This window comes from Mustela nivalis (assembly GCF_964662115.1).
Source record: "Mustela nivalis genome assembly, chromosome: 7".
Lineage (NCBI taxonomy): Eukaryota > Metazoa > Chordata > Mammalia > Carnivora > Mustelidae > Mustela > Mustela nivalis.
In genome coordinates this window covers 84,446,636-84,569,688 of record NC_139026.1, presented here as the reverse complement: position 1 = coordinate 84,569,688, position 123,053 = coordinate 84,446,636, and the positions used below count along the sequence as shown (strand labels likewise).

Sequence of the window (123,053 nt, the reverse complement as noted above, 5' to 3'; positions counted from 1 at the left end):
TTACATAGGCATTTTCTCCTTAATCCTCACAAGGGACCCCACAAGTAACTTATTATCTCCATTTCAGAAATGAATAAACTTAGGCTGGGAGAGGTTGTGTAACTTTTTCCCCAGATCACATATGTAGTTACTTGCAGAGTTCACATTCAAACCCAGGTCTTCTGACTTTTTCTGACTCCAGAGCCTAAATTTGTATTCACTCCATTACAGTGCCTTTATATATCATGAACCCAGATGAGCGCAAAGAAACCTATACAAAATTTGCTAAAAGACTTCACCTACTTAGAACACAGCTCTTAGATGAAGTCCTTTGTGTAAAACAGTATAGAATCAGGAAAGAAATTTAAAAAGTAGTCAAGGGCTCCTGGGTGGCTCAGTGGGTTAAGCCCCTGCCTTCGGCTCAGGTCATGATCTTAGGGTGCTGGGATCGAGTACCACATTAGGCTCTCTGCTCAGCAGGGAGCCTGCTTCCTCCTCTCTCTCTCTGCCTGCCTCTCTGCCTACTTGTGATCTCTGTCTGTCAAATAAATAAATAAATAAATATTTAAAAAAATAAAAATAAAAAGTAGTCAAAATGAAGTTTATAAATCTCAAATACTAAAATATACACGCATTACTTATAGGATAATTCCTCAAGTTCTCTCTCAGAGATTTTTTACGGTGCTAAAATATACATAGTATAAAATTTACCATCTTAACCATTTTTAAGTGTACAATTCAGTGACATGGGGTGCCTGGGTGGCTCAGTGGGTTGGGCCTCTGCCTTCAGCTCAGGTCATGATCTCAGGGTCCTGAGATCGAGTCTCCACATCGGGCTTTCTGCTCAGCAGGGAGCCTGCTTCCTTCCCCCCATCTGCCTGCTTCTCTGCCTACTTGTGATTTCTCTCTCTGTCAAATAAATAAATAAAATCTTTAAAACAACAACAACTCAGTGACATGCATTTATATTGTTGTGCTATCATTCACCACTGTCCATTTCCAGAATTCTCTTCATATTGAAAAACTGATACTACATACCAATTCAACAATAACTCCCCATTTCCACCTCCCCTCAGCCCCCAGAAACCGCCATTCTATTTTCTGTTTCTATGATTTGACTACTCTAAGTGTCTCGTGTAAGTGGAATCACACAGTATTTGTCTTTCTGTGACTGGCTTATTTCACTTAGTACAACAGTCCTCAAGGTTCATCCATGTGATACCACGCGTCAGAATTTCCTTTCTTCCTATTTAAGGTTGAAGAATATTCCATTGTATGTATACGCCATATTTTGCTTACCCATTTTTCTGTCAATGGGCGCTCAGTTTGCTTCCACATTTTAGCTATTGTGAATAATACTGATAAGAATACGGGTGAATAAATTTCTCTCCAAGACCGTGCCTTCAAATGTTGGGGTATATACCCAAAAATGGGCTTTAAAGGATTAAACAGAAATTATATTTTTAATTTTTTGAGGAATTGCCATATTGTTTTCCACAGCAGCTGTTTCATTTTATGTTCCCACCAATAGTGCACAAGGGTTCCAATTTGTCCAAACCCTGGCCAACACTTGTTAATTTCTGGGGTTTTTTTGATAATAGCCATCTTCCTGAGTCGAGGTAGTATCTCATTGTAGTTTTGATTTGCATTTCTCTAACAATTAGTGATGCTGAGCATCTTTTCAAGTGCTGGTTGTCCATGTGTGTATCTTCCTTAAAGAAGTGTTTATTCAGGTCTTTGCCCATTTTTGAATTGGGTTTTGTTTTATTTGTGGTTACCAAGGGGATTACATTTAATACCCTAGAGTTGTAACATGCTAATTTGGATTTATAACAGCTTACTGTCAATAATGTACAAAAACTGCTTCTTTACTTCTCTGCCCCTACCCCTTTCAGTTATTGAAATGATATCTTATATATTGCATGTCCAAAAACATACACTGATAATTTTTCAAAAGTGTCAGTCTCTTCAATTATGTAAAAAACAAAATGTGAAGTTATAAACCGAAGTTGCAATAATACTAGCATTTAGACAAATGAATGTTTTTTTTAAACATCTTAGTCTCTTAAATCATGCAGAAAATAAAAAAACAAAGATATAAACCTTTGGTACAAGAATACTAGACTTTATAATTGCCTCTGTATTTATCTTTGTTGGGCTTTTTATTTCTTCATGCAACTTTGAGTTCCTGTCTATTGTCTTTTCATTTCAACCTACAGGCCTCACTTAGCATCTCTAGGAAGGCAAGTCTGATGGTAACAAACTCCCTCAGGTTTTGTTTATCTGGCAACGACTTAATTTCTCCCCTTAATTTTGACAAATAGTTTTGCTGGATATAGACAGCATTCTTGGTTAGTTGTTTGGTTCTTTTAGCACTTTGACTATATCAGCCCACTGTCTTCTGGCCTCCAAAGTTTCTCATGAAAAATATGTTTATAATCTTACTGAGGATCCCTTTGATGCAATGAGTCACTTCTCTCTTGCTGCTTTCAATGTTCTCAGTCTCTCTTTGTGTGTTGATAGTTTGATTATAATGTGTCTTAGGTGTGAGTGTCTTTGGGTTCATCCTATTTGGAGTCATTGAGCTTTTCGGATGGTTGTACTCATGTCTTCATCAAATTTGGGGAGTTTTATTACATGTTATTTCTTCAAATATTCTCTCTACCTCTTTCTCTCCTCTCCTTCTGGGATACCCACGATACATATGTTGATCTGTTTGATGGTGACACATAGGTCCCTTAGACTCTTTGTGTTCACTTTTCTTCAATCTTTTTTTCCTTTCTGTTCCTCAGACTTGATAATTTCCATTGCTTTATCTTCAAGTTCACTGATTCTTTCTTCTGCTACTCAAATTTGATTTTGAATCCCTCTAGTGTATTTTTCATTTCTGTTATTGTCATTTTTAGCTTCAAATTTCTTTTTGTTGGTTTTTTAAATTTTGTTTTGTTTTCTATCTCTTTATTGATAGTTTCATTTTATTCATGTATTGTTTTCATGACCTTCTCTACATCTTATTTTAGTTCTTTGAGCATCTTTAAGACAATTGTTTTAAAGACTTTGGAAGATCTGCCTTTGAGTCTTTTTCGAGGACAATTTTTTCTTTGGCTTAATGTTTTCCCCTTTATGCGCCTTACTTTCCTATTCTTTGTAGCCTTGTGGTTTTTGTTGTTGCTATTGAAAACTTAACAGTTGTATCTAATAATGTAGTAACTCTGAAAATCACATTCTTCCCTTTGCCCAGGGTTTTCTGGGGTTTTTTGTTTTTATTTATTGTTTTTGTTTCCATTTTGATTGTTGGGAGCTATCTTTGTGCCAGGGATCGTACTGAGGAGTAAAATTAAGGTCCTCTTGGTCTTTTCTGTGCATTTGCTCTTCCCTGGGCTTGTGCAGTGACTATCCAATGTTCCCATATAAGAAGTTGCCTTTTTTTTTTTTTTTCTCTAAGTAAGCTCCATGCCCTATATGGGGCTTGAACTCACAATTGTAAGATCAAGAGTCATGTACTGTACTGACTGAGCCCGCCAGACACCCCTGAAGTTGCTTTTGGAAGTCTTAGGGTCTTTTTTGTTTTTCTGTTTTTAAATGTCTTGGTTTTTAACGTCTGACTCCCAGAAGAGGAAAAAGAAAAACAAAGGGGAGAAAAGGTCATTGGCTTTTTAAGTTCTCTGGAAGTCATGTCAGCTAGAGCAAGAGGGGCTTGCAACAATAGGGAGAGGTGCAACAACAATGGCCACCCCCTTCTCTGTCTGCATTTCTGTGACCAGAGCAGTAACCAGTAATTGGAGTGCAGATCCTCATGTTTGGAGGACAAGGTTCTTATTGCCCACTCTGGCTCTTACAAGCTATATTACAAAATTCTTCTGGAATGCATGCATGGCTGCCCATAGTGGATCAAGGCGGTGAGGTCTCAAAGAGAGTTTTTCCTCAAAGCCTCAACTGCATTTTCCAGAAGTTTAATATATCTTTCTTTCTTTTTTGGAGATTCTCTCTTTTACCATTAAAACCTTCTGCATCTGAGCCCCATTTGTTGTAAGATGAATTCTCATTCATTCCTACTGAGTTCCTGAACCAGTGCAAATTGGGAAATACAGTTAGGCATCTGACCTGTAGATCCTGCGGGAGCCATATTTCTGGAACTTTCTAATTTTATGAGGAAGTTAGTTCACACAGATCCTGCAAAGTTCTTATAGGGAGCAGTGCTTCCTAATTCTACATGTCAGCCTATCAGAGGCTTTCTTCTGCCTTAGCAAAAATACTCTTACATCATCATTCACTTTCACCACATTAGGAAGCATACACACACAATGTGTGCATATGCATGCCAGCATGTACACACACACACACACAGAAATTAAATTTAATATGCAATCCTGGCAATGATACAGTAAAACTATTGCTTTTAAAAATTGATGATGGCATTATAAATTGGAACATGTTTAAAAAATCAATATAGTAAAATGTATCAAGAACCCTAAAAATGTTCATTGACACAATAATTCTACTCAACTATATATAGTCTCAGAAGATTATCTAAAATGTGAAAAAGCCCTGTTCTGCATTATTTATTATGTTGAAAAATTGTAAGAAAATTAATGGCCACTAGTAAAAATGTAGTATATGTATCTGCTGAAATTCTATAGTGAAATTAAAATATTGATATGGGCATTAAAGTAATTATAAAGTCTACATAACACTATAAGTATGGTACAATAGCTACCATTCACTGAATGCCTACTGTGTCCCAGGCCACGTAGTAGCTATATTGTGGATATTACTTCATTTCGTCTCAACAATTCGGTGGAGTAGGTATTACCCTTATTTAAGGCTCTTTTCAAGGTTCTTCTTTTATCTCCCCTGCTTTCTTTCAATTATCTCTCTATGCTCTCTTCCCTTTCTACTTAAAGGAAAGAAAATTCCTCAAAGGAGCTCCTCCCTGACTTCAGAATATGGATTTTTAAGCATTACCTTAAACTGCCTCCTATTCAGTATGGTGTTAAACAGAAAAGCAAAAGAAATCAGATTACTTTAGTAATCTGATTTTGATTTGTAAATCCACTACAATTTAAAGTTTAAAGATGTTGCCTCCAGGAAAAAAAAAAAAAAAACTTGGAAGGGAATATATAGAATTGATGACAGTTGTCCTAGGGTAGTGGAATCTCAGGGGATGATATTGCCCCCCCCCACTTTTCTGTAATATAGTTTCATTATTCTTATAAGCACAAATACTTTAAGGTCCCCCAAATGGAAGTAATTAGATTTGTTAAAAAAATAATTGGATTCTGACATGATCAATCCTTTTCATGTTCTAAAACATTCTTTATGGTCATTGTAACATTGTTTTCAGAATTTAAAAATATGCTAAGTACTAAAAAATGTCTACTCCATTTATGACAATAACAGCGGTGAAGCTTTCAAGTTTTAGAGCTTAAGGAGAGAAATAATTGTAATCTCATACAAACACATCAAGATAGTGCTTTGTGGGTTTCAATTTTATGAATATTGGCTCACTTGATCTTTCTGACACATGAAAGGTACAAGTTCAACTTTCTGAAAGTTATCCAGAAAGCTCACTCCCTAGAGTTTCCGTGAAGCCGCAGCTCTACCATATCTACTGGCTGGTCCACATGCCCCAGGAAAGGGCCACTGGGGCATTTGCCAAACACATCATCCAGCCCCACTCGGCACAGCTGGAAACACAGCTGCAGGTTGCAGCTGGCCGGATCCCTGGAGTAATCATCACTGAAAAATGTTAAAGAGGAAGCTCCCCCGAAGGTCCTTCCTTCACCACCACCCCCTCTTTCTGTTCATGGAGGCTGATTCTTCCACTTAATAGGAAGAACGATTCTACTTAGTGTCGCTAATCAAGTAACAGCTGGTGAAAGAGGGGAGCCTCACTTCTTCCCCGCACTTCAGGCTCTCCCAAACACACCAAAAATATGGCAATTGCAGAAATCATGGGGACTTAATACTGCCCCCACCGGGCAAAAAACTCAGCCAAAACGGCAGCTTTCATTCAGATTTAAACCTCTAAGAGAGAAAATAGAGATTCGAAATGTCACTTCTCTTTCTTAAAAGCGTGGGATTCTTCTGATTATAAAATGAATACATCCTCAGTGTGGAAAAATGAAAATGAATTTAAAGAAGAAAATCAAATCACCCTAAGTCCTTTCAACCAAAATTCCCGCTCAGTAATTATTCATTTCTGAAAATAAATTCCTGGCCTTTCAAAAGTATATGACAGATACGTTGATACACACTTTTTGATTTTACCACTTAAGAATCCTACTGCATATACTGTTCAGTTTTCTTATATTTGACGTTACTGTATCCCCCCCATTTTCCTATGCTGCAAAAAATGCTTTTAATGCTTTCTGCCTCAGATCATAACTTTAGAAAGCATTCCCTGAAGTTTTGTTGAACTATTAGCACCACTGATTCCGCTTCCTGTATTCCCTAACTCCGCTGAATCCTCATGGGCATTTAGCGTTCTCTGGCTTCAGTGAGAATTAAGCATAGGAAGAGGAAAAGCAGGCCATCTGTGCGGGGAAGGTAAAACCAGTGTAAATTAAATGGGGTGTGAAAAAAAGCCACTTATGCTCTTTAAACATGTGCTACTTGAGGGAAATGCTCACCTGTGTACAGAACTAATCACTGAACACACAGGCTTCAGGTGACCAACCTGTGCTGAGTGTTCTTTGTTCATAAAGCAAAAAAGCAATGTTCTTTTTTTATTTTTAATTTTTTAAAGATTTTATTTATTTATTTGACAGAGAGAGAGACAGCTAGAGAGAGCGCACAAGCAGGAGGACTGGGAGAGGGAGAAGCAGGCTTCCTGTTGAGCCGGGAGCCCTGACGTGGGGCTCCTGGGATCATGACCCGAACCAAAGGCAGACGTTTAAAGACTGAGCCAGTCAAGTGCTCTGCAATGCTCTTTATTTTATTTTTTTTATAAATAACATTTCAAAGCTCCAAAATGATCCAAGAGATTTTAATTAAACCTTAAACATTTCAAGGACGGTAAACCGAAAACAAAAGAAGCCTCCTCTGGCTCTGGGACCGTTTTCCTCCCAATGCCGCTTACCAGCTAGAATTCTTGTGGACTTTGTATACTCACCCAGGGCTGTTCGCTCACTCACTGCCATCTCTCCTCACTGATGGGTGTCTGTTCGCTCCTCCCTTTTCTTTCTGTTTCTCCCACACACCCCTCCTCCTTGTTTTCACCGATACACCAGTACTATGGAACAGCGTGGCGCTCAAGCGTGTCCGATGCGATTTGAATTTGAATTCTGTCTGTGGCAACTTAAAATAAGTCACATATCCTCTCTGTCCCTCAGCTTCCAATCTGACAAGTGGGAATAGCAGTAACCAGCCCATGGGACTGTGGTGAGACGTCCATGTGTCACGTTCTCTAAAGCACTCTCAGAATGGTGCCTGGCACACTGTGAGCACCTCATCACTGCTTCTAACATTTCTACTACTGGTGAAGAGCTTCCTAGATGTTTCCTTCACTTTCAGTCTCTCCTTCCCTGCTCCACGTGCATAATTACAGAGACCTCTGTGCTAGGGGAGAGCTTCCCATGTACCAACCCTGTCTAAGCTCTCTACATATTTTTAGTAATCATTCCATTCCATTCCATTTTACAGATGGGAAAACTGAGGCTTAGAAAACTTCCAGTCTGTCCTATACAGCCTCTTAAAAATGGCAAAATCCTTTTTAGTTACATAATTTCTTTGCTCAAATGTCCACAAGATATTCTATTAACTGTCCCCACGTTGCTTTCCAATTGTGGGTATTGGGCTGTACCTGTTAACGCATTCTCGTTGGAGGCAAAATGGCCTTCCCAAGTCTATTCCTGAAAACAGCTCCAGTCCCGAGGTTGCTTTTGATTTTCCTCATGCCCCTTTCTTTCCTCAACACCATTTTCATCAAAAGACAGAGATTTAAATTTGCATTTTTTCCTAGAATTATAGTGAAGTCCTCTATCCTGGTACTTTTTGGAGTACATAAACCATATTCTGGACGTCCCTGAATTTAACTGCACATGCCTTTAAAAAAAAAAATCAAAGCATGTAGTCAAGGATAAAATGACTGGTGTAAGCTGGTGGAATTTTGGGACAAAGCATCATTATTTGAAGATTTTCCAGGCACTTAGGTTGCCTGGATGGCTCACTTGGCTAAGCAGCTATCTTCAGCTCAGGTCATGATGATTCCAGAGACCTGGCATTGAGTCCTGCATCAGGCTCCCTGCTTGGCGAAGCCTTTAGTGAAGTATTTAGGAAGTTGTAATGGGCTAAAGGGAGAGGAAGAGAGCAAGATCAGGAGTCAGAAGTGAGAATTTGGAGGTAAAGCCTCATGGCCCAGAGCAACATCTTCTCCAAACAATGTTTAGAGTGTGTAGTCTGACACTGGACTAGCCAAAGTGAGCACAGATTGTAGATTTGGAATTTTTTTTTTTAAGTTTTCATTTATTTATTTGACAGACAGAGATCACAAGTAGGCAGAGAAGCAGGCAGAGAGAGAGGAGGAAGAGGCTCCGTGCTGAGCAGAGAGCTCGATGTGGGGCTCCATCCCAGGACTCTGAGATCATGACCTGAGGCGAAGGCAGAGGCTTTAACCCACTGAGCCACCCAGGTGCCCCTAGATTTGGAAATTTTAACTGTAGCACCTCTTGTCTACCCTCATGTAGGGAATGATCAGAGGAACTGGAAATAACTCACGTTGAGGAAGAGACAACAAGACAGGTTGGGGTAGGATTGGCCTGGGTGAGCTGGTGGCTACAGAGAGAATATGTGGGAGGTTGACCTTGACTATCTAGGGTCTGTCATGTGGTAGAGGCAAGGGGATAGTGGGTGGCGAAGGGCAGAGCGGGGAGAAACAGAATAACCTGAAAACAAAACAAATAACTCCAAGTGGCTGGACTTACCACTTATCGGTGATGTTATAAAGGAAATGCCGGAGTCCCGGCTCAGAATGGTGTAGGTCTATGAGGTTTCCAGGATCTGTCTGGTCACTCGTTTAGCTGGCACCTGGGTGGCCACTGGCTTACTTCGAGCAGGTCTGCCTGATTCAGGGGACCTGTCGAAGCCCCCACTCAAACTTCTTTCTCCTTTCTCTTTTTAATGGCTCCTTTCTTTTCTCCTACCAGAAGTGTGAATGTTTTTAGATACCCAATGATACCTTTCTGAACCCAAAGTAGGACCCCTTGCACTGGCACATGATCTGGTGAGGGAGTGGAAGAGCTGACCTGGGTGAGGTCCAACCAACCCCACACTTCAGGGGCGGGGAGGGAGGGCAGCAGGCAGAGCCCGAGCCCGTGGCCCTACTGTTCCACCTGCTGCGGACTCTAACCATGGCCATGGCACGTGATAGAAAGGAGGTGGGCTGGTGAAGGTGGACCAATAAAGCAGCTATTGCCTCTTCCTCCTGCAAAAAATGAAAAGGCCCTTTGGGAGGTTGCATACCTGAAGTTCTTGGCAAATATTTTAATTAGAGTTCAGACTCATTGCCAAAAGTCACTGAAACCGGACATCAGACCCAGGAGAGGCCCTGGGGGGTGCAGGAGAGAGTGGGAGTGGCCGAAGGAAGGAAAGGAAGCTGATAAGGAAGGTGAGGAGGGCACCAGGCTTGCCCTTTGCCCCAGGGTTGGCGGCGCCAGAGGCTGCTCATTCCTCCGGTCTTATCTTGCCCTTGCATTCTGTTCCAGAAATCAGCTCCCTTTCCCAGGGAAATGCGGCAGAGGAGTAAGTGCGTGGCTAGTCTCCCCAGAGAATGGTCTGGAGCAGCTTGGACTCTGTAGCTGGGGTGTGTATGCTTGTGTGTGCTTTCCAGTGTGTTGGGGTGTGTCTGAGGGCTTATGTGTTCTGCAACATCGACTGCTCTGGAGAAGCACATGTCTTTAACAAGCCAAGCAGTGATGATGATGATGGTGATGATGATGATAGCTAATGTCTACATGGCTCTTTTTTTTTTTTTTAAGACTTTATTAGTTATTTGAGAGAGGGAAGGCATGAGCAGGAGGGAGGGGCAGAGGGAGAAGCAGGTTTCCCTGCTGAGCAGGGAGCCTGGTGTAGGCTTAATCCCAGGACCCCAGATCACGACCTGAGCTGAAAGCAGATGCTGAACGACTGAGCTGGCCCTACATGGCTCTTTCTACCGGGGATTATCCTAGAGTCTCTACAGACACTTACTCACTCCATGTTCACAACAATACTATGAGTAGAAACTATATCATCGCCACGTGGCAGACAAGGAATTAAGAAACAATGTGGGTAAGTCATCATCGCCACGTGGCAGACAATGAATTGAGAAACAATGTGGGTAAGTCACTTGCCCAAAGTCATGCAGCCAGCCCAAGGCAGAACCTGCATTTGAACTCTGGCTCTACTGACTATAAACAGAGTTAAGTGTTCAAGTAAAGAGTACCAATTCTTAACAAGATCTAATAAGTAGTAAGCACTAAGTATCAGGCCCTATTTAAGCTTGTAGCTCATGTAATCCACGCAACAATCCTACGAGATTGGTACTGCTATCATCCCCATTTTACAAGGGAAGATACTCAAGACCGAGGTAGCTGCAGCTTGCGTGTGGACAAGACTAGAGTTTGGTCTATTAAGTAGCAAAAGCCACAGTTGTGAGTAGGACCTTATACCAAAAGGAAGGATAAAGGGCATCAACTTACTATTACAGGTTCTTCATTAAAACCAACAAACAATTCAGGAATGCCCCCTCTTAACCTGTATTGTTACTCCCATGATAGAATACTCTTTTACTTTGCCTCCATTTAAAAAAATGGGTCACCTTTCTCGCCCCTCCCCATGCCAGCATATCCACCTTCATCTCCAAAAATCTATTTCAGGGTGTACCTAATGCTTTTAATGTCTTTCTGATGCACACTCAACATGCATGTAGGTAACTCGGGCAAGCCATCAAAGGAATTAATTGAATAACGGTTTCAGTTACTTTGCCACTGGCATAGGAGCAAAATAGAAAAACAAACACCCTAATAATAATTAACGGGACTGAAAAGCCCAGTAGACCTTCATGACTACAACTGTATGTCATCCATCTCTTTTTTATCCTAACAAATAGGAAAGTGCCTGGTAAGCAATCCATAAATATTTATTAAACCAATGAATGACAAAACGGAGTTTTGCTATGGGGCACCTGAGTGGCTCAGTCAGTTAAGCATCTGACTCAATTTCAGCGCACCTCATTCTATCAGGGTTGTAAAATTGAGGCCCACCATAGTGACAGGCTCTAACACACTGGGCATGGAGCCTGCTTAAGATTCTGTCTCTCTCCCTCTTCCTCTGCCCCTTCCCCTGCTTGTGGGCCTGTGCAACTGCACATGTGCTTACATGCTCTCTCTCCCCCAAATAAATAAATAAATAAATAAATAAAATCTTTTAAAAGCTGAGCTATGTGGGGCCCCTGGGTGGCTCAGTGAGCTAAAGCCTCTGCCTTCGGCTTAGGTCCTGATCCCAGGGTCCTGGAATCAAGCCCCAAATCGGCTCTGTTCAGCAGGGAACCTGCTTTCTACTTTCTCTCTGCCTGCCTCTGCCTACTTGTGATCTCTGTCAAATGGATAAATAAAATCTTAAAAAACAAACAACTGAACTATGCTAGAATGGAGAATAATTTCTAATTGTTTTGTCCGGTTCTACCCCTCATATTTACAGCACATAGAGAAAGAAACACAGGCATTAAGAGCAGACAGATCTGAGTTTGAATTCAGCTTAGCTGCTGTCTATGAAGTCGGAACTAAGTTCCATCCCCTCTTGCCTGTTTAGGAATGTATGGTGAATTTCCAACCCTTGCTGTCCTTCCTGGCTTCATTTTATTTTGCTGCCTCCCTTAAGAAGGGAATGGAAAGCAAAGGAAATGAGATTCGAATTCTTGCATCCTAGTTTTTCATGCCCAAGACTCAGATAAGTCAGAACAATGAGAATCCTAGAATCCTTTCTTTTATATTTCTTCCTGTTTATGACATCAAGTACCCTAGGGTGTGTGCATTTTTTAAAAAAAAATTCTCTTAAGAATTTTCTACTGTCGCATTTACATTTATATTTATTGAGTACACATTGATACCTGATGTGGAAATTACAAGGCCTACTTGACTACAGAAGGCATTATGGGACATTGTCCATGTCCCCCTTTAGAAGCCCCTAGAAGCCCTCATTTATTTGCTCTCTTACAGAAGTATCTCAGCCACAGAAAGCTGATTCGCCTGAGGTCACACTCGGGTTCCCCGGCAGCGGGCATCCAGTTGTCGACATGCAGGTAAGAATATCCAGCCCCTCACCCTAACCCAAGACAACCCCGAAGGGCCACCTCAGCCTCAGAGCTCCCTGAGGCGTGGTCTGCGGCTCTGGCTGCGACTGTCCCATAAACCAACCAACCTCTCTGTTCCCTGTGCTGCTTCCTTCCCTTCCTCAAGTGTAGATCCCAAGGGGATAACCTTCTCGCACATTCATCTTAGTCTTCCACTCTCCCCAGGGAACCCAAAACTTCAACAGTTACCCAATTGGTTGATTATTAAACATTTTTTGGTAACTCGGACCAAGAGTCTCTGTTACTCGATATAGCAAACACAAGTGATGTCTTTCATTTTAATCCACAGAGTAAGAATGTCAACAAATACACTGTGGGTGGTTAAAACTTAAGCAAATTCAAAAGCGGTGCCCCTGGCGGTCCCCAGATCGGTGCGCCGCAGTGTGGGGAAGGAACACACCCAGGGGCGCCCCTTCTTCCAGCCTCCGACCACCCTCCAACCTCTCTTCCACACACAGACTTCGCCACCCTCTTCTCGACCGCCCTCCGCCCCCGGGACACGCCAGCACCCCAGCCTGCGCCGGGCTCCCGGCCGCGCAAGGCCCGGTCCCCGCGCCCGAGGCTCGTCCACCGCCCGCTGCCCGCGCTCCGCGGCCTCGCACGCCGCCGGCCTCCCCGCCTCTCTCGGCACCGCGAGGCCCAGGCTCCGGCCGCCGGGCCCCGCATCCCCCCCCGCACGGCCCCGGAGAAGCCCCAGGGCGCCCGCGGCTCCCGAAGATGCAGCCCGGAGCCCCCGCGGCCGCTCCCCGCGCAGGCGCCCAGCTCCTCGCTCCCCGCCGAACCGCGGCCGGGCCCCCACGCGCCCCTCGGCCCGGGGACGCGAGCGCCCGACTCCCCTCCGCAGGCTCGACCCACGCGGGCGGGCTGGGCGCCGGGCTCTCCCGGAGGCTCACCCGCGGGCGCGCCTGGGAGCCCGGCGGCCTCGGAGGGCCCTCGGGCTGGTGCCGGAGCCTGTGCGGTGGGCCACGGGGCAGCTTCGGAGACCTCCGAGAGCTCTCTCCCAGCGGTGGACCGAGGGGAAACAAGAACGCTTTTTGTAGCCAAAACAAAACCAAAACCAAACCCGAAAACACTAAAACACATAAGTGATGTGTTTTAGTATTTATGCTCTCCTAATATAGAAATGTATTTTACTTAAAAAAGGGTGCCTTAGGGACGCCTGAGTAGCTCAGTTGGTTAAACAGCTGCCTTCGGCTCAGGTCATGATCCCAGCGTCCTGGGATCGAGTCCCACATCGGGCTCCTTGCTCGGCAGGGAACCTGCTTCTCCCTCTGCCTCTGCCTGCCATTCTGTCTGCCTGTGCTTGCTCTCTCCCCTTCTCTCTCTCTGATAAATAAATAAAATCTTAAAAAAAAAAAAAAAAGGTGCCTTATTTTTTCCCCCAAGATTTATTTGTTTATTGGGAAGGGTGTGGAAGCACAGAGGGAAATTAGCTTCAAGCAGACTCCCCGCTGAGCGGAGGGGGCGGTGGGTGGTCGTGGAGAGGGGGCTCCAGCTCAGGATGCCTGAGGTCATGACCTCAGGGGAAACCAGGAGTCTGATGCTTAATACACAGAGCCACCCACACGCCCCTCCTTTTATTTTTTTAAGAAAGGTATTATGGGTCGGGGTGCCTGAGTAGCTCAGTAGGTTAAGCCTCTGATTGTTGATTTTGGCTCAGGTCATGATCTCATGGGTGGTGAGATAGAGCCTCGCTAAATGTGGAGCCTGCTTAGGATTCTCTCTCTCCCTCTGCCCCTCTTTCTCCCTGCTCGACTTCTCTCTTCTCTCTCTCTCTTGCTAGCCCTCTCTCAAATAATAGTAATAATAATAAATAATAAATAAAGAAGGATTTATGAAGGCGACTGTATGGCTTAGTCGGTAAAGCACGCAACTCTTGATCTCAAGATTGTGAGTTCAAGGGGCGCCTGGGTGCTCAGTGGGTTAAAGCCTCTGCCTTCGGCTCGGGTCATGATCCCAGGGTCGGGGGATCGAGCCCCACATCGGGCTCTCTGCTCCATGGGGAGCCTGCTTCCTTCTCTCTCTCTGCCTGCCTCTCTGCCTACTTGTGATCTCTGTCTGTCAAATAAATAAATAAAATCTTAAAAAAAAAAAAGAAAGATTGTGAGTTCAATCCCCATGCTGGATGTAGAGATTGTTTAAAAATAAAATCTTTAAAAAATAATAAAAATAAGCAAAATTAATTTTCTATAAATTGGGAAAAATTATTACCTTCTGACTGTATGGTATATTCCTGACATATTCAATACTTCATTTATATATTAGTAAAATTTTATACTTTACTTCCTTAAGTACCTTTCTTTTATTTTTTAAATCTCTACATCTAACACAGGAGTTTGAACATATGATTCCAAGATCAAAAACTGCATGCTCTACCAACGGAGCCAACTGGGGACTCTTATAGGTTCAAAATTACAGGAGGAGAGTCTACACATTTTTTTTAAAGGGAACTCTTAGATTTTTATGTGTTTTTATTATAAATGTTTTCTGTGTATGTTTACATTGACTTATGGGCATAATCAAAGTCCAAATCTAGGATTTTTGTCTTATTGACTCAGTAATGATCCTAAAATTCACATGGAATAATAAACAGTTAAGAATAGCTAAGAAAAATATGAAAAGGCTTGTGCCCGAGTTGGTACTAAAGTACACAGCAAAGGTCTACTAAGTAAGTATAGATGATAGAATGAGCAGATCAGCAGACAGAATAGATCAGGAGTAAAACCTTATCACACATACATTTTAAAATGTAATAACATCTGATAAAGGAGGCACCACAGCTGAGGGTAAAGAGAAGGAATTTTCACAGCTGGTGCTGGAATAACTGGTTAGTGATTTGGAACAAATCAATTTAGATTCTTAACTCTGACTCCTAGGTGGATGAAAGAATTAAATGGGAAAAACCCAAGTCATAAGAAGTAAGGCCAAATTCCAGTGAATATTGTATCTGTACAAGAAAAAACTCATAGATGTAAGAAAAAAAAATCCAACAGTTCATTGACATACAAATTTTAAATTTGTTTAAGCAAACAAAAAGTTGAAAAAATGTATAATTAGCTACAATTATGACTTTTAAAATATAAAACATTTGCACAAATGGATTAAAAAACACTAAAATATTAGAACAATGAGTAAAGCATACGATATATAATTCATAGAACAAATAAAAAGTCTAATCAGCACATTTTAAAAGTTCAATAAAATCAGTAACAAAGGAAATGCAAATTAAATCCAGAAATTCTTTTTCACTTATTAAATTAATAAAAATGAGCAAAATTATAATAGTCAAGACTGCTAAAGATGCAATGTCAGCAGCACTGTCACATACTATGAATGTTTTAGTGCATACTCTCTTTCTAGAACGTGATCTTAAATTTGAACCAAGTATTTTAAAATAGTGCTACATTTAAACACTTAGATTCCGTTTCTAGAAGTTTACTTACAGAAATAATCAGTCATGGGGAAAAATATTATATATCTATATAATAAAATGAAAATCTGAAGTTAATGAGAATACAAAACGATATGATGGGATATTTTGTAGTCATTAAAATTTGTTTTTGGAGAATTGTTAATAATACAATAAAATGATCATAATTTAATGTTGCATGAAAATGCAAAACTGGACATGATTCTGAATGTAAAAAAGATGGGCACATATACGAAATGAACTAAATGCCAGTAGGGCTTATCTAATAGTCTATAAACTTATGGATGAGTTTGGCTTTCCTTAGATTTTACTGCATTTTCCAACTTTTCTGCAGTGAGACAAAATTCACTTTGCAATTTTGTGTTTGTATATGTGTGTGCATTTAGAGAATGAAGGAGAGGTGAAAAATTGGAAACATATTGTTAACTATTCTTTGGGGAAGCTTGTTCTTAAATAGAAGCAAGAGAAGAGCTGTGTCTAGAGAAAGATGTAAAATCGAGGGAATTTCCTCCCTTCCTTTTTCCTGCTCCTCCTTTCCTCTCCTGTTTCTTCCCCGCTTCCTTCCTTTCTTCCTTTTTTAATGATTTGCTCTTTTTTAATGAGAGTTTTGAATACTTTACTGTCAGTAGGGGAGGGAATGAAAATGCAGTAGTAAGGAAATAAATGCAGGAGCAAATTTCCGAAAGAGATTAGAGAATCAGATAAAGAATGCTGCCTTTCAAAGGAATTAACTTCAAACACATTTGTTGAAGACAAGAATGAATGAATGAATGAATGAATATACGAACGCCAAGCAGTATGACACTTTTTCTATAATTCTGTTCCTTTTCAAAACTGAAATCACTGAATTAACAATAACAATTTGAATAGAGACAAAGAACTATCATATTCATTGTTAAACTGATATTGCTAAATAAATGGCTCATATCTTAACTATAGGATTATGTCTAAATTCTCATTTTTATATGAAGAGCAAGGAGGAACAATAGAACAAATCGTAACTTTTTTAAAGCACAAAATTCAATTCGGCTCCACTTACAAATGTTAATTTCATACAGGGAATGTGCTGTGGAGAACACTGGCCCTTATCCAGACTATTCTGAAAGTAAAAACTATACTTATTGTCAGGGAAGTGGTTGGGGTTCTGAATTTTCCAGATAATCCCCATAACCTAGGAAACTGTTAAGCTAAATATATTACTTTTAAACATAGGCTGTGGTTTCTTTTTTTCCTTTTAAGAATGATGCTCCATAGACACTTACCCCTGGTGTTTTAAAATTGTAATTTATTCACGAGATTCCAAAAATTGCTATTCATTTGCTACTCATTTGATACATATATCCAGGCTCCTAAACTTTCAAAACTTAGCTAAATGCACATTCAATACATATTTTAGGTTTTTGTTAGATTCCTTGTCCTTTTAAGGACCTGACATTTAAATTAAATAGGAAAGCATTCAAGCTACATAACTATATTCTATTTACTCACTCATACATTCATTCATTGGACAAATATGGGTTGAGCTTCTATTATGTCTGAGGTACTTGGAAACAGGTGAAAACATGTCATCTGCCTTTATGAAGCTCGTACACTAATGGGAATGCAGTCTTTGAATACATTATTTCAATGCAGGGAAGCATATAAGCTAGTTTGGATTTCAGAAGTGGCAAGTGAGTTCTAAACTGCAGTGGGAGATTAGGTGGCTAAGAGCAGGTCGAGTGAGTTGTTACTAGCCTCTCAGGAAAGGCTGACATGGAATGAGAAATGGGCCTCAGGGAGAAAATACTGGAACTGCTCTTCAGATGAATACATAGATCTTCAATGACCCTTCCTCAGCCCACACGTTAGATGGCCCCCTGTCACTTGCAGCACTGAGGGTGTCTTGAGGAAGGAGCCCAGGGAGGTGACAATGGCACCTTTGTTAATTTGTCCCCTTTTGGCATATTGTGATGCATTGCTTTTCTGCGTGCTTAACTGATTAAATTTACAAAATACTATTTTCTTTTAACTTGTCTTCTAAAAACGGACAAGTAGATTTAAAAGACTCATGTAGGGATGCCTGGGTGGCTCAGTTGGTTGGACAACTGCCATCGGCTCAGGTCATGATCCCAGAGTCCCGGGATGGAGTCCCGCATCGGTCTCCCAGCTCCACGGGGAGTCTGCTTCTCTCTCTGACCTTCTCCTCGCTCATGTTCTCTCTCACTGTCTCTCTCTCAAATAAATAAATAAAATCTTAAAAAAAAAAAAAAAAAAAGACTCGGGGCGCCTGGGTGGCTCAGTGGGCTAAAGCCTCTGCCTTTGTCTCAGTTCATGATCCCATCGTCCTGGGGTTGAGCCCTGCATTGGCCTCTCTGCTCAGCAGGGAGCCTGCTCCCCCCCCACGAACCCCCCCGCCTCTCTGCCTACTGTGATCTCTGTCAAATAAATAAATAAAATCTTTAAAAAAAAAAAAGACTCATCTAAAGAAACTTCAGATTTAAAAAAATAATACAAGCACAAGGGAATAAGGAAAAGTAGAGCTGAGGGAGTCTACATTGCAAGGTAAAGTGGTACCCATCTCGTCAGAGTGAGTAAGAAGTCCATTGAAACACTCGCAGAATTATCAAGTAAGGTTTATGGGCTCTCTTCCATAGTCATCAATGACAACCCTCATCTAAGTGCACATTTGTAGATGAACAGGGAATAAAATAAATCTTTGTAAATTAGTGGATGGGATTAAGAAATGAATGGCTGGATGTGTAAGTGAAGCTAACAGTCACTCCTCCATTGGGTCCACATATGTCTTTGAGGTTTCTTTGCCAGCTATGACAGCCATTAAATTCAGCGTCAAAATAAATCAAGTCTGGAAACAGACTTGTGAATTGCTGTATCACAGAACATTAAGCACAATTTAAAAAATAAAGTATACTGAATCAACTTTACCTCATTGAAATGCTAACACTTTAATAGCAATAAGGAATATATTTCAGTAATAGAATAAAATATTCTTAAGCAATATAAAATGTAAAATCCAATTTAATTATTAAAAATGTGGGGAAATGTTTTTAATGTCTGTAATAAATAGGACAGTAATTCGTATATGTTATTGAGAAATATGTACATGTACATATATGTACTTATATGATGAAGTACGTAATCAACGTCCTTTGGAGAGAACTTGGCCAGGAGAGAGTTGATGGAAGCTTACACTAGCGATAGCCATGAGAACGGAGAAAAAGGAACAGACGCTTGAAGTATTTAGGCAGCTGAGCAATGGGACGGGCGATTATTCCTTTGAAAATGCACACTGGACCATGTCCATTACCTCCTCCCTATTAAAACCCTTAGAATAAAGAGGAGGGAATCCAAACAGGGCTCCTGTCCTCAAGGGAAACTTCCTGACTCCCAGGCCAGTTCATGCTCCTCTATGACTCTCACAGAATCACGCTCTGTATTCTTTTCCTCTGAGCACTCCTTTCCATCTGTAATTTTCACAACTACTGCCAAGATCACCTGAGGAATATTGGCCTCCCACTCTAACTCCAAGCTCCATGAAAGACCAGCATTTGTCTGGCACTTAGTAAATGTTAATTTGAGGAATTAATTAATTTGATGTGAAAAGTAAAGGACACAGCCAAGATACTCCCCTTTTCCTAGCTCGAGTGGTTGTGCCCCGGGTGGTGGTGTTTCCCAAGATGGAGTCTACAGGAGAAAAGGACCCTTTGGGTTGGAGAAAGAAATGATGAGTTCAATCTTGGACGTGTTACATTTGAAAGAAAAACTTTGAGCATTTTATTTGAGTGTGTATAAATAACTATATGTGTGTATAAATATATGTGTGTATAAATAACTATAAATACATACAACAGAAGACTATCAGTTTTACATCTCTTGTTAAAATTACCCCCTTTGTGATAATGAAGTAGTTTCATATGCCTAAAATTAAACTGAATAAAGAGTCCTTCAAAAGGGATATTTCGGGGTATTTCCTATTTTAAGAACAATCATTTAGAATAGAAACTTATTTTAGTAAAGCATGTTACTCTACTCAAGTCATGAATAGGACACTTCCCCCTAAGGACTGTCAGCAGTAAAGAATAAAATAACATAAAATAAAAACAAAAATCAGTCTCTCCTTTTCAAAGCTATCTTTTCATCGGCAAAGGCAAAAACTGCATTTCCCCCAAGTAAGATTGTTAGCATCCAATAGCACCTGGAGAGCCTCCAACACCTTGAGATGACCCAGCTCTCTTCCGGTCCCGACTGCTCAGGCCACGCATTTCCAACAGTTTTCAGATCTTCCTGCCTTCTGATCTTGTCATTCAATTTCTCATCTTCTTGTCTTTCTTATCTTTCCCTGATGCCTTTCAACCACTTCCCTATCACCTTCCTCTCTCTCTTCCCTATCACCTTCCTCTCTCTTGGATGCAGATCCTCTCTCTGGCTCCATTGTCTTTGGACACCCAAACTGATAAAGAAAGAAGAAATACATTGGATCAGGAAAAAAGAACAGTTAGCCCTGTATCCTGTTTCCTAAGTATCTCTAGGGGCTGAGGGACAGTTTATAGTTCAGCCTGGCCACTGGAACAATTTATTTCAATCTGTTATTTATGAATTGTCACCCTTTCTTTAAATGAGTACTTGGGGGAAAAAATGAATACTTGGAAACATGCTTTTGACCTTTACTTGCCTGATTCCAAAGCCTGCATCCATGTGACATCTTTGTGTATTATTCTTAGGGTACTGATTCTCAGAAGTGACACCAATGATATCTGAGTTCCTTCTACTTAGCACCAAACTGTTTTCCAGTAATAATTTTCATTATTTGTTGAATACTTAAGATATGTTGTGAACTATTTTAAGTGTTTTTTAACATACAAATTACACATAACTTTATGAGATAGGTATTATTGTCCATTTTTGTTTTAAAGATGAGGACACTGAGGCACAGAGGCATTAAGTAACTTGCCCAAGGTTACAGAGCTGGTAAACCATGGCATTGGAATTAGAACTCAATGTGGCCCAGAGCCTGCACTCAGTCATCTAATTTGCTTCCTTACAAAAAGTCGTACCAGTTTACGCTGGTACCATTAGTGAGTACAGATGCTATACTGCTTTGGAACACTTCCACTTTTTAATTAATACTTTATTAGGTAGATCCTAAACTTCCCTTTCTCTCCTTAAAGATAAGGTTGAGAGCTGAAATGGCTCTCTAATACCATCTCTCTCCCCATTCCCAGAGAGGCAGAAATGGGAGTAGAGCTGTGGCCTTGATATTCAGTATGAGGTGAGGACAGTGAAGTACTTTGTACCTCTAACTGTGGTAGAGGTACTCAGCCAGTTAGTACTCTAACAGTTAGTACTCTAACTGTCCTCTGTAGATACCGACTCATTTGCCCATCAGATAGGTATCATTACCCCCTGTGGCAACAAGCTAGGGAGATACACTCACAGTTGACATGTACGATGATGCATAAATGTCATGTAAATTAGACACCAAACCATCAGGACTGATCATCAGCCCTGGGTCTTTATCTTGTCACACAGTCACAATACTTCATGAACCTTATTCCCTGCTCCCCTAAGAGATAAAAATAAATAAATAAATAACCCTACAAAGCTGACCTGGGCTGAAATCAGAGACAATAGACACTGTTAAAGAGGCTACTTCGAGATTTAACTTTAAATTCAGTTTAGAGTCAGTGGGGATTTCTGACTTCCTGCCAGAACCCATCAATTACAAATCTAATGAGGTTGGGGTGTCTGGGTGGCTTAGTCATTAAGCGTCTGCCTTCGGCTCAGGTCAGGATCCCAGGACCCTGGGATCGAGCCCTGCTTCGGACTCCCTGCTTTGCCCCCTTCCACTACTCCTGCTTGTTTTTCCTCTCTTTCTCTCTCTCTGTCAAATAAATAAATAAAATCCTAAGAAATAAAAACAAGTCCCATGAGGTACAATGTTTATTTCCATGCTGGAAGAAGTGACAGTAGGCTCTGTCTGTCCCAGTGCTACTGAGAAGGGTGAGTTCATACAGTGCTGTGTATCTGCAGAAAGATGGCCAAGAGGACTGGGAACTCTTTTAGCTGCAAATTACTTTTTGCTGTGACTGTTTAACTCCTGGCGCCAAAATACTGTCACCTCTGGATAAGATTATTCAAAGAACAAGAATGGTAAAAAGGGTTCATCAGGCAAAGAAATGTGATCACGTGAGTCAAAAGAAAAACCAGTCATTTTAAAGACCATCTGTTATTTTAGAGTAGATCCCACAAATAGGAATAAAAAACCTGATTTCAGAATAAATAGCTTATCTTCTGACAAGGTAGGTTTTGTTCACAGATGGCTATACTGCTTCTGTTACAAGGAGAAAATGCACAGGACGCTTATTCTGGATTAGCCTCACCAGTTGACTTTCCTATTTTTCATCGTTGTTAAAATTCAGACTATCCCAAAACAGTCCTTTACAGATTAAAAGGAAAAACTACATATTCAGAAGAGAGTATTTATCCTATGACTCACAATTCATCCACAAGAAGTCTGCTAGTAGCGGGGCCAGATGTCTCTGGAAAGTTTTGAAACCCCACAGAGGAAAGCATGGTTGTCTCTGTTAAGTGCGCAGCTCGTGGGGACCCTTACGAGCTGTCCCCCTGGGCAGCACACAAGGGGACTGAGTGCCACCAAGATGAGGGCAGGATGAAGCTGGATTAAGAGCAGATGTGACTTAAGTTCATGCTGAATCCTCTTTGGGGCTCTTTCTCCACAAAGCCAACCCTCCTTGGAACCATACAGAAAGGCCCCGTGAGGCTACCAGAAAAAATCCCAGGTGACCCCAGGTGAATCAGTTCTCCTTTCACAGTACGAATTCCTTCTCTAGTAGCACCTTCAGAGCAGACACAGAAATTCTATTTTCTCGGTTTCAAAGGGCAGCCCACAGTACAACCTGTGAATGTGTACAGACTACCTTCCATTATGGGAATATTAGATACTATCAACAATGCCCTTGGAGCTCACAAACCCAGTATAGAGCAAATGGACTCCTGGGACTCTCTGGAAACAGGGCAGTGGTTTCTACCTGAAGGCAGAGTGGCCTGGGACCAGTCCTACCCCCTGGTCCTCCAAAGAGGGTTGTTCCCACATGGAGGAACATATCAGGGCCAGAGTCTAAGAATCAGCTTTGGAGTTTGCTGGGGATTCTAGAGCTAGACCAGCCAGTCAGACCTGTGTGAACTTTGGATAATTTCCTCAGTGTCTGAATCGGGGATTAGGATGGTTGGTCTGCCCCTCTTAGGAATGTCGTGAGGATTAAATAAGAAACCATCTGTGAAGTGCTTGTCCTGCTGCTTGTGTCTCAGCAAGCACACAGTTGAATGAGGGAGTTGTCAGCACACCGCCCTTTGCCTCCATTCGTGACCACAGCAATTGGGTTTAAGGGCTGAGCTACTTGAAAGGAAGTTTCACCTACAAGCAGTCCTGAAGAAAACCACACGCTGCCGCTGCCGTGAGCAGGCTCTGTCCTGAACACTACCTCTTCCCTCCTGCCGCACCCCCCCCACCCTGTTCTCCACACAGCAGCAGCCCTTCCTTTCATTCACCATGTTGCTGCTTACAGTCTACTTCCAGGTTGTCAACTAAAACCCAGACGAGGGCTGAAGATCCTTTTCAGCTCGAAGACCAAGTGTGTCTAGTGGCAAGAGGATGTGCCATCATGGTTAAGACTCGAGCACAGACTTTCAGTTAAGACCTGAACAGGAATCACTTCCTGGCTTCACCCTTCACCGCCTTCTGTCTTAAATGAAATGGGCCAATTCAGCCTCTTGGAATGTGCTTTCTTGTTTACACAGAGAGGATAATACGCAACTGAGCAGTTGGAGGGATTAAATGAGACAATATTTATGTGTAAAGTGCCTAGCAGAGTAGCTGGCAAGGAGCAGAAGTTCAAGTCACTGCTCTTGAATCCAATTCAAACAATTCAAGACTGCTAGGTAACTGCAATCTTTGGGGTGCATAGAAACTAGCAAATAATTTAATCAAGGGATAAGCCTGAGATCAGATCTCTCCGAATAAATATTGGTGAGGATACATTCTGCCTAAAAAGGTAAAGATTTCAACAGCTTTTGGAACTACACTCAATTTACCTACCTTGCCTGTTTAGATCCCCCCCCCCCCGCCTTTTTTGAAGATTTTATTTATTCATTTGACAGAGAGATACAGAGAGAGAGAGAGCACAAGCAGGGGGAGCAGCAGGCAGAGGGAGAAGCAGGATCCCCGCTGAGCAAGGAGCTGGAGGATGTGGGACACAATTCTGGGACCTTAGGATCATGACCTGAGCCAAAGGCATACGCTTAAGCAACTAAGCCACCCAGGCTTCCCTCAGGCTGCTTTTCTTATTTATCAGAATTATTGTGTCAGGCAAGGTGCACACTACTTAAAATTAATAAGCTCCTTACTAAATTAGCTTCCTGTAGGAAAAAAGGGGGGAACAGCCAACATTTTGAAGATGTGTAGAATATTCCCATGATGTGAGTACAATTAACCCTCTGTTTTACCAGTGGGGAAAACAGAATAGGGACAAAAGTGAAGCACGTAGGGCAACAGTGTCAGAGACAGAATTTGAATGCAGGTCTGTCCGAGGTAAGCTACCATCATTTCGTCCCCTTCTGTTTTGTACAGAATTTTCGATTTCTCAAGTTTATTCAAGAACATGCCTTCTAAATAGTGTTCCCAGGAAGCTATTGCTGAACTAATGGAAACGACTTATGGCCATTTGAAGGGATAAGGGATTTTAATTATCAGGGATTTGAAATTTGGTTGTCCTCTCACTTTTCCAGGAGTGGTTAAAAAACAAAAAACAAAACAAAACAAAAAAAACAAACAAAAAAGCGATGGCTATTCCATTCAGTCTGCCCGCTTGAAAAGCTCCAGGTAGATTAATTTTTGAATTATGATTCATCTTCCCTTTCCTGTTTTGATGGAACACGGAGACTGAACGATTCCTGTAAATAAAGAGCTCGAGTTTCCACCCCGCAAATTCGCTCTATAATGACAGCCTAATTGACTGAGACGCAGGTGGGATTTCCTGACGCCATTTTAAGGAAACACAACTCCCCTGCAAGGAAGCGCCCAGTTAAAAGGGTCTATGCCCGAAACAAAGAGTAAGCAAAAGAAAGGAAAACGGGCCCAGTTGCCCAGTCCCCTGCATCCTGTTCCCTCGCACCCCACTCCCCCCGGATCTGGAGCGCCCCTACGCGCCTAGGCAGGTGCGCGCTCCGACCTCGGCACATCTATAAGGTCGCGTCACACCCAGTCCCCCAAACAGAGCGCCACAGCACCGATCTCGGGGAAGGCTGGCGAGGTCTGCGGGTGCTGGATCCGGAAGAGGGGAGGCGCCTCCCACTGCGGGGTAGGGACAAAGGGTTTTCAAAGGTGCTCGTGCGCCCCGCTCCCCCAGCCACTGCACAACGCCCCCGTCGGTTCCCCCACCAACCCGGGCCTTCTCGGCGCGGTGCCCGGAGCCAACACACCGCTGCAGCGCGGCCCGCAGCTCCAGACACCGCCAGCTGTTCGCTGGGCTGCGCGGACCAGCCACTCCCGCGGCCATCCTCACGCTGCGACCTTCCCACAATGCAACTCCCCCGGCTCCCTCCGCGCTCCGCCGTACCCCGAAATGGGGCCCCGTCGCCAGCCCTCCTCTCCTCCGCGGGCGCCCTCTTCGTCGCTCCCACTTCCATCCCCAACGGCTCCGGGTCTCCAGCCCCCACCGCAGCCGGATTCTGGGCCCGCTGCCGGGTCCCCAGGAGGGCGTGGGGCAGGTGTCCAGGCTGCGCGCCGCCTCTGCTCCCGGTGCCACCGTCAGTGCGCCCAGCACACTCACGCCCCGCAACCCCTCCCTCGCCCCTTCCCCGATGCTCAATCTCCGCCAGCCGCGGTCGCTGCATCCTCTAAGCGGCAAGAGGAAAGTCGCGAGGCGCGGCCGCCAGCAGAGACACCATGTGACGGGCACCTCTCAGTGACAAGCAGCTTTGGTTAAAGAGCGGGCGCGCGGGAGGGGAGGCGGCGGGACGCGGGACGCGGGACGCGGAGGAATGGCCTGACTTTCCCCTTTAAACCATCACGAGCCATGGATGTGCAAAGGCGACGCGCCCCCCAGTAGGAGAATGACTGCAATTCGAGACCCTCCGTGCCAGAGCGTGTGGATGTAAGTGCGAGGCTGGCGAGCCGAGTGTGGGTGGGGGTTGGCGGTGGGGGGAGATTCTGATGCAATCGGCCCCGAAAGGAGGAGGAGAGCCAGAGAGCGCGGGCTGGGGCGGCCACGCCGCTCTGCCTGAAGGTCGCTGGGAACCTCCGCCCTTCACCTTCCTCGGAAATCCGCCGCCGCGTGTGAACCCTCCCCGCCCAGCCCTCGCTGACGGAGGCCACCTTTTCCCCGCCGCGGCAGCCAGACCTTGACACAAAGGACATCACACGGCCGGGGGAATCCCGGAAGGGCGGACACCTGGTCCCCTTTTGCCACTTTTCCCTTTATTGCCCAAGGTAAGGCGATTTTGCTTTTCCAGGGGGAGCCAAGGGAGCGGCGGCAGGGAGGAAAGGCACGTTTTGGATGCGAGAGGAGGCGGTAACGTACAAGACACCCATGCGGGCGTGGAAGGAAGGAGTGCGCGGTTCTACCCGCTGCCTTCGGATTTTGCTTGTATTAAATACGGGAAAAGTCCAGATCGTCTGTTCTTCCGAACGCACGCGGCAGCGTAAGGGGGCGCAGGGGCCCCTGATTTCACCTTTGCGTGGGCTGTGGCTTACTTTTTGGGTCTGTTTTCATAGCGGTAGAGTGTGGCACGCGATCTGGTTAAATGATACTAGGGTCGGGGACCACGCGGGTCTGGAGGGAGAGTGCAGCGGACGCAAGGGCGCTGCTGCCTACCCGAGGAGTGCTCGAATCCGGACATTTGGGGGGAATTTCCTGCGTCCGCAGGGCCCGGAGGAGAGCATGTGATGCCCCCGGGGGTGTGCGTGCGGCTGGCTGAGGCTGGGGTACTGGGCGCCGCGAGGGAACCGAACCGCCGAGCGCGAGTAAACAGGAGCACGTTAGCAGCCCCTTCCTCGAGCTCTGCCCCCTCTCGCAGCAGCCTAGAGTAGGAGGATGCAGGGGGAAGATTACTAAAGGAAGCTGGCGGTGATTCACTGTTCTTTCCCGCCCTGAAGAGGTGCTTTCCAACAGAAGAAGGGGAGAAAGAGAAGTGCTGTTCTGAGAGCTGGATTCCGCGGGAGCTGGGGAACAAAAGGCCACCGCTCGCGCGGGGCCCGGGCGCGGACTGCCCTCGGCTCCTCTCCCTTTCCCTCCTCCGGTCTCCGGCTTTTCGCTCGCGTCCCTAAACGTGGCCACAAAAGGCCTTTGAACTCGCCGCGTCGGGGCTGGGAGGAAAGCGCTCCTTCGCCCCAGTGCGCGCCCTGGGGCGCCCTCCACCCCCATAATCACGTCCCTGACGGTCTGGCTCCTTAGCATCCCCTGGGACCGCGCAGGTTATGGGGCTGCCTGGGCGCTGCTTGCCTGCGAGGTCGCCCGCCCCTGGATTTAGGGTGAACTGTGATCGGAGGATATACAAGAGCATATGGCGGCAAAAGGAATTTCGCGGTTGCAGCCTCACCGCGTTTCGGGATGCCTCTCTCAGGCGGTCTCGGGCTTGAGAAGGTGGTGCTACAGTTGAGAGCCCTTTGTGTCTCTCTCTGCGGCGCGGACCCAGTTTTGATAGCACTGTTTCTTCCCGTGGAAACCTTACTGCCGCCAGGATCACGTACTTTCTCAGACGAAACCATGGTGATCTATGTAGTTAAGAGTGAAAAAGACCCCGGCGCTAAGAAACGGTATTTATGTGTATGTGAACGGATTTGACATCTCTGCAGTGGAGTTAATTTTTTTAATACAAGGGGGAGGAGAGAATAAGGCTGTGGTTTGCAGACTGCAGAGAACAGCAAGGCTGTAATTTGTCACCTTGATAGAAGAAACTGTGCAGCAACTCGTGCTTTTTCTGACGTCAGAAGGACAACGGAAATAAAACCTGAGCTAGGTGGCTGGCTGGCCTCATTGTTGAAACGTCTCACGGGGTGGGGGTGGGGGTGGGGGGTACTCCTGAAATCTTTGCGGAAACAGTCAAGATGAGGCACTGATCCTGGATTTTGTTTGGCCCCAGCCTCAAAATGGCTTTACTCTTTCCGGCCACTTCAATTCTCAGCATATCAGCTTAGGTATTTAGGAAACTTGCCTGGTTTGGTTTGAGGTCTTAAAACCTTGATGAAGTTTATTCACGGCGCTCTCCCTCCCCCAATATTCAATAACTATTTCCTACTGAGGACTTCTTATAATGTGACTAGATTAAGTTCATGTTTCCCTTCTTTTGGGGGAAGAGATCGTAAATGCACATATAATGAATTTCAGGTACTTGTTAGCTTAAGGGAGAAATAAAACAAGATCATGTGATGGGGAGGGCACTTGGAATAGATGACCGTCTAGCAGGGCCTGTGTGGGAGGGTGACGTTTGTCCAGAGACTAAGAGGCCAGGCATCTGTCTATTCTAGTCTTGTATTTTTCCTCCCTCTGGATGACACTTGTGGGCAAAAACCAATCTTACTCATTATTGTTCCCCTAATATCCTGCACACAGTTACTGTTTAATAAATGCCTCTCAAACTGAGACCTGAGTCGTCTCATTCACTTCTTTATGCGGCTGGGGACCATCCCTTCCTTTCTATATCCCATTATCTGTTCCCCTTTCTCCCAAGCGAAGATGCCAGAGGTTTCTTTACCCTGCTTCCCTTTCCCTCTTACCCTCTCCCCACTTCTGAGCAGTTACCAGGCCCTTGCAAATGCCTCTCAAACCTATCTTCTCAACTCCATTCTCACTGCCCAAGTTCAGGTCCCTGTCATCTGTCCTAGACATGGCAAAGCAAGCCATGTATTGGGATAAAAGGATCATGAAAGAGACGTGGAGGTACCCTGAAGAAACCCGTGCTTCAGGCCAGCACAACACGTGGTGAAGAGTGAAGCAGGAATTCCTGAGGCGGAACAGCTTTCTCGTTGCTCTCCTTGGGTACCAGGCCCTGCTCCCCTAATTCAGTCTCCACACTTCCATGGGATCTGGATTTCTAAAACTCAGCTTACTTTTTTTTTTTTTTAGTGACTTTGTTTCTAAAAACCTTCAGGGTGTTCCCATGGCCTAAAGTTAAAGTCTCGATTCCTTAGTCAGGCACTGAGGACGCTCCACAGTCCGACGCCTCATCTCTTTCCATCTTTCTCACAGTTCACCTCGTGCTCTCCCAGCATGGGCTTCAGCATGGGCGTTGATTCTTGAGTAGAACACTTACTGTTATCCTGTGTATTTGGGAAGGCCTAGCCCAAATGCCTTTTTTTCTTCCCTTTCAAATCACTGTTCACTGACCATTTCTCAGCATTTTCATAAAGATATATCTTTTACTTTTTGCACTTTTATCACTCTAGGTGATGGAGGGCAGGAGATGAGGCCACAGGCTTTGAGCCAAAAGTAAATACTGGGTTTCAACTTACCAGCCCAGGGACATTGGGCAAATTGTTTAGCATCTCCAAACCTTAGTGGGTTGTTTTTTGCTTTTTGTGGGGTTTTGTTTATTTGTTTGTTTGTTTTAAGAGTTTATTTATTTACTTAGAGACAGTGCTGGGAGAAGGGCAGAGGAGGGAAAGAGTCAAAGGGAAGGGGTGGAGGGGGAGGAAGAGAGAATCCTCAAGCAGACTTCCAGCTGAGTGTGGAACCTGACATGGGGCTTGATCTCAGGACCCTGAGATCATGCCCTGAGCTGAAATCAAGAGTCAGCTGCTCAACTGACTGAGCCATCCAGGTGGCTATCTTTGTTTTTCCCCCTTTGTTTTTTCATTTGTTAAATGGGAATGAAGGTAATGATGATGGTGGTTATAGTGGTACCCATCCTACTGAGTTATCCTGAAGATTTAATTCAGATAATGGGTGCCAAGCCCTTGGCACCATGGTAGCACTCCATATGTCTTGAATTAAAAGGGACTTCAGGTATCTCAGCTATCAGAGGTGGTGGGAAAGTTGATCAGTAATATTCCCCTTACCTCCAATATTCTGTGCATATTTAATCACTTAAAACACTTTTCTGAAAATAATATCTTAATGGAAACTATGAAAGGTGATGTGGGTGTGGGGGAAGGATGTGTGCAGAAGTAAGCACTTTCAAAATCACATCACAGACTTCAGAAAAAACACCTTGGACCACTGACCCTAAACCGCGTCTTTTTAAAAAACAGTTACAGTCACTTCTGAAATTTGATCACATTATAGTCATTGGTTTTCTAGTGGCCATCTGTGTGTTAGGGTTACTCAATAACAGTAATAATTCAGTGATCGGGATGGCCCCTTTGCAAGAACCAGGCTTACAATCAAGGAACTCTGCCTCAGGTGAAGTTCCAGTGCGTCTTTGCCAATGATTAGCTGGGGCACTTGTGCAAACCATTTCACATTTTTATGCCTAGTTTTCTCATCTGTCCATTGCTAATAAATAGTGTCCAAGCTCAGTGAGCTCACACACACACAGAGTTGTGAAGACACAGTGAGAACAGAGCGGAGGAAGCCCTTACACAAGTTAAAAGAAGCACTCGAGATGATAATCATTTAGAGTTCAATGTGTTGCTAATCCACAGGTGTACGGCACGAGTTTAGATTAGTGATCCTCAACTCTGCCTTCACATTAGATCCACTTGGGGTCTTTAATTTTTTTTTTTAATTTTTTTTAAGGATTTATTTATTAGGGGGAGAGAGAGAGAGAGAATGAGAGTGCACAGAAGCAAGTGGGGGGAAGGGCAGAGGGCGAGAATCCAGGCAGGCTCCCTGCTAAGCCTAGATCCTATGATCCTTGAGATCACGACCTGAGCTGAAAACATGAGCTGGACACTCAGCCAGCTGAGCCACCCAGGTGCCTCCCCGTCTCACTTGAAGTATTTTAAAAGCTACCAATGCCCAGACTCCATTTCCAGCTCCAGCCTGCGATGGAGCTCAGACTTGCGAATATTTAAAAAAAAAAAACACCCAGGATGATTCTAATTACAGTGGCTTAGATTTTAAAGCAAACAAAACAAAGTCAGAATTTAAATGAAGCGCTCCATATGTTGTTTGATATAAAGTCTAAGTTCTGCCGAACTGTGAGCTTGACTGACTTTTCCCCTGATTTGACTGAACCAACGCATTGTTGATTTCATGGATGCACAGCCTCAGGTTACGATTCACGATGTGAGTGTTCCCAGCTGTACAGTCCTGCCCAGTGATACAGCCGGGGCCACATGAAGATTTAATGTGTGGATCTCAGTTTCCATCTTTGAGGAGTGATGAAGAAGATTGGAAAAGAAAGAGGCAATGGAAAGGAAAAGGAAAGGGATAGGCACCGACCCAGGTGTGGGAGGAAGAGGCTGAGTAGGAGAGACAGGACAGACCACAGAGGAAAAGCTGTCTTTGATTTCTGGAACTCATTTAGTTGAGGCTGCACACTGGTGGCTAGAAAGCCAAATAAAGCCTGTGGGTACATTTTGTGTGACCTACACTTCCCTTTAAAACTGTTTGAAATTAGTTGTCAATATCTAAACAGCAGATCCTCACTTAAAAATTGGATTTCTGGCATTTATTTATTTTTTAAGATTTTATTTATGTATTTGAGAGAGAGCAATAGCATCAGAGATAGCAAGAGAGAGCACAAGTGGGGAGGAAAGGAAGAAGCAGGCTCCCGGCTGAGCAAGGAGCCCAGTGCGGGAGGTTGGGATCGTGACCTCGAGCAGAAGGCAGGCGCTTGACTGACTGAGTCACCCAGGTACCCTGATTTCTGGCATTTCTTGAAAAAAATCGAAAGATCTGTCCTATTCCTACTGAAATAGGTAGGATACGTGTTCTCCAGGTTCTTATGCCCAGTCTGCCTTGCTCATTTGTCACACGTACGTGGGCTGTGGTTGTATTTGCAATCTATCCATAGACCTTAGTACTAGCACATTCGAATCCCCTGGAGAGCGTTTAAACTATCCATGCTTGATCCCACCCTAGACCAATTAAATCAGAAACTGCTGTGTTTTAGGTTATTTTGTTTTAAACTCCCTGGGTGATTCCTCTGTCTCTGTCTGGAACTGAGGACTTCCAGCCGAGTTCATCTATTCAGAAGATTTGCCCACAAGCCCATTTCTTATCTCTGAAAGCGATCCATTAAGAAACACTTTATAGGATCATAAATTCAGAGGGTTTTAAAACTCTCCAATGTTCTTGGAGAGAACATTGGTCAATCAGAACTTCCTGTCTTAAGGTGAGAAAACAGGCCTAGAGGGAAGAAAAAATTGTCCAAGGATTATTACATCATTTGGTATTGGGGCATAGTGTATTTTATGATGTTTTCTATTTTCACGCAAAAGTGGATTTGTACTTTTTTTGTGTAAATGATTTTTTTTTAAGATTTTATGTATTTATTTGACAGAGAGAAATCACAAGTAGATGGAGAGGCAGGCAGAGAGAGAGAGGAGGAAGCAGGCTCCCTGCTGAGCAGAGAGCCCGATGTGGGACTCGATGTGGGACTCGATCCCAGAACCCTGAGATCATGACCTGAGCCAAAGGCAGCGGCTTAACCCTCTGAGCCACCCAGGCGCCCTGTAAATGATCTTTTTGTTTTACATGCACCACTTTGTGATGCTTTAAAATTCTCATTATTTCTCTTCTTTCTTGAATATTTTGTTGAGAGCTACCTGCCATAGCTTGGAGAAGCCTTAGAAACAAAGACAATACTATCCAGTGTTTTAGTTCTTGATCAAAAACATCATTAGAGCAAAAACACACATGTGCCAAGAAGGAATTTTCTCAGAGGCTGAACTGTTGCAGGTTGTTTCAACGCTGTGTTTTTCGTAGTTATTTAAATCTATGAATTTTCAGTTAATGAGGAAGATTTTTAGTTTTGTGGTACCCACACTGCTCAAATACATTCACTGTTCTCATTTATTTAAGCATCACGGGGATTTATTATTATTTTTTTAATGTAATATGCAGTTTGTCCCATATCCAAAGTTACAGATTGACTTTGTTAACTTCTGGAGTTTATCAGTATTTTCTTAGAGGAATCAGAGTTGTCTCAAAACATCTGAATATGGATAGGTTAATTCCCAGATATCATAGGCTGGCCACATTGATAACGGACATTAAAAGACCACATAGGAACCGGAAGAGAAGAGGAATTCTGGAGCGATGGATGCAGGTGTCGGGAGACTGTGAACAAGATAGGATGCAGGGCTCCTCTTGTCCCAGGAAGTGAGCCGCTTATTCCCTGGCGAGCTTCCTTTGACAGGGGGCTTCTTTTCCTTGGCACTGCTGACATTTGCAGCCAGACAACTGTTGTGGACTGCCATCCTGTACATTGTATAACATTTCCCAGCATGCTCTGACCTCTCTCCCCTAGCAATCTGCAGCATCCCCTCACTTGTGATGGTCAGAAATATCTCCAGACATTGCCAGAATTGTCCCCAGTACAGAACCACTGCCTTAATTAATTCCACTTTCTCTGGACCTTTCGAAATCATGCCAAGAATTCCTAAACATTCCAAGCATAGTGACTGTGATGTTCATGATAAATTCCTTCCATTTATATAGTACTTCACAGTTTTAAATGTATTTCCGCATAATTCTCACATGCCCAGATTAAATGTAAAAGGACGTAAGTGGCAGACTTCATGAAAACCAGGAGGTGAGGCTATTCATGTTACTTCCTTTATCTTTCCATTTCTATTTTGTTTTACTGAGAAAGTGTTTGTGAGGATCATTAATATATTGTCTGCAGACAGATGATCATAGCTTGTTTTTTAAATTTAGTCGTCATTATTATTGTTAACGTATTTGCTACTACCATGTGCTAGGGAGCTACATGGTCTATGACCCCTGTTTTCAAGGAGCTGAAATTCTAATTATGGAGGATGATAAGTACACATGAAGACTATCAACATATATAAGAACCCTTGTATAAGCCAATGAGTAATCTATACAAAAATGCTTAAAGAATCCATGACACGTAAATAATCAATCATGGGTTGCTCATTAAAGAGAGATATCACAGGGAAGGTTGGTTTGAAATTAAAAAAAAAAAAAAAGCATGAAAACAAACAAGCTGGGCTTTAAGAGAAATGTACTCTAATAGAAATGGACTTCACGGGGTGCCTGGGTGGCTCAGTGGGTTAAAGCCTCTGCCTTCAGCTCAGGTCATGATCCCAGGGTCCTAGGATCAAGCCCCACATCGGGCTCTCTGTTCAGCGGGGAGCCTGCTTCCTCCTCTCTCTCTGCCTGCTTCTCTGCCTACTTGCGCGATCTCTGTCTGTCAAATAAATAAATAAAAATCTTAAAAAAAAAAAAAAGAAATGGGCTTCACAAGAAGGGGGAGGGGAGCATGTTCAGGGCCAAAGGAATGGTGTGAACAAAGCAGAAAACTGTGTAAGACTAGATCGATTGAGGGAATGGAAGGTTCAGGAGGAATGTCCTTGGAGAGAAAATTAAAGAGCTAGTTACGAGTAATCTGGGATTGTGTTGTAAGGTTCCAGAGTTAGACTTCATCCTGTAGGCTTTGGGAAATTATGATTGGCAAGAAGAGAAGAGGGATGGGCCAGACATGTATTTTCAGGAACAACCTGTAGTGGGGAGAGGGCAGGGTCAGCAGGTAGCATGGAGGAGAGCCAGTTGTGGGTGGGCAAGAATGAGGGGCAGAGAGGGGACATACGGAAGAATGTTGATGGGGTATGGTGACTGATTAGATAGTCAACAGCATTAAAGCCATACCCAGGCCCCAAGTCTGAGTGATGAGGAGAACAAACATTATCTTTAACAGGAATAGCAAAACTGATGTGTGAGGTCAGCGATGTGTTCAACTAGGCAAGTGGAGTTTGATGTAATGGCAAACATCCCCGTGAAGAAGTCCAGTGGGCAGCTGGCGTCTAAAAAGAATTTGTGGAAATTTTTCTGAGCTGGAAGGAACCTGAGAAATCCTCTCTCCCTCCAGCCTTCTCATTTTACAGATGAAGAAACATGTGACATGTTAAGTGACTTGATCTTTATCAAGTAGTATTTATGAGGGAGATCCTATTTCATAATGCAGAGGAATGCCAGTTTTATGAAATGAGAAAGACTGGGGAAAAAGTCTGAAAGATGCCTTTGTGGGATGGAACCTGACACTCCAGGCTTGAAACCTTAAAAAGGAAAGAATGTGGAGTGTGTGCTAGAAGGAGGAACCCCTACCCTCCAGGCGGGAGAAGGAAGTTAGCCTAGAGGCAGTGCTTAGAAGCAAGTGGTGGGGAGCAAGGGGAGGTCAGGAAGCTCCCTGCTGCTGAAGAAGGAGTTGGAGAAAATGAGAACTGAGAAAGGGCCACCTGCCTTGACGGGAAGTGGTAGCAGTTGTAGCAAGTATCGTCCCAGGAGCCTGAGAGGCACTGTTGCAGGTGCTGCCCTTGGAGTTGAGCATGGATTCTTGATAATGACTGTTTGAGGTGGGTATTCTTCATCTCCAGTTTACAGATTCAGAAACTGAGGCAAAGCGACATTAACCTACTTGCCTGGGGTCAACAGCTGCTGAATGGTGGGGCCGGAATTTGCCAGCGGAGCACGGTTTCAGGGGAGCGATGAAGACGGGAGCAAGTTGTTCAGGTTGTTGGCAGTCAAAGGCTGGTGGGGGCTGGTATTTCAAGGTTACAGACAAGTCACTTTCCAGATGTGGAGCTGAGAGTGATTGGCGGAGGGCAGGGAAGCACGTGGAGAGGAAGCGGTAATACAAAGTGCTAGCAGAGTTGTGACTTGCATTTGGTTAAGCCAGTCAGAGTCTTTGAAGAAGAGAGAAAAATGTCTTTACATTGAGATTGCTTACAGGATCCTAGGCTTTTCACAACCAAAGGCCACTTTTATTATTTCCCACCTCCCAAAGATCATTTTCAAAGATTTTGAGTATCAATTTTAAGCTTTTTAAAAAGTTTTTATTTAGGGCCGCCTGAGTGGCTCAGCGGGTTAAGGCCTCTGCCTACTCCTCAGATTATAATCCCAGGATCCTGGAATTGAGCCCTGCATCCGGCTCTCTGCTCAGCGGGGAGCCTGCATTCCCCCCTCTCTCTCTCTGCCTGCCTCTCTGCCTACTTGTGATCTCATCTGTCAAATAAATAAATAAAATCTTAAAAAAAAAATAATAAAAAGTTTTTATTTAAATTCAATTTAGTTAACATATAGTGTATTATTAGTTTCAGAGGTAGAATTTAGTGTTTCATCAGTTGCATACAACACCCAGTGCTCATTACCTCAAGTGCCCTCCTAATGCCCATCACCCAGTTCCCTCAACCCCCATCACCGTCCCCTCCAGCAACCCTCAGCTTGTTTCCTGGAGTTATGAGTCTCTTCTGGTTTGTCTCTCTCTCGTTTCATCTTATTTTATTTCTTTTTCCTGCCCCCATGTTCATCTGTTTCATTTCTTAAATTCCACATATGAGTGGAATCATATGATATTTATTGTTCTCTGACTGACTTATTTCGCTTAGCATAATACCTTCTAGTTCCATCCATGTTGTTACAGATGGCAAGATCTCATTCTTTTTAATGGCCGAGTAATATTCCATTGTAGATCTACACCACATCTTCTTTATCCCTTCATCTGTTGATGGACATCTGGGCTCTTTCCATAGTTTGGCTATTGTGGACATTGCTGCTATAAACATTGGGTGCATGTGCCCCTTCAAATCACTGTGTTTGTATCCTTCGGATAAATATAGCTAGTGGGAGTTGCTGGGTCATAGGGTAGTATATAGCAATACAGGGCTTTCTCAAGAAAGAAGTCTTAAATACACAACTTAACCTTTCACCAAAAGGAGCTGGAACAAGAACAGCAAATAAATCCCAAGGAGGAGAAGAGAAGGAGTCCAGAAGGAGAAGAGAAATAATATAGATTAGAGTGGAAATCAATGATACAGAAATTAAAACAAAACAAAACACAGTAGAACAGGTCAACAAATCTAGGAGCTGGTTCTTTGAAAGAATTAATACGATCAATAACCCCTTCATCAGACATATCAAAAAGAAAAGAGAGATAACCCACATAAATAAAATCATGAATGAAAGAGGAGAGTTCACAACCAACACTGCACAAATACAAGCAATTATAAGAGAATGTTATGAGCAATTTTATGTCAACAAATGAGACAATCTGGGAGAAATGGATGCATTCCTAGATATGTATGAACTACCAAAACTGAAACAGGATGAAATAGAAAACCTGAACAGACCTATAACCAGCAAAGAAATTGAAGCAGAAATCAAAAATCTCTCAACAAACGAGTCGAGGACAAGATGGCCTCCCAGTAGAATTCTACCAAACATTTAAAGAAGAATGAATACTTCTTCTGAAGCTGTTTCAAAAAATAGAAATGGAAGGAAAACTTTCAAACTCATTTTATGAGGCCACCCATTATCTTGATCCCAAAACCAGACAAAGACCCCAGCAAAAAGGAGAGCTACGGACGAATATCCCTGATGAACATGGATGCAAAAATTCTCACCAAGATACTAGCTAATAGGATCCAGCAGTTCATTAAAAGGATCATTCACTGTGACCAAGTGGGATTTATTCCTGGGCCACAAGGGTTCTTCAACATCTGCAAATCAATCAATGTGATATACCATGTTAATTAAAAAAAAGTACAGGAACTATACAATCCTCTCAATAGATGCAGAAAAAGCATTTGACAAAATACAGCATGCTTTCTTGATTAAAAACTCTCTGCAGTGTAGGGATAGAGGGAACATACCTCAATATCATAAAAGCTATATGTGAAAACCCCACAGGGAATATCATCCTTAATGAGGAAGTACTGAGAACTTTTCCCCTAAGGTCAGGAACACAGCAGGGATGTCCACTACCGCCACTGTTGTTCTACACAGTACTGGAAATCTTGGGCTCAGCAATCAGACAACAAAAAGAAATAAAAGGCATCCAAAATGGCAAAGAAGTCAAACTTTCACTTTTTGCAGAAAACATGCTTTATGTAGAAAACCCAAAAGATTCCACCCAAAACCTGCCACAAAACTGATAGAGGAGTTTAGCTAAGTCGCATGGTATAAAATCAATGTACAGAAGTCAGTTGCGTTTCTATACATTAGGATTTGTGTTAGTTGAAGTATAATTTATATGTGATGCAATATCCAGATTGTAAGTGTACTGTTTAATGAGTGTTGACTACAACTTTAATATATTAATTTATTTCCAGTTTTTATTACTCAAAGAAATACAAAATTGCTGGTCAGAATTTAGGATCATCACAGCAAGTTAACGCAATCTGGCCTAAAGCAAAGATACCTGACATTTTAGTCAACTTGTTTGGCTTGTTTGAGGCCTTTTGAGATACAAAAAGCAGCTCCTGGATTCATGTTATCCAAGGACCTCAGATGGGCAAACTGGCTTAGACATGAGAAGAGATGGCAGGAAGAATAGGATCATCAGTGGCCTGAGGCCTAATGCTTTCTCAAAACTACTGACCTAGCTAGTTGAGCTAGGAAAGGTTTCATCTTACTAGTTTCACAGAATAAAAAATTCATAACAAATTTTAAATTAAGTGTGTGTGACTGGATATTATTGATATGAAGGCATTATTTTTTTTTAGGTTTGATAGTGATCTGAGGTATTGTTTTATAAAAGTATTTTTTTCAGAGATAAGTGCTGAAATATTTACAGATAAGAGGATATCTGGGATCTGCTTTAGAATAATTCTCTGTGATGGTGGAGGTTAAACTTCAACAAGACTGGCCTGAATTGATAATTGTTGAAGTTGGTTCATGGGGGCTCATTATTCAGTTCTGTCTACTTGCATGTATGTTTAAAAGTTCCCCTAGGGACGCCTGGGTGGCTCAGTTGGTTAAGCGGCTGCCTTCGGCTCAGGTCATGATCCCGGCGTCCTGGGATCGAGTCCCACATCGGGCTCCTTGCTTGGCGGGGAGCCTGCTTCTCCCTCTGCCTCTGCCTGCTATTCTGTCTGCCTGTGCTCTCTCTCCACCCCCCCTCTCTGATAAATAAATAAAATCTTAAAAAAAAAAAAAGTTCCCCTAAAAAAAAATTTAAAAGGGGGGGAATAAAATTATGAATATCAGTTAGGGTTTAGTTACATGTAGCAGAGATCTTTCTACGTATGTTAAGTGAAAGGGATTTAATACAGGTAAATAAGTGTCTATAAAATTGTCAGAAGAGACGGCAGGACAGGTCCTAGGCTGGGTCTCTTGGAATAATTACTGGAATACCACCACTTAAAACTAGTCCGGAGGGGAACTGCTCCTTGTGCCTCCATCTGGAAGCCAGGGAACCAGGAAGCCAGTTTCTCACGGTCTCAGCTGCATGATGCAGAAACACACCACGGGACCTAAATCTGATGATCAGGAATCCAGAGCCTCAATTGCTGGCTCCAGAACCATCTGCTGCACCTGCTAGAACTGCACCAGCAACATGGAAGCCTTGCCCCACTCCCCCCACCTTGCTCTCTGATTGGTGGGATCCAAATATGCCTAGAACCCCAGCTGCAAAAGATCGTGGGAAATGTAGCTCCCAACTTTCCATCATTACAGAACTGGACTAACAGGAGTAGGAACAAATACCAAGCAGGCCAATCCACTCTGAAGTATATTAGCAATTGAGACTGTATTTGTCCCCAAAAGTGACTTTTGACGTGGCTTAAGTGACAATATATTCTTTGGTTTGTCTTCCCCTCTATAGTATTTTATTACATATATATATATATATATATATATATATATATATATATATATATATATTTTAAAGTAGGTTCCACGCCCAGCGTGGAGCCCAGTGCAGAGCCCAGTGTGGGGCTTGAACTCACGACCCTGAGATCAAGACCTGAGCTGAGGTCAAGAGTTGGATACCCAAGCATGCCCCCCTGCAGTCTTTTAATCAGCATTTACCAAAGCTGTAAACCTTCCACTACTCAAGAACATGTACCTTGCTCCCTCTGCACTAGCGAGGTTCATCTGAATGGTCATGCAAGTCTGTTCTGTGTACATTTGGCCAGTGCTATTCCTAGTACAAGTTATGTCTTCTCAATCCACTGGTCTAAATCCACCTGGTTTTAGACATAGTTCAAGTCCTAACTTTGTAAGACCTTAGCTTGTTGCTCCAGGCCCCCCCTTATCCCCCTTCCTTCCTGCCTGCTTGCCTCCTGACTTCTGTACATCCATATCCATGTATACTTCTGAAATCTTTCTGGATTTACTCTTTGTTCTGCCATATAGTTGGGTCTCTCTATCATGCAGATATTTGTCTTTCTTGCTTAAATAGGGTACAAGTAATGTAAGCCTAGACAAGGTTCTCTGTGGATCTTCTTCTCTGATACATAACACCATGAAGAGTAGAGACTTACGTCTTTTATGTTGGTACTCTTGGTAAAATGTACCAATCAGCATACTGAGATAATTCTTGCTTAAGAGTACCTCACCAGATTGTGGTAAAGGACCAAAGATGTTCTGTGCTGATTAAACTTTAATTTGTAACCCATTATAAATGTTGAAAGAGTGTAATTATGATTGAGCTAACATCAAGATCTTCACAAAGTGACCCTGTTAGGCCTTTTCATTAATTGTATTGTCTTATAATCACCTCTGTATTTCAGTGAAGGTGTCATTCTTTGCTTCTTGAACTCAACCTGCACTTCCTACCAGTGCCGTTGACCATGATCTGCTTCCTTGAGGAGTCTCAGCTCAGGCCCCATCTCCACCTGTTAGTCTCTTGTCTGCTAAGCAGGGTCACTGTCCAGAAGTAAAGGGTTGGGTGTCAATTTACGCAGAGCAGCATCTCGCAGAGCAGCAAACATTTGCAGTGATGGTGTAGACCCGCGTTTACTATCTCCGCGTAACTCGGGATAAGAGATGGTATCTTCTTAAGCGAAAAAATATCTGGGGCACCTGAGTGGCTCAGTTGTTAGGCGTCTGCCTTCAGCTCAGCTCATGATCCCAGGATCCTGTGATTGAGCCCTGCATCAGGCTCTCTGCTCAGCGGGAAGCCTGCTTCCCACTCCCCTGATTGTGTTCTTTCTCTCGCTGTCTTTCTGTCAAGTAAATAAATAAAATATAGAAATATATGTGTGTGTGTGTTAAAAGCTGTATGATTTCCATTTTTGTAAATGTATACCTGTTTTTTATTTGTACTCTTTTCATTTCACAGATATTTATTGAGTGCCTACTGTGCGCCACGCACTGTATCTATGTGGGTAGAAAGGCCCTGGAAGGTCATCTACGTATACAGTGATCATCTCTGTGTGCTGACATAACAGGTAACTTTTTTTCCTGTTAATTAGTGCCCCCCTTCATTTGCAAAAATATATTTTCTAATTTTTTCTGCAAAGCTTATATTATTTATTAATAAGGAACTAATATATGTATATTTTTTTAATTCGACAGAGAAAAATCACAAGTAGGCAGAGAGGCAGGCAGAGAGAGAGAGAGGAGGAAGCAGGCTCCCCGCAGAGCAGAGAGCCCGACGCGGGGCTCGATCCCAGGACCCTGGGATCATGACCTGAGCCGAAGGCAGAGGCTTTAACCCACTGAGCCACCCAGGTGCCCCAGGAACTAATATGTTTTCACAAAACATTTCTGGGGACGCCTGGGTGGCTCAGTCTGTTAAGCTGCTGCCTCCGGCTCAGGTCATGATCCCAGGGTTCTGGGATCTAGTCCCATATCGGGCTCTCTGCTCAGCAGGGAGCCTGCTTCTCTCTCTGCCTCTGCCTGCCTCTCTGCCTACTTGTGATCTCTCACTCTCTCTCTCTCTGACAAATAAATAAATAAATACAATCTTTTTTTAAAAAATAAAAAAAAAATTCTGTTCTACAAAATGCTTATAATCTAATTCTACATGAAGTAGGTTAAAAACAGTCTAAAATCCCAATATTTAAAAAAGAGAGAGAAAAGAGAAGAGGGAGCTAGAGATGGGGGAAGAAAAAGAAGGAAAGGATAATGAAGAAAAAAGGAGAGGAAATACATCAGAGTCTAACAGTGGCCCAGTTTGGGGTGGTGGGATCTTTTTTACAATGTCTGTTCTAATGATTCTATGGTGAGTGTATATTAGTTATAGAATAAGAAAAAAAAAATTCTTTCTCAAGGACTGGTGTTAATGTGACTTTCCTATGAAGCTGCTTCAGATTCTTGAATTTGACTTTTTTCAAACTTTGAAATCCTTCATTATCGATCCTTAATAGATAGATGATAAATTGTACAGAGAGGAATTTCTAAGTGTGGCCTCAGTCTTGGTAAGAGGTGTCTAACTTTAACTTAACCCATTTTGCAGCTTTCATTTTCAAGAATGAGTTAGATTTCAGATAGGTTATTTCATAATAATAAAAATGTATTTTTAAAAAAGGAGATTAGGACACAGACAACACAGAGACAGCAGCAAGTCACGTGAGGACACAGAGAGAAGGCATAGCTATCCACAAGGCCTCTGAAGAAACAAAACTTGTTGACTCCTTGCTCTTGGACACCTAGCCTCCTGAACTGTGAAAAAAAAAATGTCCTGTTTAAGCCAAAGGAAAAAACACTTATTCTTTGTGATGAACTTAGTACTGGTATTTGCCTAATACTGACATAATTTTAGTGGCGAGGATGTCCTCTGGTTCTTTTTATGCTTTTGCCTTTTTGCCATTTATTTAAATTACTATAGAACTTGTACACACACATATATATTGATACAAAAGTTTAAATTCAAACAGTGGATTCCAGATCTATGATTAGTCTACTTTTCCTCTCCTCAGAAAATTTTTGTCTCGTGTCCTATTTCCTACCAGTCTGTAGAGAGGAAAGGACACAGCCCAAACCGCAAACACCATCCACTGAATCCCACCAGCCCTGTAGGATCACTTCAGACTCCGAGGAAGCTGTACAGGAGAGAGCCAGTGTGGCAAGACTGCTGGGCATTACCCAGTCGAGCCCATCTGGGCAGCGTTCATTAAGGCGGCCAACATGTAAGAGTGCGTGTTAGCACACTGCAGCTTGGGTCAAGTAAAGCTAGGTTGTAAGCACTGCTGCTGTGGGAAGGCACTGAGAACAATTAGTGATGGCCGGGTTGCTAGCCTTGACCAGCCTCCTGCCTAGAACAATCAGCCCTGAGCCACCAGGTGTGCCTTTGCCCAGGAGACGCCAGGCTCGTCTCTCTCTGCCCTGGCTTCCTGCTGTCCAGGAGAGGGCCTGCCCGGTAGGAAGGTGAGTCTCCCAGAACCTGAGGTATTAGGGAGTACTTCCTTTCTTACTTGCTTGCTTTCTTGCTTCCGTCCGTCCTCCCTTTCTCTCTCTCTCTCTCTTTCCCTTCTTTCCTCCTCCCTCCCCCTCCCCCTTCCTCTTTCTTCCTTCTTTCCCTTTCCTTCTCTCTCTCTTTTTCTTTTCTCTTTCTCTCCTCTCTTCTCTTCTCTTTTCTTTCTTCCCATCTTTCCCAGTGGGCAGTGAGAATGTCTTCATGAGCAGGGGACAGAGTTGTCCCCCTCTCTCTGAGGGTGTGTCGGGAGCTCTAGGCCCTCACTTCAGGGTCCATTTACCCTGGCCCCAGATGGCAGGGGTCATCTCTAGCACACTTAGGGCCGCAGGCTTCAAATGTACTGTAATTGGCTTTGTCTCCAGGATTTCCCACCCGTACTTGGGTTCTAGGGTTTTCCCCATCCCCTCATTTGAGAGTCCAGAGTCCAGAGGACAAGCACAGGGGGAGGACACGAACAGAAGTCTCCGGCACTGGCGGAATCTCCCTGTTGGAAGTTGTAAAGGATCCTGGAAGCAGGGAGATTTCGTGCTAGATAGGAGTCTGTATGAACAAAAAGGAGTACAGTATGGCCTGGTTGTGGGAAAGAGAGGAAGAAAGTTGTTGTTTTTTTTTTTTAAAGATTTTATTTATTTATTTGACAGACAGAGATCACAAGTAGGCAGAGAAACAGGCAGAGGGAGAGGAGGAAGCAGGCTCCCTGCTGAGCAGAGAACCCGATGCGGGGCTCGATCCCAGGACCCTGGGATCATGACCCGAGCCGAAGGCAGAGGCTCTAACCCACTGAGCCACCCAGGCACCCCAAGAGAGGAAGAAAGTTTAAAAAATTATCACTGTAAGGTATGGCCTATGGGTCTGGCCTTTCCATGAGCACAGTGCTTCTTGGGATATACTAGGGTGCTTAGCTGGGCACATCAGAGTTTCTTTTTGTTTGTTTGTTTTTTAAAGATTTTATTTATTCATTTGACAGAGAGAGAGAGAGCTCACAAGTAGTCAGAGAGGCAGGCAGAGACAGAGAGAGAGAGGGAAGCAGGCTCCCCGCTCAGCAGAGAGCCCAATACGGGACTCGATCCCAGGACCCTGAGACCATGACCTGAGCCGAAGGCAGAGGCTTAACCCACTGAGCCACTCAGGCGCCCCCACATCAGAATTTGGACTCTTCACTAGGCTGTAGGCAGCTTATGGAATTCAGGATCAGACAAAGTACCATTCAAAGGGGTTTGCCATGGGGAGGTGAAAGAAGAACAAACTTACTGGTGTTCTGCCTCTTTCCACGGCCCCTATGCCCTCACTGAGATGACCCCTTGGGGGCTCCCCCTCCTACACAGGCCCTGCTTTTCAAGTTGTGTCTAGCTCGTCTTGGTGGCCACCTGTTTCTTAATTTGTGATGCTTTGAGTCCGAACCTCTTCCCCCCTTATATACCATGGAAATGTATGTCCCTGTCATCCACGTGGGAGAGACTGTGAACTCTGCAAGTCTTCCTTTCTGGAGAGGAAATATAGTTTTAGGTGGATTAACCTAAATCCCCCGAGTATGAGTTTTTAATTCCGTAATTCCCTGACGCAGAGTGATTTCACTGAAGAGATTGATTTAATCTTTTGCAGTTGATGGATAAAGTGTTTGCTAAATTTCAAACCACAGATTTGTCCTTTGCTGCTTGACCCCCCCAGGTTGCATCGTTGACCCCGCATGATGCCATTTATTGGGGATCCGCATTTTTTATTAAACTGGGCTTGCTAAATCTGAGGTGCTTTTGTGTCTGTGTAGTCTGTACCCACTCTGTGTGTGTCCTGGGATCAGGTGCATTAAAATAACGGCATCACTTTCATTTTAAATGCACTGTTCCATTAAAGGCATCTGTATTGGCCACTGTTGATGGGGTATTCCTGTTAACGTGCACACGAAGAGGATGGGACAGGACTCCTTTTGTAGTTAAAATGGAGAGAGATTTATGACAGGCATAAAATTTAGAAAGGAGCTTCCAGGGTAGCCTGGGTGGCTCAGTCGTTAAGTATCTCCCTTCGGCTCAGGTCATGATCCCAGGGTCCTGGGATCGAGCCCTACATCGGGCTCCCTGCCCAGTAGGAAGCCTACATTCCCTCTCCTACTTCCTCTAAATAAATAAAATTAAAAAAAAAAAGAGAGAGATAAGCCTCCATAACTTGATATACAAAGACGGCCTTAATGCATTGGATGGCAAAATGGGCAAGTTATCAGGAAGTTAACTCTGTTAACTTTGTTTACTTGTAATGGTTTATCTTTCATTGGTGGTGATAGTCGCATCTTTAAGTAGTTTTTGTTGTGTTGTTTTCTAGGTCTGTCAAGCTTATATTTTTGCTGCTATCCGTTTTTAATACACTCAGAACAGAACTTGGACGAATTTTTTTTTTTGACTCTGGATACTTTGTAAACATGATGCATTTCAAAAGTGGACTCGAATTAACGGAGTTGCAGAACATGACAGTGCCCGAGGACGATAACATTAGCAACGATTCCAATGATTTCACTGAAGTAGAAAATGGTCAAATAAATAGGTAAGTATTTTTGCGCTAACACTTTCAAGTCAATGAAAGAAATGTCTCTCAAATATTATTCTGGTTTTCGGTTATTCTCCTGAATTATTCATTACTAAAGTTATGCTCCATTTGAAGACGTAATTTGAATTTCTTATGTGACATCTGTGGGGCCCGGTCTGCAATAGCAGAGGAAGCAAATAGGAAAGTAATTTATTCATCCTTTCAAATCTTTCAATCGAGTCTAATAAAAATATATAAATTCGATGGACCCCAACCAGCCCTAACTTTTCAAAAGCTCTGTGCTTGTGAATCGGACTGACTGCTGGAACTTCGCTGCTGAATGTGTACATGAGCAGGCATCATCTGCCCTCCCATACATTGTCACCCACCAACAGTCAACACCCCCTTTGCCAATGATCCCATTTCAAAACTACAAATACAGCATTATAATCATCATTTATAACACAGATTTTAAATAGTAATCACCACAGTTGGGGCCCAGTAGCTCTCTTGAGAAACTGTAGTAGAGACTTAGTACATGAAACAGAAAGAAAAGATAGCATGAGTGGGAGGAGACAGGTGGGAGGCAGGTGGGAAAAGTGTGCCTGTGAAGCTCTTGGCCCCAGCTGTGACCTCAGCAGGTCCTTGCAACACTTGGGTCCTGTGTTTCTTAGTTAGAAGAGTAGGGCCAATAACTTTTTTTTTTTTTTTTTTTTTTTTAAGTGATCTGGGGCATTCTCTGACATGTGGATTTTGTAGCCAGACATAGGGGTCATTTCACAGGAAGTTCTCCCGGTTGGGACTTGGTGATGTGGTTTGTGGAAAGCATGTAGCCTTCTAAAAGGCCCCGGGGAAGAGAGTGGAGTAGATAGCAGTAGATACAACCGCTTAGGAGAACAGCAACAATGTACACATTTGGGGCTGGTCAGAAGGAAATTGGGAAACATATGTCAGCTAACCAGATACCTTTGTGGAAATTATTTCTGCAAGTCTGCTCTCCTTTCTGCTGTGGTGTGCAGTTAGAAGTCCAGCAGAGGACTCGGGGCCATCATTCATGAACTCAGGTTCCAGCCCTGCCTCTTCTCCTCCCTTTTCCCTTCCTTAAATGTTTTTAGAGGTGAAGTGTGCCACCCAGACAGCTCCTCATTATCATCCATTCACTGTGTTGGGATATGTCTTATGGTCGGATCCAAAATATGCTTCTTGCACCCTTTCTGAGTAATTATCAATAGTAAATTCCATTTCTTGAATGTCAGGTGTTTTTACATTTATTGACATTTTTTCCTTATGACTTGCAAGCTTTCTTATGCAAATAAGGAAAATTAAAAAATGCATTTTACAAATAAGGAAACTGAGGCTCAGAAATGAAATGACTTGCCCAAGGGTACACACAGGTCTGTCAGAAATGCCTGTCTGTCTGCTCTATTCTGCTGCCTCTAACTATAATCCTGGGACATGGATGAAAAAAAGAGTCTTTACCAATTTTATTAAGACAGTGCTGTCTTAAGCTCTGTACACCCAGACTGTTCTACAGTCACTGCTGACCTCCACCTAACAGGGGATGGGAGTCTAACCATTTCACAAGTAGGACATTTTGGTTGTATAATAGAGCTTCATTCCTGAAGCAGTGCAAACCTTTGAGGACCTTAAAATGAGTCATTATACTATTCCGTTCAGAATCTGAACTTGATCTTTAAAAGTTGTACTTACTAAACTAAGAATGGTAGGCTTTTGAAGAGATTACAGCTTGTAATAGCTGGAAGCACCCATTCTTGCCTGTGGCTTGGGCACCTTGCCTGGGTGATCTCACTTCCTCCCAGACTGTGACTAAGGCAGTAAGTGGGGACAGCGGGAGCGCTGGCGGGTGTTGACCACTTGCTTTGTGGAATCGGGTTTTGCTCCTGCAAATACACGTGTGATGCAGCTCTTTGCCTGACACAGTTCATGAATCTTGCTTCCTTTCTGGCTCTAGGACAATTCAAATTAAAAACAGCCTGTGACAACATGAAGCCAAAACAGGCAAATGGAAAAGACCAAAAAAAAGACCCCCATCATGGTTCATGCAGAAGCTACACCTAAATACCTCTCCCTCTTCTTGTAGCTTTTTCACATGGGGGCGAGGGAAGCAGGCTCAATTATGGGACTCTAGGAGGAGCCCTCTGCCAGAGCAGTGAACTTTTAGTATATGTGCTGCCGAAGCGAGCACCAGAGCAGTGAACTTTTAGATCACAGTGTCTCTTTTTAGGAAGCCAGAGGGACTGTTGAAAGCAAATATTGATCTTTGCTTACCCGGCATGTAGCTGATAGCTTTGCCCGGAAACTCCCCACTAGGATACTCTCAGAATCATCTTTTTAAGTTTAGTTAAAAATAGAGTAGAGCCGTGTGGGTATTAGGACTCCTACCCTTATTCCAGTTCAGTTGTTTTACTTCATGCCCTAATTTTGGGGTTGTAGTCATGGAAATCTATACTTGAAACAGGAAAACCTTTCAAAATGTCCACTAGACCTGCACTGCTGACATTTTAACGTGCACGCAAAATGCCTGGAAACCTTGTGAAAATGCAGATTCTGGTTTGGGAGGTCTGGGACGGGGCCCGAGATTCTGATTTCCAGCCAGCTCCTAGGTGATGCCCATATAGTCGCTCCGGGCACCACACTTCAGAGTAGCAAGCTCTAGGCTCTTTTTCTAGATATGAGCTTCTTGGCAGAAAGAGACGTCTTAATCATCTTTATATCTCTTATACCTTGTAATGATATGACAAGAGTGCCTGGGACAGGATGGATGTTACAAAATATTTGTTAAATGAGAAAAAGAGAGACAGACAGACAGACAGACACACACACACACACACACACACACACACACACACACGGAACCATTAGTGCATGGTTTAGACTTAGATTTGAGTTGAACCCTAGCTCGATCACTTCTGTGATCTCGTGCTTTGAGCCTTAGTCCCATCCCTGTGAGACAGGGATAATAATAATAATTGACTTCATGGGATTGTTGGGGAATAGTAAATGCAACACTCATCTGCTGTTTGTAGGTTAAGAATTCAGGCTCTGCCTCCAGCCAGCTCAGGTTCAAATCCTGGCTCAGCAGTTTAGTTTTTAACAATGTAACTTTGGTCACGTTACTTAATTTCTTTAAAATGGAGCTACTAATAGTACATGGTATACGATACCACGTGTAAGTATTGTGAAAAGAGATGATAAAATCCATGTAAAGTACTTGACAGAGTGTCTGGCAATAGTAACCCTTTTAGTAAAAAAGTAGAAAAGTCTCTATCAATTATAGGGCAACCCTCTTTCTTTGGGAAGCACTTCTCTGTTCTCCACCCCAAGGAATAACAATATCAATTTAGCTTTCGGATGGTTGCTGGTTATTGTTACTTTAAAGCAGCTGAAATATTAAAGTTGTTGAAACATTAGTAGATTATCCTAGCTGTATCCATGCAAATATTCATGTATGTTGTCTACTGTTGTTCTCATCTCTGCAGAGGTAGTGCTGTTATGACCCCAGAAGCATCTAACAAAATTTGAGAGACTTTCAATTAAAATTTTTTTTTAAGATTTTATTTATTCACCTGATAGAGATCACAAGCAGAAGGAGAGGCAGGCAGAGAGAGAGAGAGAGAGAGAGAGAGAGAGAGAAGCAGGCTCCCTGCTGAGCAGAGAGCCCGATGCGGGACTCGATCCCAGGACCCTGAGATCATGACCTGAGCCGAAGGCAGCGGCCCAATCCACTGAGCCTAAAATTTTTCTTGAAAGGATCTGGGGCAGCTCTTGTCACTACACCCTCACCAGCCTCTGTTTGCTTGTTTTGGTCCCTCTATAGCTTTCAGAATTTATGTCTTAAATTTGTATTACTTGGAAGGGCCCTTGAAAATGTAATATCTTTTCTACACATTAAGGAAGGAATTTCCACTATTTCTTCCTATATTCAGTTTTCATGTTAGAAAAGTACTTCCTTGCTTTAACAGCTCCTGTTCCAAATAAAGTCTGTTTTCTTTTCAGTAGAGTTTACCCATCAACTAAGGCTTTGTTTACTTTCCAGTCTTCTCTTTGTTTAAAAAAAAAAAAATTTTTTTTTAATTCAAGTATAGTTAGCATACAATGTTATATTAATTTCAGGCATGCAATATAGTGATTCAGCAGTTCCATACATTACTCAGTGCTCATCAAGATAAGTGTACTCTGAATCCCCTTCACCTATTTCCTCCATCCCTCCAGCCCTGCCTACTCTGATAACCATCAGTTGGTTCTCTATATTTAAGATTCTGTTTTTTGTCTCTTTATTCCTTTATTCACTTGTTTTGTTTCTTAAATTCTACATATGAATAAAATCGTACAGTATTTGTCTTTCTCTGACTGACATTGTACTTGGCATAATACACCCTAGGTCCACCATGTTATTGCAAATGACAAGTTCATTCTTTTTTGTGGCTGAGTAATATTCCATTGTATGTATGTACCTTGTCTTCTTTATCCATTCACCTGTGTATGGACGCTTGGACTCCTTCTGTAATTTGGCCATTGCAAATAATGCTGCAATAAACATAGGGGTGCATGTATCTTTTCACATTAGTGTTTTTGTTACTCTTTGGGTAAATACCAAGTAGTAGGATTACTGGATCATATGGTAATCTTATTTTTAATTTTTTGAGGGACCTCTAGACTGTTTTCCAGAGTAGCTGCATCAGTTTGCATTCCTATCAATAGTCCACAAGAGTTCCTTTACCCCTACATCTTCACCAGCACTTACTGTTTCTTGTGTTTTTGATGTTAGTTATTCTGACAGGTGTGAAGTGGTATTTGATTGTGGTTTGGATTTGCATTTCCCTGATGATGAGTGATGTTGAGCACCTTTTCACATATCTGTTGGCCACCTGAATCAGTCTTCTCTTCAAATGCCTTCCATTTCTTTCATTCTTTCATGTTTTCCAATCTCCTTGTTACGGCTTCTTTCCTCTTATTCTCTTTTTCTTTTTAGTAGAGTGTTAGGATTTCAGGGAAAGAATGAACAAAGGTCATTCAAGTTCAAGCACTCGTGTCTTTTGTGTTATGAATCCTCAAATGAAACACTGTAATCTAGTAAGAACCTGATTGGTAGAGATTACAATAGGAAGATTATTCTCCTGTCATACAACCCATCCTTAATTGGATTGTTGTTGTTGATTTATTTTTGGTTTTAAATAACTGTTCTATATTTCTCGCCTCCTTTCACACTATCTCAGCGTAACGCCTACATCCTTTCCAATGCTTTGTCTGTTGAAGGTCATCACAACAGCCACTGTAGGTTTTGTTTTGTTTTGTGCACAGAACAATTGGCTACCTAAGAGTTGGTTGAATTCTGCTTCGTAGGTACAGACTGACCTGAAACTCTTTTTTAATAACACTTTTATCATTTAAGACCACATGTCAAAGGCACCCTTGCCCACAGCCCATTTTTTTAGTCAATAAAGAGAAATTTTATTTCAATTTCTTTGCCAGAGGTCAATGCTTTTTAGCATGGAATTGCACCTTTTGAATGGTGAGATAATGGAAACTTGTAATAAGTCGCACAACCTAGTTATTTTGAATGGACTTTTCACAAAAGACGTTGGTCTTATTTGTTAAAAAAAAAAAAAAGTTTATGGAAATGCAAAGCAGAGATACAAAGACTAAGAGAAGGAAAATTTGGAACAACATAAAGAGAATAAAGATGCTTTCTTTAAGGACTTCATTCTTACTGAGCTAGATTTCCTTGCAGCCTAAGCGACTCCATACTTCTTAAAAAGAAGATGCATATTCAGGTTAATAGGATCCTCTGAGTTGCGGGTGCATGGGCAGGGACATATAGGAAGAAGAGGGAGTGCGGGCATCACATAACCACTCAGGATGCAAAATGACTTTGTGACGCAGAAAAATAGTAAATAGGTCAGAGTCCGAAAACTCCATTTAAGGCGGGAGCATAAGAAGACCATGGAAGATGAAGGCTTTGAACTGGCAGGATGCCCCTGGCTGAGAGCAGGATGGAGGGTCTCCTGAGAAGGGGGAGTGGATTCCTACTATAGCTGGTCCTTGAACAACACGGGCTTGAACTGCACAAGTCCAGTTTGTTTTTTTTTTTTTTTGAAGTAAATACAGGACAGCACTGTAAATGTATTTTATCTTCCTCGTGACTTTTTTTTTTTTAAGATTTTATTTATTTATTTGACTGACAGAGATCACAAGTAGGCAGAGAAAGAGAGAGGAGGAAGCAGGCTCCCCGCTGAGCAGAGAGCTGGATGCTGGGCTTGATCCCAGGACTCCGGGATCATGACGTGAGCCAAAGGCAGAAGCTTTAACCCACTGAGCCACCCAGGTGTCCCCCTCGTGACTTTCTTAATAACATTCTCTTTTCTCTAGCTTGCTTTACTGTAAGAAAACAGTATGTAATACATATAACACATTAAAATATGTGTACATCCACCCTTGGCGTTATTGGAAAGGCTCTGGGCAGCAGTAGGCTGGTAGTAGTCAAGGTCTGGGGTGAAGCGCAGAATATCCTGGCCTAGCTTGTCTCATCCTCACCAAAACGAAGATCATTTTGCAGAGCAGTGGGAGCTAACATTGGGACGTTGAGACAACCTTAAGTTAAGCAGTACTTGAAATTGCAGGGTAAGGGATCCCTACTTGAAACTTTGTCCGTGGGGGAGCCAGTGAAGATTTAGGGGAAAACGGATTAAGCCAGGCTGCAGAAAGCACCCCAGAAGAGGCAGAATCACAGAGGCATTTGACACACTGTGTTTTTTAATATGCTTTTTAATGGTTACTTATTACCACAGCTCTGCAAGTCACGTTCATTATTCTTTTTTTTTTTTTTAAAGATTTTATTTATTTATTTGACAGAGAGAGATCACAAGTAGGCAGAGAGGCAGGCAGAGAGAGAGGAGGAAGCAGGCTCCCCGCTGAGCAGAGAGCCCGATGCGGGGCTCGATCCCAGGATCCTGAGATCATGACCCGAGCCGAAGGCAGCTGAGCCACCCAGGCGCCCCAACGTTCATTATTCTCATCCTGCAGAAATTCTGCAGGAAAGCCCTGGCAATCACGCGGAGACTTTATTCTTTATTCCTTTCCATGGTACAATGTTTGACCCTAGTAAATGCCCCCGGGGTCACAGTGCCCGCGTCCCATTCTTCTCTGCCCACCATTCCTCCGCCATGGACTCTGAAACACGCAGCCGGGCTGGGAACGTAGATCTGCCCTAACAGGCAGAGTATTGGTGTTCTGTTTAGTTTCTTTGAACACGTTTTCTCTTGATTTAAAATAATGGAAATGCTTTTTGCAAAACAAGTCCCTCCACAAGAAGGGCAAATGGGGAACATTGTGGATAAAAATTTGGTCGGACTTCAGTTGGCTGTTAAAGTTATCCTGATTAAATACAGTCTTTTTTTATTTAATAGCAACACTAAATTCAAGTCCTTTTCATCCTGGCAAGTCCAGCGCCCACATTTTTTAGGGGGCTGTCTGTGCGAAAAGGAAGACAGCTTTTCCTTGCCCCTCTTCGGCCAGATCTATAAACCTCAATTCTGTGTAAAGATTTAAAATAAGGGCAGGGCACCTGGGTGACTCAGTTGGTTAAGCACCCAAATTTGATGTCCTGGGATGGAACCCTGTGCTGGGCTCTGTGCTCAGCGGGGAGTCCGCTTGACCCTCTCCCTCTCATTCTGCCCCTCCCCACTCATTCTCTCTCTTTTTCAAATAAATACATAAAATCGTAAACAAATGTTAAAGGCAAAAGAAGGGTCACACCAATCATTAATAGAACAGCAATACTATACCACTGCCAGGTTGGTTTCCAAAGATACTGGTTTCCCTAGGTCATTCTCTTGCTAAGAACCTGCAGTAGTATTTCTCAGACCTCTGCCTTTAAGTTCCCTCTGGCTGATCCCACCAATATCAGAGGCTTTTCCTTTTCTGGATTCCTCATCTCTACTCCCTTTTGCACAGCCAGACCTCCCTGCTGTGGTTTTAGCTGGCAGTCTCTCCTGCATTTCCGGGGACCGAGGTTGCCTTCTACTCCGTTTCACCCTCTTGCTGGACAGGTGGCAGGCACAGGCAGATGCCGACGGGGTAAGCCGCAGATCGCGCAGCTTATATGAGGTGATGGCCTCAGGGCAAGTTCGGAGTATGTATACCGCCTGTCTTTAGCTTATCCTGGCAAAAGAAGGCGAACTTGGAGAAGTAAAGCCAGTAAGAAGCCAGACCCCTTGATGAAAGACGAAAAAGGTAGCTAAATTTTTTTTTTAATCTTTTTTTTATTTATTTATCAGAGAGAGAGAGGGGGAGAGAGTGAGCACAGGCAGACAGAATGGCAGGCAGAGGCAGAGGGAGAAGCAGGCTCCCTGCTGAACAAGGAGCCCGATGTGGGACTCGATCCCAGGACGCTGGGATCATGACCTGAGCCGAAGGCAGCTGCTTAACCAACTGAGCCACCCAGGCGTCCCAAAGGTAGCTAAATTAAACCAACTTTGATGAGATGTATCTTTTATTTAAAAACGTCTTATTGTGAAATACAGCATCATTCAGAACACCATATGAAAATGTAATGTACAGTTTAAAGATATCTGCTTCTTTAAAATAGTCCAGTTCAAGTGGCTTTACATTTATTAGTGAAAAATTCACGGTGACTAGTTCTTCCCAAAACTGGGCAATTAAATTTTCAAAGGAATAACTGAAAAGCATCCCTAATGTATCTTACTAATCCATACAGCGGTTTACCTATGGACTCTTCTTTGGCAATAACACCTGTTTTGTTAGTGGAGATTTCTTTTAAAGATTTATTTATTTATTTGAGAGAGAGAGAGAGCACAGCAGACTAGGGGAGGGGCAGAAGGAGAGGGAGCAGCAGACTCCACGTTGAGCAGGGAGCCCTACAAGGGGCTCAATGAGGGTCTTAATCCCAGGGTCCTGGGATCATGGCCTGAGCTGAAGGCAGACGCTTAACTGATTGAGCCACCCAGGCACCCTGGGATTTTTTTTTTTTAAACTAGGCTCCACACCCAATGTAGAAGTCAATGCAGAGGAGATCAAGAGTTGGACACTCAACCAACTGAACCACGCAGGTGCCATGGGAATTTTTTTTTTTTAGTTTGTGGTTTTTTTTTTGTTTTGTTTTTTTAGATTTTATTTATTTATTTGACAGAGAGAGAGTACAAGCAGGGGGGGAGCAGCAGAGGGAGAGGGAGAAGCAGGCTCCCCACTGAGCAGGGAGCCCAACATGGGGCTCAATCCCAGGACGGAACCCAGGATCATGACCGGAGCTGAAGGCAGACGCTTAACCCACTGAGTCACCCAGGCACATCCCCCCTTCCTTTTTTTTTTTTTAATTGAAGTTTTTTGTTTTTAAAGATTTTAGGAATTTTTTTTTAATTGGGAATTTAGCCCATAACCGTCTCCTATTAATCGTTAATACATTTGATGGTTCTTTGAGGTTTCTGGATTCCAACTTCTGTGTCTGTATCTACTTTACACAGCCTTTCTGACTCTTTCCCATCCCAACCTCGGTTCCACCTCCCCCATGCAGAGGAGTGACTAACATTTAGTGCTGTTACTCTGTGCCTGGAGCTGTACCGATGCTTTACACATGGTCTCTTCTTTAATTCTCCCAGTAATGCTACGAGATAATATAAATAGTGTTACTCCCATTTCACAGATGAGAAGTCCGAGACAGGATGCCTTGTGCCTCAGAGCTAGTGAGGATTTGAGCTCAAGTTCTAAATGCCACACTTTCTTAAAGCCCTATAGCTCTGCCCCTCATCGTGGACTACATGCTCTGCCTTCCCCCACCATGATCTCCCAGCCTGAATTCCTATAGCCTCGTGTTGGCCTGGTGTCAGCATCACTTACTACCCATCCCCGTGCCTCCCTCCTCACCTGGCCTGCTGGCTTGCAGATAGCAGTTGCTGAAGGAAGGTCTGATGGGGAAAGAGTTATTTTCTTTTTTGCAGCAGAGAGGGAGTGCTTTATTTACTAAGTTTGCATGCCAGGAATGTGAGCTCAGAAGGAGGCCTGTTTCCAGGATTCTTTTAAATGCCCCCTTTATAGTATCCTTGACATTATCGAATTGTCGGTGAGAGAAAATTCTATGTAAAAGTTAACTTCCATTGCATTTAGTGTTTTAATCCATCAGTACTGAAATGATTTGAGATTATTCTTTTTGATTTATGATGGTTGACTTTCATCTGTAGATGAGCACCTGCTATTAGCAATGGTTTCTACTAAGTAGAGTGAGGAGTAGAAAAACAAAGTATCTGTCCCTTGGAGCGCTTGGAGTTTATTTGGTAAAACGAAAGTGGAGACAGTGAATTCTGGCAAAAAAAAAAAAAAAAAAAAAAAAAAGGCAAAACAAAACAGAAAGGTGGTTGAATCGGGCTGTAAATGCTTAAGGAACTGACTGATAACTTTTCATGTGTGATGTTTTGATTAAGTAATAATGTGAAGCTTCAATCATTATCTTGAAGTTAAATTATTATACATGTCTTTACAGCAAGTTTATTTCTGACCGCGAGAGTAGAAGAAGTCTCACTAACAGCCATTTGGAAAAAAAGAAATGTGATGAATATGTAAGTGTCATTATACTAAAGGATGCTTGTTTGTTTTAATCACATAAAATGGGACAGATGTTTTTAATTCATGTAGCATAATACCAGAAGTATAGCTACGTATATTCCCCAGGGTATCCTATGTATCTTCTGCTGAAACCCATTTTAAAAAATAACTAGACCACTAAGGAAATATTTCTTGAATTTTATTGCCACACCGACTCCTAATAGCACTTTAAAGACTTTGGCATGATGAACTTTCCTGGGGACTGATTTGCTTATGTTTGTTTGTCTCTTTGTTTAGATTCCAGGAACAACCTCCTTGGGCATGTCTGTGTTTAACCTCAGCAACGCCATTATGGGCAGTGGGATTTTGGGACTCGCCTTTGCCCTGGCAAACACCGGAATCCTACTTTTTCTGTGAGTGTTGACATTGCTGTACTTACCGTGTTAAAACTGTATTTTCTGTATGTTTCTGCTCATCTATAGAAGAAATTGGAAATTTTTCTAAATAGTTTTACTCTTCATATTTTTACTAACTCGGTTAAGTTATGAGTACATACTTTTACATTGTTTATTGGAATGATTTTCCAAGTTGCACCTTATGTTTATGAGGAAGGGGAAAGAGAAAACCTTTTTAATCCACCAAAACACCAAAATGAGCCTTTATAAAAAGGATTTAAAAATTTCAAAACAAGATTTTTGGTATTTTTGGATTCTCTGTCACTTTAAATCTCAGCTAAAAGGTCAAAATATTTGGAGGTGTCTAATCCAACCACTCACCACTTTGGTATTTGGATTGCAATGGAACATGTACTATATCCAAAGGTAATCTCAAATTTGTTTGTAATAAATAGCCAAGAAGCACAGATGAGAAATTAGCATGTACTTTTCCTCTGAGAGTTAGTTAAAAGAAAATAGGCAATTTTGTTTTCAGATAACTTTTCCTCTCACTGTTAAATGGGACTTTCTGCAGATGTACAGAGGGCTTGTTTTCAGTTGGAACAACAAGCAAACAGATCATAGAGTTTATACCAGGAAAATTCTCACCAACCTGATTCCTCTCTCAAACCTGTAGGGAATATCAGCGGTGTTTTGCCTGAAGAGGCAAGGAGGAAATTCTCTTCTCCAGCCTTCTCCCCACCACAGACTCCACTCAATGTTCCTCATTGGCCTCACTCACTGGATCGTTGAGATGGGAGCATTATTTCCTTGGAAGCAGTGACCAGAATGGCTAGTACTCCTACAAATTGTGTATATTCCTTTAGACTTAGAAAATTGTTAAAAAAAAAAAAAAAGAAGAAGAAGAAAGAAAACTGTGATGAAAGTACACTGCTGCCCATTCCATTACCCAGGGATCAATGATGTCCATCCATGCTGGGCCATTTTGGTCAGTCGCACTAGGGATTAACATTCTTCCTCTTACGTGTAAATGCACTAGACAGGTCTTTCCAAGAAATAAAACTCTGTTTAGGACAGTGAATTCAAGACTTTTTTTCCTTATTGTCCACCCAACTCTGTAAACCCAACGGCAGCCTCTTCTTTCTATTGTGCTGGTGGATCATTTTGTGTGGTCTTTCTGTTTACGTATATCTTGAGCCAGGTGCCGGGTTTTAGGGTGAAAGGATGGCATTGGACAAAATATTTCTATGGTGACTTTTTTGGAATGCGTGGAACTCTGACCCTCTGAGGATACCACAGGGTCACTGCACTTGTGACTTTCAGAGCAGTAACTGGAGACACCGACTGGTAGTCCCAACTCCTCTTCTGAATGGCTCTGTAGTCTTAAGCAAGTTACTTAGCCACTCTGAGCTGCCGTTGCCTACTCTGTAAAATAAGTCAACTATACTAGAAAAATCTCAGAACTGTGCCAACCTCTGAAAACCGATGATTCTGTGACTATTTTCAGTTATTCTTAAGCTGGAAAAATGTTCGGTTCGGAAATGTGTTTTACACTGATGTATTTATGTTTATTATCACAGTATTAGTTAGTTCTATGTTAAGTAGTTGAAGAGTCAATTCTTTGATGATGGTAACCACAGTAACTCTTGTGGCTCTTACTTTGTACCAGGTACTATTCTAAGTCTTTATGCTGAATCCTTGCAAGTCTCTGAGATAGGTACTAGTGTTAGTTCCTGCCTTCACAGGTAAGGGAACTGAGGCAGAGGGAACAGACTTTTATTTTGAATTCTCTCTTTGTCACCATTCTGGGAACCCCCTTCTCTGGGAATCCCCTTCCCCTCTCTTCTCTCCTAGATCCCCTATTTCTCCCGTATTCCATTTCTTCCTTTTTCTGGATTGACTTCCTTGCTTTTGTTGCTGAGAGAGGATGAACAGAAATAACTTTTTCCAAGGGCTTCATGTCTGCAAAATGTTTTTATCTTACCTGCATCCTGGATTGGCAGTTTGGCTGGATAAAGAACTCTTTATTGGCAATAATTTTCCTTCAGAATTTTGAAGGTATTGCTTCATCGCTCTCTAGGTTCTTCTGTTGTGAAGTCCCATATCCTCCTGATTCCTGATTTCTTTTATAGAGCCAGGGTTTTGGGTTTTTGTTCTGTTTTGTTTCTGGAAATTTGTTGAATCTCTTTGTCCCGCATGTTCTTCAGTTTTATAGTGATGTGTCTTGACACGGCCCTAATCATCCACTGTGTCAGGCTGCCGATACCTCCTTTTCTTTTAAAAGGTAATAGTCTTCAGTTTGGGGATATTTTCATACACATTATTGTGTCAATGAATTCCTTCCTCTTTTTACCTTTTCTCTGTTTCTGGAACTGCTCCCCAGATTCTGGAACTTCTGGACTTGTCCTCCCAGTTTTATTCTTTATTTTCATTTCTATAATTTTTCACAGTAGTTTCTGGGACATGTCCTGAATTTCCCTCAGCTCCTTACTGAATCCTTTATTTCTGTTATCATTATTATTATTTTTTTTTTTACAGGAGCTTTTAAAAATTCTTGGAATGTTCCCTTCTTATATTATTTTGTTTTATGATTTCAGTGTTTTCACTAAGGATTCTAGTGATAGTTTTTCTCTGTTATGGGAAATTTCAAGCATAAAGTGGGAAGAAGAGTATAAAAGATTCCCATTTTCCCTTCATCCCATGGCCTTACTTGTTTAATCATCCCTCTCACCTGGATTGTCCGGAAGCAAGTCCCAGCTCTAATATCATTTCACCCATAAATATTTCAGTGTATTTCTCATTAAAATATAAGCGCTATTAAAACATAACCATAACATGTCACACTTAAAAAATTATCAACAGTTCCTTAATATCATCAAATATCCAAACAATATTTGAATTGCCTGTTTATCTCCTTTAACAAAACAACAACTGGATTTTCCAAATCAGTACTCAAATAAGGTCCATACAGTGCAGTTGGCTGACACGTGTTTTAATCTCTTTTAAGCTGTAGGTTCCCCCATTTCTCTCTTCTTTTCTCCTATGCCAATCTATGTGATGAAGAAACTGGGCCGTTTGTCCTATAGACTCTCCAACAGTCTGAACTCCACTTACTGGATCCCTCTGGCACAAGTTGATTTTTTGTTTGTTTGCTTTGAACTTGATCTTTCATTTTAGGATCTTTCCTGAAATGTCAGGTGGTCCTTCTTTGTCTGTTATATTCGAAAGTAAGGGATGGGGAAAACAAGGCCAATTTACGCCTGCCACACATGAGTGGGGCTTGTTGGGAATAGTTTCACTTAAGGTGTTGTCACCAGCCTTTTACTTGGGGAACCAGCAGTGTTGGTTACTCTTTGGCTGCTGGGATCACTCAGCATCTTCCAGTTACCTGCCAGGAGGGTCTCAGCATTGCTGCCATCTTTTTGGGAAGCTGGGGTCACAGTTTGGGGGTGGATATCTCAGTTGCATGTGTTCACCCAATCTCAGTTTTCCTGGCAGTACCTACACCCCCCAACCCAAGTTGTGCTGGGTCCCTCACCCAGAGACCCAAATTTTATAATTTACAGAGAATGTCTCTTCAGATATATGTCCTTTGCCAGATAGGAGAGGAGCAACCCCTCAGCTTCACAGAATAGGTGCCTGGTCTGGGGAACCTAGTTATTTCTTGAGGATCCCCTTTATTTTAGCTCATCCTTTCCACTGTTCCCTACTTGCAGTAATGCCACCGGGGCCTTTTGGGAATTCTGTGGTGAAAACTGGATGGGAGTCTTGGCTTTCTCCACTGCCAGTTGAAGGTTCAGCTTTGTCTTCTTTCCAGTTCTGAAATTTTGTGCTTATTGTCTCCTCTAGTTTTCTTAGGAGGGAGCAAGAGAAAGTTCTTATATTCAATCTGCCATTCTTAGAATTCAGTTGATTTTTAATTACAGTGATTCAGGGATAATTGATCTCTTGTCTCATGACTCTTCAGTTTCTGACTGAAGCAAAGAATTGGATAAACTCGACACAGTTGTAGGAACACTGCCCTGCATAAAACTCTTATGAATCATTTGGTTACTTGCAAGATGTGTGAATAGCAAGCACCGCACACCGAATCATCAGGTGAAAGCTTGTGAAGGTGGCTGTATAAAGACCCAAACTTATAGGCTCTTCACAAAATGCAGCGCTCTCTTACCTTAGAACAAGGACTCACTCTGTGTGTCATAAAACCAGCTGCTCCTACAGCTGCTCAAAGCCAAGAAGCAGTTGGCAGGATCAAGGTATTCCATCTGGTACAGGGCCCTGTTCCAGACTCATATTAGCCAACACGGAAAAAGAGTCCAAGCCTGTCCAAGCTTCTTTAGAAAAGCAGCTGGGAAGGCTCCTCCGAGTCTCCCTGAGGCTGGGTGCGGAGCTCGTCACAGGGGTCATCTGAAAACTTGCGGGAGTGAATTCTTTTTCTTGGATGAGTTTGGGGCTCATTTTTTTTGACCTAACCATAATGGCTGTCATCCCTGTTTAACACACATCTGATTCAGTTGGATTAAGTGAACTCTGCCCCATTGGAAGAATGCAGTTAGGTTTTGTGTTTTCCTGAATTCTGAAGCCCTGTATTCCAGCTGAGGAACAGGAAGTATGGGAATGGGGAATCTTCAGCTTACAATTGTTCTGACGGTATATGTTCTCTTTTGGGGGCAAAATGGGGCTGTACCCTGAGGCAGCAAGTTGAGGATATGCTGAGGCATAAGTATCTCAGGGTAAAATGCACCCATTGAACTCAGTTTTCCTAAGATTGGGGATCCAAGGAAAAGGCAGTGAATGCTGAAAACTCTTCCACTATAACTCTCTCTTCTATCACTCTTTTTTTTAACATAGCTCCTCTGTAACTCCTTCATGGCCAAAGTGGTATCAAAAGTAAATACTGGCAGGGTGCCTGGGTGGCTCAGTGGGTTAAGCATCTAACTCCTGATCTCAGCTTAGGTCACAATCTCAGGGTCATGAGATTGAACCTGGAACAGGGTTCCACAGGGGGTGTGAGCCTGCTTAAGAGTCTCCGTCCCCTTCTCCTTCTTCCCCTCCCCATCCCAAGGAAAGAAAAGAAAAGGAAAACAAAGTAAATCTTGGCATGGAAGAATGGTGGGGTTTGTTTTATTTTTTATCTCACTTTACCATCTCTCCCACCCTAGCCCAAAACAGGAAAGTTACATTTCTAAAGATATCTATTAAAAGCATAATTTTATAGAAAATGAATATCTTGGGACGCCTGGGTGGCTCAGTTGGTTAAGCAGCTGCCTTCGGCTCAGGTCATGATCCCAGCGTCCTGGGATCGAGTCCCACATCGGGCTCCTTGCTCCGCAGGGAGCCTGCTTCTCCCTCTGACTCTGCCTTCCACTCTGTCTGCCTGTGCTCGCTCTCGCTTGCTCTCTCTCTGACAAATAAATAAATAAAATCTTTAAAAAATATATAAAAAAAAAAAGAAAATGAATATCTTTAGAACATATCATTTCTTCATAGTAGTAAGTAAATGAGAGGTTTATTAAACTGTATAGATTTTATATTTTTTCATAACTTCCTGGCATTTTAGTATTATTATTTTAATAATGTAACCCTTAAGTGTAAAACTGTGAAAAAGGAGAATGTAATTGATGATACTTCTGAGACCTCGAAAGATATGATCATTTATTATAAACGCTGAGTTTATAAACCATCTGTTTGAAATGATAATTGTGAAACAATATAATTTCAAATTTTATTTTGGTTGATTACAAATCCAGAGGCTCTTTTTTTAAGTTTTTGTAATTTTTGAGTCCCATTTGCCATTTTCTATGTCACTTGGTTGTGAAGATAAAAATATAATATAGCTAAAGACACACTTTGAAAAGTGGCATGCAAGAAGACATTTATTAATTAGTGCCAACCCTATAGGACTGCTATGATTGTGTGTGTGTGTGTGTACATGTGACAGAGGGAGAATAGAGTATGTGTGTGAGAAAGTATGTGTGAGAGAGTGTGTGTGCATGAGAGAGAAAAATGAAGGGAGTACCAGTAATGCTTTGTACATACTAGCACTATATAGTACCTGTTTGTGGAATTATTAATTAGGTAGTCATAAATAATGGTTAACATCTATTGAACAGTAATTAGATATGCTATTTTATCTCATTTAATCTCCATCAACACTATGAAGTAAGTATTAGCTCCATTTCACAGATGAGGTAACTAAGGCTTAATAACAACTCACCAAGTTGGGGAGCCAAAGTTCCGTCCAGGCTTTTCTGACTCTAGAACCATAAAACACTATACTGTCTTTTTGTGATACCTTCATCAGAAACCAAATCTGCAATATTAATGTACATCATCAGAGAAATTCTATTCTTATCAATAGATACCAGCAAGTTAATATTTCAGTTTTAAAAATCATCTTGTATAATCTTCAATATTTCTGGATTATGTTACTACTGTTTCACCAAGAACCTTCACCCTTATTTTAATGGAAATAGTTTTGTAATATCAAGTGCACCACATTGTAGATCAGGGGTGGTCAGGTTCCTGGTAATAGCCCATAAAACACATGCTTAAAGTATATCATGAAACTAACATACCTTCTGAACTGCTTCATATGTGTCATATCTATCCCCAACTTGGCCTCGAGTGCTATTTAAGAACGTCCCTTGTCTTCGTGAGCCCTTGACCTTAATTCCTTCCAAATATTTAACTAAATGTTAAGAATTAAAAACCAAGTACTGATGAAGTCAGATAATACCAAGCCCATTATTAGCGAATTGGTTCAATACTCAGAGTAGTTCCATAAAATAGAATATTAGACAACTATATGAAAGAGGAAACCGAATTATATGTACTTGTATGGAAACATGTCACAAGAATATTATTGTTTGAAAAAGCCTGACCGTTAGGTGGAAGCGAGCAAGAGAGGAGAGTGTGTGTGTGCTTACGCCCCGCAGACTATTTCGGAGGGTGCACGAGTGAGCTGTTGACAAGGGTTGCTTCTGGAGAGTGGCACAGGGGCTGGGGCGGAGTGGGGGTGCAAAGCTTCCACTCTGTATTGTCTTCCTACCAGGTGTTTTTAGGGGAAGAAACTAATGAAAAGAAGCCTGTTTACTTAAGGAATTTAAAACCAATGCAATAAGGCTCCCCCCCCTTCTTACCTACAGAAAACTGAGGAAAAGCAGATTTTCAGTATTGATATTTAAGACCCATAGAGGGAGAATAAGCAGTTCATGCTGTGCCACCTACTCCACACTGTATTTTCAACCCCATCTGCCTTCAGAGAGCCTCCATTTCAGCCACACCACGTCCTTCTTTTCTGTAAAAGTCACCTGCACCATCCTTATTACTCTGGCCTTTCCCCTTCCTTATTCCCACGCACTTCCGTGCTTCTGAATCCTGACAGGCCTGTGAGGCCCCGTCAGATGCCACCTCCAGAACTGTTCCCTGATCCTCCTTTACCTTTCCGATTGAACTCTGAGCCCTACAAGGGCAGGATTAATGTCTAATTCTTCCTTGTTCAAATCACCTCCCGCCACCACTTCTAACGCCTCACTCCCCACCCCCCAACCCTGTCGGCCCCAACAAGATCTAGAACAGTTGCTTGCATATATGTGATTCTCAATAAAGTTTCATTGACATGAATGAATGAATACTTGAGAATAAGATTTTTCAAAACCAAAACAAGCCTTTAGGGCAAAACAATGGCCCTCATAATTGGTACAAACTTACTGAAGGGTAGATACCAGCTGAAAGGTTTAGCTCACCCTCAAATTTTCAGTGGGCTGTGGAGATGTAATGATAATCACCAGGTTAGCACAGGACTCGCCCCCAAGTGGTTACTTGGTTACTTTCCTGGGAATGCCTCTTTCATCTGAACATTCTAAATAGTTCAGAGCCTGTTAAATCCCGTAAGAGGTTAGTATTACATTGCTAAAAGGGCATTTGTTGTTAAATTGCTATTTGCAAAAAGGAACATAATTGTCATTTTCAGTGTACAGCAATTACCTTCAATTTGTGGTAAATTGTCTGCTTCAATTATAGGTGAATTCTGTCTCTCTTTTTCTTAATATTTACTTCTGTGGACCACTAAAAAGATGCAATATTGTATTACCTATAATTACAGTGTTTACAAACAAACCAGTAAATGGCCATGCCAGTAAGGGTCAATCTAGAATATAAAGATCTCTGTAAATCAAGATCAGACTAGCAGGGGACTTCTCTCTTTAAATTCAGTGTTTTACAGTTGAGCCTACATAAGGGACAGACAGAAATGGAATTAGACCATAGGTCCATCAACACATTGCCCTAAGTCCTGTTCTTATCTTGTAGGTATTTGATCATTATTAGCCTGTCACCAAAAAAAGGTGGGGGGGGGGGCTTCTCACGATATCAGGAGGTTTGTATTCTTAAATAACTGTCTCAGCATAGCTCTGAAGTCTCCTATCTTTTTTAGCAAATTCTACTAAATTGGAGTGAGACCGCAGTGTTCCTTCACAAATATGTACTCTGCATGATCCTGAATTGTCACTGCTTCGTTACTTCATATGTATTCCAAAAAGTTTGAATCACGCCCACCAAGATGATAATTTTGCTCTTAGCAGTAACAGAGATGGTCTGTGTGATATTTATCAACTTATTCCTCGTAAATGTTAAGTCATTTCTCTCTGTGCACTCCTTAGCAGGCAGTTCTTTGCCTGCTCCGCCGGAAAGACCAACTGGATCTTGTGATCTTAAAAACCAGGCAATTAAAGAGGAAGTCAATAGGGAAACCCTACTCTTCCGGTGATCTTAGGAGGAGGTCCATGAGTATAGTCCCAATCCTCTTCCCTCTTGTCAATCAGTTACTTGTTTTTAAAATTCTTTGCGTTATAGTCACTGTTCCTTAGAAATGATCTGAAGAGAAAACTGTTGCCCTTCAGCTGACAGCAAAAATCATTGGCATCAGATTCTCTTGTTTGGGAATAATAATACCGGAAGAGGAGAAATGGCACATTCAGCCTTGCCAACATTTGAGATACATGTAAAAAGGACAGTGGCAGTGCCATTGAACTCTATTGAAATTCGCTGGATTAAGAAGCTTTTCAGAAATCGGGAAATAGGAGAGTGGTTAGTGTTGTGCTAAAAATGAGTGCTTATTTTGTAAACGAAGAGGGTTGGCAAGCGTAGGAGATGAGTCCCACCCATTGTTTTTAAGAGTTGGGCAGTTATGCTTAGTTGGTGAGTCATCTAAGATGTGTCTGATAAGGGGTTCCAAGAAGGCAATTCTGTGGCCCCAGAGGTGCGCGGGTGTGTGTACTGCTCTCGTGCGCGAGAGCATGCACCCAGAGTTGGCTGAGTCCTCTGTAGCCTGAGTCGCATCCTGTCCCGGGGCCCCGGTGCTACCCAAGGACAACAGCATGGCCCCCATTTGGAGCACAGTGTTTTTCTCAGGTTGCGAGAGGCAACTTAACTCTGCTGTCTGAGGTTTTCCCAGTATTAAGACCTCCGTGATGCGTGAATCTTTCCTGGGTTGCAGTAAGCGAGGTGTGTATCAGCACAGTAGGTCCGGACAGCCCAGAAATTTGGATTTTCAAGGTCAGCTTGAACTTTCACTACTCACAGAGTGGTAGCTGGTTTAGTAGAGTGGAAGACTGCCCTTGTGTGGGCCAGTTAGCTGTGCTTTGTTCAATGGCTACAAGCTTCACTTCACATCGGGTCCGTGTTTCAACCATCTGCAACTACATTAGAGGTTTGCCAACTACAGCCTACTGACCAAAACCACCTGTAGCTTCTTTTTGTCTGGCTTGCTAGCTACGAATAGCTTTGTTTTTCTCTTTAGAGAGTTAAAAAAATTTTTTTTTATAAAGTATACGTGTGCCATGGGACCTACAACAACCCTATTTATCATCCTTATTTTATAGGTAAAGAAGCTAAGAGTCACAGAGGCTAAGGCACTTGCTAGGATGACACTGTGATTGGTGTGGGATGAGGGGAAGGAGGGCAACAGGCCCATGGTGTAGTCCTCTTAACTTTTCCATCGCTCCTTCAATGTGCATTGTTACCATGGAAACAGAGGAGGAAAGTATGAATGAAGCCACAGCTCTGTCGTTCCCCTTAGCGTGGAAGTCCAAAATACCCACCGAGAACAGCACACTTCTTTATTTAATGGTTACGTGGAATTTTTCTGTCACTCAGGAGTTACATCTTAAGAGTGTAATAAAGGGCGTCATTTTCAAAGGTAAGGATCTAGGTTTGAGGAAAAAGGAAGCCACTTATTCTTGTGGAGTGGAAGAAGAGGAAGGGGGACATGTCAAGAGTTATAAATGGAGCGCCCGCAGAACCCACAGACCTCTACCAACGACTCTAAGCAAAAACAGGAAGTGGTAGTGGCACATGGCTTTCTTTCTTACCAGTACAACTTCCTCTTTTAAACTCAACCCTCCTCCTAACTGTTTAACTTCATGAAGTATCAACTAAGTTGATAAAATTCTAGTTCTGTCTGCATACATCTTTTAAGTACTTCATTCTCTGTAGGATCATACTAGATCTTTCTTGATTTGGTCATCAGTGAGGCATATTTCTTTCATTAGAAATTAGACAAGACGAAATATCTAACCAGCAGTGAGGCTAGTTTAAGAGCAGCTTTGCACCAAGAAATGTAGATTTATCTACGAGGAAAGAAATGGAAGAAATTGTACGAATAATTGATCCCAGCCCGTTCCCAGCTCAGCATTTAAAAACCATTTCTTTCACTCTCTAATTTGTAAATATTACAAATAATTGCATGCCACCAGATCCTGGTATGCTGGTCCTCTGACCCTCAGAATGTTGAAATTTAATCACAGTGTAGTTACTAGGAAGTACACTTTGGGACTGAATAATTATATGTTTCTGCTCCTTTTTTTAAAGTATTTTGTGAGCTCCTTAAGTGAAATTGGGACTATATTAATGACCTTGGGGTTTAAACAAATGCAACTCTTCCCCTCCCACCCCAAAAGGAAGAATTGGAATAATACTACTATCATTTAAGAGGTTTTTTACATTTTTCATTTTAATACTATTATTGTAAGTGAGATAATCATTAAAGACCATTTTGAAAATACATAAAATAAATTAAGTATAAAGAAATCACCCCAGATCTCACTGTTAACAGCGGGCTCAGTTAGGCCTGTAATGTATTGCATTCTAAGTCGTCTGTCTTCTGCTTAGGTTTTACTTTTTACACTGTCATTCCTCCGTGGACATTTGACTTTGGCAGACAATATAGCATGGGTGGGTAACGACTTTGGAATCAGACTTTCAGGGCTCTAATGCTAGCTCTGCGACCTTAGACAAAATACTTAACCTCTCTTAACTTCAATTTCCTTATCTGTAAAATAGTAATAGTACTACTCATAAATGAAATATTTTAAAGTGCTTAGTGTGGGCCTGACGTACTGAAAATACCTTAAATTTATTGGTAGTGATTGTTTTATTAATTATATTGAATTCCTATTAAAGTTCTAGGAAATGGATTTGTATATTAAAGACAGGTTTGAATTTTCCAAAATATTTCAAATTTTCACATGGATGAGGAACTCAGAACACTTGGTCCCTCTCTTCTCACTTTCAGGCACATCCCCTTCCATTTGGGCTCATTAAATAGAGGATTCTTCCTCTGTGTTGCCTTTTTTTTTTTTTTTTCCACTTAGCCTCCCGCTAGCATGGCTTTCCTGGGCCAGGAACTGTGCTACACCATCTGCCTCTGCAGTCACCCTCCAGACATTCTACTTGTGACCACAGCACCCCCTCCCCATTTCCAGGCTCCTCCCTGGGGTACTCCCATGCCTGTCCTCCAATGTCACCAACAGCCTCAGAGAACCTCAGGGAGAAGTACACTTCCTTCCCTGTCCAGTGCAGATGTCATGGCCTTTCACTTGAAAACCCCTCTCTTTCCCACACCCTAAAATTCCCTTCCCCGCTAGCTTTCTGTCACACTAGCTGGAAACCCCCCGAATCTGAGCTTCTTAACTACACAGATGGGTAACTACATTCAGCATCTTTGCTTGGGTTCTCCATGCTGCCCAGCTCTCCCTTCATCCCCAGCTAGTGCTCTGCTCTCTGTAGCAGTGATTTTAGATCTTTACTTCCTTCATCTAGGTATTTCCCTTTGGAGGAGTTAGTTGACTGGGAGGAGATGGAGGGGCAGAGAGAGTTAGTGGAGATAAGAGATGAAGAAAAAAGTGGAGGGGGGGCACAGGAAGAAAGGTTGGAGAAAGGGAAAGGGTAGAAGAAAGTAAAAGAGAGGCCAGTAACAGAGGGGAAGGACTGGAGAAAGATGGTTGGCCAGAAGATACTACGTTTCCTACAGTTTGTCCAACTAGCTTGTACTGGGATTTTAAATTTCTTGTAAATATCCTCCCTCAACCAGATCATGTGTCTCTGAATTTTGGAGGGAGGGGCTGTAGATTGGTGGGAGATGATGGTAGATAAAAGCAAAACTAGTGAAAAAGATTACTTTTGCTCCAGTGCAGGGAGTTTTTATATGGATTATTCCAATCATGATGATGGTAAATGTTTTATACTTTTAACTGGGTTTAGAACAGGAAGAATTATATAGTGTAGTGAGCCTCAGATCCCTTTTGGAAGAGAAGAAACGTGGCTGGGGTGGGGGGAGGGATGTAGCATTGAAAATAATTTTGTTTATTTCTTGGGAGAAAGAGCAAGCAAGCATGAGTCAGGGGTGGGGCAGATGGAGAGGGAGAAGCAAAGCAGGCTCTGTGCTGAGCAGGGGAGCCCGATGAGGGGCTCCATCCCAGGACCCCAGGATCATGACCCGAGCTGAGGGCAGACACCTCACTGACTGAGCCACCCATGAGCCCCTAATTTTAAAATATATATATTGGTGGAGTAACTAATGCCCTAATATACCGAGGAAGTCAGGATCCCACAGGAATGGTCCAGGAAGTCAGGATCCCACAGGAATGGTCTGCATCCCATAGGAATGATAATGATTCAGCTGTAAATGCTTCACTTCACTGCATTCTCCCCTGGACAACCGTGGGGCTGTGTCATAGGTAGTCACACTGTGATGGTGGCATGGCACCCCAGCTGCAGACAGTGCGGCAGGCCACGTGGCACTAGTTCAACAGCTGTGAGAAACGGGAACACTGAGATCTGTTTGCCACAGGGCCAGAGCTGGCAGCTTTAAATCCCTGTTACTCCAAGAGTGGTCCCTGGACCAGCAGCATCTGAAATACTTGGGGACTTTTGAGAAGTGCAGACTCTCAGGTCTCACCCCACATCTACTGAATTAGAATCTTCAGTTTAACAAGATCCTAAGGAGAGTCGTATATACCCTTAAAGTTTGAGGGCAACTGCTTTAAACTTTGGACGGGGAGAGTCGTGCAGGGAAGGTTGGGAAGGGTTCCCTTATTTTTTAAGAGGAATGGGTCCTGGAGGAGTTGAAAGCACTCACCTGCATGGCAGCCTGGAACACCCCCATGTAAACACCCCCATGGAAGCTATTTCTGGGTCGGTAGTGGTGACTGCTGCTTCATCTTCGCCTCTTTCGAGGGCTCTGCTGCTGGGTGGGGAGCATGGTATACAATTTCTTGTTATTTAGCTAGGCTTTTAAAAGATGTGGTCGGGGATTGGTCTTTTTAAGGTATAATTTATATACAGTAAAATTCTTCATTTTAAAGGGTAGGATTTGATAAATTTACCCAAATGTAGTTGTGAAATCACATAGAATATGTCAATTGTTGGAACACTGGGGTGGCTCAGTGGGTTAAGTGTATGACTCTGGATCTCAGCTCAGGTCTTAATCTCACTGTTGTGAGTTCAAGCCCCACATAGAGCTCCACACTGGGCATGGAGCCTACTTAAAAAAAAGAAAGGAAGAGCATTTCAATTGCCTTGAATATGTGTTCTATTGTCACAGTTTTCCATTTGATTAACATATAGCACTTTAAGAAATGAGATTTATTATAATGTTATCCATATAATGTCTGGGTAAGTTATGGGAGAGCAAAGAATTACAGTCTTATCACTGTGATTCTAAACAATAACAAGTAAATGTCTTTAAAATAGATGTTTAGAGGTTATTGTTTAAGGTAGGAGCCAAAATTTTCTTGCACCAAATACACTAAATATATCTAGGACCCCTGTCAGAAATATTTAAGAAATCACAGAGAGCAGGAGTATCGCCAGAGGACTAGAAATGGGCAGATTTCATACCAGCTTTCCCAGATCTACTTGGTAAAAAGTAGATCTCAAGCAGTATTTAAGGGTGAATTATTAAATAACTTTTATGTACAAATACCATAGAAAATATTGCTCCCTGGAGGTCAATAGGGTTTTCCTATATAGTTGTGCTAAACTACTTTATCTTTTGAGATAATAGTGAACTAGTTGGTCACAGGATTGTCTTAAGCAGAATGTATCTTGATTTTAGCAAGACATTTGGCATAATCCCATATGACTTACAAATGAGATACTAATATTCTGTAAGTTCATTCTTAGCTAAGAGTCTGCTGTGTGCTTTGTTTGGTATTGTATGTAAATAGGCAAATAAGATGGGCCATGACTCCGAATGATGTGTTACGCCCTGTCCTACAGTCTAATTAGTAATGGAGGTACATAATAAAGCAATGAAATAAAAAGATTGCTTTGGCTGCTGGTTGGAGGATGGATCAGAGAGGGCAAGAAATGAGAGACAGAGAGCACTATAGTTGCCCAGAAATTAGAGGTGATGGTGCCTGGGATCAGGAGTAGTGACAGTGGAGATGGCGGGGGGTGGGGGGAGGCATTTGGATTTAGGAACTATTTTTGAGAGAGAAGTGAAAGGGCATTTGCCAATGATTAGATGTTAGGGATGAGAGAGTAGATAAAAGATCAAGGGTGACTTCCGGTTTTCTGGCTGGAGCAGTTGATTGGACAGTGGGCCATTTTCTAGATTGGGTTCTTGTTCTACTCAAAGTTAGAAGCAGTGACTTGGATGAAGGCAAATTCAAGATAGGAAGCTTGATGAGGTAGCTGATACATAAGTAAAAAAGGTCAACAATTTTAAAAGATATCACGAGACTGGAAAGACAAGATATAATGGAAAGTGTAGAATCCTTTCAAAAAAAGTATACACATGGGGCACCTGGGTGGCTCAGTGGGTTAAGCCTCTGCCTTCGGCTCAGGTCATGATCTCAGGGTCCTGGGATTGAGCCCCGCATTGGGCTCTCTGCTTGGCGGGGAACCGGCTTCCCCCTCTCTGTCTGCCTGCTTCTCTGCCTACTTGTGATCTCTCTCTGTTTATTTATTTATAAATAAATAAAAATAAATAAAAATCTTAAAAAATAAATAAAAATCTTTTAAAAAAGTATACACAGGATGGAACTAGGAAGAGTAACCTAATAGGCGTTTCTAACAGAAGCTCAATAAGAATCAAAAGTGTGGCTTGGCTGCCGTAAAAATGAACATCAAAATAGGTTGCCTACTATGATGTCCATCTCAAGTTAGTAATCTTAATATGCTTTGTGCTATTTGGACCCAAACTGATGTGACAGCATTGTGCTTTTCTTGGCACACAGCCATGACAAAGGATGGTTGAGGAACTGGACCATGACTGAGATGTAAAGAGCCTGAACGCCCCCATCACAGGATGACAGCTGGAAGAATTGGAGAAGTGTAGGTCAAAGGGCACAATCTGAAAAAGAGCACCATCAGATGGACTGTTTGGCAGAAGAGGGTTTTGATTTTACGTAGATTCAAGTAGGTCCAAAGGGTGAATTGGCAGCGGTAGTTTCAGCTCAGCCTAAGTTCCTGTACATGGTGCTTCACAGAAGCAGGATAGGATGGGTGGCGTATGGGTCCCCTGTGACACACTTTGCAGACCTGGATGCCTGTGTGTGGGATGGAGCAGAGAGGCTGCCTGTGCTGGGTGGAAAACTGGACAGGGCAGTGTCTAAAGACCCCTCCCTGGTCCTGGAGTCTCGAATTGTTTCCTAACAGTCTCCTTCCCCGTAGGGGCCATAGACTCTCTGAGGATGTCCCCACACCACCTCTTGCCTAGTGTAGCTGACAGTGTGAGGGTTCTTGGAAGTCCCTGATCACACTCTTCACACTCCTGCCACTGCTTACCCAGTGCCTATGTCCACCTACAAGTTCTGGATCCCCTTCTCTTCAAGGCTGAACCTAAGTCTGAAATACCAACACCTTGACATTGACAGCTCAGTTCCTATCGCCGAGATTTAGTTGCCCCCCAAACACCTTTTTCAGCAAGCGGCTTTTGCCGTAACCATATTAGAGCTTGTCGTCAGTGATCAGAAGTGTGAAGGCAAACATGACATCTGGATGAGATGCAGAAAGGAATCGCTCGTTTTCCTCTTAGCACAGGAATATCGGTGTATATTTCTCTGCCAGCAAACCACAATTAAATGTACAAAGATCTCATCGGACAAATGGAGGTACAATCACACTCAAGACAGGAGAAATGTTCAAATAACTCATTACATTCTCTCAAGTCATTCCTCCTGCTTTCATTCTGATGTTGTATTTTGTGTCTTTGACACCCCCGGATCCCCTTAGTCTAGCATCATTATAGCCAATTAGACAACTTAGAGTTTCTTTCTAAGAATCTAAACAAGGAGGTGCACTTCTCTACATTTTAATTCCATTAATACTACTAGATTTCTTTTATAGCCCAAAGTGGTCTTAAAATTTTATGTACAGATTTTGCCTTTTATGACCCGCTAGAAAAAAAGCATTTTGTTTTATATTTTTGGTTTTTGAAGGGAAGTTGTAGATTTTGGGAGGGATGGAGAAGACCATCTTCAGAGATGGGGCGGTTAAATGCAGAGGCTGTCAGAATGTCACTCCAGGTCCTTCTGTCTGGGGTGCAGTGTTATGTCTTTTAAACACGGAAGCAGGAGGGTTGTTTTCAACAGTGGGAGGATCTCACTCTGCTGTTGGTAAGTGTGGGGGAGAACATAGATGCACCCCCTGCTAATCTCTTCCTTGACCAAGACTTTTCTCCTGGAAAGAGAAAAAGAGGTGATAGGAGTTCATGAAGAAATCCTTGACTTCTTGCCAAGGGCCACAGGCCAGCTTGAGCATCACCTACAATGAGATTTGACCCAGTAGAATATGTTGGGAGGCAATTGTATGTAAGACCCATGTGGTCCCAGGGGCTGCTAGCTGAGGGAAGGAATGTTTCCTTATAATGTTTCTTTGGCTAATAAGTAACCAGTTCTCCTAGCCTTTGGTTAATCATTAGGTAGACATTAGTAATTGTCCCTCCTGCCAGGCACGTAATCCCTGCAAGGTCATACTCTCTAGTCATTAGCCTGGGGCCTGGTGGCAGGATCCCCCTCCTCCCCACATCAGTCCCAGGGGAATAGACTCAACAGGGCATGTGGTCATTTGAGAACAGCAGCAACTTGCATCTCTCCTATCCCCTACTGGAAACCCATGCTAGGCTGCGTCACACCCAAGTCCTCTATGCTTTATCGCATGCGCACATGGAAGTCACCCGTTTGTCTCATTGTCCCTAAAAATGTGAGTGAACTCTGAGCAGAATTTGAAGCTTGCTTCTTCAGAATAAACATTGTGTATCTCTTACAAGGTGAAAGAAAAATCATACCACAGTTGGGTCCTGTATCTTCCTCTCTGGCAGAACATACCAAATGGGGCTCCATTATGTATCTCAGAACTATGAGCTGGGTATGGGACTGCCTGCTCTCACTTTCTCCTGCCCCTCAGCCAGAAGAGGTAATAAGGGACTTACCTTCGGAATCACCCTCCCCCTCAAGAATCTTAGCTAAGTCAATATATGTCTGAATGCACTTCCTTATCATCACCTTTTCACCTAAATTCCCCTTTTTATTGGCTGGTCAGTTTGGTCTTCACCCAGAGTGTTAGGTTTTCTGTTCTTTCTCCCCATGTTTGTTTTACCTCTGCTGAGCTCTGTCCCTCTTTTATGTTTTATGACCAATCTCTGGCATTCTGTCTGCTCTGTGGTTGGCCATTCTGTTCTCCCCCATTGATCTCCTTATGGTCGCATTGCCTATAGGGAACTATAGGGGAAGCAAAACACCATAAGACACGAGACAGCCACAGAGTTGCCTTTCTGCCTGGGGTAAGGGAAGGCACATAAAGGGGTGACATCTGAGCTGAGCCCAAGGACGGGGGTCCAGTGGGTGTGCGGGAGGGGGTTGGGGTTGGGAAGAGAGATCCCACACAGAGAGAATCCCATGATGAGCCAAGTGCCTCTCAATGGCCCTTGCCAGAAAAATCCCTGCCTTATTTACTCAAATGTGGAATCAACTGCACTTATATACTGTTCTAGGGATAGATCTCCTAGATCAGGGAGTGAGTGGTTTCATTTGGGGGGATGGGAACTTTTTTCTTTTTTAGCGAATAGGCTTTATTTTCAATTACCAAGTCTGTTTTAACCAAATGATTTGGAAATAATCTATGTGATCTCCCATGTCATTTTAGCTGTGCTTTTTCTTGGGGTGGGTTTGATAATGAGCCAGATGTACCAAAACAAAAACACGAGTTCGTCGTTCAAAAATGTCCTCTCGTTTTCCTAATCAAAATTTTCCCATCGGTTAGAAGAAATGCTTGGTCTTTAAGAGGAACTAGGTGCAAAAAAAGTGAATTATCTCAGTAGTCCAATGCATAGATTCAAAAATAGCCAGACTAATTAGATGAAAAGAATCATAGACATCATTTAGTTTGTGTCTATGTTATAAGTGAGGAATCTAGGGGTGGGAGAAATTGAGCAACTTGCCTAAAGTCACATGGTCATTGACCTAAGAGTCACTACAAGACTTCCCCTCAGCCCTTGCCCCCCCTCCCCCCCCCCCCCCCCCCCCCGCCACCCCATCTCACACCTCTTTCACACTTTCTCACTCAGATGTAACAGAAAGTGCATCATAGGCCATAAAAGCTTTCTTTCCTAATACTGTCTGAAAGTCATTTCAACTGAAATGACCTCAGAGAGCTATTTAGGCTTTGAATTAACATAGAGGATTTGCACTGTTAGGGTTACTCAGATTCTAATGAGCAGCTCTTTATTTGGTAGAATATTTTTATTGAGGATTTTAAAAAGGGTGTGACTAATCATTTCCAAAATCTGGATGCTACCAACAGTGTTAACCAAATAAATAAGCCTTTGCCCTTCTAAAATGTAAGGTCTGAGTATGTTCTTTTATAGTTATTACAAGACTTGTTTTCTTTGCTTTAGGATACTTTTGACTTCCGTGACACTGCTATCTATATATTCAATAAACCTTCTTTTGATCTGTTCAAAGGAAACAGGTAAGCTGATAGTAGGTCTAATTTTGTTAAAGCCAGGATGAATGATTTGCATGGTGATACTGTGAACGAGTAATGCCCTCCCGGTTCAGCCACTGATTACCGAAGAGTACATTGACCTACAGTTCCTCAAAAACCTATAGTGGTGTTTACCCAGAGAAACAGACACGGCACCATGGACCGTAAATTGTCTTGGACCCCGAGAGAATAGCACTGCCATTTAAAGCAAACCCCCAATCATACCTGGTTTTCTAGTTTGAAATGACTTCATTTGAAAAGCTTCAGTTTTTCCTTAGGTCTTTACAAATTCAGAACAAGGATCCCATGTTTTGATATTATAGCCTTCGAGATTTTAAAAGTAAACAGTGCTTTCATTCCCTTTTGTGTATATTCCAAGGAGAAAATGGTATGCCTGAGGCAATGTGGGAGTGAGGGTACTGGGGAAGGGCTCCAAGTTCTGGGCAGTGTAATACCTGAAGTGTTTATTTTCTATTCCTGGGACAAATGGATTCTGTTTGTAATACTTTGACTTTTGCTTTAGCTGAGAAACCACATTGGCCAACTATTACTACACAGAGAAGACTCCATTTAACTGGGACATTTTGTAATAGATTGAGCATCTACCACTGTCTTGTTTAAACACCAGTCTTCTGAGAGATTGAACAAAGCTTTAATTATAGCCTGACCCACATTGCTTTCTGTGAAAGTTTTAGAAACGTGAGCCGAACTGTCATAAAGATATATAAACGTGTTTTCTTAATGAATGGTTTAGCAGTTTAGTATTTATCGAAATGAGACAGTTGAACATGTTAGGATATTCTTGTAGCCAGATTATTCTTTTGACAGATTTGTCTATGGGTCTCTTTTCTGAGTTATGTATCTGTGAACTAAATTTTACAAATGATGAACATTCTGGTGTTGACTATTGTATGTTTGTTATTGTGTTTAGGACACACGAGGCATTCATGGAATGTTATTAAGATTAAGATAATTCCTTATTAGCCTCATCAGTTCACATAATTAATTCAAAAGGAAACTATCATCCCCACAATAAGGATTTTTATTTTTAAATCAAATCTTTACTTTAATGATATGTACCAGACCTGAGAAAGGAGATCAGAGTAGGAATTCCCCACCCCCGGTTGAAAACTCTTCGAGATAGTTAAAAATAAGCCTTATGACCTAATAATTGAACTGTAATGCTTTTGTAGCCAACCTGAAAAAGGAGAAGTGGTGGTCATGTCTGACATTTTAAAATGTCACGAGGTTGTAGCATCTTAACCCTTGCAAAGCCCAAAAGGCTATGTATGTGATTTTGAGAAAGGCAGAATAACTTGGGGAATAGTCCCTCGAATGAGGATATCTTGGCTTTCTTTAACTTTTAGATCCCTGTCATTTCTTGTGTTCTCAACTATGATTTTTAAATAGGCTGCATGGTTTATGAAAAGCTGGGAGAACAGGTCTTTGGCACCACAGGGAAGCTCGTAATCTTTGGAGCCACCTCTCTACAGAACACTGGAGGTAAAAGGAACACGCTTTTTCTATACATAACTTTAAAGTATGTGAATATTATTATCTTTTCTAATTCTGGTGGTTGGGTGGCCCGATGAATTTTAACAAAATGGAAGCAGTATCGTTCTCATTGCTAAAATGGCACATGGAAAGTAAGGCAGAGAGAGCAGTCACTTATTTAAAACCCAAGTATACTGAGTAGCTAAAACTGTCTTTGTGTCTTATTGAAGGTCAGTCTAAGAACAGGCTGGTAGCCTTTTATATAGCTTGCAACATGAGCCTTGGTATCTCCTTTCTAAAAATGTTCTCATTTTCCTCTAGCGATGCTGAGCTACCTCTTCATAGTCAAAAATGAGCTGCCCTCCGCCATAAAGTTTCTTATGGGAGAGGAAGAGGCATTTTCGTAAGTGATAGACCATTTTTTTGTAAGATAACAAAAATATTCTTAATTTGAATGTGGACTAACCAAAGTTTTTGTTTTATGAAAACTACAGGAGCCTGAGTTTTCTCTGGGTTGTTATTTTCTTTCTTTGTTGTTCCAACACATTTCTCTGGGGTTTTTATATAAATGAAAGAAGTAGGGAAAGGCATTTGACGATGAGCATTTAAAAGGTAGATTTATCTGTCAAGCTGCAAACAGTAGATGCTGCATCTCCCGGAGAGCCTGAAATCTATATCCAGTTTCTACGGAACAGAACAGATACAGAGTATTTTTAGCACAGACATATATTTAACACAGAAGTGGAACATGCAAACACATTAAGACCCTAGTCTCTTTCTTAAAGAAGGGAGCGGAGCAACATTAACATGAGCCAACTTGAATAAAAATCTAGCTAAGCTTGGAAAATGTTGGAGCTACACCTGACATATCCATTGTTTTAACTCCCTCTTGTTTAATAGTTCTTGCCAGTCTTTGTTTCTCTGTTTTCTTTCAAGGCAGAATCATAGGAGCCAGAATTCCTCATGTTCTGTCATCAGGACTCAAGGTCAAATACAAGAGGTTAGGGAGAAAGCAATGCCTACCTGTGCTGACTTGTTTTTCAATGGTATTAGCCAAGCAAAACAAAATGGAACTTCTCCTTAAATAATTGATAAGACATGTTGTAATCTGACAGAATGCAGTGTGTGCATTCAGCTTTGAAACCACGTAAATTATTCAGAGGACTGCCCCATTTAGCTGGTGGGGGAGGGAAAAAATCCCCCTTCTTCCATCACTGGGGAGAGAGACGATGGTAAATGGGAAGTGGTTGGATTAAGGTGTTTGGATAAGCCTGAAAAATGATAGAAATTAATGGTAAAAATTAATAATAATAAAAATTCATTGAAATGTATTGTGAAGTTTTAAATTTGAGAAAAAAATTTCACTTTCTATGAAAATATGACCCAACTTAAATGCCTTTTTCAGAGCCTGGTATGTGGATGGCCGCGTGCTAGTGGTCGTTGTTACCTTTGGCATAATCCTCCCTCTGTGTCTTTTGAAGAACTTAGGTAAGGAAAGAGCTTGCTTTTATCATAGTCTCTACAGTGCCCAGATGAGTCAGAAACCTAATGAAAATGAATAACTTTGCCCCCTCTACTTTTACTTGTAAGGTAAAGATTATGTGAATGATAAATTACAAGTATTAATCAGGCTTGACTTTAATATGGGCTAAAAACACTGGTCGGTATGTGACCTCGTAAGCAGTCCCTCCATTGAGCTGTGGAAGGGGGAGGGGAGGCTCTGGGGCCAGCAACAGACTCAGTGCCGTATCGAAGAGCACAACTTACAGGCTACTCTGAGAAAAGTACAGAATATGAATTCTCCTTACACAAGGTTTTCAATATCCTGATTATTTAGATCAGTAGATTTTCAAATCTAATATCAAGACAGAAAGTTGCTTGTATTTATCCCCTAAAGTAGAATGAATCATTCGTATATTATCGGAGTCTAACCCATCTCAATTATTTGCTTCATTGAAGGGAAAGATTGAAGTGAAAGGTCAAAGGTTGCCATAATTTAGGTCCTAGCCACTTGATTTTGATATTTTCGTGTGTGTATGTTTATATTTGGAGACAAATGTGCCTGATGTTGTGGGAATAGTATATATTGAATCATGTGGCCAGATTGGTATCTAGTCCAAAATGCATCACCTTTAATTCTGGGCAAATTCAAGGAAGACATTTAGATTAAAGTTCTTCCTGCAAATGACTGTTAACCGTAGTGTTTTGTTTTGTATGAATATCAACCCTCTGTAGCTGTTATGTAAGATCTAGAAGTAGATCTTAAAAACGACTTAATTTTATGGTTCCTGGATCTGTGTTTTGGCTTCTCTGTGTATACACACATAGCTATTTTGAGTTTAAGGAGGGAAGCGCTCTTTTTCTCTGGGAACAACGCAACCTCCCAGAGACCACTTAACTCTGCCTCTGTGGAAGTTACAGTGGATGGGGACTCCAAGGGGAGCAAGTGAAGATCCCCAGACGCTCAATTTATTCCTAGAAATCACTTCATCTCCTCTATGAGGGCCCCTCATCTAGGAAGAGAAGTACTGTAGCTGTTATTCAGTATGTATGCAATAGGTACTTAATAAAGAATATCGAGATCAAGGAGTAATGGATTTGGCTGTAAGGCTCCATCAGAGTATAGCAACAGAGAGCTACGGCCGGATTTGGGAGGCTCTTTTTCCCTATCTGGGAGTCTGCATTGTCTAGTGTATCAGAGAAAACTAGAATCAAAGTGATAATATGATACTTTTATTTAAAGTCGCCTTTTTTTTTTTTTTTGGCCAAATAAAGGAGCACTCTCAAATAATAAATCTTCTATTCACATAGGCATATTTGTATATTATTGGACCTATGCTGGAAATAATGCATTGCAAGAAACAAGGTGATACATGAAATAATAATAATTTTTTTCAACTTTTCTTTTAGGGTATCTTGGTTATACTAGTGGATTTTCTTTGAGCTGTATGGTTTTTTTCCTAATAGTGGTAAGTGCTGATGAAATGATTGGCTTGGTTTTGCCACAGAACTATGATACACAGCAGTTATTTATTATTTGGCTTTATTTGATAAAGTCTAATTGTTTCTCCTATATTTCTTAATACCAGGTAATCTACAAGAAATTTCAAATTCCCTGCACCGTTCCAGAGATAAATTCAACAATAAGTGCTAATTTAACAAACTCTGACATGTGTACACCAAAATATGTTACCTTCAATTCAAAGGTAAGTTTCCTCATCTTTTCAATATAAAAAAGAGCATTTTGTTAAGGGCATTATAGTTCTCCTATTTGTTGTCATTAAACTGCTTTGAAAGAATTCATTCTCAACAGAACACCAAACCACTGCTTCCCAAATCCCATAATTCAGAGACCTTTAAATAGGCAAATACTAGATTTCATGCTTCCTCCTATGCAGTTTACATAAAGGAACAACCTTTAGCATTGTCTGTGAAAATCTCTGTGTGGATCATTGTCTCAGCTCCTCTCTTCCTTGTAGATCTTTAAAAACAGATTAATACCTCCTTAGCCCACTCCCTGCTCCTCCCTGGTGGTGATAGAAAGGCATCCCTCCGGTTTCCCCAGCTCGCACAGTGGAAATACAGATGCTGAAATACAGACACACAAACTGACACTTCAAACTTTCACACAGTTGGAGTGCTGTTATTAGCATGGGGAACAGTGGACTACAGAACCGGTCAGGCTTGGACTTAAATCGTTTGGCAAGCTACCAGATCCCCAAGTGAAAAACAAGGATACTGTTCTATATCTCACAGCGTTTTTTTAGAATGGGCCTGGTCCAGTGCTTTCACAGAATTAGAGCATGAGAAATGTTACTTTTCTTTTTTGCATCAGAAGTTGTACTGAGTTTGAGAGTTTTAAAAAGTCTTATCTAAGAAAACTAAAGAGATCAGATGCAATTGGGCCCGTTCAGGGTGGTATGGCCATAGTATGCTAAGCGAAATAAGTCAATCAGAGAAAGACAATTAAATGTGATCTCTCTGATGAGGAATTTGAGAGGCAGGGCAGAGGGTCATGGGGGGAAGGGAGGGGAAAATGAAACAACATGGGACGGGGAAGAGAGACAAACCGTAAGTCTCATAATCTCAGGAAGCAAACTCAGGGTTGCTGGAGGAGTGGGGGGGTGGGAGGGATAGGTTGGCAGCGTTAGAGACATTGGGGAGGGTATGTGCTTTGGTGAGTGCTGTGAATTGTGTAAGACTGATGATTCACAGACCTGTACCCCTGGGGTAAATAATACATTATATGTTAATAAAAAAATACATAAAATAAAGTTACATGTTGAGAAGCCAGTAAAAATGTTACAACCAGAAAAAAAAAAAAAAAAGAAAGAAAGAAAGAAAGAAAACTAAAGAAAGCTCTCTTGCATGCAGGCACAATGCTAAGGACACAGCCAAAGTAGTGACTGGGGAAGTAGTTGTCTTTTTAGATGCCAACTTTTAAGTCTGGTTTGACGGGTCCTGTAGAGCAAAGAGCAGTGGAACAGAGATGGAAGAAGCCCGGGGCATGTCACCTAACCTGTTGAAGGGAGTCAGGAGAGCGTCAGTGGTCTGTATACGGATCAGGGTTGTTGTTGGGAGTTCGTTAATTAGTGCAGGGAACGTGCAGGGTGACGGTGCCCTGTAACTATGGGATGAGGCTTTGCCCGAAGCAGTAAAATAGGATGTAGGTGAGGGGAACCTAAGAGCCCTGTGTGCCAAGTGCCTCACGTCTCAAGCTAGATAAGCCCTCTTAGAAAAGCTGCTTCTATTTTCGACACCAAAGCCCTCCTAATAATCGAGTAATCCAGGGATTCTGAAGAGCTGTCAGAGAAGACGACAGCTTCTCTGAAATATTGGAGTGGAATAATTTTTAAAGTAATAAATGCTTCTTCGTAATGTTTATTTTTCTCTTCCAAACAGACCGTGTATGCTTTACCGACTATTGCGTTTGCTTTTGTCTGCCACCCATCAGTCCTGCCAATTTACAGTGAGCTTAAAGAGTAAGAGATTTGTTGTTTACCTTAGTCATTTTACCTTTTTTTACCTTAATCATTTTTTACATCCCCTCATTAATAGGCAAGTACTGTATTGAAATAAATAGATTTGTATAATGATCTGGCAGATGGACTCATCAGCCAGCCTCAACATTTACTTTCTGCCATTCTGGAGCAAGTACTATATTAATGGAAAAAGAGAATAAGAAAAATCAGAAAACTGCATTATGTTTTGGTCATAAATACATAAAGTGGCCACCTGTGTAGACTTTTTTGTTAAATCAGTTTTTCACATACTATATTACTTAGGAGAGTTCAAGTCTTTGTGTTGCTTTATGTGACTTATGCTTCCTTGCCAAGTGTTATAATCATAATCAGATTCATGTATAAACTGCAAAATGTGTTGTGCCTGATTTGCCTTGTATTGGTTTAGAGGGAAAAGGCTGCGAAATCAGGCAGAAAGAAATTAATGTTAAGGCCAAAAACTGGACAAGAGAATATAAGTGTTCATTTTAAACTATTAAGATGATTCTGTGGATTTGTTTTTGATTGCTGTTTTAGAGAAAACTAAAGTCCTGCTTATAAATTTCCTCCTGAGTTCTCTTTTTAGCTGACTGTTAGCAGACTTTACAGATAAAAATAGTCTTCATGGCATAGTCTTAAGCTCAGAAAAGATATACAGTATTTTCCATTTTGAAAAATAAAATATCATTTAGCATTGATTCACTCATGACTTGTCCTCTTTCATATTTAATTGATATATGGGTAAGTTTTGCAATATCTTTATCTATCTATGTGTACAGCAATCCTACTTTATGATCCTATACTTAGGACATTTAAACATGTCTTTGACATCTTTTAAATTTAATAGTCCAGCTTTTAGTTTGTAATTTTCTGATGTGTGTGCATCTCAGTTTTTCCTGTTATGACACAAACAAATGTTATGACTATCATGGTCTGTTATTGAGTACAAGTCTCATAGAGAAATTATTTTGGCCATTAAAGAAACTTAAATGGCCACCCAAACTCCCTGAGTAAACTTGACCTGAGAGATAGAGCCCTTCATCATCTGTGATCACTTGGAATTTATTGTTCTGGAAACATAGACTTCTAAGTGCATCCCCGAGGCTACTCAGTGGGAAAAAAGGAAACTAAATAACAGTTTTAGCAATAGAACACCTGAGATCAAGTTTCAGATTTGCCCGTGATCTCTGGGCTGGGAGAACAGTATTTGAATTTATTCTGCTCTTTTCCCTGTACGTGCTGTGTATGGAGATAATATCAAAAACAAATATTAAAAAAATATTTTCCTCCCTTCAGATGAGAACCTGATATTCTTTGAAAAGAATGGGGAAGGGCATTTAAGGGATTGGTAGTTCCATGAATCACTCTCTCACATTACCCGTTTGGCATAAAAGAAGCTATTTTAAACTGGTGTAATTGCTAGGGGCAGGGGAGGTGGATGGCGGGTAAGCTCCGCTGCTCAGATCTTCCCTAGCCCGACAGAAAGTTGTTAGTATTCTTCAGTGTTAACACCAGTACTTAAATTCAGTAACATGGTTTTTAATTTTTAAAATTCCCTTATCTTTGTTCTTAGTCGATCACAGAAAAAAATGCAGATGGTGTCCAATATCTCCTTTTTCGCCATGTTTGTTATGTACTTCTTGACTGCCATTTTTGGCTACTTGACATTCTACGGTAAGTGACTTCTGTTCGCACACAAATATATGTATTTGTAGATAAGTTAGTGAAAAATCTGTAGCCGAAGAACTTTTAGTATTTTTTAAGAGATTTATGTATTTATTTTAGAGAGAGTGAGAGAGCACGGGGCAGGGGGGAGGGCAAAGGAGGAGAGAGAATCCTGAAGCAGACTCCCTGCGCAGCCCAGAGCCCAGCACACTCAGCTCAGTCCCAGAGATCATGACCGGAACCAAAATCAAGAGACGGCTGCTTACCCAACTGAACCACCCAGGTGCCCCAATACCCAAATAACTTTTAACACGATAGCTCCCAAAAGCAACAAATCTACCCACTGATTTTGCTGGTCTTTTCTTCTACATAAAGCAAATGGTGATGATTCCTTTACCTATTTGAGTAGACTGCACAATAGAGTAATTACTGAAACGAGATACTGTAATTTTTTCTTCCTAATACTGTCCTTAAAAGAAACTGCATTGGGGTGCCTGGGTGGCTCAGTGGGTTAAGCCTCTGCCTTTGGCTCAGGTCATGATCTCAAGGTCCTATGATCAGGCCTGCATCGGGCTCTCTGCTCAGCAGGGAGCCTGCTTCCCCCTCTCTCTCTGCCTGCCTCTCTGCCTACTTGTGATCTCTCTCTCTCTGTCAAATAAATAAAATCTTAAAAAAAAAAAAAAAGAAAGAAAGAAAGAAAGAAACTGTGTTTTTTAAGCATGCCACCTTTACTGAGCAAAGTTGAAAACTATACCAGAGAAGGCTCTCCTAATTGCTGGTGCAAATTGGGTCAGATTCCATTAATAGAGAAGAGAGACAGAGACAGATGTTGAAAGTGGGAAAGAGCAGAGTGCTACACTCATGACACTTGTGTTAATTAAAAATAAAACGCCTGATTGTTCACTGGAAGTTGGAGTCCTGCAAAATTTGAAGGAATGGCAGGGAGGGTTCAAAGGAATGAAATCTGAAAAAGGGTTTCATTTGTAACTTCTTGGCCCTGTAGGAATAGTTTTCTTTCTTTTATCAGGTCTTCCCCCTCTGCTATTCAGATGATCCTCAAGCTGTATTGAACATCTTTCATTATCATTACAATCTGGGACCTGATTTAAATTTAAATACCTGTATTTCACATTGTTCTCTATTAAATAATATTTCTTTGGGACATTTTTTCCCCCCATAAACACAAATGTCTCAAAATTTAAGGGCGCCTGGGTGGCTCAGTGGGTTAAAGCCTCTGCTTCGGCTCAGGTCATGATCCCAGGGTCCTGGGATCGAGCCCCACGTGGAGCTCTCTGCTCAGCGGGGAGCCTGCTTCGTCCCATTTCTGCCTACTTGTGATCTCTGTCTGTCAAATAAATAAATAATATCTTTTGGGGAAAAAAAAAAATTTAAACACGTTTCCAGATGATTAATTCAGCCTGGAGGGAATGGCTACCCCGATTACAGAGTTGTATTGTCACCATTTTCACAAGTAATGGCAAACAGCATTGTCTGATGAATCCATAAATGCCATGTTGAATTTTTGCATAAAAATAGTGTTTCTAGGTTGCCTGCAGAATTGCAGCACTGGGGGTAGGTAAAGAGAGGGAGGGAGAGCTACATGTTCCTTCAACAGTCTCACTGTTACCTTGTTCCAGCCATGAGTTTTCTTTCCAAATCCATATTTTTTTCTTCCCATAAAATAAAATACCACACCCTTTTGTAGTCTTCGGTCAAAGAAAAAGGCTCAGGTATTTTTGGCTCATTATAAATTTTGACTCAAGAAAATTCGAACTAATGAGATTTTTATTATAACCTTGGCTCCCTTTTCCAAAACTGAGCCCAATGTATGGCACAGAATAGAATTGGACTTCCACCCCCAGAACCTTGAGACCGGTGCAGTGAGAAGACCTTAGAGGAGACATGGCAGGAGGGGAGGGAGGTCTTGTCAAAGCAGTGAGCATTCGCAGGGACTTCCCTTCTAGCTTTGGTTGTCTTTGAAGTCACATCCTGAAGTTCAGAGTTAAGAAAAAGTTCAAAATGGTACAAAAACTAGATATATATTTTTTTTAATTAAAAAAAAACATAGAAGTGAATTCTTTGCTGCTGGTGGTGAAGTTTGTACCTCTGTTGGCTGGCCCCTGGAAGCTGAGTGATAAGAGGAGGGTCTGGAAGGCTCTGTGGGGCCTGCCGTCCACCCAACAAGGCTGAGGCAGTGTAGTGTCCTTTGACGAGCGGCAGCAAGTGGGGAAAGTCTAGATTAAGAAGGGTTCTGTGCTTCGACTGGATGTTCTTTTTAGCCCCAATTTACGCCTTGGCTGAATTTGGTATAAATCGAGCACCCCCATACTGGGTAGCGGCTTGTAGCGATGACTTTACAGTCATCATTCCTCGTAAGGTGACATACGGACGCGTGGCGCCTGTCTCACACAGGGCATTTTTCTTCTCAACTTCACAAACTGTTTCAATAGTTACTGGGACACCCAGGACATTGCTTTCCTTGCCTTTTAGGGTGCACGTTCTTTGTTGTTCAGATCAGCTGTCATTCAGCAACGTGCCTTGTTTCTCTCTCAACACTCTCTTTTGCTCGCTTCAGAAAACGTGCAGTCAGACCTCCTTCACAAGTACCAGAGTAAAGATGACATTCTCATCCTGACCGTGCGGCTGGCTGTGATTGTTGCTGTCATCCTCACGGTGCCCGTGTTGTTCTTCACGGTGAGTAACAGACCGCGGGGCCCTGTAAGAAAAGCCGAGGTCTCGCCCGTCGCTCCCTGTTTGGAGCCTGCCCCACAGACAGCCTGCGGGAGGGAACTTCCCAGGGTCGCTGGAATGGTACCAAGGAGGCACCTTAAGACTCTGGGGTCAGTGAGATAGAGCAGGCTCTGCTGGGATGAACCTTAATTCTCATGAGTCTGTTCCTTCTTCAAAATGTAGACAGAGTGTTTGGATCTTGCTCGTGCGTGATGAGAGCACAGAAACGGACGGGAAGAGCACACACTTAGTCAGATAAAGACGGAAATTATCCCCCACCAGAGCTAGCTAACTACCTATTTGTAAATAAACATACTTTCCTTAAGCCAAGCCCCTACCTGTAATCCTGCACAAGGACTTACAAAACATTTCCCAGATTCCTGTGCACCGGGACATGTGTTTCTGCTGAGGACACGACGGTTGGTGTGCCAGGGGCCCTCACAGAGTCTTTGTCTTCTTTTCCTGTAGGTTCGTTCGTCTTTATTTGAACTGGCTAAGAAAACGAAGTTTAATTTGTGCCGTCATATCGTGGTTACCTTCATACTCTTGGTTATTATCAACTTGTTGGTGATCTTCATACCCTCCATGAAGGATATTTTTGGGGTCGTAGGTATGGCTTTATGAACTTTATACTTCTCATTCTCCGATAGCTGTTCAGAAAGCTAAAATTCCGCTGTAACAACTTCATTTTTTTTTTCTTATTTTACAGGAGTCACATCTGCTAATATGCTTATTTTCATTCTTCCTTCATCTCTTTATTTAAAAATCACAAGCCAGGATGGAGATAAAGGAACTCAAAGAATTTGGGTATGTCTCAGGCCAGCCACTCTTTTTCTGATTAGTTTTTCATTTAAATTTACCAAATAAATAGTCCATCTCCCCCACCTAATCCTACTTTTAGCGGCCTCAAAAGGGGAGCAGCAGGCCTGATGTTCTCCCCTTTGGGAGATTGAAAATACCGTATCCGACTCTGATCTGTTCTCTGAAGATGTCTTACTCTTATTGTGCCTTAACTTGGGCTCTGAGCTAGGGCAGGGCCAGCTGGGAAACTAGACGTCTGTCATCCGGTGTCTCTGTGGGGCGATGCCTTGTCTTTAGCAAGCTAGGAAAGGGAGAGGAACTCGAAGACTTGATGCAGCCCGCTACTTCTGTACATTCCCGGTCCCGTAACTCCTTCCGACAGCCCAGGGCACGTGGGATCCCTTCCTGAGAATGGCGGCGTTTGCTTAAAGAGACCTCTTCTAATTTGGCAGAAATACTTTGGAACAACAGACCTGGATTCAGAAACTACCTTTCTGTGCGGGGATTCTTGTTCCCAGGTCTGGTGAAGTTCAAAGGGATCTTGAAGGTGCCTCACTTGGAGACAGTGAGGGAAGCAGCGGTGAAGGGGCGGCTGCCTGAGCACCTCCTAGAGCACCATTTTGTTTGGCCTCGGAGAAGGCTTCTCAGCTGCCCTTCCAGATAGTGTCAGGGCTCCAGAGCACACATGACCCGGATCAGCAGACCCGGGTGAGAGATGCAGGCAGGAAGAGTCATCCTTGTGCTTATAGGAGAAGCAGCACTGATCTGGTACAGCATCTGCCTCCCCAGCAGGATTCTCCCTGAAACCAAACAAGCCCCACGTCCTTCTAAACCGGGAGGGGCTTCATAAGCACAGAGAGAGAGCGGTCACTCTGGCATAGCAGTAAAATACAACGCACATTAAATCTGAAAGTGCCGGAGGCCTGTGGCCATGAGTTCTGTGGGCCTCCCCAGCCCTGCTCTCACCTTAGAACTGGTGGTAGGATCTAGCAGAAAGCATAGACAAAGGCTCCTGTCCATGTGGGCCCCCCAGGGAGTTAAGCCAGACCTCCGATGAAAAGCCTGTGGACAACCTCACCATTTGCCTCTCCTTCCCTTAGCTCTATTCTCCAGGTTCAAGTTCAGCCCCCTTGGCTCTAAGTTCCTTCATGCTTCTCCCTGCAAAGCTCTGGTTGGATACTTTCAAGCCCCAGCAATTTCTAATCTCATGCTCTCCAGAGTCTAGTTTTAGTAACCTGTCCCCCTTTTGGCTTTCCTCAACCCTTACAATAACTTAGTTCTGGACGCCCATTTTCTATTTCACTTGATCAAATTGTCTTTGTTATATATCTTTCCCCCCACTTTTTCAAATAGAAATGTTTGCCTGCCAGTGGTAACTTCAGTGGGTTGGTAAAAAGTAACAAAATGGCCTGCATATTTTCAAAGTCCTTTCTCTCTCTCTTTTTTAGTTGTAATCTTAGTTTGAAAGAAACTATAGGATACTCAGTGAGTAGAATGGATTTGTTCTGAGATGACGGTGAAGTCAAACAAAAGAATATGGGAGATGGCCCTGCATAGCTAGTTCTTGTTTGCCCCTCCTTGGAGAATCAGAGCTGTACAATCTTGGAATGATTCTCAGAGTTTGCCAATGGTTGTAACAGACTCCAGATACAAGAGGACACAGAAAGAGAAGGAAAAGCATTTCTGTTTGTTTCCCAGGTGTATGTGGGAGATGTTGGCTTCCTTGAAAATAACGCATGCTTTTATGTTGCTCCAGGCTGCCCTTTTCTTGGTCCTGGGGGTGTTGTTCTCCCTGGTCAGCATTCCTTTGGTCATCTATGACTGGGCCTGCTCATCAAGTAGTGACGAAGGCCACTGAGACCAGCTGAGGACAGGAAACATTCCAGCCCGTGGCTCGGTCACGTCGCCACACATCAGCAATCTATCATCACTTCTTTTGCAAGTTTACAGAAGCAAAACAGGAATTCACAGGATACTTAAAATGGAATCACACTTCGGTAGCAAAACAGAAACCTGTTTCTATAATAGTTCCTGTCCCTCTAAGAGTTGGGATCAGTTTAAGGATTGTGGATTTTTTTAAGTTTCATGCAATTGTATTTCTCAGTACCCTTCACAATCAGTAATTTTTCACTCTCCTAACTCTATTATTATTTTTTTTTTTTTGTGGTTTCACGGTCCTTTAGAACTTTGGAAACATAATCATCGATCATGTTTATTTATTATGTGTCCAGGTTCTGAAATCATTTTCTTGCTGGTGTTCCACTCACACCATCGGTATCTTTTTAGAAGAGAAAAGAATCTTGAATTGTATATAGTTATTTTCCTTTACAGAAAAAAAAACGGTTTCATAAATATTTTGCCTACTTTGGTTACCATAGCACACAGGGGATCATCATAAGAGAGTGACAGGGTGTGTGCCATTGCTGGGTCAGAACATGCCCAAGATTTGAGGGGAGCCCTGATCTCCTGGCAGCCAGGCTCTGGCGGTCCAGTGGCCTCACTAGTACCACACCCTGCATCCTGGGGAGACCTTCTCCGATGAGTGTTCTTAGCTGGAAAGGGGGTGAGAATGATTTCTTACCTTGGTAAACATCTCAAACGACACATTTGGGTTATCTAGCAAATGAAGTTTTGTTTCCCTCTTGGCCAGTCATGTCGAAGTTACTCTAATCTGAGTCACCTTCCACGGAGGGAGACCCGCACCACCTTGGTAATAAACTGAGAACCACGAGTATTGCAAAAAGAGCATCCAAAATGCCTAAGCAAATATTCCTCTGATGCAAAGAGCCTTCAACCCTACACCTGGATTGTTGAAGGGAGAAAAAAACACTTTCTTAAATTATAAACCCAGCAGCTTTTACTCATGTCCACCAGCTTTTTGCACAGGGAATAATGTGTATCCAACCAAGGGTGATCTAGGATAAGTAATTCCTGTTTTATATTGGGTACTTTAGGGGGTCTTTAAAAGACTTGTTTTATATCTATAAATTTAGGTTATTACAAATACAAGATTTTTGTACCTTAAATAAGCCTCATTCCTATTTCTTCTCCATCAGTAATCCACTCGGAGTCTTGAAAAAAGAAAGATAGAAAGCAAGCAAGCAAGTGAGCGAGCCCTTAGAGATAGCCTTTGAGAAGAACTTGTGACAGAATCAGTGTACCTTCCTTCCCTCAGACAGGGGCTTTGGTGCCTGTATTGTGTCCTCTTCTCATCCCTAACCAAGGGGTGGGCCATTACCGCCCACCCGGCATGACCCACACAGGAGGACAGACCTGCCTCACACCCCTACTCCAGCTCCACTATCTCCTAAAGGGGGTGGAAGGAAATTACACAGAGTCTACAAGAGAAGAGAGTTGGGGGTAAGACATAGCTTGGAAAGTTGTGGGACCGCAAGGAAACTCAGAATTACATCCTCCTGAAGCTGGACCATCACCTGTGATTGGATTGTCTCTATCACACAGCAAGAAATGTTGGTGCTCTCTGAGCTGGTCTTTTGAAACAGGACTTGTGTTTTATTTATATTCTGGTTGAATTTCTCAAACACATAAGTTCACCAAGCACAGATTTCTTATCCAGAGATAAGTAGACTCTAACCACAGACTCTTGGGAGGAATTCCAAGCACTTAGCTCTGAGTTCTGTTCCTCCCTCACTAAAATCCCTAAAGGCCTTTACTCACCATTCACTGGGAGTAACAAGGAGCTGCCCCTCCCTCTTTCAGACTAATATTCCATAGAAAAGGCAGGCATCTAAGCACCTTGTTGTGATCCTCTTGGGGGAGAGGGAAAAGCTATTTCCTGCATTTCTTGGTAGGATCATTCATAGCATTTAATGTAATGGCTCCAGAATTACATCCACCTTAGGTCAGAGTTTCGGTAATTAGATATGAATACCTACCCATACGTGAATACCTAGTAAAATCCACAGCCACCTCTGTCCTTTTCAGCAATGTCTTCCATATTGGATGAACAGGGAGAGAAATTAAGCAAAACAAGTCAGGTGGCCCCTCAGAGGCTTGTCTAGGGCACCGAGTAATGAAATAGCCAGGTAGTAGACGGACCCTCCATTAAAAAAAAATATACTTAGTTGAACTTGCAAGCAATATTATGCTACTTTCTATTTTCCTCATTAGTTTATAACAATTCATTTGACACAAAGTCAACTTAGAAAATTACCATTAACTTTTGGGATGGGTAGTGGTATTTTTGGATCTCTGGATTTTATGTGTCAGTACAGGGAATTTTTATTATTATTTAAAATATTTATTTAGAGGAGGCACGTTGTTGTTGATGTCTGTGATACTGCAGATTTTTAAACATCTTTGTATGTTTATCTAAGTTTATTTTTGACAGGATATAATAGACCCTACTGTAATTTGTCAAATACCACGGATTAATTACATCATTTGTGTGGGATTAGCTGTAAAGTGTACTGCAATAATTCTTCTTGTTCAGAATAGTGAACTGGTAGCCAAAAATACATGTATCACAGATGTTAGGTAGAATTTAAACAGCAGTCAAGTGCTATAGAAGTTTTTCTGCTAAATTAGTAGACTAAAGAATATTATACCTTAGCCATTGGGAGCAGCACGTTTTCCTTTGGTAGATAGAACCTTAACACTAGTGAACAGTGCCAGTTTCATATTTTGGATTTAGAACTGTTCTCTAGTTATTATAACACAATATGCCGTAAATCCCTAATTTACCTAATGTTATTTACTGGGAGTGGAGTAGGAAAGGATGCACAGGAAAGAAATCTAGTCTCGTTAGACACAGGCTGTCCCCAATTTATAAGCAGACCATGTTGCAAAACCCTGTTAGGTGGTTGGTTGCAAGCTGGAATGTATTTTCCTCTAAAACCAGGTTATACGTGGTGTTTAGGCCCCCAGAGCAGCTAGGAAAGATGGTTAGACCCATCATTCAGCAGAATAGGATAATATAACATGATGGCTAAAAAGCCTTAACAGCCAAAAATAATATTATTTTGAAGGAGTCTTTGTTCGGAGTTGCCAAGAGTATGTCACTCCCGTTAGTGGAATCTGGACTGCCCACGCCAGCTGCTGGACGGTGCGGGTAGGGTCACCACCGGTGAGCGGAGATCAGCAGAGCCTGAAGCAGAGTCTCCAGCAAAGGAGGGGAAAAGAAGTCCAGGGCCACCGGAGCACCTGGTGGGAGGAGGAGGGGAAGGAGGATGAGGAGCTTCTTGTGAGCCCCCCAGGGACATTCCTCAGCTGGTAGCTTTTCTTTTGCCTGGAGGTCTCAGGCTTGGCCTGACTTTTCTGTTCATAGGACCTGCTGCTCCTATAGTTTGTCTCTTCCCCTGCCTGTTAGAGAACAGGATGTTGCTTCACAGCCTCTCTCGTGCGCCAGTCCCTGGAGCCAGCCCGCACACAGCACTTTCAATGGGTTTCGTGCTAGTGAACCATGGTTTAACTGTCTAGTAATCAGGTCGGTGTAAGAAGGTTCCCCCGACTTTCCTTCTTTCTATTTGCAGACCCTGTTGAGAAAGGCACCCTGGGGGTGGGAGGTGGCGGGGATAGTCAAGAGGCTGGAGGTGGTCAAGGGACTGGGATAAGATTCCTGTGTTTGAGAGACACACCAGAAATGGCCCCACAGCAGACTTCCTTCCGGAGTTGGATTCAAGCCTCTAAGCCCGTGGTCCTCACAGTGTGGTCCCCAGACTGGCGGCAGCAGCATCACCCTGGGATTTGTTGGAATGCAGGGCTTGGGGTCCCAGCCCAGGACTAAGGAAAAAAGAAACTCTCGGGGCGGAAACCCTCAGCAGTCTGGGTTTGAACAAGCCCTCCGCCTGATCTCGATGCGCGATTAGTGTGAGAACCGCTCCCAGTCCGTTCGTCCGTCATTTCTTTTCTCCCCATCAGTCCTACCTCAGAGTATGGTTCCTCGGAAATGCTGGTGCCGGTGCTCAGTCTTCAAGGAAGGCCGCCTGCCCTCGGGTCTGTCAGCCTGGGCTGAGGGGCACTCAGATGACATTGTGTGAGGCTGTGAAGAAATGGAAGTCAAGTGTTTGTGTTTTTGCAGAGAAGGAAAAGAAAATACCCTTTGTAAAGGCAGCCTTAGATGAAATACTGAATTCGTGTCAGGAGTGAGCTCTCCACAGCGTTCGGGTGCGTCGTGTGATGGGCCGCCTGTCCTCTTCAGGTGGATTCTCTAGAAAGGTCTGTACTGCATAAGCACCTACAAACTGCTCGGAAAGGGATGGAGAGCTCGGCTCCATTTCAGTAAATCACAGTGCTGGAAGGCACATGCATCAGGGTGGGGAAGAGGTTGAGGACATGATCAGATATTTGATCTGATGGCTCAGAGCAAAAGCCACGCGTTTCCCTCAGTTTATCCAGGTAAATGGCTTGAGGCTTAGAAAGGGCAGAAGTTTGAAGAACAGAATTCCTCCATTTCACTTCACTGTCAACTTGTAGCCACTCTCAAAACAGAGAAGATACAGACTGTGCCATTTAGCAGTGCTAATACATGGTTTTCCTGAGCAATGGCAAAGCTGGGGATCCTTTAGCAACAGAACATACTTCCTCCAAAATGTACACAGGGAATTTATGATGACATAGGGCTTTCAGGTACAAATTGGGAATAGGGTGGCTAACAACTGAAAAATATCACTAAATCAAAAAGGGAGAGTTCTTGAAAATTGTAACATTCACAAGGCTCGGTCATTTTCCTTTAGGGTTTTCTCAGAGGAAGGGCTGCAAATTGGGCCCATCTGTCTACAGGCTTGAATTTGTGTTTTTAAAAGGAAGAATCTATGCAGCTGAGGTTTATTGTAGGAAATACTTCATTTGTATGTAAATATGTTGTAAATAAATAGGAGGCTGTATATTTTTGCAATTGTGGATCCACACTGAAATAGAAGTCTGCATATCAAGAATCTAGTATTTGCATATCAAGAATAAATGTTGTCATAGATATTAGTGGTTTTGTTTGGGAATTAGAAAAAATTTACCTTCTCGCCCAGGTAACATCGTTCTCTCAGTGTAAACTTGGAATCTAAAAATCTTCTTAATTGTTTAGAAAGCAAAATGTCGGAGAAATAGTTGCATTGATTTCTTATACTGGTATTATGCTCCATTATTTAAGAGATAATCCTCTGAGCTACAAATAAGGAATATTTAGACCCAAATTATTGTCATATAGAAATAGATACACCCAAAATGACAAACTGTTTCTTCATAATGCTCTTATGCTGTTAACACTGATACCACTACACAGTATTTATGAAAACAGAAGTGGGGGAGAATTTCTTTCTTTTCAAAATTAAGATGAATTGCTGCATTTCCCAAATGTTGGGATCTTTGTGGGGGGGGCGGGTACCGAACATTAACTATGAGCACAAATTTGAAGGACAAAAGAAGACCATTATTTTATCAAGCTTTTGAAAGTCTTGCATGTTTGCCTTCCATTTTCAGTGTTGACACCAACATAAACCATCTTAAGTCATTTTTTCCCAAAACACTTGAATCTTGACCATTGGTACATAACCCAGTCTCCGGAGTCTTTGTTGTATTTTAGACTTCATATAGGTCCAGTATGTGTAACACACTGCTTTTATTCATGTAAAAACTTGTAAATGACTTTCAGATGAGTGATAGAAGTGAGTCACAAGTCACAAAACTTTGCTATTCATGGTTAATCAAATAGTTTATTTTCCCCCCAGGATATGGTGTAAATAAAGAAACATAAGAAATTCTGTTCTATAATTGCTCTGTTAACATAGTTTTTAAACATTAAAAATGTGAGCTAAAAGTATTTTTGAATTTTGCCTTTCTTCTTTTGGGATGTAATACTAAAATGGTGGGGGGAGCGTTTGATCTTTGGAGACAGATTTGCACACATTTGTCAGTGCCCTAGAACATTACTTGTTCATGAAAGCTTATATTTATGTACCCACACTTGAAAAAAAATGCTTCTGATAGAAATCTAGGAGCGCCTGCGTGGCTCAGTGGGTTAAGCCACTGCCTTCAGCACAGGTCATCCTCTCAGGGTCCTGGGATCGAGTTCCGAGTTGGGCTCCCTGCTCTGCAGAGAGCCCGCTTTTCCCTCTCCCTCTCCCTCTGCCTGCTGCTGTGCCTACTTGTACTCTCTGTCAAATAAATAATTAAAAAACTTTAAAAAAAAATCTGTCTGATCTGAAACATACTACCTATCCTATTTCTCCATTCTCTGTAATCAGAGTAGGTTAAACATAATATTTTCTTTTTAAATTCAGGTTAATCTTTATGGAGATCAATTTCTGTATTATGTTGTAACAGGGATTCTACTCATATTGTAGTCTCCCAATAACACAGAAAATTCTATCAGCACTTCCAGTTCTCTGGAACTTTTAAGGGGAAAGCTTCTACAGCTTGACCTTTTCTCTGTCCATCTCTGGCTCCTCCCCCACGATCTTAGGAAAGTTTTATCAGAACAGCAAGATGGTCAGAGTCTGATATCCAGATTCCTTTTGAAGACGAGTTTAGTGCAAAAATAACCTAGGCCTTCATGGTATTACTGAGTATAAGGCCCTTCCTGACTCTCCCTGAGATACCACGATGATAGCCCATTCTGCAGAGCACAGGTGCACACGTGGATCTTAAGGTAGAAATTTGGGGCACAGGAATCCAAGTTGTGTACTCCAATGTAGCTTCATTGACCAAAACCCCAGAGGCAAAGGGTGTAAGTAATTATTATTTTCAAACTCAAGCAGCTGTTAAAATGCAAACATCCAAAAGGTCATTGAGCATCGGAGTGGGTTTTGTTCTAAGTCAAAAGCTTCAAGCCTCTGGTGGTTTTGACAGTTCTGACTTCTTCCCCTATCACTCTAGGAATGCCTCTGCCAATACTGTTCTATTCTCCATGTTACATATAATTGTCCAGGTGAGGGTTATTCTCTGACACCCCTATGGAATAAACGATGGGCTTACTAACTTCGCAACTCAGAAGACATGCTTTCTTACCTTCTAGACTCATAATTGTATTCTGCCTGATTAAGATAGTCTGGGAGGGGTCGATGAGGCGCAAATAACTGGACCAATCTTTTGCAAACCAGTGCTTTATCTTTAGTTAGTTTAAATTTTAGACTAATCTAAATTGGCAGGACAATCTGATCTTCCTTCATGGGCTCAGTGCAACATCAAAATAACCTGTCAGATTATTAAAATGTATTAGAAAGCTGTAGCACCTACAACAGATTTTTACTGATATGGAAATAAATAGATCATAAGATCTATAGATCATAAGATAAATTGCCCAAATAACACCAGAATGGGGGCCTTCAAATTAATAGGGAAAGCAAGGGCTATTCAATAAATTAAGAAAAAAGGACTCGTTTTTTGAAGAAAATAAATCTGGGTCCCTGGTTCACCTCTTATATCTAAAGAGAGCTCAAATACACAACATGTGTATAAATACATTTTTTCACAAGTGTAAATCCATGACTCTCATAAAGCTATTTTATGTCGAAAATTTTATTTAGCTCATTATTAATAAAGGAACATATAAGATGTTTAAGAAAATGGTTCAAAGGATAATTTAAAGAACAGACATATACATAAGCAATCAGGAGAGCTAAAATGAATTTGCTAATAGACATAAAATTGGCCTTATCCAAAGGGGGAAATCAGTTGATCTCTACCAGCAGAATTCTTTTACTTCTCTGGGCAGCAACTATTTCTACATCGGTTTTCCATAATTTACAGGACTCAAAGCCCACAATGCCCCCTGCAAAAGGCAAAATGTGTATAGAATAAGATCATTCAGAAGAGATATCTGGTATCCATCAAAGTATTCCCAGTAGCCTTTTTTGCCCCTTTCAGTCTTTCCAATTTCCCTAACAACTTCCCTTTTTGTGACCATAAAAATCGCAAGGATTATTCTTGACCATTAAAAAAGAGCTGGACTCATTATGTTTGCCAGATTCTTTTCATAGGTGCAAAAAGTGTTAATTAATCATGTAGGGTTCCTTCGGTTTGCTTGGAAAATTGAGAGTCATGTAGTATTGAACAGCTAATGGAACCACAGAATTATAGTTGTACATGTCTATTATTCGTTAGCTCAAGGCTGGGGAAGGAACCCCAAGAAACTACCCATATTTTGCTTGCATAAGTTTAGGTGAATTCATCTCTACTTCATTCTGTCCCCCACCCTCCTGCCCCATTCTTACCACCTTTAGGGATGATACTAAAGTCAGTTTTCCTGAGATGGTTTTGTAGCTCCATAACTAAAATCAACCTTTGTTCCTTAGAGTTGTTTACCATAACTGATTAAATGAGCATCATTCTCAAATAGGACATTCCAAGAAAGGCCATGGTTCTAAGATCGTTTTTTTCTAATTATATTCTGGTAGAAAGGAAACGATTCTTGTTGAACCCATGCAAATAAATACATTGCTGTGAAAAAGTAAGGGAATTCAAAGCTTCTTAATTTGGGTGGTAGGTAGTTCCTTGAGAGGTATAATATAACTGGTATAATCTGACTCTCAAGTTTGAGGTCAAAATTATTCAAAATATTCCTTCAGTGAAATTACCAGGATGCTCAACAACTCTTTCTTGATAGTCCCACCTTCAAATTGTCCAAGAACCCTCGAGGCATTTGATTCCCGAGGTGCCTGCTTCCAAATTCAAGAGAATGAACTAGCGAATGTAATCCATTCACATCAGCCTCTTTCCCACTGTGTGCAGCTTCTGGTGCTGCCACACGGGGTCACTGCTGAACACCAGCGCTGCACAATTTCTTAACAGGTGTCTACTGTGGCAGTAATGCCCTTAAAGGTCTACAGCTCAATGAGGGCTGAAGTGATGGAGGAAGGATAACTTTAATCCATACAGTGCCATGCTAGCTGTCACCTTGACAGCCCAAACAATCTACAGTGCTTCAGCTCACCAGAAGTTTGTTCCCACCAGGCTCATGCCCACCAGGCTGTCTGGCTCAGAAGGGGCTCCAATTAGAGCTGCATACTGTATCAGAGCCAACCCTGTCCCTTTCCCCATCCATGGGCATTTAAACCTGATATTGATCTCAGGTCTTGACTCTAGATATCCCAATGGTGAATTTCACTTTGAGACCCTTAGGACTGTTTCCTGTCCCTTCCGAGATCATCTCAATCTATAAGAGAGGTTTGGAAACAAAACTCAAAAGGAAAGGAATTGGGTAGAAGACATAATATGATCTTTCCAAGAGGCAGCTTGGTGCTCTGCAGATATGCCTGACCTTTTCAGTAGCTACTGTTTCAACATACCAAGGGATGTTTGGCTTTGGACAGTCATAGATAAACCACAAAAATGTTTCAGTTACATTTTTCCCTAAGGGTGATGCCTATCAGTTTGACTCCTACTTAGAACTCAAGAGGGGCCATTCAATTGACTTTTCCTTGTTTAACAGTGACTAAACTGTCTTCAAGAAGAAGCACCTAGAAACTTCTTAAGATTTTGCCTACACAGTCCTTCACATAGGGTTAATTTTCTTAATAAATCAAATTTTAAAAATCACCAAGAAAAAATATAAAAAGCCCAATAGAAAAATGGACATTAATATAAAAAGTGAACAGAAAAAGAAATAAACCTTGAAAAGGCATTCAATCTAACAATTTAAGTCATAGGTAAATAAATGAAAATTAGAACATCTATGTATACCTTTTTAAATTATTGCTTTCGTTTTGGCAAAAATCAAAACAGTTGCTATTAGAGTTTGGGTAAGGAAGTAAGAAATACCATTTTCATATGTGGCTGATGGTAATTTAAACTTTTTTTGGAAAGAAATTTGGCAATGTCTATTAATATTATAAATGCTCTTACTTTTGTCCCATCAGTTCTATGACTGAGTTTTTGTAACTCACAAGAATGATATGCTGTCAGATTCTCTTCCTATTTCTTTATCTCAGTTCGTACTCAGGTCTCTCTTCTTCTACTGTTTCTGTTGTCCTTTAAGTTGTTTCTTCATCCCTTCTCTTTTCTCAGTAAGCTCTTCTATAGTCCGTATGTTAACACTCGCCACCCCACACTCCAACTAAACCCAGCGCCCAGTCCTTATTTTCTATCTTCAGGCTCCCCGCTGGCCTAGTTCCGTATCACACATAGAAACTAGAGACATTTCCTAGTCTTATGCATCACAAAATTCCCATTGGTAGATCCCTGTTCAATCACAGTTTGGCTTATCATAGCTAGTTTCAAAATGGTGGTGGGTAGGTTTTATGTATTTTATTAATTTAGGGCAGCTTTAAAATAAACCAGGGTCCTTCTTCAGACCAACTAAATTATAATCTGTAGTGCTATGGCCACAGATGTTTGAAAAATTATCCAAAATTTAGAAATAACACAAAGAGAGGACATAATACTGGACCAGGATGTTATTTGTCAGTCTCACCCATGCATTATTAAATCATCTGGAGGAATGTACTTTATTTTTACAGGAAGGTACTTTTGCTTGATATGCTGCTTACTATTGACTAAAGGCCCAGATTTTGCAATAAATCTATATATGTTGTAAAAGTATAGACTGTAATATTTAAATGTAACATGTAATTACATATTTATAAATGTGATTTGTAACATGTAATAACATAATTAAATATATAATATTTGTATGTAAATATTATATTATGATATATAAACTTCACATGTTAAATATTAACGTCTCAATTTTTATCTGATAGAGATGCAAATTATTTCTGTCTAGGTGAACTATAACCTCCAAAAATTTGTATTTAATTTAGCAATCTTATTCTATCATTCTTTTTTAAATGACTATAATTTGTTCCTTAAAATAGCCTTTATTTAATTTTTTAAAAAAGATTTTATTTATGTATTTGAGAGAGAGAGAGAGAACCAGGGGCGGTGAGGGGAGTGGAGGAGAAGGGAAGGGTGGGGAGAGGGAGAGGCAGACTCCCCGCTGAGCAGGGAGCCCAATGTGGGGCTTGATCCCAGGTTCCAGGATCATGACCTGAGCTGAAAGCAGACGCTTAACTGATTGAGCCTCCTTGGTGTCCCTATTTATTCATTTTTTATGTAGACTCCACACCCCACATGGAGCCCAATATGAGGCTTAAACTCAAACCCTGTAATCAAGACTTGAGTTGAGATCAAGTGTGGGACACTTAACTGACTGAGCCACCCAGGAGCCCTTCAAAATGCCCTTTAAATTTATTTGGCAATTTTATTTCAGATTGGTTGAGTGTTATCTTTGGCTTATTATTCTTATTAAGGAAACTATCCAAAGGATCTGAAATTCCTGTCTCTGTTGTGATATTTTATGTTGCCACACTCACTATCCCCCTAGCATAGGTTATTTTATATCTTTGACTCCCAGCCTTTTAGTCATATTATGAATACTGTGAAGACTGAATAAATTTTTGATACATTCTTTGCACACAAAATATATCTTTTATGCAGACAAATATTGCAATTCCAATTTTTAAACATATGTAGCCAAAAGAAGCATGTTTGAGAGCAGGATAGGTTCCTGAGCACCAGTGAGTCCTTTTTCCTCAATCAGGCAACTGGCAACTAAGTCTGCATGAACTGCTCAGCACATGGGAGTTGGGCATCAGAGAAAGTATTATGTACTATCTACACTTTTTTTTTTTTTGGAAGATCTTTTATTTATTCATTTGAGAGAGAGAGAGCACAAGCAGGGGGAGAGGCAAGGGGGGAGGGAGAAGCAGGCTGCCCACTGAGCAAGGAGCTTGAGGTGGGACTTAATCCCAGGACCTGGAGATCATGACCTGAGTCAAAGGCAGCAGCTTAACCATCTGAGCCCCCCAGGTACCCCTTGTCTGTACCTTTCGAAAAGATAGTTCTTCTAAGTAGTTAAGAAGCTTCTCTGCCTGAGAAAGTATCTTGCTTTCATTTTTCAAACATCCAAGATGATATTTGAGCCAAAGGTTTATTTTCCTATGGAAGCATGATGGTTTGAAGACCATAAAGGGAAGAGTGAGATGTACTTTCCATTAATAGTTTTCAAAGACCCCTTTGATAGTCAAATGATGTCCTTATCCTGGATCTTGTCTCTTAGCGATTTTCAGTGGAGTCCACTCTGATTTGTATGTCTGAGGATTTAGCATCTCTTCCCTTCTCAGAGCGATTGACCGATAACTGACGTAAGGCATCACTGACGTTAAGCTGTGTCATAAGGAGTGCAGCGATTTTGCCCTAATGGGGCCAACACGGAGGTGTACCTACTATCTGCAGAGCTCCCTGTGCCACGGAGCCAGCTTTCCTTCAGACTTTCATGACACTACATGCTTTCTTGCTTGGTTCCTTCTCTCTGACCTTCTGAAAGTTCTTCTTAGGAATATTCCCTAATAAATAACTTTTACACAAATCCGTCTTAAGATTTGCTTCTGGGGAACCCAACCTAAGACACAAAGTTTGCTTGGGCCCACAATGTGTAAAATATATTTGAAATGATCATGTTATTCTGAGCTTTCTTGACAAATCAAAATCCTGGGGGTTTTATTTGTTTTGTTTTGGTTAGTTTGTTTTTTAGGTGAAGAGGTCAGGTCTTAAGTAAATCCTATGAGCTGTGCTCCCTTTGCTGAAAATCAAACAAACAAACAAACAATACCTTCTGGAATAAAACATCCTTATCAGTTTTTTTCTCTGAATAGGGTAGCTGCAAAGTAAACCACATGGCCAGCACATTCTGTCAGAGGGTCCATTCAAACAAGAATGGCATTTCCAATTACCCTCTGGAATCCCACTTGATTGTTCTCTCAGACTTCTCTAAACACATACCCAGGCCATTTTAAAATTCTCTTTTCCAATAATGCTCTCAGGAGACACTCACTGCAGTGTCTCTATGTACTGTGAGGAATGAATGGCAAATACTGCACTACCTTCAAATTTGAAATGACCAACTCATATTTGTCATTAGCTAGTAAGTCATATCATGTCATTACCTGTTCAACATCCTTGTGGTTTCCCATGGCACTCATAGAAAAAGCTAGATCCTTTAATTACATGGTCTTCCTATGATCTCTTCCTCCTTACCACCCCCTACCCCATGTTGACCTTCTGGTACCCTGAACATACCAAGCATACTCTGATCTCAGAGCCCTTTCACTTGCTCTTCCTTCTGCTCTCACACTCTTCCCACAGTTAGCCACATGGCTGTTACCTTATTGCCTTCAGTTCTCTTCCCAAATGTCACCTTATCCCTAAGATCATCTCTGACCGTTCCACAAAAATTGGCAACTCACCTACCCATAACACTCATACCTCATTTCCTATATCCCTTATCTTGTTTTATTCTTGTTGCTAGAACCCTTATTACCACCTCAAATGCTTTAGTTAGCGTGTTTGTATCTTTTTCTAGCTAGGATGTAACCCCATGAGAGCAGGATCTACGTCTAGTCTCTTCATTGCCATACCCCCAGCACCTAGAACAGGATAGGCAGGTGTTCAATAAATATTTGTTGAAGAATGAATTAATTAAAGAGTTTACATTGAGTCATTTTCCCTCTGTAAGTGGAATAATTAGATGTAGGATTCAGCATTGTGCTCCCAGAAGTTTTTTCTCCCTCTTTTAATTTTCTTTTAAGTTTTCAATTCCAGTTAATTAATGTACAGTGTTGTATTGTTTCAAGTGTACCATATTGTAATTAAAACCCTTTTTTATTTTTTGAATTTCATTTTCAAATATTTTTCTTAATAGGTGTTTTAAAAAGTATAAGCCCCTTCTTGCAACAAGAAGGGCTCGATCCCGGGACCTTGGAATCATGACCTGAGCCGAGGGCAGACACTTAACTGACTAAGCCACCCAGGCGCCCCTCTCCATCTTTATTTCCATCTTTATTAGCAGACTCTAGATTCTGTTTTATCCTAGAGAAATAATACACCAATTTATATAAGGTCCTGTAGTCGTGGATATTTTTTGTAGCTTATATACCATTAAAATCTATATGTCTGTCATGGGAAACGATTAAAAAAATACATATCCTGCCTTAGCCACACCAGGGGATGCTAATGCATCCAGTCATAGAATGAGTTTAGTCTGTAGGTACTGTGTTGGAAGGAAATCCAAGATCTTGTTAAGTGGGAAAAAATTTAGATAATTTGCTCAGTGTTTTCAGTACAATATATACTATTCTGAGTTTTTGTTCATGTTTTAATGAAGTCATTTAACCCTCACAGCAATTCTATGGGAAAGCTTCTGTTATTACTTCCATTTTACGAAGGCAAAGTTAAGTATCAAGATATTGAAGTAACAAGCGTTACTTCAATATCTTGATACTTAACTTAAGATTGAAAGTAGCAGGTATAATAGAGCACTGAACTGGGTGACAGAGACCTGGATTCTAGTCACAGAGATCTTTTAGTCTTTTCTCTCTGAGCCTCACCTTCTTCCAGTTAGTGAGGGGAATGGGTTAGATTATTTCTGGGGTTCATCCCAGCTCCAGTTCAGTATTTCTGTGAATGAACTCTACAGGTACTAAAGCTAAATTGTTACAAATTTGAAGTCAAGTTTAATAGTAAAAGTAAAAAGCACTTCTTCGCAAAATGTTTTTGGTCTTAAAATAACTTGATTAAAATGTTATCATTATTTCCATGTTAACTGTATTTCATAAGATGAAAGCTTTCAGAACATTTGCAAAATGACTGTCATTTTCAAAAATATGCATCGAAGTATCATGTGCTAAGGGGGGAGGAGCACTTGGGCTGCTTTGTCAACTGTAAATTGAGAACTGCTTGTTTTGGCTTCTGTTGTTAAAATTCTGCTGGCTTTTAATAATATACTTTGAAAAAAAAAAAAAAAGATATTGAAGTAACATATCTGAGCTTTCAGATCCAATAAATTTGAATCCAGACAGTTTGATTTTAGAATCCATGTGTGCAACCACCATTCTGAAAGTTACATTTTGGATGTTTAGTATCAATCTAGTGTTCCAAAAACAAACAATGATTATTAACCATTTCTTTTTTTTTTTTTTAAGATTTTATTTATTTACTTGACAGACAGAGATCACAAGTAGGCAGAAAGCAAGAAGGGGGGAAGCAGGCTCCGTGCTGAGCAGAGAGCCCAATATGGGACTGATCCCAGGACCCTGAGATCATGACCTGAGCCGAAGGCAGAGGCTTAACCCACTGAGCCACCCAGGAGCCCCAACAGTCAATATTTTCAATCCATCTGTAGGATATTTGTGTATAAGAGAGGGGACTAAAACTTTTCTCATAGATGGATAGGTAATTAGGTCAGCACCACTTATTATATAAACCACCATTTTTCCTTGCTTTACTAAGTTCCTATATTTTTATCTCTTTCTGGATGTTCTTTCTAGTCTTCCTATCAATATTTGCAGTCTTGTGCTAACACTGTCTTGAATTAGAGTCTTTTTTCCATTTTTTTCAGTTTTCAAAATGTTTTCAATTTATTTAATTTTTTTCTTGTTTCTTTTTAGCTATATTGTGCTATAATTGACAAGGTTGTAAGATACTTAAAAAAAAAGACTTATTAATTTATTTTAGAGAGAAAGAGAGCAGGTGGTGGGGAGGGGCAGAGGGAAGGGGAGAGAGAGAGAATCCAAAATGGGGCTCAGTCCCAGGACCTGGAGGTCATGACCTGAGCTGAAAACAAGAGTCGGGCACTCAACCAACTGAGCCACCCAGGCACCCCAAGATTGTAAGTTATTTAAAGTATACAACATGATGATTTAATATGTGTATATATTGTGGAAGGAGTCCTGCCATCTAGTTAATTAACACATCTGTCACCTCACATATATTATCCTTTTTTTTTTTTTTTTTTTTTTTGGTGAGAACATTTAATTTCTACTCTCTCAGCAAATTTTAATTACACAAGACAGTGTTAGCTACAGTCATAGTTATTTCATATAATGCCTTAATAATTGGTAAGATATGCCCCCTCTCAACCTTTCTAAAAGATTATGGGTCACATGTAGATATTTATCTTCATTCTAAAATATTTTTTAAGGATTTTTTTAAGCTTCCTGGGATTCAGGTTGGAATTCCAATACATGAATCTTATGTATTTGGAAAGATTTACTTGGAAAGACATTTTTCTTAGAGTGAGTCTTCCTACCATCCAAAACAAAAGTATCTCTCAAGTTATGTGAATCTTATTTTACATCATCACTCAGGGAGATTTTCCAGTCTGCTTCATAGAGGTCATACACTTTCCTTTTTAAAATTTATTCCTTACGAATTTTATAGTTTTTGTCACTATTATAAACTGAATCTTTTTCTCCATATTTAAAGAATTTATTTATTTATTTGAGAGAGAGAGAGAGATCAGAGTAAAAGAGAAAGCACAAGGAAGGGAGGGGAACGGCTGAGGGAGAGGGGGCAGCAGGCTCCCCACTGAGCAGGAGCCCCATGTGGGGCTCGATCCCGGGACCTTGGAATCATGACCTGAGCCGAGGGCAGACACTTAACTGACTAAGCCACCCAGGCGCCCCTCTCCATCTTTATCTCCATCTTTATTAGCAGACTCTAGATTCTGTTTTATTATGTCAGGTGGAAGCAGCATCTCGCTTCCAGCATTGTCAAATTATCACTGACATTCTTTTTTCTTTTAACATTTATCATTGCTCTAGTTCTAAAAATTTATAGTGCATTTGGAAAGCTATTTCTGTTTTATATCATGTGTTTTATATATAACTCACATGACTTTCCTTTACCAGAAAGGTTTAACATACTGCTTGGTTTTTAGCTATGAGTCAAAAGGTATGTTATGTGAACAAAACCTTTAAGAGAAGGAACTCTAAATATGGAGGATCTGAAGCTGGACTTGGGATTCTTCTGGAAAAGACTGTTATGTGTCTAATATCTGCCACTTCTGTGTCCATTTATTGATCCTCCCTTCAGTAGTATTTCATAACTTAGTCCTTGACTCAAGGTAGAATGGCCTCCTAGGAATATGAACAGGTGGTTTAAGAGAGTCTGCATGAGGATAGGCTCTTAAGGGAATCTACCCAGCTGCCAAACTGACTCTGAAGGTCTGGGGAGTTGAAGGAGCCCCAGAGGGACTGTTGTACTGTTTCAGTCATGATCAGTCATATGTCAAAGCTACAGAGTCCAAGGAGGAAGTGGCCAGGTTCCTCTGAGTGGTGAAACTCTACAACAGGAAATCAGAAGTGATTCCCAGGTCAGGACAGACATAGGCATTGGCCAGGAAACTTCACCAAAGACAACAGAGCCATAGTCAACTGCCCCGAACTTCAAAGCAAGTCTCCATTTCTAGAAGGAACCAGACTACTAAACAAATTACTGATTGGAACTTAGGAACCACAACTCAGGCAAAAACCAGTGCCAACAGCTGAGGCAGCAAACAGGCCGAGCAACAGAAGGACCCAGCCATCACATCTGAGAACACTAAGCAGTGGTCTGGGAGTCACTCTTGAACCTATTGGTGGCCAGTATAGCACCAGATCCCAGGTCTGACCTCTTAGTTCCTTGACCTCCCCACTCAAAATGACTTTTTCTTTCACCCTATCCAGCCACTCACTCACATCATAATATCTAGACCTTGCCATTGTCAATAACTGAAACTGCTCCGTAATCTCAATTTCGGCCTTTTTTAACCACCTTCTACCTATCCCAATGTGGGGCTCAATCCCATGACCCTGAGATCATGACCCAAGCCAAAGGCAGAGGTTTACCACACTGAGCCACCCCGGTGCCCCCACAATTCTCATTTTCCTAATAAGGCTTACCCTGGCCACTCCATGTAATACCACAACACACATACAAACATACAAACACACACATACATGCATGTGCACATAGTCCAAACTACTGTTTCATAGCACTTATTGTTTTAATTATGTTGTTTATTGTCTCTCTCCTATACTGGAATATAAGCTCTATAAGGTCAGGGATTTTTCTTTCGGGTTCACTAACGTATCCCAAATGTTTAGAACAATGCCTGGCACATAGTAGGCTCTCAAATATTGAGTAGGTGAGGTTGTTGAATGAATAGGAGATAACTCAAATGCTAAATCCTGCTTGGTTTAGTTTAAGAATCTAAATCTATTAACTTCCTGCTTATCTCGGACGAAATGGGATCAGGAATGGGGCCAGGTCAGAGCATATAGATGAAGTCTATCTTGATGGAGCTGGACAGGAGAGTCTAGTCAATGTAGTCAATGCAGAGGTAGGTGTAGGGAAAGGAAAAACAAAGTCCAGAAGCTCCCCTAACCTTGGAGCAGTGTAAGTCTTAGCTGAGAGGTCCTTGTCAGTGTTGAACTGGAGAGTTCTACATGGTTCAGATGTGAAGAAAATTAGAGGTAAAAGGTTTACTCAATGTAAAGAAAGTCTTCACTAATGATTAAACAAGCATCTCAGAATATATTTGTAGAAAATACTAATGGGTATAGAAATTACAGATGTGTGTGTGTGTGTGTACGCGCACATGAGTGTTATTGTTGTTCCCACATTCTCCCGGATGTCATTTATCTCATGCAAAGGAAATGAAACGATATGCAAACTCCAGACCAAAGATGGGTTCCCAAGATTCTCTGTTCAAGTTTCTCTACCTGAAGTTTCACTTCCTGAGGAAATTCTGTATTAACACCTATGGATACTAATCTCTTTTCGGATGGTTTCAATATCCTTCAAAGTATGATCTGTGGGTTACCTGAATCAGAATAGCCGGATGTTTCTTAAAAACGTAAATTCCTGAGTCCTTCCCAAACCCACTAAATAGGGCCAGGAATGTACAGCCTTAGTAAGCTCTCCAGGAAATTTTGATTCCTACTAAAGTTTAAGACCCACTGTTATAAAGGAAGGGAATTGTTTTGCCCTAGAATAATGTTTTGCCCTAGATTAATGTGTCTGTTTTCTTTATTCTGTGTCTCATCTTTTTTGTTTCATTTTTAAAAATATAAAAAGACTTTATTCTGAAAATGACCCATGTTTGGGATTAGGTGGGAAGTTACAGATGAAATTAACTTGATTCAATAATTCCTGTGACCCATTTTATTCTGTTCCACATACTGTGAGGTATAGGACAAGACGCACCAAACCACATACTAACCAGGCATACAAACCACTCTTTTCTTCTGGTTGGACCTGTGGTGAGTTTTTAAATTGCCTTGCTCCCAACTCAGACTAATAATTCCTTCAAATTTAAGGACTGTCTCTTGGAGAAAGTGGACAGTTTCGTACCAAACATAAGAACACTGAAGAAACAAGTTAAAGTATGACTCTGAATAATCAGTTGACTCAAGACCAAATTATGCGAGGCAGACCATCATCTGTACATCATTCATTATTTAGAACAATGCATTCATAAACTACAGTTCTTGGCTATGTTTCCCTTGTAGACCAACCCACTGACTGAGCAGCACATAGACATAAGGTCATAGCTAAGAAAGTTCCTCCAAAAGTTATCACTCAATTTTATTTTAGCAAATAATTGGATAATCTTAAAATCTTCCAGAATATTTCTTAAAGAGAAATTCAATAGAAGAAATTTAGGTAATAAAATTCCTGTCATTCCAGCCTTTTTCTTTTTTCTAAAATAAAACAAGTCAGCTTTCATCAAACGGGGCTTCAAAGGAAGTTCTTTTTGTCCAGTTCATCTCTTATCCTTGAGGCTTAAGAGAATTTAGCATATACTGGGATAATTCCAAACAGACTCATTTTGGTGTTATCTTACTCTCTAAATATTACCGCAACTACTTCTGGAAATCAAGCAGAATTCTAAAACCCTTTCAGGGAATAGAAGACTTTCAGTATACCCTGTTTCCTCAGAACCTAGTTGCCTTGAGAAAGAAGAGTTCTGTTTATTCCCATGTTAGAAGGGTATGTTGAAATGTTTGTCATTTTGGAATTCTTATTTATTCAGTTTTAATTTTTATTTATTTCTTAAAGTAGACTCTACACACAACGTGGGGCTTGAACTCACAACCCCAAGATCAAGAGTCACATGCTTTACCGACTGAGCCAGCAGGCACCCCATTCTGTATTATTTTTCAGTTTTGAGTTCTATGAACATGGCTACTTTTCCAGTTTTCCTATCTTTGGAGGAGGCGGTCAAATACTTTATGAAGGTATTAAATCCAGGCTAGAATTGCTTAACACTGTTTATTACAGAGAGGAATTCGTAAGGTCCCCCTTAAATGGCCAGTGAAAGGGAAGGTTTAACTGACAAAGGCAGCTGTCCTCATAAGGCAGGGCCACCTATCCACCAGAACTACAGCATGGCCTCCAAGTGAAGCCTTAGATCCAACCTCTACATAAAATGAGAATAACATAGGGAACATGTCTTCCATCTTGTTGAGGAGGTATCCGTCACACCCTGTTTTTAGGAACTGGCTTGGGCCTCCCATTTGGAAAGTAATCCTGAGGTAGTTGGGGAAGGAGAAAAGCTTTATTCTTGGGGTGGAGAACTGGCCTGAACAACCTGGTATCTCAGGGTCATCCACCACCAGCAGACGCTTCAAGAAAGGACTATTTTTTGGAGGGAATTGGTCCCCTAAGCCAAGCAGAGACTCCCTGTCAGTCAGCTCTACAAGTACTAATTCCATGTTTTATCGGAGGCAAACCTAGACCTGTGTGTGTGTGTGGCGGTGGGGACGGGGGTGTAATGCTTGGTCTTCTCTCCCAGGATTTTCCACCAGCCCAAGGACAAATGGCTTGCCTAGGAGAAAATGTAAGGAGGTAGGAACATGGCATTGATCTCAGACTGACCTTAGCTGGAATCCGGCTCTACCACATACAAGCTACAAGACTGTGGGCAGGTTTCTTCATCTTTCTCAGGCTCGGTTTCCTCAATCATAAATTGGGAATAATGATGGCCACTCCACAGATTAGAGTTAGGAATAAAGGCGACAGCACATTGTCAAAGGCTCAGCGCAGTACCTGTCAGCTAGTAAGCCTGCAGCAAAGGTTACCTGTTATCACCGTGATGGTCTGATCTGTGGGCCCATGTTCTGTGTTTCAGTTAGAAACCCGTGAGAAAACTCTACTCAGCAAGAACGAAATCACTGTTTGTACCATGTTTGAGGCCAGTGTAAAAGCCAAAAGAATACTGTGGTTAAGAGTGTCAGAACACAACCCTCACTCGTCTGAATTCCCACATGGGTTACTCAAGGTAGAGCTGTCACAGAATGTGGGACTAGCCCCTGGTACAAAAGCCAAACACACCCATGCTTTAAAGGAGTTTTTTTCACAAGGGTAATTGGCAGAGACTGATGCCGTTAGGAGTCAAAGCCGAGTAGAGTCTCATCAGGAAAGTGTGCACACAGCAGAAACTCCTGGCAAAGGACGGAGAGCATTACACTCTGACGTCAGATCTGTGGTCTGCTGAGCCGTCTAAGCAGGGCCAGAAGGGCAAAAGCTCACCAGTAAAAATTAATGCCAATGGAAGTTTAAGAACACCAGTCTCCAAGAAGCGTGAAAAATTCACATGTGCTGCGGGACAGCCCGTTCCTTCAGTGCCTGAGATCATTGTCAGATTCCATCTTTTCCCACAATAATGTAACACCTCTGTTAATTTGCAAGATTCCACAGTGAGATCATAGGAAAAGCACTAGATGCTGCGCAAATGCCTCCTTATCCATAACAAGAAATTACGTGTGTGGTCATTAGTTTGCTGTAGCTAAAGCTGCGAGCCCCAACACGTCAATCTTGTCCTTCACGCCATTAGATGCTTGAGCGGTTTTATTTTAGTTTATTTTTTAAACTGTCATTGGCAACTGCCCAGTAACACTCAGAATGAAGCAGTACCCTCCCTCCCATTTAGCCTGTTAAACAAGCTTGTTGGGCAATAGGACAGAAGAGTGAAACCTTCCTTGTCTTCAGTCAACCTTTCCTTAATTGGGAGTACAGTGCACATTTTCATCCCCGACAAAAGAGAAATGCAGTTTTGGTTTTCCAGGAACACGCTATTAAGATTGCCATTCATTTGTCTGAACTCTAGCTTCTTAGGTGCACACACATGCCACCAAAGAAACGAGCTCTCTGGGATGTACATACTCATCTTCATGCTTTTTACTTCTTCCTACTCTACGTTTTTTGCCTTTTCAGCAAGGATTTAAGATCATCAGCTCAAATACAAAAACACTCTTAATTTTTAAACATTAGCCCTTTACTCACCTCGGGCTCATTCAGATTTGTAATTGAAATAATAGCCCCAAACAGCTATTTGAGTGGTTATAGCTGCACAAATATTTTTGAAAGAATGGTGAACCAAGTAAGACATTATTGGTGAAGTGTTCTGAATAATTGGTTGCACAAGTGTCCTTACAATGGAGAGCTTTCGTTCACGTTTATATTCCCACGTAGTGGGTGCTATTTAACTTCTGAAGTGGATTTGCAGGTTGAAAAGTCACAAGCTGGGCGCCTGGGTGGCTGTCAGTTAAGCGACTGCCTTCAGCTCAGGTCATGAGCCCAGAGTCCCGGAATCAAGTCCCACATCAGGCTCCCCATTCAGTGGAGAGTCTGCATCACCCTCTGACCCTCCCCACTCTCGTGCTCTCCTCTGTCTCTCAAATAAATAAATAAAGGCTTAAAAAAGAAAAGTTGCACTTCAGTCTATGGACTAGGGTAGTGGTTTTCAAAAATCTGTTCGTGTTTCATAGGACTGCCCCGAGATCTGACTTTCAGTGGTCAGGAAACAAATGAGAAAATGAAGGATATTAGAGGGAGACTTTTTTACATATTTGAAATTACTCTATTTAAAGGGCAGAACTTTATTCCAAGATTTTTGGTCTTCTATTTATCTCCATATTTCTTTTATTTTTCATTGTACTTGTCCATGAAATCCACATTCTGGGAACCACTGCTGGAATGCCTAGAAATATGAGAGCCTGTCAGTGGCGAATTGGCGGAGCTCACTGTATTCCTATTGTGCTGGCCACAGAGAAGCTGCCAGATTTAGGTCAATAACAATCTGGCTGATCTAGCTGAAAATATCCCCAGATGGTGTCCAGTCTCTTGCCCTTCTCCTGGTCTATTAAACCCACTCTCTCCTGCAACCCTGACCATCACTAAGTGCCTTCATTTTAAAACAGAGGAAACCTTGGACCAAACCCTTCGCCCATTTGATTCCAAGAAAAGTGAGTGACTACTGGGTAAACCATGCTGAATTCTATATGACCAAATAATCCCTGAATGGAAATGGAGGGAAACAAATATTCAAATATTCTCTCCTCCCTAAAAAAAAAAATAATAATAATAATAATAATCAGCGAACATAAGAAATCTGTATGCAGGCAGCACCATTTTGATTTAGCTAGACATTTTCACACTAGTGAAGAAAACATTTTGGCAAAGAATTATTTAAACCAAGAAGTAAAACACAAAATTCCAATCTTAGCTAAGGCCATCTGTTATAACCCACATGAAAGCACATTGGAAGGAAATCTCTCTATCCATTCCATTGTAGTATCACTGATGCTCATTGGCTCTCTTCAACGTCAAGCACCAAAGGGAATACTGCACTTCTTGGGGCTGAACTGGCTGAGAAACTGCGTTCCCTGAAGAAAGGAAGAGCATGAGAATCCTCAGAGGAGAGGGATCCTCCTGGGGACTCTGGTGATGAGTCCAGCCCACATGGATTTCAGATCATTTGCCATGTTTATGGGTCTATCTAGTTTGTCATCACTGAGGGGGAAAAAACCCCACTACAAAGCCCCCACTTCATAGAAGATCTTTTCAGATTCAGATTTTAGATAACTCCGAGTTTTTTTACACAGAGAACAAGATACACAGAACAGTGTCCCTTTGAAAAAGTTCTAGGGAAAAGTTAATATGATTTTATAATCCTCCCTACTGAGTTTAGTAGCCATCCCTTCCTCCCTCTCCCCCATAACCAATTACCTGCTCTGGTTAAATGAGAATCTTCACAGTGATTTCTTTTGGCTAGATGTTATGCCATAAAGAAGGCGGGATTTTGAATTTGACACACAGAAAATCTTGGTTTTAAAAAGTCTAAGGAATTGAAAACATTGATTATACAACAGGAGTCTGAGGCAAGAGATTGTGGCAATCTCCTCTTCCCCCATCTTGGTCATTTCAATCTTTTCCCATACTCTCCTACTTTCTCATGTTCTTCTCCTTCCTTCATGTAGTATTTCCTACTCCTCCCTACTGCAAGGTCTGAGGAGGCACTATTTAGTGTAATGAATAATGGCTTTTGAGTAGCTCTTTAACACCCACCAAGTGTGATCACTTCTCTGCCATATTTCATCACCTCAGAAGACAAGCAGCAGATAATCATACTATCCTCAGCATCTTGATAAAGAAACTGAGGTTCAGAGATGGGTCACAACTAGAAAAAGTGGCAGAAATGAAACTCCTATCAGTTTTCCTAATTTCATATCCCAAGTTTTAAGCAGCATTTGAGGCTAAAGAAGTCAGCACACTCTGGTCTAAATCGGGATTCCAACTTTTTTGGTTAAATATACTTTCTTTTTTCTTCAAATCTGTAGAGACTTGTAACTCTCTGAGTTCCTAAGACCTGGTAAAACAACAACAATAACAAATGTGAGAGTAACCAAGACCTCAGCGTCCAATTCTCCCCTTCTCTCAGGAAGTTTCAGTCAATAGGAGGAAAGGGGCAGTGGGTAAGCCAAGTGGGCCTCCGAAGATACAGGGAAAGGCAGGACAATAGGAGGAGTTGTATTAACCCACAGGCTAAATCTGAAAGCTGTGTCTAGAGCTGGAGAACAGGGCAAGAAACCAGGAGTGCCCTCTAAGGGTTGGAGAAGTGACACCAGGAGAACGCTACCAGCACCAACCTAAACCCCTGGCACATCTTGCCTGTCCAGCACAGTGTTCAAACAGAACAGAAGCATTTACTGATTCTCAAAAAGATGAACAGACAACCAAGACCATGAAAACATTTGAGGAAAATTAATACCTCGGAAGAAAATCCAAAATTCAACAAATAAAGAATTTTGAATAATAAGAGTTAAAAGAGCTCACAAGTTTTCAGAGTAAGTACAAAAATATCACTGGAAAGGAATAGGATACTGTAGCTAAAACATTAATGGGATATTGTAGAAATAAAAAATTTGATAATTAAGATAAAAAGATCAATTTGAGAGTTAATAGTAGAATGGACACATATGAGCAGCCTTTTGAAATAGCAAGTTGAGGAACTGTCTCAAAACATAGTGGGGAAAAAGCAAAGAGAATATGAAAGAAAAGTTAACAGACATAAGGATTGACTCAGATTCCCATAGCCATTTAATAGTGGTTCCAGAAAGAGAGAACAGAGAGAATATAAGAGAGGAAATAATTGAGGACTTAGTAAAATAAAATTTCTCTGATAGAAAAAAATATTCATATGTATCTAATAGGTCCTAAGCAGGATCAGTGAAAAAAAGAATTTATATCTAGATCCATTCTTGTAAAATTTTGGAACAAAAAGAATAAAGAGGGCATTCTAAAGGCTCTAGAGAGTTGGAGCATATGGTTGGCTCAGTTGGCAGAACATGAAACTCTTTATCTCAGGGTGGTAAGTTCAAGCCCCATGCTGGGCATAGAGTTTACTTAAAAAAAAAAAAAAAAAAAAAGATAGGGATGCCTGGGTGGCTCAGTTGGTTAAGCATCTGCCTTCAGCTCAGGTCAGGATCCCAGGGTCCAGGGATTGAGTCCCACATCAGGCTCTGTGCTCAGCAGGGAGCCTGCTTCTCCCTCTGCCTCTGCCAGTTCTGCCTGCAGCTCTCCACACTTTTGCTCTCTCTCTGAAAAATAAATAAATAAAAATTTAAAAAAATAAAGGCTTCAGAGAGTAAAAAATAAATGACCTGCATAAGAACAAAGATAATATTAACATCAAAACTCATCAATAATATTGAAATCAAGAAGAAATTAGAACAACTTCAAAATTCTGAGAAAAGAAACTGACCCCAAAGTTTTGACCCAGTCCATTTTTGTAAATGTAAAGTCTCAAAAAAGTTATCAATCAAATCATTTTTGAAAAAAACTAATAAAGAACATATTTGCAAATAATGAAAAACAAGCCCAAGTAGAAGACATAGGATAGATACAACAAGAAAGAGGGGTGTTAAGAAACCAGAATAAATTACACTTGGCCTTCGTTAATTGTTGGAGGAGTGATGAAAAAATAAAAATCAGAAATTAAAATACCAGATGATCTCAGGGGAGAAAATGGCAGCAGGAGCAGAGGGAGCTGGTAAATGAAAGTGTATATAAAACTTCATCTGGTCTTAGGGTAAAGTTAAATGCTGCATAATTCTAGATAAAAAAATATGTTGAATAGGCATTAAACATCTAAAAATAACCATTAGACAAGTAGAAATAGATTGTGTATTCCAAGCAAGTGGAACAGCTGAATGTAACCAAAACTAAACCAAACTAAAACAGATAAAAAACTTCAACAACCGAATCAAAGACCAGAACTAAACCAAACTAAAACAGATAAAAAACTTCAACAACCGAATCAAAGACCAGAAAGAAGAGAAAAGAAGCAATGAAAAATACAAACCCCATTAAAGAAGATGGTAGGAAAATGGGTGTACAAACTGACGTATACCCTTTAAAATGTCAAAATCATGAACATAAAATAAAGACTTCGGAAATGTTCCATATTAAAGGATACTAAAGAAACGGGCTAACTAAATGCAGTGCACAATCCTGGATTGGTAGCAGGGGTGGAAAAAGAACTGCCATAAGACATATTAGTGGGAAATATTTGAAGATGGATTCTAGATTGAATAATAGTAACAATGTTAAATGTAATGGTGGAACAGTGATCTGTAGGATAATTTTCTTTTCCTTAGAATACTCATACTGAATTATGCAGGAATAAAGGGATATAATCTTCACATGTACTCTCAAACAGTTCCAAAGTGAAAAATGACCAAGTGTATATAACTATGTAATACATAATACATATGACATAGGTGTGTGTATATATATCAAGACAGGGAATGATCAAGAATGTGACAAAATATTAACAGATGATGAAGCTGGGTGAAAAGTATACTGGCATCCTTTGGACTATTCTTACAAGTATTTTGTAAGTATGAGACCATTACAAAAAGGAAGTGATAAAATAATATGGCAGAAATAGGTATAACAATCAACATTCGTGACAATATGAATGGATTGAATTCCTTTATTAAAAAGCAGAGATTCTCAGGCTGGTCTAAAACAAAGCAAAGTAAAATAAAGACAGAGACCTCAACCTCATGTTATTTGTAAGAGACACAGCTGTAACAAAAAGGGAGGAAAAAAAGACATTTTCCAGGCAAATGCTAAGAAACAGAAAACAAGTACAGCAACATTCATATCAAGCAAAATAGAATTCAAGAGGCAATGTTCCAAGAAGGAGAACAAGGAATATTTCATATTGATAGAACAATTCACGAAGAGGGTAGAGCAATCATAAATCCGTTTTGTCTCTGATATTACAGCATTAGTAAATGAGGGAAAGTCTGGTGAGCATGCAAAGAGATGTCAAAAACTCCCAATTACAATGGAAATTTCAAACATACCTCTCTTAGAGGTGGATAAATCAGGTAAGCCAAAAGTAAATCACATCAGGTTTGGACCATGGTTGAAAAGGAGGTCTCATATGTATATAAAGAAATTTGTGCTTGGAAGGCAAAGGTTATAAATTTTTTTGTAAATTTACCTGAGATATTGAGAACAATGAAAACAGGCCTTAGAAGAAGGCTTCATTTCAGAGTAAGGCATCTTAGATGGAAGGACCCCTGGATCTTATACTTTGTGTTCCAGGAAAGGATGATATTGAACCCAGGCCTATCCAAAGCATCTGCCTCAAAACCAGACACTTGAAAAGCCAGATTTCTGTTTTGTATATTATACATTTCCTTCTCACAGGAATCATACCTTCCTATAACATGATATGCATGTGACAGCTCCAGGACCATGCTGCACGCTGTACTGCCAAGCAATTTGCACAGGAACTCCATGCCCCTGCAGAGCTTATAAGCATATATAGTATATATGTGTATGTGTAGCTACACATGTATATATATTTGCATGTATATGATTTTAAATTTTACTATGATATACTTTATACAGTACAAAGTTCACTCATTTATACTGTACAACTCAATGGCTTTAGTATACTTTCAGAGTTGTGCAATGATCAGTATAACCTAATTTTAAACATTCCATCATCCCCAAAAGAAACCTTTAATCCATTTACAGTCAATTCCTACCTGACCTTCTGCTCCCTCATCCTCCAAAGTGGCTCCAAATTCCCATCAGCAGTGTAGGAGGGCTCTAATTTCTTCATATCCTCACCAATATCTGTTCTGTCAGTCTTTTTTATTATGGACATTCTAGTACATTTGAAGTGGTATCTCATTGTGGTTTTAATTTGTATTTCCCTTGTGACTAATGATAAGATCTTTTTATGTGCTTATTAGCCATTCGTGTATAGTCTTTGGAGAAATGTCTATTTGAGTCCTTTGTCCATCTTTAAATTGGGTTGTGTATTTAGTTATTTATTTATTTTTAGTTGTAAGGGTTCTTTATATATTCTATATACAAGGGTTTATTAGATATATGACTTTCAAATATTTTCTCCTTCAGTTTTTGTCCTTCAGTTCTGATAGCGTCCTTTGAATCATGGACATTTTTAATTTTTATCAATCTTCTAAGACTTGTGCTTTTGATGTTGTACTTCAGAAGTCATTGCCTAACCCAAAGTCATGAAGATTTACTCTTGTTTTCCTCTAAGGGTTTGACAGGCTTAGCTTTTATATTTAGATCTCTGTCCACTAGAGTTTATATTCTAAGTGTTGTCACACAATAACCTAGGAGTTGGGAAAGGGGCCTGTTGGGTTTGGACGGGGTAATGTGATGCTGTTTAGCTGTGGTCCCTTTGCTTTCTTCCAGCTGTGGTTGAAAAGGTTAGAAAGCTATGAAAGAAAGTTCCATAGTAACCCATGGAGTAAACCTTGTTGTCATGATTTTTTAATGCTGGGTCTCACTACAAAAGTCAGAGTACTTTAGGATCTGGGGGACAAGCTCTGCATTATAACTCCATAACCCAAGTTCTTATTGATTCCGATTCCAGTTGGCTTTCTAACTGATCAAAATTTCTTCTGTGATGTATTGCTCTTCAACAAAAACTAATTATTCTTCTGTATACTCATCTCATTCTATGAATATTTCATTCTGTATTCCAAAGCAGAACTTTACTTGAACTCTGATAGGTAGATATGATATTTATCCTCTTCTTTCCCTAGAGAGCTGTGTTGCTAACCAGGGACCTGCCCCTTTGTTGGCTCTTCTACTAGATTCCATAATTGCACTTATGCTCTCTCTAGTAACTACTCTCAGTCACTTGGACTCAACATTTCTAAAGACGACTAGTTTGACACTCTTATATAAAACACAAGATTGAACACTCCTAGGAAACATTTCACTTGGTCGGAGTTCTACCTTATTTTTGACATGTCTCAGATGGTGAATTTTTTCCTCAAAACTTTTGCAATTTGCTTTCCTCAAGCCTCATGTGCATTCTAACCAGGCAGAACAACCCCTTACTTGATAATCAAAACTTTGACATGTTGCACCTGTTTTCTCACAAGGTTCCTCTCGCATTCCCTTGGTGCATAGGCTCCTTTCTGCTGGTCAGAATTCAGACCAGGATGGTCTTTGGAGCCTCAGCTAGAAAAAAGTGTATCCTATTCTCTTTCATATCTGTAATATCATGCCTTAGTTTCGGTTTTGTAATCTGCAGTAGGAAAACATCATCTATTTCTTCCATCTGGCCAGTAATTCCTTGGTCTCTATTTTCTATTTTCTATTCCTCTTTCTTTTGATACGATGCTCACCAAATGTTTTTCGTGATGCTATATCTTAAATATCAATGCTATTGGACTGAACAGTTTCTGAGAATTAGGTAATAGTAATGCACCATAGTAATGGGGCATCTTGTTGGCAATTTGAGACCAAATGGTGGTCAGGAGTTATTATTCTTGCCCTCCCCATTAACATCTGATGTTGAGTATGTGACTCATTAAAGAGTTATACCATTATTGATCAATGAAACCCATTATGGGTATAGAGTGTTTCCATCCATGCAATGTATTTCTGATCTTAGCCTATGGTCATAGTGACATCAAACAACCCCTATTTAACAGTGTGGCTGGCCCTGTTGGTTACCTGTCAATCTTTCCTTCAACTCTTTCTTGTTAACAGAAGACTAAATTTCATTAAGATATGGACATCCGGTCCTTTCTTCCCCCAGAAAGTGAATTTTAATTGGTCTAAGATAGTCATGGTTTAGCCATGGGCATGTGATACACAGTTTTGGTTAATGATATATGTTATACGGAAGTAGGTCCACTGGGGTGGTAGTAGGGTGCTTTAAGGAAAGATTTTCCTTGGTAATAACCAGAGGTCATAGAATGAAATGGCTCCTCTTCTGTTTGATGGGGTCATGCCTACAGGTAACACCCAGAACTATAACAGTCATTTTGCAACCATGTGGAGAACAAGCCTGAGGAGAAAAGACAAGATAGTGAAGATGACAGAGCAGAAAGATAGGGGGAAAAAAAAAAAAAAACACCAAAACTTTTTTTTTTTTTTTTTTTGGGACAGGGATCACAAGTAGGCAGAGAGGGGGAAATAGGCAAGTAGGCTCCCTGCTGAGCAGAGAGTCCCAGGAACCTGAGATCATGACCTGAGCCAAAGGCAGAGGTTTTAACCCACAGAGCCACACAGGTGCCCCCAAAATCTATGTTCTTGATAATGTCACTGACTGCTAAATTAAGCAACCCTGTAATCACCCTATTCCCTTGCTTGTGATATGATATAATAGATTCCGCTTATTGTTTAAGTATATATGTTTAATATCCATAAGTACATATATACATATTAATTAATTAATATAATATATATTTACATCTCTATGAATGTTTTTGACCTAGAATTATAGATATAGATTTGGAAGTGGCCAGGGAGGTCATCTACATTCTAGCCCAATCCTTTAATTTATTTATAAGAACAGCTTAGACAAGTGAGGTACCCTGTCCAAGGCCAAAAGTTAGTAGCTGTTGAGATTCTGGAATCCAAGTCTTTGGATTTCTTTCTGAGTCCAGTGTGCTGTCTGCTCCCCTCAAAACAGGAAAGAGTTCCAAAACTTTGAGGACATCTTGACTGAGCGAAGGGGCATGAGGTATCTAATGGCCTGATAGGGACTGGCTGACTTTCCTACAGTGAGAGTTTCATTCCATCATTTTTATACAGGCTTCTATCAAAGTAACAATTTGCCTCAGAGACCAGCCCTTGCCCAGATTCAGAGAATGGCTGCAGATCTTCTCCCAAGAAACATTTGGCTTTTCTCTAATTTAAGTAAATATGTGTCGTTGTTTTCCCCTAAAGCACCATAGATATCGAGAACCACATCCAGACAGCTGGGCCTAGTTTTAAATAGGAAATTTCATAGAAAGAAATTTCACCTTTTGGAAAGTGACTTTTGAAAATAAAGAAATGCAGGCATTTACTTTTTCTTTTTCTCTTTAAGACTTTCACACCAAGGAGGCCAAACTGAAGAAAAAACAATAACAACAATAACAAACAAGAACAATAAAACATTATCTAAGGTAAAAACAGTGCTATTGGCAGTTCTATTTTGTTTGACCTTAATAGTCTGCTTCCTCGTTTGAATTTGAATAGCGCTGCCATTTTAATCACCTTAGTAATGCTTTTGTCTTGAATTTGCACCTCTTCTACAGGTTTTTCTATCTTAAATGCAGCACAGTGTTTTGCAAAGATAAGGGCATTTTTTGGACATTTTGCTTTTCAAATACAAAGGATGGTAAGGCACATTTTTACATTAATATTCACTATAAATAAATAGACCACTATCTTTTTTGTTAAATATATTGCTGATTAATCATTACAGATTAAAATAATCCATATTGAAAACAGTAATTTTTTAAAAGTTAATAGAAATTGTATCTACACTGTCTTGTTGTTTTAACAGCTTAATTTGCAAATAAAAGAGCAACTATAATAATTGACCTCTTTGGAAAAATAACCAACCAAGATTTGTAGAATACGTTCCTTCATGAAAACAGCACCACCATCTGGAATTTCACAGTTTGTGCAATGAAAGAATTAAATTACAAGGTTTCGTTTTATTTGTTTTTTAGCAAGTAGAAAAGTAATTTGTCTCTTCCTGAGAGATTTTACAGATAAAAATGATACAGAAATAGCATTTTGTTATCAAGTAAGAAATAACTGCGTTTGCCCCTCTCCCCCGCCACAAGAGATTCATGTAGTTTGAGTCCTACAGAAATCAACTGTTTCGAATGGTGTAAGACTCTCACATGATTTCTTTCATAGTTAATGTTATTATAAAATTAACATTTCAACAGGGACTAATTTTATATGTCCTCCTGACTGCATTTTTGTCCCCCCCACCATCAGACTGCATTTTCTTCACGTTAGGAAAAAAACAAACAAACATTTTTTTTCTTTAACCTCATGTTCAATAAATCTGATGTTCCAATTTCTTCTCAAGAGCAGAGCTTAATTTGAGCACATGATGAAAAACAATTGAACTGGTTTTCAAACATGAAAAAAACTGTTAAAGAATGTTAAGCACTGTATAAGTGGTCAGAGTTATTGTTGTTATTATTATATAAAGGGACCATTTAATGGTGTGGCATATATAAGTATATGTGGATCAAATATAGCTCTCGATAGTAGTTTTCCTGAACAGTATATGAAACTATGAAAACTTTAAGTTCTTCAAAAATGGAAAACACTATATGATATTTGTTAAAATCCCTACTATTCTCATGAATGGAACAAAGCAATTCATTCAAGACTCACAAATCCCATCCAACACTCTAAACAATCATGTTCTTGTATTGTCAGATTAGGATGTTTTAATCAATGGCTTTATTGCCATTGTTTTCCATAAATCAGCCTGAAAACTGAGCACTCCAGTGTTCCATTCAGTTGCCAAAATCAGTCTCATCCTGCACTAAGCCATGCGCATCCTGTAGAGTGGAACTGAGAACAAATGAAACAACTGTTTCCTGAAAAACAAAGGCGAGGCTGCTCCAGCTATGCCGGATGAACACTGCAGATAAACATGCTTCTGTATCTATTCCTAACCTCACTCTCATGTCTAGGTTCTCTAGTGAATATGAGAGTATGTTACCAGTTAGCTAATTTGATCATCTTTTCTCCTTTACCACTACCATTCGAATGATACTTAACCTCGTGGCTAACAGTCACTGGGCACTTACAGTACTTCAACCCTGTTCTAAGTGTTTTATAGGCATTCCTTCATTCTCATTACAATCTTATGAAATGGGCACTCTTACTTAACCCCACGTTGAAAGATGAAGAAGCTGTGGCCCAGAGAAGTTGAGCAAATTTGCCCAAGGTCACACAACAGAGAAGGGGCACACCCTGGATTTCAATACAGAGAGTCTCACTTCTAATGCCGCTTCTTAACCAGTATATGATGGCAGGGTCATCAGTGGTCTTTAATTTTGGTGACCACTTTATATTTTATCAATTTTAATCAAAGCTTATCTTATTTTGCAGTAAATATCAAATCTATTTGTAAGTCTTTTTTCCCCTACATAGTATTTGGTTTTGTCCACATGTTTAAACTGATCTTTCTTCAAGAGTCTTTCAGTATT

The 123,053-nt window shown here is 41.4% G+C and overlaps 1 protein-coding gene across 2 annotated transcripts; it reads left to right on the top strand.

Moving 5' to 3' along the window:
- Positions 1-25,149: 25,149 nt before the first annotated feature.
- SLC38A1 (solute carrier family 38 member 1) lies at positions 25,150-95,245 on the top strand. 2 transcript variants are annotated; one of them, XM_082742312.1, is made up of 18 exons: positions 25,223-25,909; positions 25,988-26,244; positions 40,947-41,055; positions 45,339-45,557; positions 56,053-56,128; positions 56,412-56,527; positions 75,693-75,766; positions 77,192-77,284; positions 77,597-77,678; positions 78,681-78,763; positions 80,186-80,244; positions 80,365-80,481; positions 82,178-82,257; positions 83,849-83,949; positions 86,516-86,634; positions 87,139-87,280; positions 87,380-87,477; positions 89,228-95,245. In XM_082742312.1, exons 4-18 carry the CDS (start codon positions 45,436-45,438, stop codon positions 89,327-89,329), a joined length of 1,464 nt encoding a protein of 487 aa, XP_082598438.1. In that variant the 5' UTR covers positions 25,223-25,909; positions 25,988-26,244; positions 40,947-41,055; positions 45,339-45,435; the 3' UTR covers positions 89,330-95,245. The 2 variants fall into 2 exon arrangements, with proteins under 2 accessions (XP_082598437.1, XP_082598438.1); XM_082742311.1 differs by lacking the exon at positions 25,988-26,244 and having other exon boundaries at positions 25,150-25,909.
- Positions 95,246-123,053: the final 27,808 nt, after the last annotated feature.

Bases quoted from the DNA above. Each gene is read 5' to 3' on its own strand.
- SLC38A1 (XM_082742311.1), top strand. From the start codon at position 45,436: ATGATGCATTTCAAAAGTGGACTCGAATTAACGGAGTTGCAGAACATG. The intron at 75,767-77,191 runs GTAAGCTGATAG...ATTTTTAAATAG, and splicing joins GATCTGTTCAAAGGAAACAG to GCTGCATGGTTTATGAAAAG. The intron at 82,258-83,848 runs GTAAGAGATTTG...CTTTGTTCTTAG, and splicing joins ATTTACAGTGAGCTTAAAGA to TCGATCACAGAAAAAAATGC.